General features: G+C 52.9%; 2 protein-coding genes across 11 annotated transcripts; both read right to left on the bottom strand.

Annotated features, from left to right (window-relative positions):
• Positions 1 to 19839: 19839 nt before the first annotated feature.
• On the bottom strand, positions 19840 to 35377 carry PCMTD2 (protein-L-isoaspartate (D-aspartate) O-methyltransferase domain containing 2). Of its 6 annotated transcripts, none has more exons than XM_070419526.1 (7): positions 35271 to 35377; positions 32201 to 32313; positions 31485 to 31815; positions 29700 to 29802; positions 28377 to 28548; positions 25296 to 25419; positions 19840 to 22774 (listed from the first exon to the last, which is right to left on the bottom strand). In XM_070419526.1, the coding sequence occupies exons 3-7, from the start codon at positions 31789 to 31791 to the stop codon at positions 22395 to 22397; spliced, it is 1086 nt and encodes a 361-aa protein (XP_070275627.1). In that variant the 5' UTR covers positions 31792 to 31815; positions 32201 to 32313; positions 35271 to 35377; the 3' UTR covers positions 19840 to 22394. The 6 variants fall into 6 exon arrangements, 5 of the variants coding, with proteins under 5 accessions (XP_070275627.1, XP_070275626.1, XP_070275625.1 ...); XR_011472082.1 differs by lacking the exons at positions 19840 to 22774; positions 32201 to 32313; positions 35271 to 35377 and adding exons at positions 22789 to 22836; positions 24151 to 25108; positions 34389 to 34676; XM_070419525.1 differs by lacking the exon at positions 32201 to 32313.
• Positions 35378 to 37962: 2585 nt separating this feature from the next.
• On the bottom strand, positions 37963 to 100731 carry MYT1 (myelin transcription factor 1). 5 transcript variants are annotated; one of them, XM_070419534.1, is made up of 23 exons: positions 100151 to 100452; positions 81120 to 81217; positions 73957 to 74011; positions 73464 to 73494; positions 68992 to 69054; positions 68348 to 68595; positions 66703 to 67533; positions 65081 to 65215; positions 64530 to 64620; positions 64137 to 64245; positions 63140 to 63359; positions 61625 to 61749; positions 60773 to 61033; positions 58116 to 58270; positions 57206 to 57268; positions 57031 to 57099; positions 53008 to 53070; positions 52696 to 52779; positions 49901 to 50119; positions 48893 to 48984; positions 48235 to 48338; positions 45723 to 45866; positions 37963 to 38852 (listed from the first exon to the last, which is right to left on the bottom strand). In XM_070419534.1, exons 3-23 carry the CDS (start codon positions 74009 to 74011, stop codon positions 38817 to 38819), a joined length of 3198 nt encoding a protein of 1065 aa, XP_070275635.1. In that variant the 5' UTR covers positions 81120 to 81217; positions 100151 to 100452; the 3' UTR covers positions 37963 to 38816. The 5 variants fall into 5 exon arrangements, with proteins under 5 accessions (XP_070275635.1, XP_070275633.1, XP_070275631.1 ...); XM_070419532.1 differs by lacking the exons at positions 37963 to 38852; positions 100151 to 100452 and adding exons at positions 43782 to 45505; positions 100692 to 100731; XM_070419530.1 differs by lacking the exon at positions 37963 to 38852 and adding an exon at positions 43782 to 45505.
• Positions 100732 to 132243: the final 31512 nt, after the last annotated feature.

A 132243-nucleotide genomic window follows, 5' to 3' on the forward strand; every position in this document is an offset into this window, starting at 1 on the left:
GGTCTTACCCGTCTTTGACTACCAGCCATCTCTGGGCCAAGTAGGGTGATGTGAGGTTCAGTTCTGTCTCCTTTGTAGCCTATGTCCCTCTGGCCTCCATGCCCAGCAACTGCCTTTGGATCCCCTCACCGGCTGGCAGGGCCCCAGCATTGATCATAGGGAACCCAGGTTTCTTCACCAGAGAGGGCCCAGCTTACGCCATTGGGCAAGAGACAGATCCATGGTACCAGCTTTTCATGATCTCAGCTTGAACGGAGAGCTCAGATAACAGCTGTAGACAATTGGAATCCTCTTGGCAAAAAAAAAAAGGTCAAGAGAGGTCAATACAGAATGCTTAAGTACCTTCCCAGGAGGGAATAAATCCCTTCATGTAGAATTAATTTGTAAGTTTGTTTGGGATAAATGCACAATATACTGTTGTAAAGCATCAAAAATTATTAATAAAACTTTGTAGAATAATACCATGTAAGAATATTCTTTGCTTTAGGTCATGACAACTTAATTTTTAAACTGGCTGTCTCAAGGTTTGGAATGAGGAACCTAGTTTTCAAAAAAAAAGCAATTTCCAGAAGCAGATACAGTATGCTATCTAAATTACAGTCCTGGATAAACACATTATCTAGAGTCCTTGGGTAATATAGGTTAAACTTAGACATGTTATCTAAATTAGTTTTAGGTCTCAAACCCTTGAGTGACCTGGGCTAAACTGAGGCACTTTATCTAAATTACAGTTTTGGGTCTCCAGAACACTGAGTTGACATATTAACTGGAGCCCTCTAACCTTGGGATAGCTGCGCTGTCCTTCCCAGGTAAAGGAAAAATGTGCCTTCTAAGACCATAATGAAACTTACAGTTTTAACCTGAAATAATTGTTACCATACTTCACTTTACCATGCCCCAGGTGGTCTCTGGGCTGTTCGTTTTATTCTGACACCAATATAGCTCCATAGGTGTCTTTCCATTAGCATCACAAGTGAAAAAATTTAGAATAATTAAAGCTAGGTGCAGCCTACCCGAAGGTGATTTCTCCATCATCCCCCTTTTTTTGTTTTTCAAGTTGGGATTTTTAAAAGCTGATGAGACTCTGAAGCCTCTTTTAATAAAGCAACCAATTGATCAGCATGTGCATTTCCCTTAGTTAATGGGCCAGGTAATACACTGTGAGCCCTGATGTGATATAAAAGGGTATTTTCTTTGCTGCACAATCTGCTGAACCTGCTTAAATAGTAAGAATAAACTTTGGTCACTAAGTCATTTCAACCGAGCAGTTTCAATTCTACTTACTAGGCCCGAAGCATAAAAGGAATCAGAAATTATATTAATAGGCTGTTGGAAATCTTGCAATGCAGCCAATTAAGGCTTTTAATTCAATTCTTTGCACAGAAGTATGAGTAATTTAAGTATTTTTTTTAAAAAAAAGGTAAAGCGAAGCAAGTAAATTTATTATTTAGTAAACTTCTGATTCACAAGGGGCAAACACTGCCCCACCTCCAGCCTAATTTAAAATGCAGCAGCAAGGAGCTTTTGTTATTTCAAATTACATCTTAAAATTCCACTGCTGTATTTTAAGAAATATTAAACAAAATAAATTGTTTTGCCCTTTCTCAGAGGCAAAAACTTAAAATATATTTGTTAATTTTTATTTGATAAAGCTTTCCATGTGATTTCAAGTATATTAAATTTGGCTAAATTTAAAAATCCTTTAAAAAGAGAGAATAAATTTTTGAAAATATTTCAGGGCCCGTGAAATTTCCCAAAGTTATTCCTTGGTTATAGTTTTGAAATCCAATTTGAAAGACCATCAGATATATATATATGTATATATATATACATATATATATATATATATATGTATATATATACATATATATATAATTTAAAAATTATATACTTCATATAATTATCAAGAGATATCAATTAAATTTAAACTGGTTTTAAAATTTTAGCTGGGGTCATAGAAATTGGATTATTGCTATCAGTCCCTTTTAAATACTTTGACATAAGCTATTTAACTTTTGTTTAGGGAGGGAACATATAACCTTTAATTGTTCTTAGTTTAAGGAAAGCCGGGTTTTCTATATTTAAAAGATTAGAAACACTTTCTGTAGAAAAATTCCACCTTAAAGCTCCACCCCTGAAATTCCATCCTGCCTCAGTGAGAAGACATTCCTTTTTGGCTAAATCAGAGGGAGGGGCCTTTGCTATTTCAAGATGGCGGCCCCCAGGGGAGTGGCAAGCCATGTGGCTGACATGGCGGCTGCCAAGTCAGGCAGCTCAAAGTGGCAGCTGTCTACATTGTTCTTTGCAATTAAATTTAAACTAGTTTTTATATTAAAAATTTCGGTTGAGATCATAAAATTAATCCTTTTTTTTAATCAGACCAATAAGCAACATATTTTGAATTCTAATTATTTCAGAAAAAACAAAAATTTTCTTAAAGATAAATTTTTACTTTTTTAGGCATTTAGCTATCATAATTATACAATTTTTCCCAATTCAATCCGAATCTTAAACTTTTAGCTGGCAAGTCAAATGTTCAGCATTTCTCAATCAGTAACATTTTTAAGAATAAATTTCAAAAATGCAAGACATAATCAACCAACAAATTTAATTCTGTTCTTTAGCAATATTTCAGCATTATTTCATTTCAAAATACCTAGACATAAGGTTTTATCGTTTGAATTCAGTAAGCTTCAAGGTCCTAAGTTCCCAGCGGCTTTGGAGAACCACGTTTGAAGCTGGCAAATAGGCCTGGCCCATCCCTTGATTTTAACAAAGGGCCGGTTTTTTACTGGGCTACTTAGATTTTTGAAATTAAGAAATTTTTAATAATTCTTGAGATTCCAATCCAATTATTTTAAGGCATTTACTTTAGCAAATTTTTGTAACAGAGACAATTTTACTGATTTTTCTTTTAGAGGTCTTAAAGTTAGCTTTGGAACAGGCTTCATTAACATTTCAAAAATCACTTTATTATGGAAAAAAAACAATCTTGTTGCTAGAATCTAGCTAGCATTTCTATGCTGGGTCAAATTCTCCATTTTCCTTAGGAAATAATCAGTCTTGGGTTTTATTTTGTACATTTGTAAAGAGATTTTTAGCTTAAAACTCTATCTAGATGTCCAAAATCGGACAGTGCATGCATTAGTTTCAAGCCAGGTTTTCTCTTTACATGTGAACAGAAATCCCAGACGCATTTTTTAAATTTTGTAAAACTTTTTAATTATGAGAAGGAGATTTTAAATTAGAATACTGGGGAGGAGGCGTCCATATAGGATTGCCATGTGCTCCCTTTTCCTTTCCCCTACATCCTGCTTTGGGGGAAGTTTTAGCAAATGACTTAGATGGCGTATTTGTTCCCAAAGTCATGCTTAATAGAAGAAGACATTTTAAATTTTTTCCTATTTCGCTTTCTAAAGTCATGGCTAGCACCCAAGGTAATCTTAGCCAAAGTTTGGTTGTCATAAGATGTTCTCCGGTAATTTTTAAATAAAACATTAAGTAATCTCATTGTAGGAGAGCTTACAGCTCTGCCCTCTCCTGCCACCTTTGAATCTCTCCAAACCAGAGAGAGATTTGGCAGCGGGGTTTCATTTTTTATTACAGATAGATTCCAACTACAAATTAATATTTTAATTTGGACAAGAAAACACATTAAGATGACCATGGCACTATTTTTTTTTCAGCCTGATCTAAAAGAGTACCTTTTTTAAGAAAAACAAAGGTTATATTCTATAATAACATGAAAAAACTGTAAAAGATTACCTTCTAAAATTTTAACTTTAAACATGCAAATGAAAAGTCTATAATAAATTTTTTTACCTTTTAGAGCCAAATCTACTTTTTAAAGCCAAATCCTGCCCCATTTGTTTGCCTGGTTAAGAAAACATTCCCAGCCTACTTACAGACCCGGGCTTCTGTAGTTGATCCTGGGCATTGCGTGCGGTAAAATTCCCCTCACCTTTTTTCAGTGAGTTTTCCACACCTTTTCAGTGAAAACTTCCTTTTTTCCGCTCCAGCGAAGCCTGCACTTCCAGATTACCCATCAGGTGCCAGATGTCGAGTAACGCTCCCTCCACGTTCTGCGTGGAGTAGGGTTCGGTATCTGAAAGAGGAGCTGCACAACAAATGAGAGAAAAAGACACAAGATAATTTTGCAATATTGGGCGGGCAAATCCCGAAGGACTTCCTCCCATGCTCAGGCTGCTCCAATCTTTTATTGATCTGGAGTAGCCCTTAAGGTAAGGAGGTTTCAATGACACAAAGATCAGTAGACAATTTCCAGGAATAGACAAAGTATCTGATTAGCTCATCAATAGATGATTTCCAGGAATAGGCAGAGTATCTGATCAACAATAATCAACAAGGATCTACATAAGTACCTAAGGAATTAAGTGAACTAAGGTGGGGGTGATGCTCCAACTATTATTACTTAAATTAACTGGGTGGTTCCTAGATTAACTGGGTGGTGCACAGTTCTGACCTTTGCTAGGACTTCAAAGGTTACTAGTTCTGTCTAAACTCAGCTAGTGAAGACAATGAGTGGACTCTGGCATATTGCTATCGTTTCAAATACATTACTATAAAATTACATGGTCTATCATTTTTAATTCAAAGAGTTTTAACCTCATTCACACAGTGTTCTGAGCTCTATAGACGAATTCTTCACGATTGAAACCACTTTCTTTAAAAAACACCAATTCATTGCACTGGAAATATAAATGTAAATGGTATGCTTGTCCTTTCACAGCTGTATAAATGTCAGTTATTAGTGTTTTATCACTAACTTGCAGACATTAAGGACCTATTTATATGCATTTGTCGTGTTCCATATACATTCCTATACAATTCCAGGGTCCATCATGTTAAATTCTGAGTTTTAACCTCATTCACATAGTGTTCTGAGCTCTATAGACTTGAATTCTTAACGGTTTTAACCACTCTTCTTAAAAAAAGCCTACTCATTGAACCGGAAATATAAATGTAAACAGTATTCCCATCATTTCACAGCTGTTTTAACATGACTTTTCAGAGTTTGAATAATGAAATACAGACATTAAGGCTGTATTTACATGTATTCCTATCATTTCAAATACATTACTATACAATTCCAGGGTCTATCATTTTTAATCTAAGTTTTAACCTCATGTACATAGTGATCTCTATAGACTTGAATTCTTAAAGGTTTTAACCACTTTCCTTAAAAAAATGCCTACACATTGAACCTGAATTATAAATGTAAACCATATACTCATCATTTCACAGCTGTTTAAACTTGAGTTTTCAGTGTTTTAACACTGCTCTTCAGACATTAAGGCTCTATGTACATGTATTTCTCGTGTTTCATACACATTCCTATACAATTATTGGGTCTATCATTGTGAATTCTATGAGTTTTAACCTCATTCACATAGTCTTCTGAGCTCTATAAACTTGAATTCTCTAGGGTTTTAACCATGTTTCTTAAAAAACGCCAACTCATTTACCTGAATTATACATGTAAACCATATACTCGTCATTTCACAGCTGTTTAAACTTGAGTTTTCAGTGTTTTAACAGTGCCCTGCCGACATTAAGGCTCTATTTACTTGTATTTCTCATGTTTCATGTACATTCCTATATAATTCCAGGGTCTATCATTGTGAATTATACGAGTTTTAACCTCATTCACATAGTGATATGAGCTCTATAGTCTTGAATGCTCTAGGGCAGGCGTAGGCAACCCCTGGCACACATGCAAAACATGCCATGCCAGTAACTGTTGCTGGCACGCAAAACCCTCTCTTATAATCTTCCAGTCACAATTATGAATTTTTGTTCTCAGTGATGAATTTTTTTAAAATATATTTTATTGATTTTTTTACAGAGAGGAAGGGAGAGAGATAGAGAGTTAGAAACATCGATGAGAGAGAAACATCAATCAGCTGCCTCCTGCACATCTCCTACTGGGGATGTGCCCGCAACCCAGGTACATGCCCTTGACCGGAATCGAACCTGGGACCTTTCAGTCCACAGGCCGGCGCTCTATCCACTGAGCCAAACCGGTTTCGGCATTGTGATGAATTTTTTAAGTCTCGTAATGGGGTACCCTGACTGATGAAAGTAGTAGATCGTGCATTTCTCTGAAATTCACGAAATATTAACCTGATGTAAAATCTCTCATCAGTGATACAGCAGCAAAAGTCCCACTAATAGTATGAAATGGAGTCATAAAGTTTTCTGTTGGACTATCAGTGTACATGTATACATTAAAAAATAAATGTATTTTTCATCATCATATACTGTGTTTTTGTCGCGCGAATTAATTTTATTATTTCTTCAAGGTTATTCACATACGTACACCTTAAGAGATATCAAGTAGGTGTAACATGTTCTCAAAAAATTAAGGTTGGTACGCAGAAGAATTTTGAGTCAGAGATTTTGCTGGTTTTGGCACGCACTCACAAAAAGTTTGCCTACCCCTGCTCTAGGGTTTTAATCATATTCCTTAAAAAATGCCAACACATTGAACCCAAATTATAAATGTAAACAGTATACTCATCATTTCACAGCTATTTAAATGTTTGTTTTCAGTGTTTTAACAGTGCCCTGCCGACATTAAGGCTCTATTTACATGTATTTCTCGAGTTTCATATACATACCTATACATTTCCATGGTCTATCATTTTGAATTCTAAGAGTTTTAACCTCATTCACATAGTGTTCTGAGTTCTATAGACTTGAATTCTTAAGAATTTATACCACCCTCTTCCAAGAACGCCAACTCATTGAGTGTGAATAATAAATGCGAACAGGTACTCGTCATTTCACCGCTTTTTGTACATGAATTCTCAGTGTTTTAACACTGCCCTACAGATAATAAGCTCTATTTACAGGTATTCCAAGTGTTTCATACACTTTCCTTTACATTTGCTGGGTCTATCATTGTGAATTCTAAGAGTTTTAACCACTTTCGGACAGTTTTCCGAGTGCTATACACATGAATACTTCAGGGTTTAAATCAATTTCTCTCAAAAACGCCAACTCATTTATCCTAAATTACAAATGTAAACACTATCCTAGGAATTTCATAGCTGTTTGAATGTGAATGCTCAGTGTTTTAGCATTGCACTACAGATATTATGGCTCCTTTTACATGTATTCCAAGTGTCTCATACACATTCCTTAACATTTTCGGGTATTTCTTTGTGAATTCTAAGAGTTCTAACCACATTCATATAATGTTCTGAGGTCTATAAACATAAATTGTTAAGGGTTTTAACCACTTTCTTCCAAAAACTTTATATCATTGAGCCTGAATTTTCAATGTAAACAGTATACTCATTATTTCACAGTTTTGTTTCCAAATTTTCAGTTTTTTAACACTCTCCTACAGTTATTCAGGCTCAATTTACATGTATTCCAAGTGTGTCATACACTTACTTTAACATTTCCCAGGTCTATCATTCTGAATTTTTAGAGTTTTAACCACTTTTGGACAGTTTTCTGAGCTTTATAAACATGAATTCTTAAGTATTTAAACCACTTTCTTCCAAAAACTCCAACTCATTGAGACTGAATAATAAATGTGAACAGATACTTGTCATTTCACCGCTTTTTGTACATGCATTCTCAATGTTTTTATACTGCCTTTCATATATTAAGTCTCTATTTACATATTCAAAGTGTTTCATACACATTCCTATACAACTCCAGGGTCTATCATTGTGAATTCTAAGAGTTGAAACCACTTTTGGACCGTTTTATGAGCTATATATTCATGAATTCTTAAGGGCTTAAATCACTTTCTTTCAAAAACGCCAACTCATTGAGCCTGAATTATAAATGTAAACATGATCCTAGGAATTTCACAGCTCTTTGAACGTGAATTCTCAGTGTTTTAACACTGCCCTACAGGTATTAAGGCTCTATTTACATTTATTCCAAGTGTTTCATACACATTTCTTAAGAAGTCCTGGGTCTGTCATTGTGAATTCTAAGAGTTTAAACAACTTTCAGACAGTTTTCTGAGCTCTATAGACATGAATTCTTTATTTTATTTTTTTTATTTTTTTATTGCTTAAAGTATTACAAAGGGTATTACATATGTGTCCTTCCCCCCCCACCCCCCGCCCTTGACAATCCCCTGGCCTCCCTTACCCCCCAGTGCTATGTCCATTGGTTATGCTTATATGCATGTATACAAGTCCTTCGGTTGATCTCTTACCCCCCTCCCTCCTGCCCCCCAACCCTCCCCGGCCTTCCCGCTGCAGTTTGACAATCTGTTTGAGGCAGTTCTGCCTCTGTATCTATTATTGTTCAAAAGTTTATAATGGTCTCTATTATCCATGAATGTGTGAGATCATGTGGTATTTTTCCTTCATTGACTGCCTTATTTCACTTAGCATAATGCTCTCCAGTTCCATCCATGCCATTGAAAATTGTAAGAGTTCCTTCTTTTTTACAGCAGCATAGTATTCCATCGTGTAGATGTACCACAGTTTTCTAATCCATTCATCTACTGATGGGCACTTAGGCTGTTTCCAGATCTTAGCTATGGTGAATTGTGCTGCTATGAACATATGGGTGCATATATCCTTTCTGATTGGTGTTTCTGGTTTCTTGGGATATATTCCTAGAAGTGGGATCACAGGGTCAAATGGGAGTTCCATTTTTAGTTTTTTGAGGAAACTCCATACTGTCTTCCATAGTGGCTGCACAAGTCTGCATTCCCACCAGCAGTGCACGAGTGTTCCTTTTTCTCCACATCCTCTCCAGCACTTGTCGTTTGTTGATTTGTTGATGATAGCCAGTCTGACAGGTGTAAGATGGTACCTCATTGTTGTTTTGATTTGCATCTCTCAGATGATTAGTGACTTTGAGCATGTTTTCATATGTCTCTTGGCTTTCTGAATGTCCTCTTTTGAAAGGTGTCTATTTAGGTCCTTTGCCCATTTTTTGATTGGATTGTTTATCTTCCTTTTGTTAAGTTGTATGAGTTCCCTATAAATTTTGGAGATTAGGCCCTTATCAGATATGACACTGGCAAATATGTTTTCCCACGCAGTGGGTTTTCTCATTGTTTTGTTGATTGTTTCTTTTGCTGTGCAGAAGCTTTTTATTTTGATGTAGTCCCATTTGTTCAATTTCTCTTTAGTTTCAAGTGCCCTAGGAGCTGTATCAGTGAAGAAATTGCTTCGGCATATGTCTGAGATTTTTTTGCCTTTGGATTCCTCTAGAATTTCTATGGTTTCCTGTCGTACATTTAAGTCCTTTATCCATTTTGAGTTTATTTTTGTATATGGTGTAAGTTGGTGGTCTAGTTTATAGACATGAATTCTTAATGGTTTAAACCACTTTCTTCCAGAAACGCCAACTCATTGAGCCTGAATTATAAACTGTATACTCGTCATTTCACATCTTTGTACACAGATTCTTAGTGTTTTAACGATCCCTACAGTTATTAAGGCTCTATATACATGTCTTCCAAGTATGTCATACAGTTACATTAACATTTCCTGGGTCTATCATTGTGAATTCTAAGAGTCTTAACCACTTTCGGACAGTTTTCTGAGCTCTATAGACAAGAATTCTTAAAAGTTTGAACAACTTTCTTCCAAAAACACCAACTCATTGAGCCTATATAACAAATGTGAACAGATATTTGTCATTTCACCGCTTTTTGTACATGAAATCTCAGTATTTTAACACTCCTCTACAGTTATTAAGGCTGTATTTACATGTATTCCAAGTGTGTCATACACTTTCCTTAACATTTCCCGGGTCTATCATTTTAGACAGTTTTCTGAGCTATATAAACATGAATTCTTCCGGGTTTAAACCACCTTCTTCCAAAAACTCCAATTCATTGTACCTGAATATTAAATGTAAACAGACACTCGTCATTTCATACCTTTTTGTACATGAATTCTCAGTGTTTTAACAGTGCCCAGCCAATATTAAGGCTCTATTTCCATATTCCAAGTGTTTCATACACATTCTTAAACAATTGCTAGGTCTGTCATTGTGAATTCTAAGAGTTTAAAAAACTTTCGGACAGTTTTCTGACCTATATAAACATGAATTCTTAAGGGTTTAAATAACTTTCTTTCAAAAATTCCAACTCATTGAGCCTCAATTATAAATATAAACACTATCCTCGGAATTTCACAGCTCTTTGAATGTGAATTCTCAGTGATTTTACTCTGCCCTGCAGATATTAAGGCTCTACTTACGTGTATTCCAAGTGTCTCATACACTTTCCTTAACATTTACCTGGTCTATCATGGTGAATTCTAAGGGTTTTAACCACTTTTGGACAGTTCTCTGAGCTCTATAAACACAAATTCTTAAGGGTTTAAACTACTTTCTTCCAAAAGCGCCAACTCATTGAGCCTGAATTATAAATGTAAACACTATACTAGTCATTGCACAGAGCTTTGTACACGAATTCAGTGTTTCAACACTGCCCTGCAGATATTAAGGCTCTATTTACATGTATTCCAAGTGTTTCATACACATTTCTAAACATTTCCCTGGTCTGTCATTGATGATTCCAAGAGTTTCAACCACTTTTGGATAGTTTTCTAAGCTCTAAAAACATAAATTCTTAAGGGTTTAAGCCACATTTTTCCAAAAACGCCAAATCATGGAGCCGGAATTATGAATGTAAACACTACTCTACACATTTCACAGCTGCTTGAACATAAATTCTCACTATTTTAACAATGCACTACAGATATTAAGGTTCTATTTACATGAATTCCAATTATTTCATACACATTCCTAACCATTTTGCTGATCTATCCATGTGAATTCTAAGAGTTTTAATCACTTTCGGATAGTTTCCTGAGTTCCATAAAATGAATTCTTAAGTTTTTAAAACACGTTCTTTCAAAAACACAAACTCATTTAGCCAGATTCACAAATTTAACACTATCCTATCCATTTCACAGCTGTTTGAATGCTAATACTTAGTGATTTAACACTGCCCTTCAGCTATTAAGGCTGTATTTACATGTATTCCAAGTGTTTTATACACATTCCTAACCATTTTCCTGGTCTATCATGGTGAATTCTAAGGGTTTAACCACTTTCGGACAGTTCTCTGAGCTCTATAAACACGAATTCTTAAAGGTTTGCCACTTTTTTCCAAAAGCACCAACTCATTGAGCCTGATTTATAAATGCAAAGAGTATACTAGTCATTCCACAGCTCTTTGTACACAAATTTTCAGTTTCAACACTGCCCTATATATATTAAGGCCTTTGTAGATGTATTACAAGTGTTTAATACACATTCCTAATCATTTCCCTGGTCTGTCATTGTGAATTCTGTTTTAAAACTTCCTTACAATTTTCTGGGCTTTAAAATATGAATTTTTAAGTTTTAAAACAAATTCGTCCAAAAATGCCAACTCATTTAGCCAGAATTATGAATGTAAACACTATCCTACCCATTATACATCTGTTTGAATCCTAATACATAGTGATTTAACACTGCCCTACAAAAATTAAGGCTTTATTTACATGTATTCCACGTGTTTCATACACATTTCTAAACATTTCCCTGGTCTATCATTGTGAAATCTAAGGTTTTTTACCACTTTTGGATAGTTCTCTGAGCTCTATTAACACGAATTCTTAAGGGTTTATACCACATTTTTTCAAAAACGCCAAATCATTGAGTTGGAATTATAAATGTATACACTATTCTACTCATTTCACAGCTGTCTGAACATGAATTCTAAATGTTTTAACACTGCACTACAGATATTAAGGCTCTATTTCCATGAATTCCAAGTGTTTCCTGCACATTCCTAAACATTTCCCTGGTCTATCATTGTGAATTCTAAGAATTTTAACAACTTTCAGACAGTTTCCTGAATTCTATAAAATAAATTCTTAAGTTTTTAAACCCCATTCTTCCAAAAACGCCAACTCATTGAGCAGGATTTACGAATGTAAACACTGTCTGCCTCATTTCACAGCTGTTTCAATAGTAATTCTCAGTGATTTAACACTGCCTTACAGATATTAAGGCTCTGTTTACATGTATTCCAAGTGTTTCATACACTATCCTAACCATTTCCCAGTTCTATCACTGTGAATTCTAAGGGTTTCAACAACTTTCTTCCAAAAATGCCATCTCATTGAGCCTGAATTATAAATATAAAGATTATACTAGTCATTTTACAGCTCTTTGTGCACGAATTTTCAGGGTTTCAACACTGTCCTACAGATATTAAGGCCTATTTAGATGTATTCCAAGTGTTTCATACACATTCCTAATCATGTCCCTGGTCTATCATTGTGAATTCTGTTTTAAACACTTCCTTACAATTCTCTGGGCTTTAAAACATGAATTTTTAAGTTTTAAAACAAATTATTCAAAAAACGCCAACTCATTGAACCAGAATTATGAATGTAATCACTATCCTACCCATTTCACAGCTGTTTGAATGCTAATACATAGTGATTTAACATTGCCCTACAGATATTAAGGCTCTATTTACATGTATTCCAAGTGTTTCATACACATTCCTAGCCATTTCCCTGGTCTATCATTGTGAATTCTAAGGTTTTAATCACTTTTGGATAGTTTCCTGAGTGCATAAAATGAATTTTAAGTTTTTAAACCCCATTCTTCCAAAAACGCCAACTCATTGAGAAGGATTTACAAATGTAAACACTATCTGCCTCATTTCACTGCTGTTTCAACGGTAATTCTCAGTGATTTAACACTGCCCTACAGATATTAAGGCTCTGTTTACATGTATTCCCAGTGTTTCATACACATTCCTAATCATTTCCCAGGTCTATCATTGTGAATTCTAAGAGTGTTAACCACTTTCGGACAATTTTCTGAGCTCTATAAACATGTATTCTTAAGGGTTTTAACTACATTCTTCCAAAAATGCCAACTCATTGGGCCTGGATTATAAATTTAAACACTATCCTACTGATTTCACAGCTGATTGAAAGTGAATTCTCAGTGATTTAACACTGCCCTACAGATATTAAGCCTCACTTACATGTATTCCATGTGTTTCAATCACTTTCCTAAACGTTTCTCTTGTCTATCATTGTGAATTCTGTTTTAAACACTTCCTTAACATTTTTTGGAGCTTTGAAACATGAATATTTTTGAGTTTTAAAACAAATTCTTCCAAAAATGTTAACTCATTGAGCCGGATTCCGAATGTAAACACTATTCTACCTATTTCACAGCTGTTTGAACGCTAATTCTCAGTGATTTAACACTGCCCTACAGATATTAAGGCTCTATTTTCATGTATTCCAAGTGCTTCATACACATTCTTAACCATTTCCCTGATCTATCACTGTGAATTCTAAGGGTTTTAACCACTTTCAGTCAGTTCTCTGAGCTCTATAAACACGAATTCTTAAAGGTTTAAACCACTTTCTTCCAAAAGCGCCAACTCATTGAGCCTGAATTATAAATGTAAACAGTATACTAGTCATTTTACAGCTCGTTGTGCATGAATTATTAGATTTTCTTTTTTTCTTAAAGCATTACAAAGAGTATTACACATGTCTCCTTTTTTCTCCCCCTTGACATTCCCCCGGCTTCCCCCACCCCCCAGTGTCTTGTGTTCATTAGTTATTCTTATATGCATGCATATAAGTCCTTCAGTTGATCTCCTACTCCCCCCAACCCTCCGCAGGATTCCCACTGTAGTTTGACATTCTGCTCAATGCTGCTCTGCCTCTGTATCCTTTTTTGTTCATCAGTCTATAATGTTTCTTATTATCCATAAATGAGTGAGTTCATGTGGTATTTTTCTCAGCTTCCCAGGGGCTGTCTCAGTCTCACAGGGGCAGCCATCTCAGCCTCACAGGGGCCGTCCCTGCCTCACAGGGGCCGTCCCAGCCTCATGGGGGCCGTTTCAGCCTCACAGGGGCCGCCTCAACCACACCAGGGCCGTTTCAACCTCACCGAGGCCGTTTCAACCCCACCAGGGCCTTTGCAAGTTCACCAGGGCCATCTCATCCTTGCCGGGGCCGTTTCAGCCTCACCAGGGCCGTTTCAGCCTCACCGGGGCCGTTTCAGCCTCACTGGGGCCGTTTCGACCTCACTGGGGCTGTCTCGACCTCACCGGGGCTGTCTCGACCTCACCGGGGCCGTCTCAACACCACTGGGGCCATCTCAGCCTCACCGGGGCCGATTCAACCTCACCAGGGCCGATTCAACCTCACCGGGGCTGTTTCGACATCACCGGGGCCGTCTCTACCTCACCGGGGCCGTCTCAACCTCACCGGGGATGATTCCATCTCACCGGGGCGGTCTCAACCTCACTGGGGCTGTCTCAGCCTCACATGGGCCATCTAAAGAATTTTTAGCATTTCAACACTGCCCTACAGATACTAATGCCTATTTAGATATATTCCAAGAATTTCATATTTATTCCTAGCCATTTCCCTGGTCTACCATTGTGAATTCTGTTTTAAACACTTCCTTACAGTTATCTGGGTTTTAAAATATGAATTTTTTTAAGTTTTAAAAGAATTCTTCCAAAAACACCAACTCATTTAGCCGTAATTATGAATGTAAACACTATCCTACCATTTCACAGCTGTTTGAATGCTAATACTTAGTGATTCAACACTGCCCTACAGATATTAAGGCTCTATTTACATGTATTCCAAGTGTTTCATACACATTCCTAGCCATTTCCCTGGTCTATCATTGTGAATTCTAAGGGTTTGAACCACTTTTGGACAGTTCTCTGAGCTCTATAAACACGAATTCTTAAAGGTTTAAACCACTTTATTCCAAAAACACCAACTCATTCACCTGAATTATAAATGTAAACAATATCCTAGTCATTTCTCAGCTCTTTGAACACGAATTCTCAGTGTTTCAACACTGCCCTACAGATACGTAGGCGCTATTTACATGTATTATAAGTCTTTCAATCACTTTTCTAAACATTTACCTGGTCTGTAATTGTGAATTCTAAGAGTTTTAACACTTTTGGACAGTTATCTGAGCTCTATAAACATGAATTCTTAAGTGTTTAAAACATTTTATTCCAAAAACCCCAACTCATTGAACTTGAATTATAAATGTAAACACTATCCTAGTCATTTCACATCTCTTTGAACACGAATTCAACGTGTTTCAACACTGTTCTACAGATATTAACCCTTTGCGGTCCAATGTTATTTTTGGAATTCAAACAGTCTGGTCCAAATTAACTGACGGGATTGAATGTTGAACTTTTTTTAATTAAATCTTTATTGTTCAGATTATTACATTTGTTCCTCTTTTTTCCCCCCATAACTCCCCTCCTCTCAGTTCCCGCCCCACCCTCCGCCCTCACTCCCCACCCACTGTCCTCATCCATAGGTGCACGATTTTTGTCCAGTCTCTTCCCGCATCTCCCCTTCCGCCCCCCCAAGAATAGTCAGTCCATTCCCTTTCTATGTCCCTGGTTCTATTATAATCACCAGTTCATTCTGTACATCAGATTATTTATTCACTTGATTCTTAGATTCACTTCTTGATAGATGCATGTTTGTTGTTCATAATTTGTATCTTTACCTTTTTCTTCTTCTTCCTCTTCTTAAAGGATACCTTTCAGCATTTCGTATAATACTGGTTTAGTGGTGATGAACTCCTTTAGCTTTTCCTTATCTGTGAAGCTCTTTATCTGACCTTCACTTCTGAATGATAGCTTTGCTGGATAAAGTAATCTTGGTTGTAGGTTCTTGGCATTCATCACTTTGAATATTTCTTGCCATTCCCTTCTGGCCTGCAAAGTTTCTGTTGAGAAATCAGCTGACAGTCGTATGGGTATTCCCTTGTAGGTAATTGACTTTCTTTCTCTTGCTGCTTTTAAGAGTCTCTCTTTGTCTTTTGCTCTTGGCATTTTAATTATGATGTGTCTTGGTGTGGTCCTCTTTGGATTCCTTTTGTTTTGGGTTCTCTGCGCTTCTTGGACCTGTAAGTCCATTTCTTTCACCAGGTGGGGGAAGTTTTCTGTCATTATTTCTTCAAATAGGTTTTCAATATCTTGCTGTCTCTCATCTTCTGGCACCCCTATAATTCTGATGTTGGTATGCTTGAAGCTGTCCCAGCGGCTCCTTACACTACCTTCGTATTTTCGGATTCTTTTTTCATTTTGCTTTTCCGGTTGGGTGTTTTTTGCTTCTTCGTATTTCAAATCTTTGACTTGATTCTTGCACTCCTCTGGTCTGCTGTTGGGTGTCTGTATAATATTCTTTATTTCAGTCAGTGTATGCTTAATTTCTAGTTGGGTCTTTATCACAGCATCGAGGGTCTCATTAGATTTCTTGAGGCTCTCATCAAGTTTATCGGCAGTTTCTAGCAAATTATTGAAAGCCCTCAAAATTGCGTTTTTTAGCTCTATATCCTCCATTTCTGTCATTTTTTTTGTCTCCGCATTTTTTATGCTTTCTTGGTGCACCCCCTTGTGGTCTTTGTGCGCAGTCTTGTTGTAGTTAAGCCTTGATTGTTGTCAGCAATACGGGGGTGAATTGACCTCCAGGCTAACTGGCTATGAGAGTCAGCTGTGTCTGCAGTGGGAGAGCTTCTGTGCTGAATCTCTAGGGCGGTGCTAATCTAGCCTTTGCCTGAGGCTATCCAGCAAATGCCTCTGTGCAGGGCTTGGGTGGGGCGGGTCTCCGGGGATCTACAGGGCGGGCGGAGTGAGCAGTTATTGCTGCTCTCAGTTCCGTCCCCAGCCGCTCTGCAACCGCTGCAAACCTCGGAGAGAAAGCTGCCTTCCCGCTTCTCCCATTTGAGTCTGGGTCCCTAGAGACTCACCCGGATCTGGAGCTCAGAGTCTGAAACTCCCTCCCGATTGAAAACAACAACCGCGCCCTCTGCTGCTGGCCCGCTCCACATGCACTCTGCAACTTAGTATTTCACTTCAGCACTGCACCTCCTCTGAGTCTCATATGATTTCCTCTTTCCTCCTAGTTGTAGAACTTCCACTCAGCCAGCCTTCCTGTGGTTCTGGATGATGTCCGTTCCATCTTTTAGTTGTATTTTTGAAGTGGTTGTTCGAGGCAGCAAACTCCAGCTTTAACTTATGCTGCCATCTTTGGATTCTCTCTGAATGTTGAACTTTTTAATGTTCTTATTGTTCGACGTTGGACCTGCTCCTAGCGCCTGGTCCGTCGAGTCAGCCTCGAGGTTGGACCAAAAAGGGTTGAGGCTCTATTTACATGTATTCCAATTGTTTCAATCACTTTCCTGAACATTTCCCTGGTCTATCATTGTGAATTCTAGGAATTTTAAACACTTTTGGACAGTTTTCTGAGCTCTATAAACATGAATTTTTAAGTTCTTATACCACATTCTTCCAGAAAGGCCAACTCATTTTGCCAGAATTATGAAGGTAAACACTATCCTGGTCATTTCACAGATCTTTGATGCAAATTCTTAGTGTTTTAAACACTTTCAGACAGTTCTCTGAGCTTTTTAAACATGAATTTTTAAATTTTTAACCATATTCTTCCAAAAACGCTAACTCATTGAGCCAGAATTATGAATGTAAACACTATCCTAGTCCTTTCCCAGCTCTTTGAAAATGAATTCTCATTGTTTCAACACTGACCTACAGATATTAAAGCTCTATTTACTTGTATTCCAAGTACTGCAAACACATTCCTAAACATTTCCCTTGGCTATTATTGTGAATTACAAGTGTTTTATAGACTTTTGTCCCATTCTTCAAACTCCTTAAATGTGAACTCCAAGTGTTTAAATTGCGTTTATACATATATACCAGCTTTTAACGTGAATTATTAGTATTTTAAACACTGTCCTACAAATTTCACACATCCTCGGTGTTTCCTCACTGCCCTACAGATATTAAAGCTCTATTTACATGTATCCCAAGTGTTTCAAAAAGTTTCCTAAACATTTTCCATGACTATCATTATGAAATCTAAGAGTTTTCAACACTTTCGGACAGTTTTCTGAGCTCTTTAAACATGAATTTTTAAGTTTTTAACCACATTCTTTCAAAGACGCCAACTCATTGAGCCTGAATTATGAATATAAACACTATCCTAGACATTTCACCCCTCTATGAAGACAAATTCCCAATGTTTCAACACTGCCCTACAGATATTAAGGATCTATTTTCATGTATTCCAAGTGTTTCAAACACATTCTGAAACATTTCCCCGGTACATTATTGTGAATTCTAAGAGTTTTAAACACTTTCGGACATTTTTCTGAGCTCTGTAAACATGAATTCTTAAGTTTTTAAACCACTTTGTTCCGAAAATGCCAACTCATTCAGCTTGAGTTATGAACATAAACACTATCAGTCATTTCACAGCTCTTTGAAGGGAAATTCTCAGTGTTTCAACACTGCCCTACAGATATTAAAGCTCTATTTACATGTATTCCAAGCGTTGCAAACACATTCCTAACCATTTCCCTTGGCTATCATTGTGAATTACAAGTGTTTTATACACTTTTGTCCCGTTCTTCAAGCTCCTTAAATGTGAACTCCAAGTGTTTAAACCTCGTTTTTACATATATACCAGCTCTTTAAACATTATTAGTATTTTAAACACTACCCTACTCCTTTCACATCTCTTTGATAGCACATTCTCAGTGTTTCAACACTACCCTACAGATATTAAGGTTCTAGGAACATGTATTCCAAGTGTTTCAAACACATTCCTAAACATTTCCCAAGTCCATCATTGTGAATTCTTTTCGGAAGGTGCTTGCTCTGCCCCAGGTTCCAGGACAGAACCTGAGGTCAGGGGTGTGCATGGCCTTGACCTTTCATCCCTCCCACCCATCACCACACACAGCAACCACAGCTGTTTTCCAAACAATTTTTTTTCTCCAAGTCTCGCCTAATCTTATGAGACAACAACTCCACTGCCCTTCTGTCATGTGGGGTGGAGGGGAAGGGTCAAGCTGCAATCAGACACAGACTCGCCTGGCCCGTTGATCCTGGCCTTCCCACCTCTAGCTGGGGAGAAACACATCCCTGTTGCTGATTGGCCACCAAGTCTCTGGTGGCTACAGCTGCCTGCGCTGCCGGACACTCCTGCAGATAAGCCTCATGTGGGCACACCTCTGGGCCAACAGCATGGCCGGACCCACCTCAGGCAAGATCCCCAGTCACAAGGACCTTAAAGCCCTGTGTATGGTGTTAGGAAGTGGGGCCTCAGGCCATGAAGGTGGAGTCCGCATGAAGGGTCATCGCTGTCAGAGACCCAGCCCCTTCCTTCCTCCCTCCAAGGGTGAGCCTGGACCCCAGGCACTGGAGAGAGGCCCTCCCCTACCAGCTCAGCACCCTGATCTCAGACCTTTAGCCTCCAGAATGTGAAAAATAACTTGTTTAGAAGCCACCCAAACTACCAAAATGGTGTTTTGCTATAGCAGCCCAGATGGACTAAAATGTACAGGGAAAACTGGAATTTGAAATGAAAAAAAATTTTTTTGCAATAGCACCTCAAAAATTGAAGTACTGACCCTAACCCTCTGACCCTGGATGCTACCCCTGACCCTGACCATAAACCCCAAACCTAAACCCTGGCCCTGGCCCTGGCCCTAGGCCCTGACCCAAACCAACCCTAAACCCTAAACCCTCCACCCTTTGCTGCTGGTAAAATGTATAGCTACCAGTAGTACCCAATTTTCTTTCCGTATTTCAGGTCATGGAAAAATTGTGCCAAAAATCTAACCACAGGCACTCTTCATGTCCCAGAATTAAGTAACAAAGTGTGAAAGAAAACACACTGTAAGAAAGAAAAAATATATATTTTTTAAGATTTTGGGGGTTGGGGGGGAATGTAGGCAAGAATATCTATCCCAGACAAGAAACAGAAGCAATGCTAAGAAGGCTAAAACGTCTTAACTGCCTTTATTGATATCTTGTATTTATTCAGGTATATCAGCTTTTAAACCAGTTTCCAATTTCTTACATTAATCCCCTGAAAGCTCCAGACTGGCTAAAGCACTTTCATACACACAGTTGATTTTTACATTACACGCTTAATGTTATAAACTTGATCTCTGTTTAGTACATCTCTATGGCTCGCCTACTTCTAAGACAAAAGTCACATATAAAAATACAGACGACTCTACACAGAAGCCCACCTTGTCTAGAGAGTGGTTTCCGCACGGGCTTGCAGGCAGCACAGACCACGTAGTCGCCGGCTACTCACACTACACCAGCAACGGGGCCCACAGGAGGCCCACTCACAACTCTCCGTCATGTTTACAAGATAAACACCAAGCTAGTTCATATATATTACAGCATCTTATTTTTTTAACCAAATTCTGGTTTAAAAATCACAACTGAGAACATGTAAAATAAAACTGTTAGGCAAGGTTTAACACATACATAAAAAAAACATGTGTTATGCATGGCCTTTTTTTTTTTAATCCTCACCTGATGACATTTTTTCCATTGATTTTAGAGAGTAAAAGGGAGAGAGGAGGGGCAGAGGAAGAAACATTAACACAAGAGACGCTGATTGGCTGCCTCCCACATGTACCACAACTCGGCTGGGGAACCCACAACCGAGGCACACGCCTCTGTATTGCCTTTTATAAGGCAAACGTGGTTTAAAAGAAATGAAATCCATATACAATCATAGGGGTACGCAAAATAGAACAGATTTCACAGATATCACATTTAGTATCATGTCCAAAAATGTCCATGACTTGGAGGCCTCTGTGGATCGAGACCCTGTCGCACTGCAGTGTCAGCAGGAGCGCGCCGCCCTGCTCTCAGAGTGGCCGAGTCCCAGGCAGGACACTAAGCCCTGAAGTGCTTCTTCCCAACAGCTTCAATGCACAAGCCCAGGACACAGCAGTTTCCCAGCCAGGCATGCTCACAGCACCCTGTGACAGAAAGGATTCAGCTACTAAAAACAGCAAAAAAGGTGGAAAAAAAAATAACCAGGACTCAGTTAACTGGTTAAAACCAGAGACACTAAACCTCAGCAATACCCAAGATGTAAAGCAATAAAATTAACCCTCAATTCTGGGTGACTGACCAACATCAGCACTCTGTTTACTGGGCTTACTGTTAACATTTAATACTATCCTTTTGTTTGGGTAAAAAAAAAAAAAAAAAAATTTGGAAAGAACGAGTGTTTTGGAATAAGCACTGTAACTTCAAAACATTCTGCCACCAGACCCACAGGACCCTTCCTTCCGGATCCAGAACCTGATTAGACAAAAGCTCCCGCCACACAAGGCCCCGAGGTCGGTTCCCCGAGAGTGAAACTGCTCTAGTGTAATGGAGCTAGCAAAATACATATATTTGTTCTTAAGAAAAATTACAAAACTAACAAATCTTTTTTCTCCAGAATTACAAAAGATAAAATCTGAGTCAGTACTCTAATATGATTACAGAGAAATACCAACGGAAGCTCAGAAAAGCGAAAAGCGCTGGCAGGCGGCCAGTCTGCCAGTCTCTGCCCCTCCCACAGGCCAAGGGCCTCCACCGGCTCTGAGGGCCACGCCCTCGGTCCCCAGAGGCCAACCCTAGCAAGAATCACCAAGATCCCCTTCGTCCGGGTAAAAGTTACGTTGTTTATTACCTATATACGACATGCGCTTCATTCTTCAGGATATTCTCTCAGGGATTACTAGACATTGGATCTTTTATTTTTTGATTGATTGACTGATTAATTGTAGAGAGGGGAAGGGAAAGAGAAACACTGATTTATTGTTGCTCCACTTTTTAAAGCATCCAGTGGCTGATTCTTGTATGTGCCCTGACAAGGGATCGAACCCAAAACCTTGGTGTATCTAGACGATGCTCCAACCAACTGAACTACCTGGCCAGGGTGACATTATTCTAAAGGTAAGGAAAGGTGTCAGGAAAAAATTCCTTGGAATTCTTTTGGAACTCCTAAAAGATATCTGGCAGTTTGATACTTTTATTCCTCCTCCCCCAACACAATTTTTAAAAACCCACAAACTGACAACTCCCATAAGAGTTACTTCAATTACTTACAATAAGGGAGGGCTTGTCAAGAATGGAGAGCTAGGTTTAGTGAAAGTCAGGGCCACGAATTAAGAGGTTGATAACGTCAAGTTCAAATTTGGACAAACGTGTATCACACTCAGAAGTCCCCCACACTTACAAAGGTGTGCTTTCACGCTCCACACACAGCACGGCACGGGCCCCTTTGGTCTCACTGCTTGTGCAGACATGCCTCCCTGCACCTCCCACGAGCTGGGGGGAGCCCTTTCTCCAGGAGACTCTGTCCCTTTCAAGAAAACATTCTCCCATGCACTTACATTTGTCAGATTATATTTAAAGAAATCTACCATTTAATGAAAATTCTACAAGATAATCAAGATCAAACTGGAAGAACCGTGCAGACAGGGCACACTCCGCTGGCCACAGCCTCAGCGCCACCCACGTGCGCTCACTTGTCCCTGTAGTAGAGCAGGTAGTACTTCAGGGGGTCAGGCAGGGGCAGGCTCAGGACCTTCTCCCGCAGGAAGTTCACGGGGGGCTCTGGCTTCATCTCAGCCAGGTTCTGCTCCTCTTCTTCCCGCTGCTCCTCTCCTAAACCTTCACAGCTGTTGTCCTCAGACGGGTTGGAAATCCGACTGGCAAAGACCTCTTTGTCTAAGAAGACAATGGTTTCCATTCGACGGCGACGCACTCTCCTTCGCTTGAACCTGGGAGTGGCCTTCAGTCCGTCCCCATTTCTGCTCACTGCTTCCTGGTGAATGACCTTCTTAATGGCACCCCGGATGGCAATGCGAGCCAAGTCCTGGAGGCTCCGGACCGCCAGGGGGGCTGCAGCGCAAAGGACATGAGTCAGTATCTGTGATGACAACACAGGCCTAACCACCTGGAAACTGCATGTGGACAAAGCAAAGAACATGAGCTCTTTTCAGGAAATACTTTAAACACCTAACTTGCACATAGACGGAGGAGGGCACCACCTGCTGGTGGAGACCGGCAGGAGAAAGCCCGGCTGCTCTGTGTCTTCCCCAGCCCAGCCCGGACGGCCCTCTGGCCCTCTGGTCCCTGTGTGTCTGCCCATGGGCTCTCTCATCCAGTGCCATCCAGCACTTGCCCACCTACTTTAATGTTTTCACTGTGATTTATAAACTGAATACTTTTCTGTTGTTGTTGTTAAAGTAGAGAAAAGTAGAACCACACATTTTTAAGAACAAAAACTCTATAGCACAAGAAAAGGAAAACTTGGTCACTGAGGCTCTGTTCAATTCAGGCTCTGCGCACGAGGGGTCAAGTGCTTCAATACAGTAAATTCAAAACCAGCATCACTTTCCCCTCCAGTACCTGAGTTCTCCAAAAAATCGCCACCCACCTTCGGGGAACCTCGCAGAACCTCAGCAAATGCCCACAGAACCCAGGGATCCTGAAAGTTCCTGTTACCCCATTGTCAGCACCAACTCTCCTCTCTGCTCAACTGTCCTCTTCCTCCAGGAAGGGCGCTGGGGCTCACCCTGCCGCTAGCTGCTGCTCCTAAGGCAGTTGAAAGGAGTCCTTCACAGGCCACCAGACTTCCCACAGACAGCGCTGGCACGTGGGTCACATGGGGAGGTAACCTGCTCGCGTGATGGTGTCAGCCCGAACCTCTCCCTGGCTCCTCCTCCACCCAGCCCGAATGCTGCTCCCCAAGGTTCTGACTTGACCCTTTCTCCTCTCTCCTGATCTGACATCTAGTCTGTGGCTTCAATTAAAAGAAACCGGCCAGCAGCTCCCAGGGCTATAACCCAGTCCTGATCACAAACCCGAACCTACAACTGTCTCTGGCATTCTTCCTCAGAGAGGCCCGTTGGCCTGCCCCAGCCCTTCCCTCTCAGGCCAGTGTTCACCATCCATCTTCATCTCTAGCCTGGGAAATCCCAATCGCCTCCTAAGTGGTTCCTGCCTGTGCTGCCCATTCACTCTGACGGCTGACCCTGTCGGCACCTACAGGACCGCACTAGGCCCTGTTTCCATCAGTGTGACTATTGGTCTACAAAGATCAAGTTATAAACAAATGGACTGCTGTTCCCTTCATGAGCCCTAAACAGCATTACATGATTATTTATCATCCAATATTCACTTTGAAACACGGACTCAAAACCCACATATCAGGGTGCCCTCTACCCATCAGCCAGGCCCAACCAAGCCTCCTCGACCCCCGACTGTCCCCTCACCTCCAACACACTGCCGTGGGCAGCATCGGCTCAGTTACCCTCTGGGATTTTCACGGAACATGGACACGACTGCGCCCCCTGCCTGGCAGAGGGTGGTCCTGAGTGAGACGCACCACCTCTTACCTGAACACGCAGGAGCTCTGCACAGCCCATGTGATAAACTGCAGGCTAACCTGCATCCCATCAGGGTCCCCTCTTGCCTCCTCTAAGCTCCTGGGGACATGCACATCACAGTCACGGCCTTGGATCCCTTCCTCCCTCTCTTCTCTCTGTAGGTAACTCCTCTCAGCCTCAAGGACCAAGCACAAATACCCTCTCTCTCTACACACCTAGCCCTCTCAGACCCTCTGCACATTCTATGGCTGCTCCTTACCCCACCCAGTTCCTCACACTTCACTGACCATGTTGATGTCATGTGACCTGCACTTAGCAGAGACCAGGAAGAACATCACATTGGTAAGTGATTCCTCTCATACATTAAAGGATGATTCTGGAAGGAACTCACCAACAAGTATTAGTTATCTTTGGGTGTTGAAATTAAGGGTGATTTTTTTTCTTCCTATATATTATTTCATTTTCCAAATTTTCTAAATGATCAGAAAGCAGAGTGCATGCTGAATAGTTTTATTTTAAATAAAGACACTTGCAATCCTCCTTGCTGTGTAAATCTCTGTTGAAATTATAAAACATTTGGCTGAGTGCTTAGCTCTTTGCTGGGTCTGCACCCTAACAGAGTGAGAGGCACAGGCCTGGCCAAGTAAGGCTCCACTGCAAACCTGGCCCTGCCCACCCGAGCCGGGTGGCGGACACGTGGCCCTGCAGCCACCCGGGAGCAGAGGGACCAGTGTCTGCAGGAGCCCCACAGCCAGAGGTGCCGGGACACACTCTCCACAGAGCGGGTTTAATTCCCCTTCTATGTGGCTCTTCTGCTTCCCAGGGCATCACCATCAGCAGTTCTCTGTAGACATAAAACAAGGCTAAAATCACGTACAATAAGCTGGAAATGGAGTATAATTATTTAAATGCTTAAAAATCACTTGGAAAAGTTTAAGGTTATAGTGAGTGGGAAATGCTCTTTAATATTAAAGGTTCCTTCTAATGAAATTCAAAACATCCAAATGATGGGCTACGGTCTTTGTACTCACGTAACTGGACGAGTCTTGATTTCCCCGACTCTGAGCGGCGCGGCTGGACCAGAGGAGCAAAGGAAACAGCCAGGATCTTTTTGGTTTCCCATGCAGAAGGTCCTGTGCGCGTTATCTTAGTCAACTATCCCAGAGACAAAACAAGATTTAACTCCTGGTAGGTTAGAATAAATATAATCATTCCTACACACCATCTAAAACCACACAGATACACGAATCATGAAACACCCGAGGGCGATGTGACATGAACGGCGGATACATTTAGTCTGAACACAGCCAAGCGTCTCACCCTAACTCCTGTTGACAGGAAATGTCTATGACAGAGGAAGAAGTTAAAGGACAAGAGGACACAGTCCAGTAAGGAGTGTGGGGTTCTGATGAGACCACTTTCAATGCTGGGGGACGTGGGGGCTCTGAAGTGACAGTCATCAGACACACACAGTCTACACCGCACTCTGGCCGGCAGATCTCCTACAGCAAGTGGGGACTCACGCCCAACAGCTGCAATCACAGAGCACAGCTCCTTGCTGGGAGTCTAGTCTTCCTGTCCCCTTGGGAGATGCGCACTGAAGTGTCCAAGGAGCTTCCCAGTGATGCTGCCCAGGACCCCGGAGTCAGTGGCTAACTGCGTGCAGGTCTCACCACATTTTCCTGTGAATCACAATTCCAGGGGCAGCAGAACCGATTAGACAACACACCATCCTGTGTTCTGTGGGCCTGTTCTGCCACCATACACACCTAGGTCACAGGACTATTTCTGATCAGCTCTGTCCTGCTAAGATTATATACTCTCTAATCTAAAAATATCTAAACCAGCAAACCATCTAAAAACTAAGATTCTATGCCACAAATCTCAGAAATAAAAGAATTCAGTAGCCATGTACTCGATGAACATCAACAAGTTACTTGCATTCTTGTATACTAGCAAAGACATTCCTTTTTTTAAAAAAAATGTTTATGAAGTTGATTGGGGTGACATTGGTCAACATGAACATATAGGTTTCAGGTGTGGGTTTCTATGATACAAGATCTGTATTGCACTTGTGTGCCCACCACCCAAAGGAAGACATTCTTAAAAGGAGAATTTCTAGTTATAATGAACATCAAATATTTAAATGTAATAAAAAAAATGTGTGAGCCCTTAAAACTATAAATGCCTATTTCATGCTCTGTATGAGCAGAATATTAAAAATATGTCTCTAACCCTCAAATTAATCCAGCTGTAGCACAATTCTAATCAAAGGTCCTATATATTTCTACAAAACCATGAAGAGTCCTACAGTCATCTGTAAGGAAGGACCCACTCCGAATTCTGAGAATAAAGAGCAGAGACGAGGCCTGGTCCTGTCACCTGTGAAAACAGCAGGATCAACCCGGCAGGACGGCCTACTTGGCACGTCTCCAGTGGAATAAAATGGCAAAAAGCACACACCCCAAAAATCTTGAACTAGTTATAAACATCAGATTGTTGGTGATCATGGTGATGCCACATGTTGTGGATAAACATCACACTGGGCAGATGGGGACAGGCGTTCTGCCTGAGAGACAGGTAACACTGACACCACTGGCAGAGGGCCAACACCCACCACCATCTCCTGGAGGAAAGGACAGGAAGAAGAACACAGGAAAGAGCCCCACAGAGACATGCAACCCCACAGTCCAGGCTGCAGGGGGCTGTGTCAGACAAATGGTCTAAATGCTTCAAAACTAAATGGCAAAGAAAAAGAAAGAATCTAAGGATGAATGCACTTAGGAGATACTCCGACCAGATTCAACACATAAATCTTACATGGACCTGCATTCACATAAACAACTCAAACTAACCTTGAGACAATCAGGAAAAATGGAATGCTAGCTGACATTTGAAGATATTAAGAAATTACTATTGCCCAGCAGGTGTGCTCAGTGACTGAGCGTTGATCTATGAACCCAGAGGTCACAGTTCAATTCCCTGTCAGGCCACATGCCCAGGTTGTGGGCTTGACTCTCCCTGGGAGAGGAGAGGGTGTGCGGGAAGTAGCCCATCAATGATTCTTTCTATTAATGATGTTTCTATCCCTCTCACCCTCTCCCTGCCTCTCTCTGAAATCAATAAAAACATATTTTTAAAAAAGAAATTACTATTTTTTAGGTTGATGATGGTTTTAGGACTATGTTCTAAAAACAGAACCCTTATCTTACCCAAATATATACTGAAATATTTATGAGTAATTGTTTTTTAATTTGGGTAACTCATTGAGTCTTTATGTAACAGTAAAATAACAGTGAGTCACAACACACAACCTCATGTCCAATCACAGTAACTGGATCATAAACTAGGCCCACACACCAGTGGCTGCCAGGCAAGGACTAAAAATGATGGTGTGAGCACTGACTGATTTGAAAACATATTCACGAACTCTTTTAAGTAACCCAGTGTGACTTCTCAAACATGTGCTGTCGCCTTTGTAAAAAGGACATCAAACTAGAAACAGGTAAAAGGACCACACTCAGCCAACAGGAATGAAATTGTGAGCAGTTGTCCCTGGTGTTCCTTCATTTCCTAAAATGAATGATTACTTATCAAACAAAATGAGTTAAATGCAAACATTTAACAATTACAGAAAAATTTTTTTAAAATGCACAATCTCATAATTTTTATCATTCTGTTTTTCCTAGTTCTTTGTGACAATGAATCATCCTTCCCAATGACCAATGCATGTCTATTTTTCCCACTGAAACACAGTACTGAAAACATACTAAAACATGCATGACCAAACAGCAGACTTGGGCAAGATGCCCACCAAGCAAGGGATTCCTGTGAACTATCACCATCACAGTGTCTCACAATGAGACTACCAGCTGGAATAGACTACTCTTTTATATAAGTAATTATAGTAACAGAACAAGCACCACAGCACAGCTGGGGGTGGGAGTGCACAGGGAGGCTCAGAGATGCTTATTCAACCCAAGACCTGTCCTTGCCTGCTATCTCATTTGTGACCATGGAGTTGTTACAAGGAAGAATATGTGTCAACTACCTGCAACAGACCTTGCCAAACAGTTACGTGTGCAAAGATGTCAGTTAGGAAGGGGTCTGACCTTCTCTTCCAGCGGCATGACCAGGATGCCCCCCACCTTGAGAAGACTCTTCATGTAGTCCTCGTGCTCCTTCTGCACGCCTGCCCCGCAGTACACCCGGTCATACTGAGCGCAGTCGGGAGAAAGCTCCAGGCAATTGCCAGGAACAAAGGAAGGTTCACAGAAGTCAAACCTGAAAGGAAGAAGTGTGTTCATTCCACACCTCCGTAACTTGTAACAGGGCTATAATAAATCTATGCCAACCACAGGTTAGACTTTCATTTCAGAACCTACACCATGTGACGCAGCTTACTGAGCTGGCATGGAAGCCAGACTTCAAAAAGAATTGTGCCATTAATAACTAAACCCTAGAAATTCCAAATAAAGTATCATGAAAGTGAACATTATAAGCATGATCCAAGCTTAAATCATCCAACCTCCAATCATCACTATCTTTTCCCTGCATTTATAATTATTTTATTCAAAGTCACTACACAACAGAAATGAGGGTAAGTAAAATACATTTGGTTTTTCTAAAAATTTTAATACCTAAAATAAGAATATTCATGCCTTGTTTAAAAATGGCAAGAACTAGTTACAAATACTATTCACTGTTTTAGAAACCATCAGTGATAAAACACCTCTATAAGAAACATGAAAACTGAGCAAAGTGAACATTCCATTTCTCTCTCTTATTGGTGAAAAACTACCTTTACCTAGGTAGCAGAGTGAACAAATCTAAAGCCCTTAAAACCCCAATATATATGTTTTAAAACTTTTTTATTTATTTTCAGAGATAAACATCGATTTGTTGTTCCACTTATTTATGCATTCATTGCTTGACTCTTGTCTGTGCCTTCACCAGAGATCGAGCCTGCCACCTGTAACCCTGGCATATCGGGAAGATGCTCTAACCAACTACCAACTGAGCTACCCGGCCAGGGTGCGTGAGAGAGAGAGAGAGAGAGAGAGAGATATTAAGTTTTTTTTGCTTTTTGTTTTTTTAGAGAGAGAGGAAGAGAGAGAAACATCAATGTGAGAGTGGAACATCCATTGGCTGCTTCCTGCACGCCCTCCACCAGGGATGGAGCCCACAACCCCAGCACCTGTGCCCTGACTAGGAATCGAACCAGCAACCCTGTAGTGCGCAGGACGGCCCAATCAACTGAGCCACTCCAGCCAGAGCCCCAATATACTTTTAAACAATTAGACCACACATCCTGGTCCCCTGCCACACCACAGCCATGCCTGCTGGTCCAAGAACACTGGGATGGATTTCCCCCCCGTCTCATCAAGTTTACCTTACAACCCAGACCCTGACCGAGGGACAGGACTTGACCTTACTTGTCAAAGCTGTCGCTGGTCCTGATGAAGAAGTCTAGTTTCTGCTTTGCGTACTCAATCACATCTGGATGAAGCTCCACACCATGGTTTACCCCAAAAGGACCTGCGAGGGTTCAGAGCCAGAAAACTTTCAGAACTGGAGCGACAACTCTTACTCTGCATTTCTCCTGACTTTGTGTGAGCAATTACAGAAATTCACAAGGTTTTCTAATCTTAACACATCACCTCGAGCTAATCTTTACATGCAAGGCAGGCTCTGCTCACATCACACTCACTCACTTGTGGTTACTGACTCCATAGCTTTCCAAAGCCTGAACCTCCCTGCTCTCCAACTTCCAAAGAATTATTTAAAAATGTAAAAAAGCCAAGGTCTGAAACCAATAGTTCAAGGTCTTGCCAATAACTGAAGAAACATGTTTGCACATTAATACAGGACTGTTTTCCACAGAAGGTCCCACCAGACACTCAGAGGTGGGCACTAATAATCCTCACAAAACAGGTTTTAATCATCATTGAAGAAACTGCCATTCCAAGTCACAGTGAAACATTCTATCAGAGGGAACCGTGACAGACATCACGCCGTTCCTGCTGTCAGTGCTCCCTGCGTGGGAACCTTCCTCCAGGTGACATCTGGGTGACAACGATCAACACAAACAGCTGAGGTGAGTCTGTGTGGGAATCTGTTTCCATGCAGGTCAGAAACAGGCAGCACCATCTGTGCTGATGGAGGGCACAGTGCTCCTCTCTGGAGGGTGTGGGCCCTGTGGGCGCCTCTGGGTGTGCTTGCAAGGAAGTGGAGGCACATGTGCCAATTCTCCAGGCTCCACACTGCACGCTCTCCTTTCCTCCTCCGGACACCCCATGTGGATTCTCTCACAACTGACATCTTTCTTCTCCAGAGTCACTGTCAACCTCCGGACGGGACAGAGTGGCCTCCTCCATCCTGTAAGGCTGCCCAGGACCTGCTCCCTGCTCTGCGTTGATACATTTTATTTTTCCAGAAAAGCTTCTGCCCATGATAGTTGTTAAGATGCCTTTCCCCTCCCCCGCCCTCATTTTACACAAGATAGGAATTAAATGAATCCTCAGTTATCGGATATGTTACTAAATGGCTTCAAGTAAGTTAGCTTGTGAAATCCCTCTCATCCTGGAATTTATCTAAAAATAACATTACAGGCATTAATTCTTCCAGTGTTCAAATCACAAAACAAACAAAAACTGTTTGAGAGAACTTTGAATCCCAGGGGACTTTGAAGTTAATTACTCTGTTTAGAGCAAGTGGCAGGGCATGCTGGGCGAGTTCGAGTCAGGAAACCAGGGAAGATCCAGACTGACACCACTGTCCAGGGCAGGGGTGGGCAAACTTTATGACTCGAGGGCCACAATGAGTTCTTAAACTGGACCGGAGGGCCGGAACAAAAGCATGGATGGAGTGTTTGTGTGAACTAATATAAATTCAAAGTAAACATCATTACATAAAAGGGTACGGTCTTTTTTTTTTTTTTTTTTTTTAGTTTTATTCATTTCAAACCAGCCGGATCCGGCCCTCGGGCCGTAGTTTGCCCACGGCTGGTCCAGGGGCTCCGCTGCTGGGGAGGAAGGTGTGCTGACCCCTGCTGGAGGCACACGTGGCAGGGGACAGGGACCGGGAGCCAGCCCACCAGCCCACCCAGTGACTATTGGTAAATGATACCAGATAACACTGGGAAGGCCACGGGCAATTAGACAGACCCCTTCAAAGGACACTGCCAGCAGCTCTTTGGTCCTGCAAACTCCCCCAATTACCTAAAATGAGCCCCACCATGGAGCTGAGATAGCCGGTGCCACTGCCCAGGTTCAGGAACGAGAGCCCCGGCTGCAGGTCCAGGGCTTCCATCACCTCTGAGTAGATGCATGGAGCCGACAGGTGGATGTTTCCATGCTTCCATGCCAAGTCTTTATAAGCATTTTCTTTAAACTCTTCAAGATAATAATCTGCGCGGTCAATCGCTCTGAAAGCCTGCTCCACCAGTTCGGTCCGGATGTACTGTGCTTCCTTCAAATTGTCTATCAGCTCATCATTGTCCTCACCAGCACTCACCGCACCTCCCATCTTTGAGATCACACTCGGGCAACACTGCAATGAAAAATTTTTAAAGAGCCATTTACATTAAAGGTAAGAGCAGAACAATGAAAGTACTAAACACATACCAATTTCAAATTCTGAATTCTGAAATACAGATGGAATATATTTTGTCTACCCCTGCCTGCCCCATAGCAAGGATGCCAGCTTCAGAAGGAAATAAACTCAGTGGTACCAATCCAGAAGGAAGTCTATAACTTATAGTATCAACTGAATTAAATCTTTTTAATTTGAACTTGAGATACCTATGACATGTTTAACTTTAAACCTTAATTAAACTGTGAATCCCATACTGTACTTTCATCAACAATCCACAAAGTCAAAATTTTAGGATTAATTCTATCTTGAATACAGATCTGCCTTAAAGGGATATACCCACCCATGGCAAAATCACTGAATGTAATACCACAGGAGGGCAGACAGTCTAAAAACTCATTCTAATAGCAACTGTTCTTTGAATATTTCAAGTGCTGCAGATCTTTTTTTGTAAACCTTTAATGCAAAAAAAAAAAAAAAAGGCACTTAAATTCAGGTAAACAACAAGTACTAAAACTTATTGGTCATTTGAAATCCTACTGTGCATGGTGTCCTACATGCTATCAGGCAACTCTGCACCCCTCACACACACACAAATGCCCCGTCCATACACAGTTCAGTTGAAAACATCCACAAAATTCTCTTCCCCAACAGAACACATTGTAACAAACACAAAATCTAGTTTCCAGGTAGGAGGAGCTGCCACTCCAACCCCTGCTCTGAAGTCTAGCTCTGCCGTCCTTCAGCTCTTTCACAGTATAAGCTACATCTTCCCACCCGCCTTCAAGAAAACCAAGAAAGCATGGCCGGCTGCTCAGTGGTTAGAGCACTGGCCTGAGGACTGAAGGGTTCGGGTTCAATTCTGGTCAAGAGAGCACGTACCTTCCGTTGCAGGCTTGATCGCTCGCCCTGGCTGGGATGTGTGGGAGGCAACCAATGGATGTGTCTCTCTCACACTGAGGTTTCTCTCTCCCTCCCTCTCTTCTACCCTCTCTAAAAATCAAGGGGAAAACATCCTTGGGTGAGGACTAACAACAACAAGAATACCAAGTAACACCCTCTGGCTCAACTAATAGCCGAATGTGCCTTCATCGAATCACTAGGGAAAAGGCTCTGGAAGGTCTTACTCTTCAAAAAGCTAAAAAAGATATCTTTTCAAATTTTATACTTCGTCCATGTAACTTTTTCCGAATCAGGCCAACTCCTATAACAACATATTATAATTTCGTTATTACAAAATGTATACTTGCTTTGCCCTCACAATCCTCTGGCTTTCTAACAGAAAGAGAATTCTAAGGAGAGACTGGGCGGAGAGATTCCACACCCACTTCCACTCACACAAAGGAAGCGGTGATGGGAGAGGGTCACCCAGGAAAAAAAATACACCAGCACATGGACGAATCGCCATCTTCTGACAAGAACACAAACGTGTGAGAGCCTGGGCTCGATACACACGCTTCCATGTCACCACCGGGACGGCTACTCTCCTTCATTGGGGTTCAGAGCTGAAGAGGAGGCTGTACACAGCGCTGGGGCCAGCGTTTCCCTCCACCCTGCTCTGCTTCAGAGCCCTGGTGAAGTGTGGGTCCATGGCCAGTTTGTGGGATACTGTGCTAATGAGGTCGAATTTAATCTTAGATAAGCCACTTAGTTTTGAGGTTCAAGTCTACACCCCTAGTCTAGGACAATCATCTTAAAATGTGGGTCACTGGTTAAGTGGAGCTCTGTGTGGCTGCTTCAGGGTTTAGGTAAAAGCCTAGAACCACACACACCCCACCATGGGTCTGAGCCTACCCATGATGTCGACACCATCATTCCATCCACAAGGCAAACACAGACTATATATCGGTAGGTTTTATTTTGTACTAAGTACTATCACTTATCTCCAACTTTGCCTCACTGAGAATTTATTCCATATGCTAAAGCTACTTTTTTTATTTGGTTGGTTGGTTAATCCTCACCCAAGGAAATTTTCCCCATTACTTTTTTTGGGGGGAGAAGGGGGATGAAAAAGAGAAACATCAATGTCGCGTGCACCCCGACCAGGGCCAGGGACCAGACACTGAAGCCGAGACCCCCTCGGTGCTCTGGCCGACACTCTAACCATTGAACACACCAGCCAGGGTGCAAAAGTTAGTTTTTTAGTAAATACAGCTTCAACCTGCTGTATTTACTCAGGCACCACCTGCCAGTCACGACCTCATTTTGGCTTCACAACTTGTAAGAGGCTTGGAATTCAAACCCAAGACTGTCTGGTCAAAAGCCTGTTTTTTACCCACAACAAATGCAGCTTTTAACAATTCTCAAAGGGGCAACATCCTTTAATACCTAACATGTGGGGAATCTTTGTCCAAAATGACAGACTAAGTAACTCTGGGGTAACCCTACCCCCTGCCACTGGTGAGATGCATGCGCCCATCTGCAGGGTCTGAATATTGATTAACTTTGCAGGAACCTAAGGCTCCCTTCCCAGTGGACACCATCACGGCTTACTGCTGACCCCGATGCCATCAGTCATCAAGCCTCCAAACCTGGATCTCCCGTCCGTTCATTCAAACCCGACTCGTCAGAGGGACGCTGTCCTTTCTCGGACGCCGCGCTGGATGGTCCTTCGCAGCCCCCGGCCTAACGCACCTCCCTCTCGGGCCGCTCCCCCAACCCGCGCGGCAGGGGCTCTCCTGATGGATGCGCGGGGCGCAGGCATGAAGCCGCGAACGTGGGGCCACCGTCCATCCTCGTGTTTGTCGACTCTACGTGGGGGCCATGTCCCACCGTGAACATCACTCAGGAAAAATGTGGGCAACGTCATCCCGGCGGACCAGGAGCGGGGAAGGGTCCGCCCGCACCTACTGCCCGAGGAACGGAAGCAGGGGCGACGGCTCCCTCTTCCCAGCGCTGCCAGCTGCCGAGCGCGCGCTCCTGGGCCCGAGGCGGGCGGACCCGGCACCGAATGCCGGCCGAGTCCCAGCCGCCGGACCCCGCCTCCCAGGGCCACACCGAGTGTGCGGCTCCCCAGGCTCGGCCACGAGTTCTCAGCGGCCCGTGGGGACCGGACTGCACTAATCCCCGAAGGACAGACTGACACCGGAACGCCCGCTTCCACCTGCCGCTCCCTCGGCGAGAAGGTCGGGGGCGACGGCGCCACCAGCGACGAGGGCCGCCCCGCCGCCTGGCCCCCCTGGGCCCCTCCGGCGGAGGCCTCCGGCTCTAACCCGCAGAGACGCCTGACCTGCCCGACCCCCAACTCGAACGCTTCCCCCGTAACTTAGGGGCAGCTGCGACCAAGGCTGTGACGACGGGCTGGGGGGGAGGGGGCGTGGGGGCGGGGAGACCCCGGGGCCGGCCGGGCGGACCAGGGAGGGAACAGGTGGACCGTCGGGAAGGGCCCAGGGCAGCGACGGCAGCGGCTCTACCTCCGGGCCCGGCCGGCCCGCGACCTACGGCTCCTCGGGCGCCGCTCGCCCGTCCGCGGCCCGTCTGCGGCCGCCGACCTCCGCCGCCGTAAACACCCGCCGGCCACGGCGCCTGCGCGGCCAACGGCCAGACTGCGCGTGCGCCCCGGCACGGCGCCGGAAAGGGCAGGGCGGGGGCCTGGCCCCGCCCCCCGTCGGCCCCGCCCTCGAGGTCCTGGACGCGAACTGACGCAGGCCCCAGGGAGCTGGCTGTCGGCCGGCCGTCCTGGCGCCCTGCGGGGAGCGGAGCACCAAGGGCCGCGAGGCCGGGCGAGGGGCGGGTAATCCTTCCGCGCCCCCCCGCGAGCCGGGGCCCCTCAGAGAGCACGACCGGCAGGGGCAGGTGAGGCACAGCCACTGGCGGCGGCGGCTACCTCGGGTGGCTCGGGAGGGACCTTCACGCCAGGATGTGCGGGGCCAGGGATCCAGCCTAGAGCGGGCCGCCCACCCCTCCTGAGCCCCGGCTGCCGGGCCGCCCACCCCGCCTCACCGGCGTCGGGCAGAACCTCCCCTCTCCCCGCCCCAGCAGAGAAGCCCCGCGGTTGGAACAGGCCGCCGAGCTCCAGCAAAGTCGCTGTTTTGTCCATAGGGACAGTTGAAGACATCCCCAGTGACACCTAGTCCCCGTCTGAACCGATGAGCGTTCATGTCACAACGTCTCGGTTCCTGGGTATTGACTGCAAACAAAAAGGATTGGGAGCTAGGGGTGCGACTCAGTCCCCGCAGCCCCGTGCAAGTCCGCCGGTGCGAGGGAGAGGGAGGAGGAGGCGGGCCGTGAGCAGAGGCTTGGGCGTAGGGGGGCTTTTCCATCCACCGGGGCCTGAGCGCCTCCTGCAGGATTCCCGTCTCCGGTGATGTGGGGGAGGGGAGTTTGGGCTAGAGGGCCTACTGGCCGAGTTTCTTTGGGTCCTACAAGGCAAAGAGAAGTTTTTTGAATAATTATGAAAAGGAGTAATATGCAGGTGTGAACTGAAAGCTGCCCTGAGGAGGCGAGCAGCTGGAGCGCAGGAGCGAGTGCCTCCCACACAGAGGGCGTGTCCACTTCGTGAAGCTGACGGCCTAAGCGGGGGCCTGGCCGAGGGGCCGCGCGGGCTGTCTGATAAGCCCTCACCCGCCAGCGTTGTTGAGATGCCTTTGCTGGACATGAGTGGAGATCATGCTGGGTTGTGTTGTCTTCAAAGTACAGCACTAGGGCTTCCTTTGCTTCAGGTAACCCCATTTTTTAGTTGTTTTTTAATTGTGAAAATATGTAGAAAACATAAATTTACCATTTTAACCATTAATAAGTGTATACAGTTCAGTGGCATTAGGTGCATTCACATTGTTGTGTAACCATCACCTCCAGAACTTTTTTTATCATCTGCAACTAAAACTCTGACCAAGATGCCTGAGACAACCAAGAAATGGACACAATATGTGAACCGGCAGGTTTTTTTGTTGTTGAGGTTGTTTTTTAATATATTTTATTGATTTTTTACAGAGAGGAAGGGAGAGGGATAAAGAGTTAGAAACATCAATGAAAGAGAAACATCGATCAGCTGCCTCCTGCACACCTACTGGGGATGTGCCCGCAACCAAGGTACATGCTCTTGACCGGAATCGAACCCGGGACCCTTGAGTCCGCAGGCTGACGCTCCATCCACTGAGCCAAACCGGTTAGGGCTGAACCGACAGTTTTTAGGGTGCTGGGTGTTATGCAATAGCTCAATGACTCCCAAGAGGTCAGAAGCCAGTGGGCCGAACCTAACAATCACCTCTTCCTACTGCTGTAACAGTTTCCAGGCCACAATGCAGAGAGGAGTCCAAGCAGGGCCTGGAGTTAAGGAAATAAAACTGAGGATGCAGGGAGACCAAGGCAGCTAGCAGTCCCAAATCAGGCTGGTCCTGAGGAAGTTTTCAGAGATCTGCAGGTTCCCATGAGTAGAGGTAACATTGGCCACAGTTGCACCAGGTAGGCATCAGTACCTGACCCACCAGCGGACTGGGAGCCTTGTGTCCAGTACAGAGAAGATCTTGCTTCAACCATGGGGAGTAACTAGCTTCTGACCCCAGCTAACAAATCAAACAAAGCTTTGGAGAGATCAAACTGTTCCTAGTAACTGTGTCCTAGAACAAAGCTAAACAATCCTATATAATAAAAGGTTAATATGCAAATCGACTGGACGGCAGAGCTATGGGCCGCTATGATGCACACTGACCACCAGGGGGCAGACGCTCATCGCAGGAGTTGCCCCCTGTGGTCAGTGTGCTCCCACAAGGGGAGCGCAACTCGGCTGGAAACCAGGCTCATGGCTGACAAGCACAGCGGAGCACTACGGATATCTGATTAAGCTGACAGACATCCCCCAAGGGCTCTGGGACTGCAAGAGGGCGCAGGACTCCCCCATCCCCCTCAGTGCATGAATTTCATGCACTGGGGCTCTAGTATTTAATATAAGAATACAAAATTTTCAGCACTCAACAAGGTAAAATTCAGTGTCTGCCATCCAATCTAAAATTGTCAAGCATACAGGAAGGAGGAAATGCAACTAATAATGAGGAGAAAAATCAATCCGTTGAAAGTAACCCAGAGCCCTAGCTGGTTTGGCTCAGTAGATAGAGTGTTGGCCTGCGGACTAAAGGGTCCCGAGTTCAATTCCGGTCAAGGGCACATGCCTGGGATGTGGACTTGATCCCCAGTAAGGGGTATATAGGAGGCAGCTGATCAATGATTCTCTCTCATCATTGATGTTTCTTTCTCTCCCTCTCTTTTCCTCTCCGAAATCAATAAAAATATATTTTTTTTAAAAAGAAAGTGACCCAGAGCTGACATAGATCTTAACATTAGTAGACACAGACATTAAACCTATACAGCATGTTACCATACTGAATACTCTAGGCAACCGTAACACAATGGTAAATATTTATGTGCCTAAACATAGAAGAGGCACAGTAAAAATATGGCATAAAAGATAAAAATGGTGCACCTGTACCGGGTACTTGCCAGGAATGGAGTTTGCAGGGCTAGATGTTGCTCTGGATGAGCCAGGGGTGAGTGGGGGTGATATGAGGCCTGCATCCCCCTGGGCACTTTATAAATGCTGTGCACTTAGGCTACAGTCAACATATTTTTTTAATTCTTAAGTTGTAAAGTAACCTTAGCTTTCACTTTTTTACTTCAGAAACTCTTTAACTCTTTTATAATAACACTTAGCTTAAAACAAATACATTATATATTCTTTACATTATTCTATTTTAAAGTTTTTAATTTATTTCTTCATTTTAAACTTTTTTTGGTAAAAACTAATATACAAACACTCACATTAGCCGAGGCCTGCACAGGGTCAGGATCATCACTATCATCGTCCCCCACTCCACGTCCTGTCCCCTCTGGGGTCTTAGAGGCAACACGCGTGTGAGCTGTCCTCTCCTGTGACCACACGCCTTCTGCTGGAGCACCTCCGGGCTCTTCCTGAGGTCACTCTTCAGAAATCTGTCCATGGTGGTTGGCTTGGTTTCTTTTTTCCATCATAGACTTGCTTGTAGGCACAGGAGCACTCCTCCCTGTGAATGAAAACTTTCAGTTTGGGCCCATGTGTTAAGGAGCTGGTTGAAGTCTGCAAACGCTCTGCGAAGCCCTTCGCTGAGTTTTCTTGGTGATTCCTCTTTTTCTTCTCCTGCAGTTTCCTTTTCTCTTGCCTCTTCTTCAGCTCTGCCTGCTGTTCCAGGTCCATCAGCTCCTCAATCGTCAGTCCCCGGAACTCCTCGTGCCACCCTCCTCCACCCAGCTTGGAGGTGCTGGCCATCTCAACCACAGGCTGGTGGCTTTTGCGACCTCCTCATCCTTGGCAAATCCTTTGAAGTCACAGGCTGCGACAGCACTAGGTGACAGGGAGTTTCAGTTCCATTTTAATCTATGGGGCCACGCTGCACATGTGGTCCGTCATTGAACGGAACATAACGATGTGGTGCATGACCATAAGCCAGCAATGAACAATTGGAATTTGACGTTAAAAACACAATAGCATTTACATTAGCATCAAAAAAGGAAATACTTAGGCATAAGTCTAACAAAGTACAAGATCTGTATAAGAAAAACTACAAAATCCTGATGAAAGAAATCAAAGATCTAAATAAATGCACAGATATTCCATGTCCACGAATAAGAAGACTCAATGTAGTTAAAATGTCAGTTCTTCCCAATTGGATCTGTAGATTCAATGCAGTCCAATCAAAATTCTAGCAAGTTATTTTATGGACATCAACAGAATGATTCTAAAGTAATATGGAGAGGAAAAAACACAGTAGCCAACACAACATTGAAGAAGAACAAAGCTGGAAGACTGACACACCCAACTTCAAGACTTACTGTAGCCGAAACCGGTTTGGCTCAGTGAATAGAGCATCGGCCTGCGGACTGAAAGGTCCCGGCTTTGATTCCAGTCAAGGGCATGTACCTAGGTTGCGGGCACATCCCCAGTAGGGCATGTGCAGGAGGCAGCTGATCGATGTTTCTCTCTCATCGATGTTTCTGACTCTCTATCTCTCTCCTTTCCTCTCTGTAAAAAAATCTATTAAAAAATATTAAATAAATAAAGAGACTTACTGTAAAATTATGGTGATCAAGACAGTGTGGTATTGGTGAAAAACACAGACAAATAGATCAATAGAACAGAACAGAGAGCCCAGAAATAGACCCCAACAAAAACAGTTAACTGATGGGTGACAAAGGAGTAAAGACAACACAATGGAGAAAGGACAGTCTCTTCAACAGTTGGTACTTGCACAACTGGACATCCACACGTGCAAAAACGAGTCTAGACACAAACCTCACAATGTTCACATGGAAGTTCTAGAAAATAACATAGAAGAGAATGTAGCTGACCTTGGGCATGGCAATGATATTTTACATACAACACCAAACATGATCCATAAAAAAAAGATGGGCTTTAGTTAATGTATCAATCTTGGCACATGAATTATAACAATGTACCACACTAATGCAAGCTGCTAATAATAGGACTACTATCACTGCAACTTTTGTGCAATCTTAAAACTACTCTCAAAAATACAGATTATTACTTTTTTAATCTTCACCTGCGGATATTTTTTTCATTGCTTTTTCAGAGAGTAGAAGGGAGGGTGGGAGAGGGAGAGAGAGAGAGAAGCATCAATGTGAGAGAGACACCAACTGAATGTGCCCTAACGGAACTGAGCCCCTTCCATTTGCGGGCCAACACGACACTCTAACCATTGATTAACCCAGCCAGGACTAGGCTATTACTTCTTTGAAATGATAAAATAAAAGCTAGAAGAAGAAGCAGACTCACACAGTGTGATGTGATAAAGGAAGGACAGCCACGTGGGGAAGGTACGTATGAGTTACATGTCTGTACAGTAATTTTTCCTTTGCCCGCCTGTCCTGGCTGAAGACACCACTTGTTTTCTTTGCCACAGTGCTGTCGCTTTACTGTGGGCAAGGACTGCCTTGGCAGTTACAGTCACCACGGTGTTTTATCAGCTCTCAGCCTCCTGTTCTGAGGAGCAGCAGCTCCATTTCCAATCCTCAGACAGTGGCCAGGAAGCTGAGTCAGGACTGCTCCTCCAGCTGGTGGAGTGGAGCTAGACAAACGGGGCGGGGCGGGGGTCGGGGGGGGGGGGGGGGGGCGTGGGTCCTCCTCTGCTCCCATGTCAGCCAGGAAGCGCTGCTAAGGCCGCCCTCACTGCCTTTTGCAGAGGAAGTGGGAGGGTGGGTGGCAGCTCCGCCCCGCCCCCCTTCCTGACATCTCCACAGGGAGGAAGGTCTCGTGCCCACTCTCGTGGTGTCCTGGGTCTCTGAGTGAGATCCTTGCCGGCAGGTGCATGAAACACCCTTAGGCTGGAAGCGGGTGTGGACGGCCTTAGCCTGAAGGGAGCCAGGAGGGTCTGCACCTCAGCCGCTTGAGGCCACAGTGATAACAAGATTCAAACGTCACCACAAGGTGTCACCACAGCACAGCTTTTGTGACGGGAACATCCAAACTAGGTTCTTTGAAAAGGGAAAAAGAATTCTTTCCCCTTTTTAAGGCACTCAGCTCAGTCCTGTCAGGGCCTCTCTGCTGTGTGCTGCGCAGGCGACTGGGGCTTGATGTTGATTTGAAAATACTGGTGAACTCTAATCTTTTTATTTGTACATGTAAAATGACTCACAAAATAAAAATAACTTATCTTAAAACAAACCACCTTAACAAAATGTTCCCATGCATGGGGGGGTGGGGGGGAGCGGGGAGGTAAGGGGGTCCACCTGGCTAGGCCATGGTGCCCAGGTGGTTGGTCAAACATCAGTCTAGATGTTGCTGTGAAGGCTTTTTTTGATGTTTTTGTGTGTTTTTCACATGTGATTAACATGTAAATCAGTAAACTTTAAGAACAGCAGTCTTCTCCATCATGTGGGTGGGCCTCGTCCAAGCAGTTGAGGCCCTAAAGCGAAGACGGAGATCCCCAGAGAGGAATGAGTTCAGCCCCCAGACAGCCTCTAGGGGGGAAGCAACAGCATTAACGCCTCCTGGGCCTCCAGCCTTCTGGCCTGGCCTGCAGAGTTCAGACTCAGCCCCAGCAATCGCATGAGCCAATTCGTTAAATCTATTATATATCTAATCAGTCTCCTATTGGTTCCATTTTCTTGGAGAAACCTGACTAATGCAGGGTCCTTACAAAGAAGTGGCACCAGACCCGGGTCCAGAGGTCTGTCTACAGGACACCGCACTTATTAGGATGTAGTCCCAAGGTTAAGGGTCCCCTCCCCTTCGCTAGACCCCAGCCACTCCTTCACTGTCTCTTGTGGCTGAGGAGAGGGAAGAGCGTGAGTGGGACCAGTTTGGGAAGAGTGGACTCCAGAACTTCTGACTAAAGCTGTTGGTGGCAGATGTCACTTGGGAGGTGGCGGTAGCAGATGCAAGTGCTCTGCGGGTGCCAGGTGGGCGGCAGCAAGACTGTGGGTGCTTACGGGAGGCCTGCGTGGCAGCTGTGAGCAGACATCAGGTGGCTGCCACCCGCCAGGGGCAGAGCTCAGAACCAGGAGTGGCAGCTGGTACAGATGGGAAGGGGGGCGGGTTCAAGGGTGTCCTTAGGGTGAGTGAGCTGGGGTCTAGGCTCCCCCTCCTTCAGCAACATGTACTGGGGCCCCTTTATAGAGAGGCTGGAAGTGACCTGCAGAAGGTTCTCGGGTGGGACATGGGCCAGATCCAGCCTAGAGCTGTCACCTGTGCTTCTGCATCGGAAGCCAGAGCCCCCATGAGGGACCTCGCCCAGCACTCCTGACCCATCGCTGCACCACCCCTCAGTCCTGCGGCTGCCTATGGGCCTGCCTGAGCCTCCATTGGCTGGGGGGCCAGAGGAGCTCTAGGGGATGTGCCTTTGCCTCAAGGAGTCCTGAGGGTCTCTAAGCAGAGCCACCTACCTGGGGATGGTCGGAACATCCTGGCAGGCGATGGCATCTACCTGGGCCAACTCTTCCAAGAAGGGGGCAACCCTGTACCTCCACTCCCTGCTCCCCCACTCCCAAGCGAACTCTCAGCCTGCAGAGTGGACACTTCACAATCAGTCTGGCTCACATCCAAGCATCTGTGTGCCGATGAGCATGGGCATAGTCCAGGCCACAGGCACCCCTGTCCCCAGTGGGGCTTCAGCAAAGGGGACACCAGGACACAGGCTCCACACGCCTCCTTGCTTGTGATGTGCCCTCTGTCCTACAGCAGCAGCTGGCACCTCTACACACCAACGTGCCCTGGACTGTTTGCTCAGACAGGGTTTGAAAATGAAACCCTGGATTTCTAAAGTATTTCCTGTGTTCACATGGTAAACGGGAGCTCCAGGTCACCTTGCAGGGCCACATTCCCAAGGAGGTCAAAGTGTGCCCCTAACCTAGTCTAACCCTGGGGAGCTAATGCCCCCCTGCACAGGAGCATGAGACGGTGAGGTGCTCCTGCAAGGCCAGGGACTTAAGCCAAAAAAAGGGAATCTATTGCTCTGTTGCCTCATATAACTGGGAATTGCAAGGGTATATAGCCTTCAGGTATGGCTGGATCCAGGAGCTCTGAGAAGATCCTTAGAGAGCTCTCTCCTTCCTCCTCCCACCTCCACTTCTCTCCCCACTTCTCAGCCCTGCCTCCCTTGAGAGGTCCAAACTCTCTCCTGCTGCAGGCTTTCTCCTTGTGGCCAGGAGAGATGGCCCGAGGCAGCCACACCAGCCCCCAATTACAACCTCAGCAGGAAGACTACTCCCTAAGCCTACAAGAAAACTCTGGTTTGCACATGCCTGTCGTGTAGGCAGGGCAGGGTGCAGTGCCTTAGACCTTCTAGAACCACACCTCGGGAAGTTGCGGGTTCCCTGGGTGGCAGCAGGAAGAGGCCTGAGATGAAAGTCCACACCCCACCCCCACTCCCCCGGAAGGTGAGCAAGGGCTGCCCCACAAAGGTAACAGGCGCAGGCACAGAGGCAGCGCGCACACGCCATCACAGTCAGAGGGGCTTTTATTAGGAAATCAGCCGCCAGCACGCCGAGAGCGCTGTGCTGTGGTTCCACACATTTCCTGAGGAAGGAGGGTCACAGTATGAGCTCAGAGGAGCTGGGCCAGTGGGCAGGCGACTGCTCAGCGCCGCGGCCAGCACCCCTAGTGACAGGACTCGCCATCACGATCCGCACACGGACGCCACACGACACACAGCTGTGCTACACACACATCAACAATAAACACAGAGCTGCTGCTGGGCCTGAAACAAAAGGAACCGAAAGGGATAAAGAGAACCAAGCCTTTCTCTCCATTGGACAAGGGAGGGCCATCCCCCAAATCATCAAACTTCCTCAGTTACAAAATACTTTTTGAAAATTCCATTATTAAAAGAATAAATAACAAAATATATTAAAAATAACTTGATTGCATCAAAATTATAACTAGAAGTTATAGCAAGATTTTTTGTATGTGTGGCCTACCTCATAGTCAAATTGTTAATTTCACTTTGATTTCTTTTATTTCTCTCTCATGGTATCCTGTATGTGGGGGGGGGGGGGCTACTTCAAACAGTATAAAATTAATAAATAAAAATGTCAAATAAATAGCAAACGTTAACATAAAAGAGGTTGTGAATATAAATACTTACATCTTGACAAAATTAAATAATTTACAGAATAATTAAACTAACTACTTTTTAAATTTCTTCCAGAAAGAGCAATTTCTCTACTTGTAAATACTAACTTGGAATTGCAGTCACAACTGATTTGGACTCTATTTACATGTAGGAACATTGTGTTTTTAACACATTAGATTAAAATTTACCTTTTTTCGCATCTTGAATAGATCTAACAAGGAGTGAAACCTTGGTGTCTCCGATTAGAATGTGTCCCCTGACCTCACGGACGCTGTCACCTAGGTCAAGCTGAGCTGACCCAGGCAGTGCCGGTCGCAGGCCTAGGTCAGGCACCGAGTCCAGGCCCAGCCCTGAGTCAGCCCTGTGCAGGGCTGCAGCCCACGAGGGAGCTGTGTGGCGCTGGGCAACCGGCGCCCTGGCGCTAGGTGCTTTCTGGGTGAGCCAGCGGCTGGCTCTCAGGGGCGCCCCAGGTTAGACACCTGGAGCTGACGGTGGGCTGCAGGCCTGCTCCTACCTTACCCTCTGGAGCGGTGCTTTGTTCCATTCTTAACACAAAACTGAATTAACTGAAAACAGAAAACACACTCGCCACACTGGCCTCGCAGAGCAGCCGCGCCGGCTGGGCCCAGGCTCATACCACGGCCACCCCCAGCGCCACAGACACAGGAACACCGTGGTTGCAAACTCCAAAACTTCCCTGAGAACCACTGGAGACCTCGAGCTGTTCTTCAGATTATTTTCAGAAAACAAAAATAAATCCCTTTGTAATACTTCACACTCTGCCCTCGCTCAGGGAGGCTGCGGCCGTGGCCTGACCAGCATCGGAGGGAGCCCGCCCTCCAGGCACCCCTCTGATCAGCCGTGAAGCGGGCTCCACCCAGGAGTCACTGTGACTTGGGAACCTCCAGGAGGGCAGTGTGGGGGAGGTAACATGGAGCCCAGCTGGGGGCCTAGACCTGGATGCCCCTCACGGCCTGCTTGATGCTCTCCAGGAGGGCCCTGTGCTCGGGGTTCTGGTAGCTCTCCCGGCTGGAGCACATGTCGGTGAGGGTGCTCACGTAGGCGTCGAAATTCTGTTCACATATTGGCTCCTGGAGGACAGAACCAGTCTAGCAAGCCCTGCCCGCTGCGGCCCCAGGGTTTCAAAGAATGTGGAGCCGCAGGGGACGAGGCCCCACCCACCCAGCACTGACTGCCCCTCCACTCCGTCACCCAGGAGGGCTGGCTGTGGATCTCCAGCGACTGAGGAGGCCAGGAACCATGTGGCAGCAGCCCACCCGTGCGCCCTCAGGCCCGCCTGCTGCTCACCATGTGTGGAAGGCGGATGTTGGCAAGACTTTGGATGAGGGCCTGGCTCAGGCCCGACAGCTCCAGAAACAGGGCTTCGTTCTGCTCCTCGATGAGCTTGTTCTCCTGTTCGATGGTCCGCAAGCTCTTCTCCATGGAGGAGATCTGCGGTGACAGAGACGGGAGCCGTCCCTCGAGTCCTCCTGGGACCATCTCCTGTCTCAGGGGGAGGGTCCCTGCCATAGGGAGGGGCTGGCAGCGCCCTGGTCCCTGGTTGCAGGGCACACGGTGACTAGCCAGGGGCAATGTGGGCCATGGCTTGGTGTGTGTCTTCCTTGGGGTGAAAGAAAGGAGCCCAGGCAAGCGCGAACCTGGGCAGCTTCACAGTCCTCCTTTGTTGTTTTTTTTTTGTTTGTTTGTTTTTAAATATATTTTATTGATTTTTTACAGAGAGGAAGGGAGAGGGATAGAGAGTTAGAAACATCGATGAGAGAGAAACATCAATCAGCTGCCTCCTGCACACCTCCTACTGGGGATGTGCCCGCAACCCAGGTACATGCCCTTGACCGGAATCGAACCTGGGACCTTTCAGTCCGCAGGCCGACGCTCTATCCACTGAGCCAAACCGGTTTCGGCCACAGTCCTCCTTTGTGATGGGAGTTCTGCACCCAGCGGGGTGTCTGCTGCCTTTGGGTTTCCACCCCACAAAGACCAGCAATGTATCTAAAGCAGCTGAGGAGGCGGGAGGTTGGGGAGGGCGGGCAGCCACTGTCCCCAGCAGCCCATCGCCCAGGGGAGTGGCTGATGGCTCCTCCAGGCACCCTGACAGGGCCCTGGGGTTTCCAGCAGGACACCAGAGGGGACTCCCAGGGGGGCTCCGGGCTCTACAGTGGAATGCCAGAAGACAGCGATGCCTGGGCTGGTGGTCATGGGCAGTGCTGTGTGCTCTGGGTGGCTCAGGCCACCCGCACAGCCGTGCAGAGGCGCATGGCCAGCACAGGAAGGTGGGCCTGCCTGACTGCATTTTGCAGGAGCCTGGGCTCAGAAAGTTCAGCGTCAGTGACGCACTGCGGGGGCGGGGGGGTGGGAGGGGTGGGGAGGTGGATGTTTTCCTCCAGCCAGGTGGCTCTGTGGCCAATGGCTGGGAGCATCCTGCGTCTGGGCATCTGCCTCTGGGCCTCAGCCTCCGCCCAGCAACTCCCTGGAGGGGAAGGGAGTCCTCCCTAAAGGACTGCTGAATACGCTTCTAAAGGTGGGCGTGGCACCTGGGCCATTTGGCTCAGTGGATAGAGCGTCAGTCCTCGGACTGAAGGGTCCCAGGTTTGATCCAGTCAAGGGCACGCAACTCAGTTGCAGGCTAGATCCCTGGCCTGGTTGGGACGCGTGGGAAGCAACCAATCAATGTGTCTCTCTCACATCAATGTTTCTCTCCTCCCCCACCACCCCCTAAAAAGAGAGAAAGGAGCCTGGGCAAGCTCAATGGGAAAATATCCTCAGGTGAGGATTAACAACAACAAAAAAAGATGGGCGTTGGCAAATGAAGAGAAATTAGAGGCCCTACCTGCTGGTTACTGACGCCAGAGGGCCCATGGTCTTTGAGAAGGCAAGGGCCAGGGAGGGACAGACACGTCACAAAGATGTGTCTTGGAGCCCAGAGACGGCCTGATGCCCTCTCTGCTTCCACTGCCCAGGAACCTGGGGAAGATGCCGCTGGCAGAGTGACGACCCTCCCTGCCCTCGGGGCTGCCACTGTGTTTACATGGCCTCTGAGTGACAAGCAGTCGGCAAAGCCCTTTGCCGGGAGGAAGGAGTGGTTAATGTGTCACATGGCAGCCTCAGGACAGGAGCCCTATCTTCTGTGCCGTCCTCACTGCCCTCAAGTCCTGCAGGGCCTGGTCCCCTCCTTGTCCCTTTGTCGCATCAGCCACAGGGACATTACTCTGTGTGGCCCCACCTCTGTGTGCCCAGCTCTGCTCCAGCCCCACTCAGCGCCCAAGTGCAGCCGTGATCTCCTTTTCAAGATGAGATCTTTACTGCTTTTTCCTGGTCGCAAGCATTCATTTGGGGGAAGCCCGAGGGATGTGGCACACACACGCAGAGTCCTCGGCAATGCCACCGTTCGGTGGCAGTGCTGCTGGGTCACACACACACTCGCTGCTTTCTCAGAAACAGGCTCCTCTGGCGACCCGTGGAGCTGACTGCACTGTAGCAGCCCCACGAGGACAGGAAGGTGTGCCCAGCCTGTGTGGCCACGCAGCATGGGACCAGCTCTGCCCTGCTCTTCAAACCCACACTGTGGTGTGCTCCTCCCGACACTGACTCTGCCGGGGCCACCAACCGCCAGCGCCAGAGGACCAGCACCGACAGCAGAGTGGGCCAGAGGCGGCCATGAGCACCGTGCTCATCTGCCCAGCCCAGCAGTGACCTTGATGTGGGGCTCGGCTCTTCCCCACTCAGAGAGGAAGCCAAGGACCAAGGACAAAAGGACTTTGTTGAATTGGGAGCCAACGGGCAGGTGGGCGGAGCCACCCACCTGAGACTGCAGCTGCACCATGGCGGCCTCCATCTCTGAGTTGGACTCGTTCAGGTCTCGAATCTCCTGGTTCAGCTGCTTGATCTCCTCATCGTTCTCCAGCACTGCCCCAGAGAGAAAGCCTGGTCGTGGCTCTCAGCCTCACATCCAGGCCAGCAAGGTGGGGTGTGGCAGAGGTCTGCTCTCTGGATGGAACTGGGGCCCCTTTCCGAGCAGAGGCACCTGGCCTGCTTTCTGAGGGAAGGCTGGTCTGCAGCCACTGGCTGTGTCTGTGGTTTGCCTCCTGGCCCTGGGTCACAGGCATTAATTGCCAAGAACAACATGGAAGTGTTTTCAGATGATACTGAGTTTCCTCAACTTCCTTCTCCACTGGGACTGAGTTCTCTGCTCCTCAAGCCTTCAGGGCACAGCCTCCAGGTCGGCCAGCAGGCTTCTCTGATACCAGGACTCACCGATGCCCAGGTCAGAGCTGCAATGCTGGGGGCCCAGACATGGGCCACCCTAGGTAAAAGCCAAGGTCGGGAGACCCATTGGCTCAGGTCAAGGGATCTGTCTCCACCATGATGGGTTCTGCACCCCTAACCCCTCCCTACAGTAAGGCTCGCTCACCCCGGGTGCCAGGTCCACGCAGATGCTGCCGAGCGAGGGGCGCCCTTACCATCACTCGTCTTAAACTTCGTGCCGAGAACATCATCCCCTGAGAGTTTTCCCTTCTTTCCAGCAAAGGTTGCTCTGGGACAGCCGGACAAGCTGGAAGCAAAAGTCACACATCAAAAACCAGCCCAAGGTCACACATCCCAGTGAGAGCCAAGTCCTCGCTGCTGGTGGCCTGGGAGGGTCCTGGATGGAACTTTCTAGCTCATGACCTTTTGCCCCCTCACCCAGGGACAGTCCCCCAGCTCCCTCCCTCCTCGTCTAGGACCCCGGTCACTGCCCTGAAGACTGTGTCCCCGATGTCCTGGGAAGCTGCTCCCTCCCTCTGCACCCTCCCAGCTACTCCTCCCCAGCGGGGGCTTTCACGTGTTCGTTTGCAGCCCATCTTCCCACCCGCTCTGCCCACGTCGCCTTCAGGAGGGCCAGCTGTCAAGCTCATCTCTGCTGTCTCTCCAGAGCCTGGTGCTCCGTGGACTCTGGGAGAGACTTGTGGAGTGAGTGAGTTCATTGATCTCATGGTGGATAGACAAGGGCAAATACAAGAAGGAGACAGGACCCAGTGGTGGCTCTTTGCCCCTCAGGCATTGCCTGGCACAGAGGAAGCAGGCTGGGGGTGGAGGTGGGGCTGGGGGGGGGGGGGGGGGGAGGAGCCCCAGGACCACCCACAGGGCGAGGAGGGGTCTTGTCACCAGGCCTCTTTGACAGACAGGCAAGGCCGGCCCCAAACTTCAAAGAGGCCCCAGCGAGAAGGCAGGCACAGAGCGTGGCAGCCAACGCTGCTCCTCAGACGCTGGCAGCCAGGACTCGAGAGGGACCCAGACACATGGAGGGAGGCAGTGACAGCCGCCTCAGGTGACAGGCCACAGGCACATCACCTGGGCCACAGGCTTCCTCTCGCCTCCCCAGGAGCTGCCAAGCCTGACCTTGGTCTTCCTCCTGAGAAAGTGCCTGTCACCCCTGAACCCTGCCGGGCCCCCAGAAGGCTCCCACAGTGCACAGAGGGAACAGTTACCTCCGGTGGGTGAGGAAGCCCCCGTTGGCGTGGCCAGAGCCGTCGCAGCCCGGAGTGGGGCAGGTGGGCCCCTCGTTCCTCGGCGACTTCCAGAATGAGGGGCCATTGAGGGAGCCCTCCTTCTGCCTGCGGGCGGCCAGCGGGCAGCCCGATGCGCTTCGGTGGGAGGCGTACTTGCCGCTGACGTGGCCAAGCCCCACACAGCCTGGAACTGGACACCTGGCACCAACATTTCAGAGGTGAGCAAGGGGTGCCAGAGGCAGAGCCCAGAGACCCTCCCACACGGGCCCTGCCATGGCCGCAGCCCCAGGGAGTGAGTGAGGTGACAGCAGCAGGGATCATGTCCCCTCTCCAGCCTTGGTCTCTGCCCCCTGTGTGGCCAGAGGGTCCCCAGCAGACTTTAGCATGATGCCCTGGCCCCGAGGTGGCTCGCAGGGGTCTCTGGGTCCACCCTACTAGTAGACCTGCTGCCAATGCCCCCTTGCACCATGCCAGAGGTGAAGTGCCCGCTGGGACCACCCAGAGACCACTGGCTGGGAGCCTGCACCAAGTACAGGCCTGGGTGGCCTAGGAGTCACAGAGGTCAGAAGGGTACCCTGAGCCCGGGCAGCTTGGGGACAGCAGGGGCCCTGCCACCCCCCAGCACCCATAATGAGGCTGGTCATGGCATGATGCCTGTGGGTGTCCCAGCTTTGCCACATCTGAAATGTGTGTCTGGAAGGATGGATGGAGGCCACAGCTCACATGGGAAACAGGCTCAGACACGCCAGAGTGACCCAGCCTGAGGCTGGCCTTCCCTTTATTCAGGTTGCTCAAGGAGAGAAAGGGATCCCTACAGAAATCACAACGCCCCAGAGACAGGTGAGATGACGTCAGGGGGGCTCAGAGTGACTGCCCCGCACCCTGCTGTCAGGACCAGGCGGTCACACACAGCAGGTCGAGGCCGAGAGCTCTGGGTGGTCTCATGGAGAGGGATGTGGCCCGGCAGGTCACAGCTGTTCCTTCTGAGCACCGACAGGTCCGGGCTTTTGGGCCAACAGGGGACGGAGGACAAGCTCCTCTATCTGCAAGTTCCTCGTCTTCTCCCTCCAGCAAGTAAGACTCCTTTAACGTGATGCTGGTCACCACTGCCTTTGTGCTGCAGACCCGCCCGAGCACAGGGCCCAGGAGGGGACATACCACCCAGGTTACAGAGAGGTTCCTGGGCTCAGAGAAGCCAGGACAGGAAGCCCGTGGCAGGGCTGGGCCGTCCCAGGGCTCCTGCAGCATCTGGGGGAGCGGGGGGGTGCACTGCCCAGTGACAAGGCCATCTGGGCTCCTAGCCCCAACACCCCGGCCTCGGTCGGAGCAGCCACCGCAGACACTTTCCGGTCTTATTTGTCCCCTTCTGCCAGCTCCCATTTCCTTAGTCATCCCACCCACATGGACCTCGGGCCTGTGGGGTGTCCACTGACCCCATCCAAGGTCACCTCAGCCCATAGTTCAGAGCAGACACACTGCCAGGGGCTCACAGGGGGGTGGGGAGGTTCCGTTTTATACCCATCCCCCAAACCTGGACACCTCCCAGCTGAGGGCATCTGGCAGGAGGCCTGGGCCAGGTGCCCATGAAGCCCTGACATGACAAGATCAAAAGGCCGAGTGAGCGGTGGGCCTGGATCTCCTTCGCTCTCTGTGCAGCCTGCCTGCAGGGACGGTGCTGTCCCTGGAGCCGAGTGCACAGTGAGCACTTTCTTCCCATCCGTCCAACGCCCAGATCTTCAGAACTGTCAGGTGACATTGTTAACACGTGTGTGGAGTGCCGACTCGCGTGGCTTCTGCACTCCCCGGGCAGCCTGTGCTGGGAGCAGGAGTGATGAGCCACCGGGATCCCAGATGCCACTGTAGCGAGGACCGAGGGCATCCAGCTCCCGACCCCAGGAGCCTCCACAGACTTGGATGGCCAGTTACTCAGCTGTGGCCACAGGGATTCACCACAAAGTGCTGACGGGACTTAATCTCAAGCAGAGCAGACACAGGGGCCATAACGGGAGCCCTCTCCTCACCAGCCTGTCCAGAGGCTCAGCAAGGGCATGTCACAAAACCCCGTCCCGCAGCAGGGCAGCCTTGCCTGGGAGCCCCTAGGAACCCCCCCCCTCCTGTAGAGGCTGAGCTGTTTCTGAAAGTCACCTTCTCAGTTGGCTGCAGAAATCTTGTTTGTTTGTTTTGTTTTTTTTTAAACAAAGTTCACAGCACATTGGGAAGAGGAGCCCGGTTCCCAGGGAGCCTGCACGTCCTGGTGCTGGTTTGAATTGTCTGCAAGGACAGCACAGTGCGCTCACTGCCGCCCCTCCTCCCACAGCCGTGTCGAGGCCCCAGTCCAGGGTGAACCTCCAAGGATCTCACCCGGCTCCCGCAAAGGTGTGTGAGCACGCAGGTCTGTGAGTCCCACACTCACGACCGACTGCAAGATCTGCCATCTTTCTTACCACAACCTCCTCCTCAACCCCTGCATCTGCCCTTTCCCACAAACAGACCGAGACCAGTGCCCACGAGTGCCCCAGGGGCTGCTCCACACCTCAGCCCTGTGCCCAGTTGGCCTCTGGTACCTGGGTAGCAGGGCCCTGTGCCTCTCAGCCCATGGCTGGGGCCTGCGTGCCCTGATACAATGCACAGGGCTCACACCTTCATAGGCGTCCACATACCTGGGGCGAGAACATCTGTAAGAGCAGGTGCTGTCACTGACAGGCCATGTTAATGGAAAGGGATCAAGACGCTACAGGAAAGCCCCAGTTCTGCCAGGCAAGGCCCTGACTTACTTCATCAGCTCGGGGTCTTCTTTGTCGTCCTTGGTCGGCGTCACCTTGGTGCCACTCTTCTTGGCACGAGGGCAGCCTGACAAGCTGGTTTCAAAAGAGGAAAAATACAACCATGGTCCCAGAGCAGCAGCACCTCACCCCGGGGTCTGCAGCCCTGGAAGACCCCCGACAGGGTGCACCCCCAAGAGCCCAGCTCTGGTGCAAAGGCAGCTCAGCCTGGCTGCCAGCAACACTGACGTCTTACTTGGACCTTTACACCTTCACCTGAGAAAGAGGCCCCACCCCCCGGCACCCCTGGGTGCGCAGGCTCACCTGCGGTGCGAAGCGTAGTTCCCCGTGATGTGGCCAGAGCCATCGCAGCCAGGCGTGGGGCACCTGCAAAGCAAAGGGACAAGGGAGCTGGGACAGAGCCAGTGAAGACGCCGCCCCAGGGGGCCTCGCAGTAGGTGGTGCCCACCCTGGCCAGCCTTCCACCTGGCCTCCGGCCTTCACTCCTTTGCCAGTGAGACCCCCACGGAGTCCCAGAAAGGCCAAGAGGAGAGCACACCCCCACAGCAGGGATGCTGAGCTCCGAGCCTGGCCTGGTGCAGGGTTTGGGGCTGCAATACAAGGTTCCAGAACACACACCGGCCTTCACTCTACACGGACGGTCAGGGAGGCAAGCCTAGCACCTAGCACCTGGTCTCCGTGGTGTCACTGGGAAGGAGAGGGCTTCCCTGAAGGAGGCTGTGCCGTGTGAGCGCCACCCACACCGTCCCCAGGACCCAGCGTGCTCACCCAGCATGGGGCGGGCTGGCCCCAGGGAAAAGGGGAGCGCGACACACACAGCCCAGCTCCGCCCACACAAAACACTGGGCGGCCGGAGCACAGAGGCCGGAGAAATTCCACTTTAGTGCACGAGCGTGGGCTTCCTTAAGTGATGTTCCCTAAATGAGGTCTGAGCAACGCGAGTATTCCTGCTGCTGTCGCTGCCTCAGCTGCTGGCCTGACTCTGCAGGTGTCCCCGTGAGGGTGCACCCTGGCCGGGGGCTATGGGGACCGGCAGGCCTGTGGTGCGGCATGGGGGAGCCGTTACTCACACCTTCACCCTCCCACACAGAGCCATGGCGCCCACGTGGCCCAAGGGGCCTGGGGACGAGCACGCCGGAGCAGAACACAGGTCTTCGCCTGCCCGACCCCTTCCTCAGTGTCCCCCACCGGCACACACAGTGTCTGGCACTGGGGGCAGGACAGGAAGCTGGTGCAGCCAGCAGATGCCCCACAGCTACAGGGGCACCTCCCAGAACCCTGCCTGTCCCCATAGGAATCCTCGAGGTGGGCACACGGCATGGAGCTCAGTGCCCAGCCTCCTCTGGCCTCTCCTGCCCTCGGGACTTCCTGGGGCCCCTCCTCATCACTGCCACATCAGGCCACACAGCAAATGCCTCCCTGGCGTGGCAGTTGACCAACCAGTCAAATCACCCCCTGACCAGGCTGTGGGGTAACTCACACCCCATTGAGGTTACGATGGTCTGTGTCCCAGTCATATGTGGTCACATTTCAACCCACCGTGTCTGGGACAAGGAGGCTTTTGCATCTTCATAGGAGCCACCCTCAGCTATCCAGGCAGCCACCACCCTCCCCGAGCCCGCAGCACAGCACTCCTCGCTGCCCCCATGTCTCTGCACTGCCTGAGGCCCAGGCGCCAGCCGCTCGGGTCCTTTGGGCCCATGGGGGAGCCCCTCACATGACTCTTAGTACTGAGGCCACAGCCCTGTGACATCCTGCTGCCTCTTCCTCAAATGAGGGGCCTGCAAGTGCTCCCCAGAGGCAAGTGCAGAGTGGAGGGAGGAGGCACTGCTCCGGCCTCTGCTTCTCCTCAGCCTCCACACCGAGTGAGACTCACAGGCTCGCGGGTGGTCGGTGTCCCAGGCCTTGATGAGCTCTGGATGGTGGGGAAGGGCCCTGCAAGGTACAACCCCAGTGGGGCCTGAGTCTAGGGCGGGAACACACACACGGGGTGGTGCCTGCCAGGCCCAGCAGAGGTGGGACCAGCAACCCCAGGGGTCCCACTGAGGCACACCTGCCCCAGGCAGGTGAGACTGTCCTACACTCCTTGCTGCGACCCAATTCAATAGCTTTTCCCAGAGTCGAGTCCAAGAGAGGGTGCTGTCCATGTGGCTGGAGCAGCCTGCAGCACCAGCCCCTCTCGGGGCCCTGAGGACCCACACGGCCAGCTGCAGGGACCGTCCACCACTGGCTTGTGAGTGGGCTGTCTGAGCAGGAGGAAGTGCCTGTGTCTGAGGGGCGTGGCGGTGCACAGGGTCTCCCCTCTGAGTCCCATCCCTGTCCCTACCCTGTGCAGAGTCCCCATCACACCTTTGCACCCCAACTCCCCACACAGAGGGTGCTGAGCAGCCAAGTCCCACCCCTGACCACACGAGGGCACATGAACGGGAAGAGCAAATGGATTTAATTAAAATACAGAAAACATCGTACGAGACTCACTGCACCCAGGTGTCGCTAGGGAGGCCACCGAAAGGTCTCCTTGCAAGGGGTTGGCATAGGTGTCTGTCCCCATCCCTGCCACAGGGCTGGTCGGGAGCAGCCACGCCAGCCACCCACTGACCGGGGGAGGGAGGAGACAGGGAGCCTCCGGCACCGGGAAAGTGCTGGGGCCTGGCCCACCCCTCAGCCAGACAAGCAGGGCTCCCTGGGAGGCACTGGGAAGAGGCTTGCCCAGCCCACCCGAGGCTGAGGGGGAGCTCATTTCACACAAGGAAGACTTTCTGGTGCTACTTCTAAGTATGTTCTGGGTTAAAGTTATCTTTTCAATCCTCACTGGAGGGTATTTTTTCCATTGATTTCTGGAGAGTGGAAGGGAGGGAGGATGGGGAGAGGGAGACAGAGACACATCAATTGGTTGCCTCCCGCCTCTACCAGGGCTGGGAAACTTGCAACCGAAACACTTGCCCTTGACCAGGAATATAACCTGGGACCCTTCAGTCTGCAGGCCGATGCTCTAACCACTGAGCAACCAGCCAGGGCCGGGTTAAAGCTCTTCACAGGCTGTTAGTCTGAGAAGGAGCAACACTCTCGAGCCACATTTCTGGTGTTTTCCCTCCCGCAGCCCTAAGCACACGTGGCCATGGCTCAATCACTCAGGCCCTCAGACTGGAAATCCATGAAAACCAGTCACAGGTAAGAAAGGCCGTCGAATGGGAAAAGAAAACAGGAGAAAGGCTGAGTGGTCCGCTGGGTTTCTGGGGCTGGACCCCAGGCATGAGTCGGGATGAGCTAAGCTGTCACTCCCAGGAAGACCCCTGGCGGCAAACCGGCCCAGTGCCATCTGGGGACAGAGCCCCTTGCAACAAGGCACAAGGAGGCGCTCCCCGTTGCGAGAGCAGCGCACTCGGGGACCTGGGGCTTTCTGCCCGTTTCTAAACCAGCTCAGGGCCTGGAAGCCTTGGCACAGCAGCTCCTCAGCTCAGTGCCAGGCTCTGCTCCGTCTGGCCCCAAGCGGAGTGGCCAGGGAAACTTGTCTGGGCCCAGGGCCTCCCAACACAGAGGCCTGGAGGGAGGAGCAGCCGCAGAGGGTGGCCCGAGGGGCCAGAGGGACACCTTATTCCCCATCTTGGCTCAGCCAGGACCAGCCTGTCACAGCTCAACAGAAGGCATGAACACAAAGGCAAGGACAGTCCGGCTGCACCCCAAGAGGACACTGAGACCGGGAACCTCTGGGAGCATCAAGCAGGCCGTCGGGCAGTGCATTAGGGGCAGGGAGGAGCCGAAGCAGAAAGAGGAGGGGCTCGGCAGACAGAGGGAGGAGCGAGGAGGAGAGGCACATCTGGGGCACCAGGGCCAAGGCCCGCAGCTGGAGGGCTGCAGAGAAGGGGGGCAAGGCGCTTTCTCTTTCACCAGCAACAGCACTTCCTATAGCACGAGCAGCACAGCCTGCAGCGCTGAGTCACGGCCAGCCTGGCGGCAGTGAGGCCAGTTCTGGGCTGGTCCACCCCAAGTGCAGGGGAGCAGGCCCTCGTCAAGGCCCTCAGCACAGGGAGAGAACGGGCCAGGCCACCAGGGGCCCTCAGAGAGGCCGGCAGGGCCAAGAGCAGCACAGGAGCCTACAGCAGCCCAGCTGGTGCGGACAGACAGACAGCAGCCTCAGAGCAGGAGACACAAGCACAGCGACCCCAGCCATGGGAATCGGCTCCTCCACAGCCTTGCCTCTCTGCCCCTTCCTGCAGGCTGGCCAGCCCGGGACTGCAGCCTACGATTTGGGCTGGAGCCTCATGGAAGGGGACAGCAAAGCTAGGGAGCCACCCAAGAGATGGGCGGCCAGGAAGGCAGACATACTTGAGGTCAGCAGAATGGGCAGCCATGAGGTTTCTGAGGCTCTTGTCAGCAAGAGGGCAACCAGAGAGGCTGAAAGAGAAGAGAGGGGGGTAAGCCAAAGAGGGGAGCAGAGCAGGAGAGGAGGAAGACCCCCCACGCAGCACCCCGGCCAGGCAGGCCCGAGCGGGGGACGAACCTGCGGTGGGAGGCATAGTTCCCAGTGATGTGGCCACTGCCGTCACAGCCCGGGGTGGGACAGCTGGACAAAGAAAAAGAGCGTCAGAAGAGAGTGGGGCCCGCCTGCGAGGCCTGCACAGGGACGGCGGTGGCACCTCCTCCTGGGTCACCCCAGGGGCAACACCTCCTCCTCAGCCTTCAGAGCACAGCCTCAGTCTCGGACGGCAGCTCCCACAGAACTTAACTCAGAAGGGAAAAGGGAACCGAATCAAAGCTCCGCTTGAAGTTAGGGTGTCTCAAGCACACGTGTGGGTGCCCATGAACACACAGGGAGATCCTTTCCGAAGAGCATGGCCTTCTCTGAGGACAAGGCCCCTGCCAGAGCCCCAGCTGGCCATCCTGGGGAGCAGCTACGGAGCAGGAGGTTCAGGACAAGAAGAGGAGCCCCAGGTGCGGGCTGGACGCCTGGTGCAGGCGCAGGGCCTCGCCCCTCCTCTGAGAGAGCTGGCTCTCACGGGCCGACCGGAAGGTGTGGGTTGCGTTTGTCTATGAATAGCTCCCAGCAGCTTCCCTGCTCTCCGGTGACACCTGGTTTCCTGAGGACCAGCTCAAAGGGCCAGTCGGCTTCCGGAGCTGAGGGCAGCGGTCAGGCCTGGCCATGGCCGGGCAGATGGCTGTGCTCAGGAGGCCGCTTCCCTCAGCCCTCGGCCTGCTGTGTGCGTAGAACAGGGGCTCTTTCTCATTCTCAGTTGTGTTCTAGGACCACGTGAGAGCCCAGCGCAGTGCGGTGATGACGGGCACTGTCCCCGGTGCCTGGTCGAGCCCCCTATGGACAGAGGGCAGCGGAAGGCCCCGGACAGAGCCGCCCAACCCCCCAGCCCGGCCCGGCCCGGCCCTGGTGTACTCCTGTCCACACTGGTGAGACTTACGTGAGCAGCTCCTTCTTTATGTCCTTGGAGAGAAACTTCAGCTTAAAGTTGGTCAGGGTGACATCCCCGGGGTACTTCCGCTCCTCAAGATTCTCTTCGGACACTTCCTGGTCATCTGCTTCAGAAGAAGCAAAAGAATGGGCTGCTGGCTCTGACTGCAAAAAACCAGCAGGGAGAGGTTTTAACCACTGGCGGGCCGGGCGCCCGCCCAGGGCTGAGGGAGAGGACCCTTCAGAGCAGTGGCCACAGAGGCGTGTCCTGGAGTCTCCTGTCCTCTAGATAAGGGAGAAGAGTACCCCCAACAGACACAGAAGACAGCACCCCAGGGGGCTGGTGTCCCTCGACCTCAGCCAGAGCTGCCCGGGAACAGGAGACCCTGACACCCTCCGCATCCCTGCATGGGGTGGCCTGGTCCAGCGGCCGCTGAGCCGCCTCCTGAACACGGTCCTCGCCACGGAGAGTAGCCCTTCGGGGGGTGCGCCTGGCACAGGGGAGCCAAATCGTCCTGGTGGAAAGGCTGTGACGATGGGGTGGCACAGGAGTAACCACACGCAGAGCACAACAGAATGATCACCATGACCCACGGCCAGCTGGCTCTCGGCTCCCCCCTCTCCTGCCCCCCCACTCCTACCCCCCAAGACGTTGCACCACCGCCGGCACTTCCTAAGGCCGGCCCACACAGGCGTCGCGGAGCCTCATGGCGCACCCCCAGCACTGGCTCTCGCTCTGTGTCCCTGCAAGTGTTCAGCCTCTTGGGGCTGAGGTGCCCCTTTGGAAATGGAGCTCAGGGGAGCCCCTCACAGGCCTTCTGGGGTCAAAGGAGGACATGCCCTAGAGCACCAGCCCCGAGAAGGACTGCTCGAGGTCTTGTCGCCGTTATTGACTCATTCGCTTGATTGAGTTGCAAGCTATTGGCCAATGTCATCCCAACAAATTTAATTTTTTAAAAAACTGCTCTTCAGCATGGACAGGGCTCCCAGAAGTACTGAGCAGGGAGCATCCGGAGGCCATGGGTGTGGGACAGTGCGGCTACGCTGGAAGGAGTGTCTGAGCTGGGAGCCAGGATCGTGGTGCAGGGACGGAGAATGCCTGGCTCAGGAGGTGTTGCCAGGGGTGGCCCCATGGACAGGGCTCCCATGACCGGGAGAGACAGCTGGGGAGAGGAAGGGGCAGGGCTGAGCTGAGGCTTCTGCCTGGAGGGGCTGCCGGCTGCAAGGCAGAGCATGGGAACAGGCTTCAGTGGTGGGAACCTCGGGGCGGGGCCTCTGGGCCACCCCATAGATCAGTGATTCTCAACCTCCTTAGTGCTGCGACCCTGTAATACGTCGGGTACTCGTATGTGGGCGTATCTGCATGTGGGCGGACCCGCCTGGAGACGGATAGAGGAGCGGTGTCTCGGTTCCTAAGACCATCGGGAAACACATATTTCCGATGGTCTTAGGCGACCCCTGTGAAAGGGTCGTTCGAGTCCCAAAGGGGTTGCGACCCACAGGTTGAGAACCGCTGCCATAGATGACGGTCAGTCCTGGGAGGGACAAGGATGCTCGGAGAGAAGGGGGCCGCTCAGGGGTGGGGATCAGCTAGAGGAGGGCTGAGGAAAGGGCCAGTGAAGGAGACAAAGGGGGCCACTGGAGACAAGTCGCTGGGAGAGGGGGTGCAGATGAATCCTGGGGGCAAGACAGGAACAAGGATAACACAGACGCAGAGGCCCCCACCTGCACTGCAGCCCCCACACAGGAGGGTCCTGACTACAGACGGGACTCTGCCAAACAGGGAGAAAGCGGGAGCACAGCTCGCAGTGGGCGGGTCTTGGCCAGCCTCCCTCCACTGGGGCTCAGTCTCAGAGGCACCCCTCCTCGGCGCCAAACACCAAGTTACAGCCATGTGACCTCAGTCTGGGGCCTCATATGACACATGTAGAGGGAGCCTGGCTCACCAGCAAGACAGAATCACGGAGGTGACAGGTGCTCAGATGGGAGGTCTCCCTGCCACCTCCTCCTCCACAGGGACCTGCCCTGCCCTCCAGGGAGGAGGGGGGCTAGCGGAGAGAAGGGGGTGAGGGGACCTGCCCACACTGCAGAGCTACCAGGGCGGTGCCGGCCCGCAGAGCTGGGCTTTGCTGTTCAAGACGCACAGCTCTTCGGGGAAAAGCCCTCAATCAGTCAGCATCTCAGCTGGGTGGAGCGACTGGGCAGGGACTGCCTGCGGCGCCCAGACCACAGCCCAGCACAGGCGCCCAGCTTTTTGCTCTTTACCAGGCGGTGCTTGTCTTGGGACCAGGCCACTGCCCAGCACGGAGGCTCTGAGGCCAAGAGTTCTCTCCTGCCTCTGTCCACGGAGCCAGGTGGCCTGGAGGGCCCAGGGATGCTGCTGGGGTTCAGGTGTGCCTATTTGGGAAGCAGGTTGGCGGGAAGCCCCCAAAACTAAGGAGCTCAGAGCCATTCCAAAGTCATCCCTTGCGGGGACTGAAAGAAGCCCCCTCTTCCCTGGACTCTCCGAGGCCCCACCATGTCTTAGAGGCAAGGAGACTGCGCTCTCAGAGGGACACAGACACTGCACGCCACTGGCAGAAACCCCCCAGAGGCGGCTGAGTCCTCGCTGCCTGAGGGTGCAGAACCTAGTGCAAAGGGACAGGACCCCTCAGGCCACACACCCACCTCCTCGGGCTCCTCCTCTCGCTGGCGGCTGGGCTTGGTGTAGTCCAGAGGCCGGTCCCATTCATCCTGGTGGGAGGCCTGGCTGGACTGGGGCGTCATGGAGCTTCCGGGGGCACTGGTGCTGCTCTGGCGCTGAGAGGCCTCGGGAGCCTTCACCCCGGGCTCGGGGCCGCCACTGCCAGGGAACATGCCCTCCCGCCTGCGGTGCCTGCGCATACTCAGGTCCAGGGTCCCATGCTCATCCACCTCGATGGCCACTGCCTACAACGCAAAGGGGCATCTGCGTCCTGACCCCACGCCCTCCGCGTGGGCCTCGAGGTCCCGAATGCGGCGCTGCAGAGCGCCAGACCTGCTTCCCTCAGAAGGAAATAGCCAGACAGGAAGAAGCACCTCTGAGGCCCAGATGGAGGACTTGGGACCTCCCTCCTTCGGTCTCCATGGACCACAAACCAGGCCCTGAGGGCATGAGCATGGTCAGATGAGAACATGTGCAGGACCCTCAGTCTCAGGGAGACACGAGGGAACGTGTGTGTGTGTGTGTGTGTGTGTCCCTCAGTCTCAGGAGACACAAGGGAACATGTGTGTGCATGACCCTCAGACTCAAGGAGACACGTTGGAACACACATGTGCACAGCCACGTAGTCCCTCTTCAGGCTCAGCACACAGAGCTCTCAGAAGGCACCCATCCAAGCTCTCTGCTCATCAGGAGCCACAGCGGAGGGAGAGGGAGAAAACAGCACCCTCCCCAGATGGACGGGTGGTCCTGAGAACGCCTCCCTCAGGCCTGTGGCCCTGACTGCAAACTCCTCCCACGATGTCCGCCTCCGAGGGGCCCTGAGGGGATACACCCACCTTGCTGGGCGCCCCCGGTGGCTTCGTGCTGAGGTTCTCGGGCCTCTCCCAGCAGCGTGTGGAGAGGTTCAGGATGGCAGTGGCGGCCATGTGCGCAGCCTCGGCGTCATGAGCGTAGTCGAAGCCTGCAGGAGAGGAGGGAGAGCAGGAGCTGTGCTGGGGGAGGAGGCCTTTGGGAAAGGTTTGGCTGCAAAGAGCGAACAACACCGCGCTGATGTGCAGCTTGAACAGCAGGTGGCACGCAGAGGCACACGGGACGGTAGGGTGGGGTGCACAGGGCAGAGCTGCAGGGAAGGGGTGGAGGGCAGGGCCGTTCAGGCTGCTCACATGTGCCCACACCCAGCTCCCACTCGTCCTCCTATTTGGGACTGAGGAGGCTGTGTCTGGCCTGACCAAAATGTGTGCAGAAAGAGTAAAACCCTCCAAAGACATTCCAGCATCCCTGATATTTTAAACAAAAACAAGTTGCCCATTGGTGAATGGTTATCAAAAGACTAAAGAATTCTGCAAACAGGATGACTGTTGGAATACCACCCAAGTAGGACAATTGTGTCAATCATCTCAAAAGGCTGCTTTTGGTGCCCCATAATAGCCCCTGCTTTAGTAAAGTCACATTGATGTTCAAACAAACATAAGGCATAAAATGGTATCTTTCCTCGTCATTGTGCTCTCAGGTCTGAGATTTCTGAGTGATCACAACTTCCGACTTGCGGGGCTCGTGGGCGCTGGGGTCAGGGTGCCGGCGGGAAGGCCGGCTGCCCTGTCCTCGCGAGTGGGCGAGGCGCCATGCTCCAGCACGGTCGTCTCGATCGGCGTCTTTATGATCAACGGGCAGGAAACCCGTCACTGCTGGCTCAGCCGATTCCCGCCAGCAGAGGCCAGTTCCACCAGGGACAGTGGGGGCGCTTTCCCTTTCGCACGCACTTCCAGGGCTCAGGGGCTGGCAGGCAGTGTGATAAGTGACAACAGGGCAGGAAGGGTGTTCCTGGAGGGTCATGTCTATTAGTACAAATACCCAGAAACTTTGTTGCTTACTGTCACAAAGAACACCTTGCATCCACTGAGCTGCCCCCAGCAGGAAGGGAAATGGCTCCTGTCAGGTACCAGGCTCAACACAGCAGATGTCTGACCCACCCCGAACACACACAAACACATGCATGCGCACCAATGCACCCACACATGTGCGCACACATACACACACTCACATGCACACACACCCGCACACGCCCTGCCTCACTCTGGGAATAAACAGGCTGGAAGTAGGTGGCCAGGAGAGGGGGACCTGGCAGGGTGACCACAGCAGCAACATCATTCTCAAGCCTTTGGACACACACCCCACAAAGGGCCTGGTTTTGTTTCACGAATAGTGAGCCTGATGGTGAACAAGGAGGGTGGACCCTGGGACAGCTAAGCCCTGGGTCCGGCCCGTCAGCCCCCGGGCAGACACCCTCCTGGCCAGGGTCCCTCCACTGTTCCTCACTCTACACCTCCCAGGAGCCATGCTCCCCAACTTACATTTAAAGGCTTTAGGTGAGGTTTCGCTGGTCTGAATCTTTGGGGCAAGCATGCGTTTGCCAAAAACCTGAGCATCAAAACTTGCGTAGTCAAAGGTGACCTTGGAGAACTTCTCCAGCTCCTTCGCCAGGTTGGCCCTGGGCGTGGAAGGGGCCACACTGGGCCGGTAGCTTCCATATGGAGGGACCTCGAGCTGCTTCACGAAGCACATGGGTCTGGGGTGCAGGACAGATGCAGAACCATGAGGACAGGACCCAGGAGCCCAGTGCTACTCATCCCCCAACCTGCACAGGGGCCCCTCAGAGCCAGTGGACAGACCCCTGGGAGACCCTCCCCCATGTCCCACCACTAACAGCTGCCTGGGGCCTGGTCAGTGTGAGGAAGAATGACCTGACCCCTTGCAGACAGCATTAGCCAGAGGAGGCAGGGCCTGCGACCTTAGGAGAGCAGGTTTCAAACAGCTCAGCAACAGTGCACGGGAGCCCTTGGCCGCGGGCCGCCCCAGAGCAGCCCCCAGCGGAGATGGTATGGGCCCAGGGAGGAAGCTCTGCAGCAGGTGTCCGAGAGCCCTCGAGGAGAACCCTCAAGACTGGCCCGACGCAGCTCTTCACGGGCAGGGACGGCGGAGATGGCCCTTGAAGGGACAGGCATGGGAAAGCCACCGCAGGGTGCCATTCTTTGTTACTGAAGCTCTTGGAAGAGTTCGGATGTTTAAATACACAAGAGGCAGCATTGAAGACCAGCCCAGAGAACACAGGAGCCGGGCAGGAAGACCACCGGGAGGAGACTGCCAACCACTCAGGACGAAGGAGCCTGGGCACCCCCCTCCCCCCTGCAGCAGGCCAGAGACTCCTGTGCGCCCTGAAACTGCCCTCCAGCTTCATGCTGGGAGGCCCGCGGCTGCTTGAGGCACCAGCACACGCCCACACCCACACCCACAGGCACGCGCTGCCCACAGGCAGCCCCTCCAGTGCTGTGGTGCTTGCACTCGCCTGAGGATCCGCTCTGAGCTGGAGTCAGTCTTGGAAGGATCTCCTGTCTGCGGCTGTTGCTTCTCGTGAGATTTGGCTAACTTTTCTGCAGCAGCAATGGGACACCCAGACAAACTAGAGAAGGACAAGGGGACAGCTGAGCCTCCCCTCTGGGCCGCCTGCTGGGCCGGGGACACGGCAAGAGCCTGCGGGGCCTAGGAAGCTGTCACTCCTCCAGAGTTGGCTTTTTCTTCTGCTCTGGGCTCGAGCACCAAAGCAGCCGCTGTTCAGGTGGTTTGTTTAAGGAAATTCTAAACCAGTGACACCAAGGTCTGCCCTCACCTTGTGGCTGCCCTGAGGGGCCACGGCAGGCCCTGCGCACCCATGACCGCCCTCACCACGCCCAGCTTCGCAAGTACCTCCTGTGCGTGTTCCGGTTGCTGTTCACGTGGCCCTGGCCAGTGCAGCCGGGGGTGGGGCACTTGAGCACGTTCTCGTGCATGGCCAAGACTGCAAGAGAAGGATGAGCACAGCCTGAGGCACACCGCACCTTGAGCAGCCTCAGCCCAGTCAGGGCATGTCCCCCACCCCCCGGCCGCTCCCTGCCTCCCTGGGGCAGAAACGGACTCAGCTTAACAACCCCTGGCTGTGCAGTGTGACTGGCTCCAGCCAACCTCCGGTTCAGTTACTGCCTCCAGCCTGGGACCAGGACAGGCTTGCCCCGAGCAAACCCAGCCCCTGCCCAGAGGTGGCCTCATCTCCCTCAGCTCTGCCTCCCGTGCCCATCTTCAGGGGGCCCTGACCCAAGCTGCCTTCTCAAGGTGCATGACTGGGCACGCTCCATGTCCCCAGCCTCATAGGGCTCACATGTGGGCATCTGGACAGTGCCAATCCAAGGAACAGGGCCCAAGTGGCCATTTGGACACCTTCCAAACACCATCTGTGTCCTGAGCTCTGCGGAGCTACTCACTCTCTGGAGGGATCCTGTCCTTGTGGGGACACCCTGACAGGCTGCGGTGGTGCGGGTACAGCCCTGTCACGTGCCCGGTGCCATCACAGCCCGGGGTTGGGCACTTGATCTCACGTTTCTCTGCTCTTGAGGAATCTAAACACACAACACACCAGTCAGAAGGTGCCCAGGAAGTTGCATGCTGGGTGGTGAGGACAGCTGATCCTTCTCTCTGGGCATCCAGAGAGGAGAGTGGCCAGCCTGCCCGAGAGCCCCAGAGGGACCAGGGCTGCACAGCAAGCTGACTCCAGAGGACCAGTCCGCACACGTGGGCTGCCCAGAGCCCGGAGAAGCCCGAGACTGACCGAGCACCCCGAGAGCAGCTACGCAGCCATGCCCGGTCCCTCTGCCACTGGTTCAGAGTGAGGGCACACCTGCCGGAGCCCCACCCTCAGGGTCAGCCTCTGCAGAGAAAGGAGGCGGTCAGGGCGAAGGTCCCTACCAGGACTGATCATCTGTTTGTGACAAAATGAAGAGGACAAAGAAGTTAAGAAACTTACCCAAATCACATGCCTACTTAATGCTGGGGCGGAGATTTAAGCTCAAGCCTCAGTGACCGGCCTCATCGCTCTCTGCAAGGCCAGAGAGGTCACTCGTGCATGTGGGGGCCCGAAGGGGACACCTGTCAGGGCACTGGTGATCTCCAGAGCCTGGCCTTTGCCCTGGAGAAGCTCCTGGGCAGAGCCACCCCCCTGGGAGAACCAAGAGGCCACAGCCTTTCTCACAGGGAGGCCTCGCAAAGCCTGGCACCAGCCTTATGGGCCTGCCTGGCACAGCCTGGTGCTCCCAGCCCAGCCACCAGCATCTGTCCCCTGGGTCCCTGCCCTCAACTTTAGCCCTGAAAGCAGGGCACTGCATCTGGGTCCCTAACGTCCATCCCACAGGTGTGAGTCCCTGAACACCTGGGCCTGGGCTGTCACTGGTCTGTATCCCCTCCCCAACAGGGTCCCACTGAACTGTGGGCCCCAAGTCTGCCTTCAGACTGACACCCCACACCACCCCCGAGTCCCTGTCACCTTCACTCCAGCATCCTCATGTCCATGTCCCCTCAAGGCCTGTGCAGGAGCCTGTGCTGGCCTGACTTAGAGCCCCAAACTGCTGTCCCTCAGTCTGCCACCCCCAAAGGGTCTCCCTTGATAGCTCTCCTCGGGTTGAAATAACGTCCCCATCTGTGTCCCCTCCGCTGTGCCCCTGAATATCTGACCTTGCGCCGGTCCCACAAGAGCGAGTGTCCCCAGAAAACATGGCCCTGTGTCTCCACAAGCGAGGCGGCCTCATGACCTACAACTCACGCAAGTCCCTCCCAACCCGGTGGCTCCCCAGGCTGTGGCTGAGCCACTGAGTTGGGTGACTGTCCCTCCCTCGCCTCTGCTCAGCTGGTGCCTCGGCTCAGTGCTGCTTTCTGGTGGCCCTGTGTGTGCAGCGCGAGCCCTGTCCTCAGACTCGATGCCTCGCTCTGTGGCCTGTGATCTTTGCCCCTCGGCTACGCTACATCAGGCCGGGTCTCTGCTGGTGGCACCTGCACACCTGGTGTCCCCAGGGGAGGGGCAGGGATGGGCATGTGGGGCCTGCGCCAGCCCTACCTTTGCTGCAGTAGGTCTTCCGCGTGGCATCCAGGGGCCTGGCCACCTTCACTGGCTCACCCAGGCCCAGCTCCCCGGGCTCGCACGCAGCCCGAACCTGCTCAGCTTTCAGGGCGATGGCCTGCTCCAGGAGGCCCAGGTTCCCCCGTGTCATCATGTCGTGCATCTCGGACTCATCCGTGACCTCGGACTTCTGGGAGCTCGAGTCCTCATCCTTGCCATCATCAGACCGCAGCTCCACCAGGACAGAGTACTCGGGCTTGCGGCTGTGGGGTTCAGGGGCCTGTTCTGGGGGGGAACGAGGGGCGCCCTCCCGGCAGGTCACATCAGGAGTGATCTCCTCCTCGTCCTCTTCGTCTTCCTCATCCTCGGTCTCCTCCTCCTCCTCCTCCTCTTCTTCTTCCTCCTCTTCCTCTTCCTCCTCCTCTTCAGCTTCCTCCTCCTCTTTCTCCTCGTGGTCCCCAGAGACTGTTTGCTGGTGGAGCGCCTCGCTGGCCACGCCCTCCAGGAACTGAGGGCCGGGCCCCTGAGTGTACTCACTGGTGACCTCGATGACCTCCTCGATGTCGTCTGGTTGGATAAAGACCTCCTTCTCCCCTCTGTCGCTGGCGGCCCCTCCTTCCGCTTCCTCCTGCACCAGGTGCAGGACACCAGGGCCCGGCTTGGCCTGCTGGCCAGAGCCCTCCCTGACCAGGGGCTCCTCAGCGACGTGGCCCAGGTCTAGGAGGGAAGTGGCGATGGCTTCCTGGAAGCTGCTGTAGCTGCCTTTGGAGGAGCCTATGGGGGTGCCGGCGGGGTTGGAACTGAACTGAGACTGGATGGGGCTCCTTCCTGCACAAGATCAGAAAAGCCACATGGAGGGCCCCCGAGGAGGGCGGATGTCCAGGCTTCTGTCCCCGTCCAGGAGTAGCCGTCAGTGGGGTCATTTGCATCACTGCCACTGCCTGGATCTGGAGGTCACAGTGGACTTTTTAGGGGCAGATAGGGTCACTCCATTGTGGTACTTTCTCACATCACTTCACAAAGTGGAGCTCAAAGAATACATTCGATTTTTTAAAATTGTTTCAAAATTGAAAAGTAGTAAACAAATTTATACTTTGCAAAGGACCCAAATTTAAATGTTTTCAGGGCGATGACTAAAATGTGGGGTGCTCCCCGCGCTGGCCCTGCAGTCCGTGCTCCAAGGGACGGAACACCCTCGGGCACCGCCAGCGCTACAGGAGGCAGGTGTGGGGACCTGCAGGACTGGCAACAAGTTACCCAAACCCGCCTCGGACCGAGGAGCTCGGGGGTGCAACGGGGTGTGGACCTTGGCCCGTCACACCAGCATTTGCCAAGGGCAGGGTGCCCCACAGGGTCCCCCTCAATCCTCCTCCATCTCACCAAGCGCCAAACAGCCCCAGGCTTCACTTCCCAAGGGCCACACAGCTGTGTCCATGTGTCAGTCTCTCACGTGCACAGACACACACCCAGTCACACAGCGTTCACACAGCGCAGGCGCGGCCTCGCAGGAAGCCCGCCGCCTGTGGACAGGGCGCCCTTGTTCTCAGGAAGGGCTTTCTTGGCAGGGCACTCCCGGCCCAGGTGGTGGCTCTCTGGGACACACTGGGAGCCTTGATTCAGGACAGAAAGAACAACAAGGCACCTTCAGTGGGAGGGGGGCGCCGAGCCCCCTCCTGCCCTGCCAGCTCGGCCTCGGCCTCCTCCAGAGCTCCTTCCGACTCCTCTGAAACAGAGGCATCCTTCACCTCGGCGCCCTCGCTGCCCTCGCTGTCCACGCCGTAGCCCTCGTCCAGAGCCAGCTTCAGAGGGGGTGACTTCCGCTTGGACACCAGGTGCTGGGCCTCGGGGCCCTCCAGCTTCCTCTTCTTGGCCAGAGGGCAGCTCTGTAAACTGGAGGAAGCGGGCCAGGCTGAGGCCACCCACCCTGACTCCCTGCCTCCCCTGCTCTTCACCCTGTTCCTCTTGGCATCACATCGCCATCCCTCTGCTGGAAGCCCCAGACTCGTTGGCGGGGTTGCATGGACCCCCCAGTGTGCCCCGGGTCTGCCCTGAGCTCTCCTACAGTCCTGCGGCCTCCCAGCAGCCCAACTGGGAGAGCCAGCGCTCTGCCTCAGCTGGGACAGCCCCTCCGTAACAGGTGGCGTGGGAGGACACCGGCTCAGCAGCCTTGGGCAGACGTGGAAGGTTCTAGATCCACAAAAGGCCCAGAGAGGTGGATGGGCTACAGCATCCCAGCAGCCCACCCTCCTTCCCAGGAACCAGGGTGAGGCCCACAGGCCTCCTTACCTCCGGTGCCTGGAGTACTTGCCACGGATGTGCCCCGAGCCCGAGCATCCCGGCGTGGGGCAGCTGGGGAGGCAAGCAGAGCGGTCACTGGGGGAGGGGCCCACCCCAGACCTCACCCGGGGCCAGAAGACTGTCTCCAAGCTGTTGGTCTCAGAACAGCCGCTTGCAGTGGCAAAAAACAAGTGAAATCACTCCCCCACGTAAGTAACTTCAGGAGGGTGTCTGTGTGGAGGCAAGGCTCCCAGTGCGCAGCTCCGGGAAGGCGCTCCCTCTCCACAGATGAGCCAAGTTTCCCCAGGGCTGAGCAGGCTCCGAGGCTGGCCCAGGGCAACACACAGATGCTGGGATTCTCTGGCCACCACGGGGGCCCAGCAGCGCTGAGGCCGTGGCCTGCAGCCTCGCCCGGCGCTGAGCCAGTGCCTGCAGGAAGGACCATGCAAACACGAAGGTGTGGCGGCCACACCTGGTGTGATGAAGCCAAGAGGATCGGTGACCCAGGAGCTGCCACGAGACCTTGGAGGGGGTGATGGGGGGCCTCTCCCAGCTCCCCTCAGGGCTGGTGAATGAACGTGGATGGAGACGAGACCCCAGGAGTTCCTCACCCTTCACCATCATCTGTCTCCCCACAGAACCAAACCGTGGGAAGCTCCAGAAACTTCTGGTCATGAACGGGGACCATGCCACCCAACCCACCTTCCAGGAGCTGGCTCCCCAGGGCCCTGGGTAGGGCCTGGGTGGGGTGTGGAATGAGCGTCCTCTGGCTGTCGGACACATCAAACCAGGGTTTTAAAGAGCTGTGATCACTCCATTTTACAGAGCAGCAAACTGACACCCAGCAAGATGGAGAGGTCACCTAAAGGAGGGGCCCGAGCTCCCCCTAGAAGGGGGTCACCCCAAGTTGCCCTGCCCAGGGGAGAAGACCTCATTTTTAACAGGAGCAACACCGCAGGGCCTGAGCTCCACCTTGGATCGGACTTCCCCAGAGCCAAGAAGGAAAGAACATTCGGGCCCGACATCTGCAGGCTCCTGGGACCAGGAAAGGGGCACCACCCTTGACCTCCGTCCAGACACCCACAATGATTTCTAACCTGATTGGTCACTGGCCTGAGTGCAGACAGCTGTGGGGCCCGACTGGCCAGAGGGCCACACCTGTGACAGGTCAGGGAGAAACAGGACAGAGGGTGGAGGCAAAGCCCCACCTGCACGGCCGCCTTGGGGAGCAGCTGGTGGGAGCACTGCCTGCAGCCCATGTGGGGGCCTCGTGGCCGCTCTCAGTGCTGATTTTCATTGATTTAGAAAGCAGACGGAAGGAGTGGGGGAGGGGGCGGGGGCGGGGAGACATGCCACTGTCACTGTGGGTCTCCTTTGCAGGCACAGAGCGGCAGCCCAGGCTGGCTTCGCTCTCCAGAACCGGCTTTGAGACTTTCCACAAAAGCTCCTTGTTCCGGGGATGGAAGCTGAGGTCCCAATTAGTCGATTAATCATTGAGTTAATCAGGCAATTAGGTGGCAGCTGCCGGGGAGGCCTGCGGGGCACTGGCGCTGCCCCAACACGTCACCTGCCCCGAGACACACCTCCGCCCACCGATTCAGAAGGGGCCTGGCCTCCAGCTGGCCAGTATGCAGCGCTGGCGAGGACCACGAGGGAGGTGCTGGGATGCGGGCTCGCGGAGGGCCTGGGTGGGCAGCACTGAGCAGACCTGGAGACCACTCCCAGGTCTAAACACGCAGTGTGTGTGGCAGCAGATGGGCCTGGACTAAAGCCCCAGGGAAGTGTCTGTCACCTCTCGCGGTGTGAAGGGAAAGACCACCGGGCCGCACGTTTTCACCCAACACTTAAATCCGGCCCCAGAGGCAGGAGGTGCTGGGGCCACCTGTCCCAGCCTCCCGGCAGCTCATCTCGTCACAACCTCTGTGCCACCGTCCAGACGCCAGGGCTGTGCTTGAGCTGGTGAAGGGACAGCTGGGGTGCAGGCGGCACGGAGCTCTGGGCAATGGGGCCCACATTCCTCACCCACAGAGTGAGTCCTGCAGGCAATTCCGCCTGAGATTCCCTAACCTCACGGTGCTCCTCGAGCACACCACAGCACTGAGTTTTCTGTGTTATACTCCCTGTGTCAGCACCAACAGTGGGCGTCCCACCAGGACGTGTGCCCATCTGCTTGGACAGGGAGGAGTCCTGGCTTGCTACCCATCATCCCGTGGCACGAAAGTGCCCACTGTGGGCGACGTGCACAGAGCTGTTTGTGGCCGTATGTCACATTCCCACGTGCAGCTCATGGCACAGTCCGCTCTGCTTGGCTAATGTCGGTTCTCAGGAACCTGAAGAACAGCTGGAGACACTGTTACTAGAACGCTGGGCGCCCAGTCTACCCTGCTTCTCTGCAGGAAACTAGACAGTCTCTGTGACCAAGTCCACGGGGGCCTGTCTGACTAACGAAGCTGGAGAGCCCAGCGCTCACAGAGCCTCACTCACCTGGCCGGCTCTCCTCTTAGATGCTTCAAAGCAAATCTATTTGAGAGTCATTTTCTCTTCAAGAGAATATCCAACCCTTTGTGTTTGCCTTTCTAACTTCTCCATAACTTCATCTATTGGCAAAATTAAATGCCATTACCAAGGCGGAAGCCAGATGTCCCCAGGCGAGTGTCACACGCCAGGCAAGGAAGTGGGCCCCTCTCGGAAGCTTCTGCACCTGTGCCTAGGGCCTCCGAGGTCCCGCAGCCTCTCAGGGCGCCTGGTCTGCCTGCCGCCCACCCTCACCCTCTCACCCTTGACCCAGGACTGTGCTTTGAGCTGCAGAGTATGTGGTTCTGCTCTTCAGGCTGGAAAACTTTAACCCTCTCACCCTCTGGTTCCCACTCACTAGGACACCAGCAGGCACAGCTTCCGTGCGGATCCCTGACAGCCAGACGGTCCAGAGCAGCCAGCGCGGAGCCGCCCACGCCCGGGCTCTGAGCCTCCGCCTCCCGCCCATGCCCCTTCCCTTCTGAAACCAAGTTGGAGCCCAGAGCTCGGGGAACTCTGGGACACTTTGGGGTCCTCCCGTTCTCCTGGTTGGCAGCAGGCAACTGCTCAACAACTACCTAGAGAAGAATAAAGTGGTGCTGGCCCCAGTTTTCCTCCGTCTAGTGAGAGGGCATGGCGGGCAGCGAGGTGGAGCCAGCATTCTGCGGAAAGGCCAGCAGCCTCAGGAAGGGCATGTTCTCTGTCTCCAGCAGGGAGTCTGGAAGCTCACAGAGACTTCCATCAGGTGTGCTGGTCGCCCCGGCCCTTCCACATGGCATCTCGAGGGTGGCACACCCGCCAGCTCCCACAGGTTGGGCACGGTGCTGTCCCAGCACCAAAGCTGTGTGCAGAGCCCCCCACCCTCCAAGGATGAGCTTCGTGCAGGCTGCCTCACAGGGAATTTTTGGAAATTAAATGGGGCACCCAATGCCCACATGGCATATTGGGGACGCTCGGCAAGCAGCACCTCCCTCCTTCCCTTGTACTCTGAGCCAGAACGCTCAGCACTGCCCTCCTCAGAGAAGCCGGTCACTACACACCACCCCCTGGGGTTCTGTCTGAGACCAGGGCCCCAGACCCAGGAAGAACCCGTCTGCAGGCAGAGGGGGAAGGGTGCTGGGGCAGGTGGAGGGGGAAGGGTGCTGGGGCGGGTGGAGGGGGAAGGGTGCTGGGGTGGGTAGAGGGGGAGGGGTGCTGGGGTGGGTGGAGGGGGAGGGGTGCTGGGGCGGGTGGAGGGGAAGGGGTGCTGGGGCGGGTGGAGGGGGAAGGGTGCTGGGGCGGGTGGAGGGGGAGGGGTGCTGGGGCGGGTGGAGGGGGAGGGGTGCTGGGGCGGGTGGAGGGGGAAGGGTGCTGGTAGGCAGGCACGTAGGCACTGGGGTAGGTTTCCTTCGGCCATCCCCACCCTAAAGGCTTTGGCCACACCAGGACAGAAGCCAGCAGGTGAGAGCACCTCAGCCTTATCCTCCAGGAGGGGCCTGGCCTCCAGCTCGGACCAGCACTCACTGTGGTGGGCTGTCCTCCCTCCTCCTCAGGGCTTGGCCCCTAGCGGTGTGGCCTGGATCTGCAGTCGCAGACTCTGCCACAGGAGACCCCAACACACCGCCTGCGTTTCCCAGTCAGTGGAAGCCTCGGGCCCCGGAAGCCTGTTCCATCTCCAGCCAAATGGGCCTCAGACCGTCTGACACAGAGCCTTTGTGACCAAGAGAGCCCTCACGACTGCAAGGGACCGTGACAGCCCTGCCGGTGGTGGCCAATGCGCACAGGCTGTGCCCCTGCCATGAGGCGGCTGGGTGATGGGGCCAGGACGGGGGAGGGGGGCGACAGCTGACACATGCCAAGGAGAGAGGGGCCTCGTCAGGGAACAGGGCCCGAGGTGCAGTTGGTCAATCCCAGGAGCCCGTGGGGGACGTTAGGACGTGCAGGGTCATAGGCGCGACACGCTCGGCACCAGCGGGGAGTCCTCTTACCTGAGCTCGGCACCTGTGGGCTCCAGGGGGGCTGGTGAGAGACAGGAAGCACGCAGAGTCAGCATTAAACGAGCACAGTGGAGACATGGCAGCCGCCCCGTGCCGCCTCCTCCTGACCTACCAGTGCACATTAGGTGCAACCTGGGGAGGGCTGGTGTCTTTGGAGGGACAAGTGCCCCACCCAACACGGGCTCCTGGGCCCTCAGAGCCAGTGAGGCACCTCTTCTCTAACTGCACAGAGAACACCCTGCGGAGCTGCGTCTGCCTGGCACCTCACCCGGCGCTCTGTCTGGGAGAGCCCCGCAGCGCCCACAGCGCCCTGAGGCCGCCAGAGGCCTCAGACTCAGGCCCCAGCCAGGGAGGAGCAGGCAGGCCGGCCTCGCTGTGGGCCGCTCTCCTGAGGGACCCCGCGGGAGGTGGCGTCCACAGCCTCGGCCTGGGACTCGGACAGAGCCAGCTGTGGCACCAGGATGGACGGGGAGGCGGCACTCACCTCGCAGGGCCTTGGATCTGGTGCGAGCGCGCATCTCCTCGTTCTCTAAGCTCATCTGCAAGTAGAAGCAGCTGTCACGTTCAGGGAAGACAGGGCTGCCGGGCCTGCCTGCGTGCTTTCCAGCCCAGCTTTGCTGGTGAAGGCGGGCTTGCGACACCGAATCCAAGGAATGGCTCCCAAGGCAGGAAGACCTGGGACCTGGAGCAGCAGGCCCCCCACTTCCGGGTCCTCCTGTCCCCTGCGCCTGTCCCATCCCGACCGAGGAGGGTGGGGCCTGCTCCCCCCTCTCACAGGCACAGGGGCTCAGGTACCAGGGCAGTTCACCAGCGCAGACTCCACCCCACTGGGCCCTGGTGCCCAGCTTCCTGCTGGAGCTAACGTGAGGGTCGTCCAGTCAGAAAAAGGTTACTGGGACCCGGATGGACTATCCAGGAAGCGTCCAGAGGTGGGACAGCTGTGAGCTTCACTGTATGCTGTCCCAGGAACAGTCCAAGGACAGGTGGCCTGAGCTCAGGGTCCGTCCCTAACGTGGGGCAAGTCGCCCCTGCATGTGTTCCTAGGGGCACCAGGCTGCTCGGCATGCCCCACCCTGGGGACTAGAGACACATCCTTGTGCACGTTCTAATAGCCGCGCCGACAATGTGAAAGGAAACAGCTAAAACTAATGCTAATACTAAACTTAGCCCAATCTACCCAAAACTATCATTTCAACAATGATTGATATGAATGAGATTGTGAATGAGACTTTTGTTCTATAGTAACTGAGAAACCTTGCGTGTCTCCTGGTCTCAGCACATCTGCGTGAGCAGCCACCTGCCACCTGCCCACGGCCACCAGGCTGTGGCATGCCCAGAGGCGGAGGCTGTGTCCGTGAGAGCCAGGCTGGGGCATGAATAAAGGCCAACGGGTCAGCTCGCCAGACCCACCGGCCCCTACCCGATGCCACTTCTCCCAGGAGAGGCTGAGTGGCACCTGCGAGGGGACAAGGCACAGTCCAGACCAGCGGTCACCAACCTCCCAGACCTCACGGACCACCAGTAGTCCACAGACCACCGGTTGGCAACCACTGGTCTAGACGCCACCGGAGCCCATTAGTGATGCCCCCACAGTCCCCGCCCCAATCCACTTCGGAGGGGGACACGCCCACACTGTCCTCCAAGGAGTCGGGGGAGAGCCCCGGGAATTACAGGTCATCAGACGGATCCTTGGCCTGTGTCGCTCATGACACATCTGGGCAGCAGGTGATGACGAGGTAGGAGGTGGGCGCTGAGCAGGAGCCCCAACATGCTCTGTGTCTCCAAGAGAGAGCGGCCTCTGCCGGTTACCCACCCCAGGAGGCCCTGGGAGAGCGGGCCGCATCACTCACCACGGTCAGGAAAAGGAGGAAGCAGCCCACCTGCCTCAGGCCACCCCGGAGGCTGCCGGAGGGACAGCAGACAGTGGGGGAGACGTTTCGGGAGAGAGGAAGCCAGTGCAGGGGGAGCGGAATCTGGGGTCGCCCCTGGGAAGACAGGTGGAGGGATCCCCCCAAGTAGTGAGATGAATTTTGCAGAGGGAAACTCCCGCAAGCGGCACCAACATATGACGATGCCTGGGGTGACTTGTGCGGGGACGGGCGTGGGCCATGCTCTGAGTGCAGCTGTCCAGCAGCAGGAGCCGGGCTGCACTTTCCATGTTGGAGACGAGGCTCCCCTCAGACCAGTGGCTCACACGGGAAGTGAAAAGAGGAGCAGGTGTCCAGGGGGCTTCATTACCCTACGAGCCTTCTAACGCACCTGTGGGCCGCAGCAAGCCAGGCAGGACGCACCTCGACGCTGACGCCTGGCTGCCCGGCGCCTGCTTGCAGCTGAAATGCAATCTACCGCTCGTTTTTGGTGATGTTTCCCAAGGAAGTTGGCAAGCACCCTGCTAGGTTAAAGTGTGCCTTGGTAATTTGGTTATCTGCAGATAAATTATTCAAAGAGCAGAGAACAGAGAAGGTGGCAGGGGTGGGTTGCGGGTGCTGCCTCCAATGGCAAGCCCTTTGTCGAGCTAACAGCTGTGGCCTCTGTATCGGAGGGTCGGTCAGTGAGAAGTTCTCCTTGGGGCATGCGGCTTTGATTTTAAAAGGGAAAAACTGAATTTAAAAGGAGAAAAGGTGGGTTGGCTCTTTAACGTGAGAGTGAATTGGGGACCTGGCAGCCAAGACCGCTTTCTGAGCTGTTTGGAACCGGTGGCTCTGGCTACCTCGGGAGCACCGGGCAAGGCTGTGATGACCCCAGCGAGCTCCAGGGCTCCTGGAGAAAGTGGAGCGCCTCGGGCTGAGGGCACCACTCCCATCCCAGGTGGAGCCGGCGCACCCAGCAGCCCCCACCCCGCAAAGGCAAGGAGACACGTCCCCATTTTTCATTCATTTATTGTTTAAAAACCCTCCTCTTGTTCCAAGTACAAATCCATCAAGTTTCTGTTTTGGCGTGGCCCCCAGGTAACTGCACAGCCTCTCCCCTTGAGGGGGAAGGCCCCTTGGCACAGCCGAGCCTCCAGCACCCGCTCTCCCGGGGGCAGGCAGCCCAGAACTCTCCTGTGTTTCTGTAACTCCAGCTTGTTCTGCCACAGGAGCCTCTCACACTTCCCATGCTCCTTAAACGGCTCTAAGCTCTCATTAATATTTCACTAGTTCTGCCTTCAAAAGGAAAACTGGGCGGGGGGGGGGCGGTAATTTACAGATGCAGACACACCAGCGTGGCCACATCTGCAAACCAGAGTGGGTGGTCCTGTCCTGCGTCACCTCAGGACCCACATCAGCATGAGGCTCTCCCTGCTGTCCACGCGGCTCTCACAGCCACAGGCCACGGAGACCAGCCCTCGTCCGACCCGTCTCCATATTGCCATTGCCCAAACTGGGTTCCCTGGATTGAACATTTACAAGCTGGGAACCAAACAAGCCCATGTGGTCAGCAGCCTCCAAACCTCATCTGGACTCTGGGGCTGCGGAGGTGAGCCAGGAGCTCAGGCCCAGCCAGGGACAGAGCGGTCAGGGAGGGGCACTCTGTATCCAGGAGGGTCCAGTCCACACGGCCCACAGGCTTTGTACATCTTCACTTTTATCCCAGAGGCCAGGTCTGTCCCCCAAGTTCAGGGACTCTAGGGTGGTCTCTGGAGATGCCCTCCCCCCCTCGAGCCCCCAGCCCTACCCCGTCTATCACCTCTCTCCCTCCCTTTCACTCCTTTCTTCTCTGTTCTTCCCAGGCCTTCACAGCTGAGGAGCCTCCCTGCCCTTCTGCATAGATAGCTGAGGCCCAGCCCCAAGGAGCCTCAGACAACCCGAGAATCTCTCACTCTAGAGTCAGGTGAGAGATTGCTCAGGGGCTGCTCAGACTCGGGACCTTGGTGGGGAGGGAGGTTCAGTGGGTCAGTGAAAACCTGAGGACATGTAGGCTGCCTCCAGGGTGGGAGGTGCTCAGAACTGGGGAGCAAGGAGCACCCTTAGGTGTCAGCTCCTCTCAACAGTCAGGCCTGCTCCCTCCCACTCCGCCCTCACAGCCCTCAATTCCATCTGAGATAAGCTCCTTCATTCCTGTTTCGAGGTCACTGTCCTGCAGAGCAAGGTGCCGTGGCCTCGCTCTGCTCAGAACATATTATGGAAGGATGAACGGATGGACAGATGGACAGACAACTGGGGAAGGTGGCTGAGCACACACCCGGGCCTCGGGCTGGGCAGGTCCCAGGGGCCTCAGGGATGCTCACTGGCCCTGGGATGCAGCAGGAGGAGGTGATGCTTCATTTTATTCGGAATTCGCTTCAACAGCTGCAAAGCTTAGGGCAATTTTTGAAGCCACAAGGTCATATGCATTCTAGTGTCTCTGGAACAGACCTAGAGGAAGAGAGGGGAGCACCCACTGATCCCAGGAGACCACAGGCAGCCCCGCCTGAAAGATGGGGTGACATGGAGTGAGGAGGGCAGAGGTACATAACAGGATGTGGCCGGGAACTGGCCATCACCTGCCCTATGGGCTCCAAAGGTTCTGCCCAGTGTCCCCTTTCTCCAGGGGGGGTGGGGGTCTGGGCTGTTTCTGGGCTCAGCTGAGGGCCGCGCCTGCAGGAGCAAGCACTGTGGCTGGCTCCACACCCACCCGGCAGCAGCTCCACCCCAGGACCAAGGGCAGCCTTCAAGTACGCTCCTTGCTCCTCTCCCCTGGAACCTTTCAGAGCTCCCCTGCCTGCACACCTCCCGGCTTCCCTCTTCTCTGAGCATGCACCTGTGTGGACAGGTGGCCCCAGAGCAGCCTCTGCTTCACAGACAGGCAGGTCCTGCACCTCCAGAGCCCTTGGCACACACCCAGCTCCCCATCCTCTGATCTCTGAGGCTAAACCCCTCACCCACACGCCTGCACCCTTGACGGCTGGCGTCACAGCTCTCCTGGCTCCCTGCAGGGACAGCTCTGTCTCCCTTGGGGAGTCCCACTGCATGTCTGACATCTTCTGACTCCACCCATTGTCTGACCTCCTGGCAGCTGCAGACACCGCCTCTGTTTTGCTTGCAAAAAGGACAGCCATGGAGTATTATTGAACACATGTTTTGGGAAGGGTTCTCCTGACACCTCTAAGCATGGGGTCATAGCTCACTCCAGCCCCAAGTTAAAATGTAAAGCTACATAATGACACCCTGATGAAGCAGCCATGTCTGATCTCTCTCTTTAAAATTCCACCATAAATGGAATTTGTACCTGCCCAGAGGTAGAAATCAGGTACCTCCCTCCCTTGTCAGGAGCCCCAGGCAGGGGCAGGGAGAAAGCCTGGCTGGATGTCATGCAATCCACCTTCTCCATAGCATAGCTCTAGTCATCCACTGAATAGCAGTGTTTCATTCTTCAAGGTCAAGAAGAGGTACAAGGACCTACAATCAATGCCTGCTCCTTTTCTCCTTAGGTTTAAACACACACACAGCTCTAGCTGGTTTGGCTCAGTGGATAGAAGGTCAGCCTGTGGACTGAAGGGTCCCGGGTTCAATTCCAGTCATGGGCACATGCCTGGGTTGTGGGCAAAATCCCCAGTAGGGGGCATACAGGAGGCAGCTGATCAATGATTCTCTCTCATCCTTGATTTTTCTATCTCTCTCTCGCCATTCCTCTCTGAAATCAATAAAAATCTTTTTAAAATAATAATAAATAAAATAAAATAGCACACAAACACACACACACACACACACACACACACACACACACAACACACACCAGCCAGCACTTCCCCTAAACTCACACCACCTAATCTGTTCTAAAGGCCCCTTCCCAGCCCACCTGGGAGCTGTCCGCATGACTGGTGCTGAATCCAGGGTCAGAAGGTGAACACCTCCCACAGAAGAACCGGGTCCTCTGCTCCGCTGCCCTCCAGGCACTGAGCTGTTCCTCACCTCACCCACCTCCTGACTGAGGCCAGTCCTGCTTTGCCACGTGGCTCTCTGCTGTCCCAAGGCCAGCACGTCTGTGCTGCGGCCTCCTCAGCCCACAGTGTTCGGATCAGAACAGCAGTTCAGGCCCTACCTGCCGAGGTAGAGAGACAAGTCTCTCTTGTAACAGCCAATGCTGCCAGAGAACCAAGTGTGGCCCACAGACTAGTGCATGGCAGGTCCCACACCCTGAGCTCCTCAGGCCAGAGCCACGGTGGCAGCACTTCCCTGCCATCCTCACAGCGCCAACACCCGCAGGGTGCGTCCCCAGGCCCTTGGCCTCAGATCAAGTCCAGGCAGCCTCCTTCTATGCTGCTTCACATGCCCTGTGTTCCTGCACGTGGAGGCCTGTGGCAATCCTGCAGGGAAAGTCTTTCAGTGCCATTTTCCCTGCAGTGTTTGCTTGCTGCATGTCTCTGTGTCACATTTTGGCAGGTCTCAGGATGTTTCAAACTTTTTCACTATTGATATATCTGTTATGGTGTTCTGTGATGAATGATCTTTGATGTTATTATTGTAATTGTCTTATATGGGCCATGAGCCATGGCCATATAAGACAGCGAACTTAATCAATAAATATTGTGTGCATTCTGACCAAAAAAAAAAAAGTGAATGACTCACTGTCTTTTGATACCTGTTTATTGTGGATGCCTGGACCCGCAATAGCTCTGAGGCTGCCTGTCACTTTCTGGTCACGTGATCTCTGTTTAGCAGCTCAGGGCTGGGATGGGGTGATGCATTTAAGGGGGAAACAAAAACTCAGTGATCAAGATAAAACAATAGTTTAATGAAGTATTTTAACACATTGAAATTAATGCAGGAAATCCATGATTTAAAAAAATGCCAAAAATTTAATAAAGGCAGGGTTGGTGTTACTGCCTTTTCTTTTGGCCTCAGGCTCCAGATGGCACCAGTCACCAAACAGGAAGGAAAGTGTGGAAGGAGGTGCTCGGACAGACCCTGAAAGTGCCCACTCCAGTCACCAGGTTGGAAAGAAAGATGTTGGGCTTTGAGAGTGAACTGCCAGCACTCTCAGAGGAGGTTGTCACCCAGAACTTTGTAGCCCTGGCTGCCTACACTCTGGGCGGTCACATCTTGGTGGCCAAACCTTGGGTCATGGTTTGGAGCCTTGTCAGAGAGTGTCTTCGTGTCAAGAAAATGAGATCAGAATCTGAGATCTGGGAAGGGAGGCCCACCAAGCCTGCTGTTGCCTGCACTTTCATCTCTGAGGGTCACCTGACCCTGGGGACCTGCCTTACCCGGAGAACATCATGGGAAGTTCTAGAATTAGAGGCATGGCGTGGCTGCCAGCACACGGGATGTCCTGGGTTAGGGAGCAGTCCCACAGAGGGCACCTCAGCCACCGCCACCAGTGAGTCTTAGGCCAGCGTGACCCATCTGCCTCCACCTGGGGAGATCGACATAAAGGAGGAAGCACACCTCACGAGTCCTGAGGGACTCTCAGCCTGCCCCGGGCGCAGAGAGGACAATGCATCAGGGGCTGAGGACATCAGGGAGCCGATGCAATGGCCTCAGAACAGGGACCTGGCCCAAGTGAGGCTACTGTCACCCGTGGATTTGCTCTATTCAGCCACTCTTCTCCCTTTGTTTAAAGTGCCCCTGGCCCCACCCAGCTTTGCCTAATCTAGACTGATGACCAGACAAACATCACCTGTGCTGCTCCAGGCCGGGGGTGGGCCTGCCTGGGGCAGGGCAGGTGGCCCTCTGAGTGCCTCACCTTGCTGTGTCCGTCCAGAAGCCTCAAGGTCCTGCAGTTGCTGGCCTTGTCTCCGTGTGTCCACCTCTGGCTCAGCAGCTCACCCCGGAACTCATTTTCTGAGGCAGAAAAAGGAAACAATGAATGTGGCTGTGCGTCCCGAGGACAGAAGCCGAGAAATGTGGGTCACGTCTGCACAGCCATCTACAGCCCCTTCCTGGGATCCACTGCGAGACACGCAAGACTCTCGGAGGAACATCACTTCTGACTGGGACACCTGCACTGACTGGGGTTACAGGACACACTGGGGCTTCCACTGAGGGGACCCTGCTCCCCTCGGCCTGGCTCCCAGCACTTTCCTCTGCGACGCGCCCCCAGTTAATGTTTAATTCCTCACAGAAACTCCAGCCTCTGCAGAGGCTGCGGCATCAGCTGGACGTGACAAAGAAAGGCCTTGTGTGCCTATTCCCTGTGGCACTCTGTTTCCATGACAACTAGCTTTCCACAACAGGCAGCAGCAGCGTTTCAAAGAAAGGCCATCAGTAACCAACAATAAAAACAGGAAATGAAAATTCCTGCGTTCTGCTCTCTGCTGCTCCCTGAAGGGGGCTTGGATTCTGCTGGAGGCAGTTGGGCCCACAGCTCTGACACTCATCGGCCCTGCACGCTTGGCAAGCATCCCCCACGTGGTCCGTCTAGAATTTCACCTCTCCTGCCCCCAGCACCCTCGTGTCTCTGCCACAGCGTCCACATGTCTGGAAACGACTCCATACCCTCAAAGGGCCTCCTGTGATCTCCAGGAGCATGACACTGAGAGAAGCAGACTGGTTGTCAAGGAGACGCCTAATGCAAGGTCTTCAAAGGACTGGTTTGGTACCTAGCGTGTACCTGCCTCCCTGAGCAATGAGTCACCTGCAGGGGACCCCTGTGAGGACTGGCCTCAACCAGAGAGGTGTGGGCTGTGACTCCTGGCTCCCAGGTCCTCACCAGTCACCAGCACACCCAAAATGAGGACAGGTCCACCCGCCGGCATTCAGATTTTCAAGCCCATGGCAGGTGTGTGGGAGACGCATGTGGGAGCCACAAAGGCCCTGAATAAACAGGCGGAGGCTGCAAAGTGGGAGCAGACAGACTCACACCTGGAAGGGATGAAGGACATTCGGGTGAATCAGCCAGTCATAGGACGTGTCTCACACCTGAGGGCAGAGGTGAGAGTGCACGGGGTTCGTTCTCCACACACATTTCCTGGTCAGGAGACACCACAGCCACCTGTGCACTGACTGATGTGCCAGGCTCCAGCGGGATTTCTTGTCTCCATGACACATGTAAATGTGTGAGGTGACTGGGGCGTGTGTCATGGCAGCTGGAGGGGAGAGCATAAGAGCCTGAGTAAGGTCTGTGCTGCGGGCAGGACTGTTTGCCCTCTTGGCACCCCAAAAGGGCCCTAGACATGCCCCCACCCCTGTGTGACCCCTCGAGGTCCCTCCTGCTTCCCAGAGCAGCCCAGCCAGTGAGCAGAGCAAGTCTCTCGGAGGGAACTCTGGTTTTCTGTTTGATGGGAGACAACCAGCTCACAGGTGCTTCCCACGCCACCTGGCCTCACTCCCTGTGCTCCCCACTCCTGCGCAGGGAAAGCATGAGGTAGAGAGTGTCTGGGCACAGGAGCAGGATGGCACCTCCGCGACCTGGAGCTCACACCCCTGGGACTCGGCGTCAAACAGGGCGCACCCCCGGGACCAGATCCTCATCATGAACCAGTTCTCCCCTGATGTGAGTCCTTCCTCTTCCTGGGAAGCTTTTGGCAGAAAACTATCATCACTGCTGGGAGACAACACTCCTCCCGGGCCGGGTCCCCCAGGACCTGCCCGTGGCCTGGCCACGTCACAGACGGGACACCTCCTATCTGACACACGGAGGCAGCACACAAAGGCCCCACCACCCAACTCAGAGTCCTCAGGCTGGAGGGCGGCCCTGCTGGGGCCCAGCAGGATGTGCCTTGCAGGGGCCACCTGCTCTGGACACACTGGGCGGAGGGGCAGAGCTGCTCCCACACGACCTGCATGCCCCCTTTCCCATCCACGAAGTGAGGGGAGGGAGGCCTGGGGATTGAGAGCTCGTGTGCAACGTGCCCTCCGGGGTCTGGTACACAATAGACACGTGAGGTTGTCGCAGCCTTATTATGGGGATCTGAAGGGAAGAGCAGGTTGTCCTCAGGACCAACCCCGCCTGTGAGCTCTTAGGTGTCTAATCAGCTCATCGGAATCCCTGTGCATGGACTCAAACAGCAATCAGGCCACTTGGGGGCAGGTGGTGCAGAGGAGGCCATGACTCCTCTAGGACCGGGCATCACCTGCCCTGTCTGTCCACACTGCCCAGTGTCTGTCCCCGCAGAGGCCCCAAACTCACTTCTATCACGAGACTCTGGCTGGCAGACAAACTCAGAGCAGCAACCAGGGCCTGCCACCAGGGTGGTGGGTCTGTGAGCAGAGCGCCTTCCTGCCCAAGCCCAGCCAGCCCTCTGCTGACGGCAGCCACTGCCCCAGCTCAGCAGCCCCAGGGCCAGCCCGCCAGGCCCAGGACAGTTCCTGACAAACAGCAGCACAAGCCCTGGGCCCCGAGCATGAGAGACGGTCTCGGGAGGCCCCAGCCCAGCCCTCCTTGGTCCCCCTCTGTTCCCGACATCCTGGCTGAGCCAACCTCTCCATGCGAGCTTGATGTCCACTCCTTCCCAATATCGAATAAAGGGTCCCAGGGGCACCTCGCAGTCTTCTCAACTGGACCCTTCCTGGGGCTTTTCAACTCTTCAACAAACTTGAGGTTAAAATTACCATCTCTGTGGGCTCCACAGCCCGCAGCCTCCCTCTCACCCCATCACAACCACATTTCTTAAGGGACCCAAACTGGCTAACTCTGCTCCTCACTCCCCACCACAGTGGCCTCCACCCACAGCCTTCCACCAGAGCACGATCCCTGAGGGGTCACCAGTCACAGCCATGCCACATCCCCATGTGCACCCCAACCCCGAGCCTCTCCCCCACTGCCTGCAGGTCCTTCTCTTCCATCTCTGGTCCCTGCTCTTAACATCTGCTCCTCGTAGGATTGAGCTTCCCCTCCCAGCTCCTCAAGCAGGGCACCAGCATTGTCTTGGGCCCCAAATCCTGCCACAGTTACGTCCTGAGTCTCACCACAATCCAGCAACTTCTGTCTCTCAAGCTGTTTTGTTCGCGAAAATTGACTAACTGATTCTAAAATTTACATGGCAATTCAAGGAGCACAGGATTATCAAACAATGAAGCTGGACCCTCTCACACCATACACAAAGATTCACTCACAGTGGATCACAGATCTCAAGGCAAGAGCTAAAGTCTTAGAAAGCATAGGAGCACATCTTCCTGACTCTAACTTAGACAATGGTTTCTTAGATATGACACCAATAGAACAAGTAATAAAAGAAAAAAGTGGGGAAATTGGACAGCATCAAAGTTTAAAACTTTTGTACATCAAACACCATGAATAAGATGAAAATACAACCCATAAACTGGGGGAAAATATTTGCAAATCATATATCTGATAAGGGACTGGTATTCAGAACACATAAAGAATCCTTGCGATCAGATCATCATCAGATCCTAACCAGAACTCCGACCAGAACTTTGGCTGGAGATCCTGGCTATAGGTCCTGAGTAGGCTGCTGATCAACTGAAGGCTGTCTTCGTGTCATTCCTTCTTCGCCGACTCAGTCCACACCTTTGGGGACCCCTGGACCCGCTGGGATTGGACCCCAGCAGTAGCTGTTTTTAGAAATCTCCCTTTTGAGGAGAACCAAGATGGAGGCATCGGTTAACGCCAGAGTTTGCTGCCTCGAACAACCACTTCAAAAATACAACTAAAAGATGGAACGGACATCACCCAGAACCCCAGGAAGGCTGGCTGAGGAGAGATTCTACAACTAGAAGGAAAGAGAAATCCATACTGAGACTCAGAGGAGGCACAGTGCGGAGGTGAAATACTAAGGTGCGGAGCGCATGTGAGTGGGCTGGGGGCGGAGGGCGCGGTTGTTGTTTTCAATCAGGAGGGAGTTTCAGACTCTGAGCTCCAGATCCGGGCGAGTCTCTAGGGAGAAGCGGGAAGGCAGCTTTCTCTCTGAAGTTTGCAGCAGTTACAGAGCCGCTGGGTGGACCCCAGCATATGGCGCCCGAACTGGGGAACGGAACTGAGAGCAGCCATAACTGCTCACCCCACCCGCCCTGTAGATCCCCTGGGAACTGCCCCGCCCAAGCCCTGCACAGAGATATTTGCCAGATAGCCTCAGGCAAAGGCTAGATTAGCACCGCCCTAGAGATCCAGCACAGAACTCTCCCATTGCAGACACAGCTGACTCTCATAGCCAGTTAGCCTGGAGGTCAATTCACCCCTAGTATTGCCGACAACAATTAAGGCTTAACTACAACAAGACTGCGCACAAAGACCACAAGGGGGTGCACCAAGAAAGCATAAAAAATTCGGAGTCAAAAAAACATGACAGAAATGGAGGATATAGAGCTAAAAAACGCAATTTTGAGGGCTTTCAATAATTTGTTAGAAACTGCCGATAAACTTGATGAGAGCCTCAAGAAATCTAATGAGACCCTCAATGTTGTGATAAAGACCCAACTAGAAATTAAGCATACACTGACTGAAATAAAGAATATTATACAGACACTCAATAGCAGACCAGAGGAGTGCAAAAATCAAGTCAAAGATTTGTAATGCGAAGAAGCAAGACACCCAACCGGAAAAGCAAAATGAAAAAAGAATCCAAAAATATGAAGATAGTGTAAGGAGCCTCTGGGACAGTTTCAAACGCACCAACATCAGAATTATAGGGGTACCAGAAGATGAGATACAGCAAGATATTGAAAACCTATTTGAAGAAATAATGACAGAAAACTTCCCCCACCTGGTGAAAGAAATGGACTTACAGGTCCAAGAAGCGCAGAGAACTCCAAACAAAAGGAATCCAAAGAGGACCACACCAAGACACATCATAATTAAAATGCCAAGAGCAAAAGACAAAGAGAGAATCTTAAAAGCAGCAAGAGAAAGAGACTCAATTACCTACAAGGGAATACCATACGACTGCCAGCTGATTTCTCAACAGAAACTTTGCAGGCCAGAAGGGAATGGCAAGAAATATTCAAAGTGATGAATACCAAGAACTACAACCAAGATTACTTTATCCAGCAAAGCTATCATTCAGAATTGAAGGTCAGATAAAGAGCTTCACAGATAAGGAAAAGCTAAAGGAGTTCATCACCACCAAACCAGTATTATATGAAATGCTGAAAGGTATCCTTTAAGAAGAGGAAGAAGAAGAAAAAGGTAAAGATACAAATTATGAACAACAAACATGCATCTATCAACAAGTGAATCTAAGAATCAAGTGAATAAATAACCTGATGTACAGAATGAACTGGTGATTATAATGAATCAGGGACATAGAAAGGGAATGGACTGACTATTTTTGGGGGTGAAGGGGAGTGGGAGATGCGGGAAGAGACTGGACAAAAATCGTGCACCTATGGATGAGGACAGTGGGTGGGGAGTGAGGGCGGAGGGTGGGGCGGGAACTGGGAGGAGGGAAGTTATGGGGGGAAAAAAAGGAGGAACAAATGTAATCTGAACAATAAAGATTTAATTAAAAAAAAAGAAAAAGAATCCTTGCAATGCCATAATTACTAGACCACCCAGTTTGAATAGACACTTGTCCAAAGACAACATATGAATGCCAATATACACATGAAAAGAAGTTCAACTCTAGTCTTTAGGGAAATGTCAATTAAAACCTCAAACTCACTAAAGTGGCTATAATTCTTTTAAAACTCACACAATAACAAGCGTTGGAGAGAATACGGAGAAGCTGGAACACAGACACGGTGTTGGCGGGAATGAAAAGGGCACAGCCTGGCCAGTGGGGCTCAGGGGTTGAGCAAAGTCTTGGGCACCAAGAGGTCACAGTTGGATTCCTGGAGAGCACATGCTCAGGTGGAGGCTCAGTCCCCACTAAGGGGCGTGCAGGAGGCAGCTGATGGATGGTTCTCTCTTATCAATGTTTCTCTCTATCCCTCTCCCTTCCTCTCTCTCTAAAAAAATCAATAAAAACATATTTTTAAAAATAAATTTTAAAAATTAGGGTGTATCATTAAAAAAATGTTTCTTTAGACAACTTTAAAAATATATATCAAGCATAGAATCACTATATGACCCAACAATTCCATCCCTAGGTAAAGATCCAAGAGAAATGAAAACATGTCCACACAAAGCCTTGGACACAATGATTCTTTACATCTTTGTTCAGACCAGCCGAAAGGTGGGAACAACCCAAGTGCCCGTCAACTGCTGAATGGATGAAACAAAAGACCATGGGGCCTCGCCTCAGTTGTTTAGGCATCGTCCCAGTACACCGAGGTGTGGCTGGTCAGGGCACATACAGTGAACACATAAACAAGTGGAGCAACAAATCGATGTCTCTCTCTCTCCTTCCTGTATCTCTAAAATCCATCAATCAGTTATTTTTTTTAAGATACCACTGAGTTGTACTTGGCGATGAAAAGGAATGCAGTGCTGCTAGTGGTAGGGTGTGTGAGCCTCAGACACAGAGACAGCAGGAACACCGGAGCTGGGCTCCGTGTGCACAGCCATCCAGAAACGATGACCCCACAGAAGTGTCGGGGCTCGGGGCCGGGGGAGGACTGTGGATGGCATGGCTTTCCTTCTGGAGGATGGGAACACTGTGGTCCGTGCACTGATGGGCGAGGCCCTGGATGTGTGAGGCCAACGAAGCACTTGTTCCCACTGGTCAGCAGGGACAATTTGCACATAGACATGAGTATAACCTGCTGGGTAAAATCAATCGCATCTACACAGATATCAATAAAAATGAATAAATTGGTAGTTAAGTGAGGAACGAGGCATCTCTGTAGTTTCAAAGTACCTTCCCACCAAATACTTATCAGGTGCAAGGAGAAAGACTGTCACTGCATCAGGAGCTGTAGGATGGCATCATCTGACCAAAGCAGAGGCATCAGGGCCAGGACACAGGGCCTCATGCCCAGGGTCTCCAATCTTGGAGACAGCCAAGAAGTTCTACCGAAAGCTGACCAGCACTCTTCAGGAGGGTGAAGGTCATTGAAAAGTTAATGTGGTGACGGAGGAACCAAGATGGCGGCATAGGTAAACACCGGAGATTGCTGCTGCAAACAACCACTTCAAAAATACAACTAAAAGCGGAACGGACATCACCCAGAACCACAGGAAAGCTGGCTGAGGAGAGATTCTTCAACTAGAAGGAGAGAGAAAAGCATACCGAGGCTCAGAGGAGGCGCAGTATGGAAAATACAAAGGTGTGGAGGTGCGCGCGCAAAGCGGGCTGGTGGCTAGTGCGCGGTTGTCGTTTTCAATCAGGAGGGAGTCTCAGACTCTGAGCTCCAGATCCCGGCAAGTCTCTAGGGACTCAGACTCAAACGGGAGAAGCGGGATTGTCTGGCATCAGTTGAAACGTGAGAGCAGCTTTCTCTCCAAGGTTTGCAGCCGTTGCTGGGGTTCTGAGAAACAGAGCCTCTGGGAACGAGACTGAGAGCAGCCATAACTGCTCCCTCCACCCGCCCTGTTGATCCCCTGCGACCCAACCCGCCCCGCCCAAGCCCTGCGCAGAACCATTTGCCAGATCGCCTCAGGCAAAGGCTAGATTAGCACCTTCCCAGAGGACAGAAGTTTTCCACACAGCTGATTCTCACAGCCAGTCGGCCTGGTGGTCAAATCCCTCTAGTATTAACTACAACAATCAAGGCTTAACTAGAACAAGACTGTGCACAAAGACCACAAGGGGGTGCACCAAGAAAGCATAAAAATGTGGAGACAAAAAAACATGACAGAAATGGAGGATATAGAGCTAAAAAACGCAATTTTGAGGGCTTTCAATAATGTGCTAGAAGCTGCAGATAAACTTGATGAAAGCCTCAAGAAAACTAATGAGACCCTCGATGTTGTGATAAAGAACCAACTAGAAAGTAAGCATTCACTGACTGAAATAAAGAATATTATACAGACACCCAACAGCAGACCAGAGGAGCGCAAGAATCAAATCAAAGATTTGAAATGCGAAGAAGCAAAAACACCCAACCGGAAAAGCAAAATGAAAAAAGAATACGAAAATACGAAGATAGTGTAAGGAGCCTCTGGGACAGCTTCAAGCGTACCAACATCGGAATTATAGGGGTGCCAGAAGATGAGAGACAGCAAGATATTGAAAACCTATTTGAAGAAATAATGACAGAAAACTTCCCCCACCTGGTGAAAGAAATGGACTTACAGGTCCAAGAAGCGCAGAGAATCCCAAACAAAAGGAATCCAAAGAGGACCACACCAAGACACATCATAATTAAAATGCCAAGAGCAAAAGACAAAGAGAGAATCTTAAAAGCAGCAAGAGAAAGAAAGTCAATTACCTACAAGGGAATACCCATACGACTGTCAGCTGATTTCTCAACAGAAACATTGCAGACCAGAAGGGAATGGCAAGAAATATTCAAAGTGATGAATGCCAAGAACCTACAACCAAGATTACTTTATCCAACAAAGCTATCATTTAGAATTGAAGGTCAGATAAAGAGCTTCACAGATAAGGAAAAGCTAAAGGAGTTCATCACCACCAAACCAGTATTATATGAAATGCTGAAAGGTATCCTTTAAGAAGAGGAAGAAGAAGAAAAAGGTAAAGATACAAATTATGAACAACAAACATGCATCTATCAAGAAGTGAATCTAAGAATCAAGTGAATAAATAATCTGATGAACAGAATGAACTGGTGATTATAATAGAATCAGGGACATAGAAAGGGAATGGACTGACTATTCTTGGGGGGGAAAGGGGAGTGGGAGATGCGGGAAGAGACTGGACAAAAATCGTGCACCTATGGATGAGGACAGTGGGTGGGGAGTGAGGGCGGAGGGTGGGGCGGGAACTGGGAGGAGGGGAGTTATGGGGGGAAAAAAGAGGAACAAATGTAATCTGAACAATAAAGATTTAATTAAAAATTAAAAAAAAAAAAAGAAAGAAAGGTTAATGTGGTGGTACATGGGCGGCTACAAAGCATCTCAGATGGACATTTAAGAAAAATGGAATTTAAGGAAAGGGGGGGATGGGGTGTCCAAAGGGAAGGGCTGCACAGCACCGAGCCAAGGGGACACGGGGCGATGCTGGCAGCCCCAGGAGCCGGATTCCACCTCATATGCAGTCACTGTCGGCAGGGGGTCGGGGCTGAGCTGGTGGGCTGGGGGTCAGATGGAACACAGATGTGCGATCAGGTGCCTCCAGGACAGGTTCCCTTCCTTATATGCTCTGACACCTGGTGGCCAGCAAGTCCTTCCTGGCCTGTGTTCTCCTGAGGCGGGAAGCTTGGACAAGTCTTCCTGGTCTTGTCTCCTGTGGCAGGAAGCTTACAAATGGCCATTAAGGATCATATGGCCCTAACATTTTCCTCTTCTCTCTGCTTGTTAGTAATTATTCTTATGGAATCGGGGTGAAGGTCTCTATCTTCTGGAACCACCTCTTGCTGATTGGTGGTGTAGAGATGTCCCTGACCCGTGTTTGCATGTTGGGGACCTGGAGAGCGATGGTAGGATTGTCCTGTAGGCCATGGTCGGGACTGGCTGTGTGTCTGTAATAAGTTGTATACAGTTTTGGAGCAAGGAAAGGAGGGCATGGCCGATGCAAGGTCTGAGAGAAGGAGACTCATTGAGGTGAGTGGACCCAAAATAGGTAGAAGCCACATCTTATTAGGATACCAGGAAGAGAGGGATTGCCCAATATCTTGGTTTTGTCAGTTATATATGTGTAACCGTTCTGCCTGTTCATAGATTTTCTTTATGTTAGTTCCAACGAGACCGGAAGTGTTAATGGAGGGACAGCAAGTCTGTGAATACCTGCACAGACCCCTCCCTGCTCTGTGAGGAGGGCACCAGGGCTACAGGTTGTCAAGGACTAATCGGCTAGGGAGCCCAGGGTCCTGGGGAGTCGGCTAAGTGGTTCGCAGGGCAGAGATGTTCTTCCTATCGGGTTGGTGAGTTCTGTTAGAGTGTGTTCATGGCAGGTGAGCCCTCCCCATGAAGCTACGGCTGAGATTGTCCCAATGACCCTGCCAGGACTCGACCAAAGCCCCTTTATGTCCCGCGTGGGGTTGTGCTTTGTTGGGTTGTGCTGAGGGTAGCGATGCCTGTTGGTGCAATGACTCCTAGGGTACAATCGCTCCATGTTGCGAGTGAGCTATCGCCTCAAGGAGTTCTGAATGGAGAGCTAAGAAGTTGTTGGGAGTTCTGCATAGACAAAGGAGTCCTAGGGGTGCTGGTATAAGAGAAGGGTTAGAGGAATTATACTTGTTGAGAAGATGGTAGTTGGGTAGAGAAAGACACTTGCGGATGGACCGCGCTTGGAGGTATTGTGTGGTTTCCATGCCGGAGCTTTGAAAATGGGGGCAATGTGGTTTGTAGCTTTCCTAGCCGCCAGCTGCTGCGCTGAGCAGGGTTTGTGTCAGCTGTTCCTGAAATAATGGCAGCAGTGGCTTGTGTTTGGAGTGCAATTGTCGTCCTAGTTTGGCTGGCTTCCAGACGGGCTCAGGGGGTGAGCCAGGACGAGCTGCCTGCTGTTGCCCACTGCTCCCCTGGTTGCAAGTCTCATGGGTCCCTTAGAGGTTAGGGGATTCATGCCTGTGGGGGAAGGAAAGGGGAGGGAAATGGCCTGGGCGTGCTCCTTGAAGGGAGAGGGCATACTGAGTCCTTTGTCCTGAATGTATTTCTCTCTCTTGCAGGTGGGAATCTTATGGGAGGTCTCAGGGGAGAGTCTTAATAGAATATTCATCAGCTTTCCAGGTGTGCTCTCTCAGGGTCATGGTTTCCGCTGATTGGTCGCTGCCAGGGCCGGGGGTCATCATCCAGGGCAGCTCACTTGTCTGGTTTTGCTGCTTCTCTGAGCCTGGAGCTGCAATACAGCTGAGGCCTTGATGTTATCTTTGGAGAAAAAGGTCAGGGGCCTAAACCCTGATATGAAAGATCTAGGGTCCAAACTGTATATCCAGTGATGTGCCAGGGAGAGGAGGTCACCCTGGAGACAAGGTTCTTGTTTTCCCAGTTTTGCCCCTTGCGAGGCACCCATGGCTTTCTGCCCTGGCGAGTGTCTGTCCCAGGCCCATCACCCCAGCTCTGCTCCTGTGTTAACAGTCAAGGCTGATGCTGACCAGTGAGAAGCAGCCCAGGTGCTGCGGCCGAGCCCGCCGTGAGCCTCCCGCCCGCCGTGAGCCTCCCGCCCGCCGTGAGCCTCCCCGCCCGCCGTGAGCCTCCCCGCCCGCCGTGAGCCTCCCCGCCCGCCGTGAGCCTCCCCGCCCGCCGTGAGCCTCCGTGAGCCTCCCCGCCCGCCGTGAGCCTCCCGCTCAGGGTGTTCTGGGTGACGGCGTGGCCGCGGCAAGCATGCTCTCCAGAGGGTCAGGAGAAGCAGCTCTGTCCTGTGTTTGAAATGTTCCTGTGAGTTTGAGGTTGCTTCAAAAATATTTTGAAAAATAATGGGACATGAGGACGTGATTTCAGTGACGGGGCAGTCAGTAGAGGTCTGTGAGGGGAGGTGCAGGGGGGCCGGCATCCTCAGACCCGGCAGGTGCAGGGCCCCGCTCGCTCAGGACTGTCCCTGGAGCCCAGGAGGCTGGCTCCAACCTGCCCCGCTTGGCCTCGCTGGGCCCCGCTACTCTGCGCAGCCTCCTGGGTGGTGCTGTCCCTCGGGAGTCTGACAGCCACAACACGAAACAGGAAGTGGCAATGGTGCCCTGGACACGTGGGCCCCAGGCAGAGGCACTCGATATTTGCCTCCTCCCACTCCGACCCCTATCCCTCCTCCTGCCGCCCCGGCTTTTCCTGCAGCCCCTGCCTCTCAGACAGGGAGCCCCCGCACCCCCGACCTCTGGGCTTCACACCTGGGTTCACAGCTGCAGGGGGTCCTCCCACCTGGCAGCGCTGGCATCCCACCCACGCCCCAGCTTGTGGCAGGAAATGCAAACAGGGCAAACAGGGCCCAGGGGTAAATGAGGCAAGTTTTGCTCTTTTTCTTTCCTTTTTTCTTAAGCTGGGATTCCGGGAGAATAAAATGAAGACTTGCTGAGTAGAGCAGACAGACCTGCTTTTGCTGAGTTTAGGTGAAAAGGGGGGGCGGAGGAGCTGGCAGTCCCTTCGCTCTGCAAGGTTCTCTCATTATTTTGCTTCTAAATCAGCCTCACTGGAACTTTCTCTATTCAGTAAAAGCCAAATGCAAGCCTGTCCCTTAATCGCTGCAGCAGCAGCTCTCTGCTGAGAAAATAATACAGACGTAACTTCCAGCCGCACACTTTTCCATTTATATGCAAATAGTGACCTTTCACCCAGGCTATCTCAAAGAAGTGGTTCCTTAAAAATGCAAATAGCACGTTGCTGTCAGTGACTGTGGCTGAGTCTTTGTTATATTATTATTATTATTTCTTTTAACCTCACCAAGGCTGTAGAAACAGCAGCGAAAGCGCCCGCAGTAATAATGACTTTCTAAACCAAATCACAGGCGTTCTCAGGCATCTGTCACGGAGCCTGCCAGCAGGGAGGGCGGATCCCAGGTGGTGGGCGGAGTTGGTCAGCCCCCTGAGGCCCGTCCTGGGAGAGGCCTCGGTGCAGAGCTGTTCCAGCCTGAGTTGCCCAGGCCAGGCCTCCAACCCAGCCAGGCCTGAGACACAGGCTGCAGGAGCTTCCACGCGATGCTCACGGACTTCACGGCACCTTCTACCCCAAGCGGAGTTCCACTATGACCCCAATCCCACCTACAACTGGGCTGATGGGACCCCAGGACACTCTCGGAAGCTCCCCTGAGAAGAGGAGAGAGGGAGGGGGGGGGGATGAGTGGGGGGGGGGGGGGACGGGGGGACAGCAGTAAGAAAGGTTGGAAGAACAGGCTAGGACAGTGATGGCGAACCTATGACACGCGTGTCAGAGGTGACACGCAAACTCATTTTTTTGGTTGATTTTTTTGGTTGATTTTTCTTTGTAAGTGGCATTTGAATATATAAAATAAATATCAAAAATATAAGTCTTTGTTTTACTATGGTTGCAAATATCAAAAAATTTCTATATGTGACACAGCACCAGATTTAAGTTAGGGTTTTTCAAAATGCTGACACGCCGAGCTCAAAAGGTTCGCCATCACTGGGCTAGGAGAACAACCAGGGGGAGCCCAAAGGAAGTGGTCAGGGCAGAAGGCATTGTGGTGGGGGCTCCCCGCGATTCCCTCAACCCACCCCACTAACCAAGCCCGGCAGCAGGCCAGGCAGGAGCTGGGAAGATGTGTGCCGTCTCCCGCACCGCCCCCAGAGCACAGGGCCCTATCAGTGCCACCCACCCATCCTCTCTGTCTGTGGCTGCTGCCCCGCAAGCCCAGAGCTTGGGCCACCCCGTGCTTAGGAAAAGAGGGTGGTGGCCAGCCAGGCTGAGCCAACCTCAGAAACCTTCAGAGCAAGCACCTCAGATTGCCTGTCTTGGTCCAGGAATACGCAGAGGAGAAGGCAGCATGATGGATGGCTTGGCACAGCCTCACCCACCAAGCGGGGAACCCAGGGGGCTGGTTCAGGGCCCTCCGCACAGGTCTCTGTGGTCTCCAGAAGGCACATGGGCACCATGGCCCTTCTTCACCCCCAGGGCCCGTTGGGGGAGAGAAGGGCCAGCTCCAGGGCTCAGTGGCCCGAGTGGGACTGCCTGCCAGCCTCCAAGCAACGCCAGGAACACTCTGCTCCATCTGGTCAGGCCAGGTGGCCTCAGAGGGACCCTGGACAGGAAGGGGCCTGGCAGGAGGGGTTGGGTGGGGCCAGGGAGTGCACCCTGTAGCATAAGAGTTGGGAGTCCAGTTCCCCTAACAGAGCCTATCTGGGGTCTGCCAGGGCCAGAAGCTGAGGGTCAAACCTGCAGCTGGAAGGCAGGCCAAGGCCCAGAGCCAGCAGCCTGTGAGGGGCCACGCCAAACCCACCCCTCTCTGCTCCTGACGCTCTGAGGAATCAGGGCCTGGCTGCGGCCTCTCTGGCTTTCCTGGCGGCTCAGTGGAGTTCCGAGGCAGGCGCAGCAGAACTTGCATGAGCGGAGGCAGTGCGCTCACAGCTCTCACCAACTGTGAGACCTGGCGGGTGCATGTAAGAGGAGGAAGCCCTCACCGCTAACCTGCTTCAGGGGCCTCAGCAAACCGCCACAGCAAGGGTGGGAATAAAAGGAGGTCACACAGAACGCTAAACACACCAAAATCTGACCGTAACAAGGAAGAGCCAGAGGCACGTTCACAGGACGTGGTCTTGTCCGCCCGGGGCAGAACCAACCTCAAGAACTGAAACTCCTCACAGGGCATTGAAGTCGCTTTTCTTCTGACTCAATTTCCTTCCAACCTTGAAACCAAAATTGAGAAGCATCCCTGGCATGTCCAGCGGGGCCCTGTTCACAGGAACCTGGGCAGCACCTGCACCTGCGGCCAGTGGGCGGGCCTGGGCCTGCAGGTGCTCCTCAGAGGGAGCGGGGACACATGCGAGGTGGGTGCAGTGTCCTACGGAGCAGCCAAGACGGCAGATCAAGGATGAGACACTGAGCGCACCGCACAGAGAAGCTGCAGAGGTCCCCCCGCCCCCCGGGCCTGGTCAGGGCCTGGAATGAGAATGAAACTCAGCTGCAGGGAGAGGAAGCGCCACTGGGAGGCAGGTTGGGGATCTTCACTTGGGGACGGAGACTAAGGTTGGAGGAAGCTGGACACAGACCATGGGCATCTCCCAGGAGGGCTGTGGGGGAGAGGCAGCGTGTGCGCATCCCAGGAGAGCGCTGTGTCTGACCCGCCCCGGGGCAGGCCAGCACCTCCAGCTCCACAGGAGCCCCTGGCCATCCTCAGGGGACAGAACTGAAGCCAGTTACTCGCAGGACTCAGCAAATCCAGCCGGTGCAAAGGCTGAAGGGCTGCCACAAGTCAGCTCAGTAAGACGACAGGGACATGGAAACATCCGGGCCCTCAGAACAGAGGGTCTGGCTCACCATGACTCAGCCTCCCTAAGCCACTGGCTGAGGTGGGTTTAAGGTCTGGGAGCCCAAGGGCCCCGTGGGCCTTGTCACGCAGGCACCTGCACACAAGGGAGTGTCTGAGCTGCCACAGCAGAGGGAATGTGGGAGGGCGGCCCTGGGTCTGATGAGAAGCCGGGGAGAGAGGGGAGGGGAGCGGCCTTGGAGCTCAGGTTGCTCCTCTAATGTGCAGCTTTTAGGGAACAAAATGGGAAAAAAGGAGAGGCCCCAGATGGCTTCTGCCAGAGCCTCAGACCGACGTCCAACACCATCAAGGTGTGAAGCCAGGCGTGAGTGTGGGTGGGAGCCCCGCAGCGGGTCCAGCAGCAGCTCGGGCCATATGGCGTGTGTGCCTACATCTAGGTCACCGCGTGAGCACATTCGCACCCCGCCACCACCCCGAGTAACACAGAATGCCAGTCCTTCAAGGACCTATCACTGCCCGCCCCGCTCAGTGCATGGCACACTACACAGGCTGGCCAGCTCCACGCTGCCAGGACAAGCCCCTGCAGTTACCAGAACACCCTGAAGGTGGGGCTGCAGATGCAGCAGCCGGGGTGGCAGGAGGGGGGCCTGAGACCAGATGCCCAACCCTGTGCCATTGCGTCTCCCTCCCACTGCTGCCTGTGCTGGTCCCGACAGGGCCTGCTCACAGCCGTCCCCCAGTCACTTTCATGCCGTCTGATTAAAATAACATTGCACTTTTGTGGGCAAATTTAAAAACGGAAAAGGGATGAAGCGAATGGTAAAGCCTCTCTTGGCACAAGAAAGCACACGTGTTCCTGACGGTGAGAGCCAGGGAGGGTGGGATGGTGCCAGCAACGCTGACGGGAGAGGGGGTTGTTGGAAGCGCCCGGAGCTGCGCTCCCCTGCGGGGTCCTGTCTCTGTTCTCTCTGACGCGCGGAGTCTGAGAGCAAAAGCATTTCAAGTGAAACACGTCCCTCTCTCGTTTTGTTTTGAGTTTTTAAAGCAACGTTTGGAGAAATGAAACTCAGCATTCATGAAAGACAGAAAGTACTCTGAGGGCCTCGAGACCTCCCCCACCAGACCCGCAGCGCTCTGGCTGGGCTGCCCAGGAGGGGTCCCCAGAGAGAATGGCCTTGGGGTCTTAGGAGCAGAAGGCCCTAGGGGCACTGCTCTCACCCCTCTGGGAAATGGCATTTTGGGGGCTGACTAATCTAATGATGCCAGCTCCCAAAGACCATTTTCCTATCAACTCTCACCACAAAATTCCCGTTAAAGTAGACACTCAACTGCTCCGTTATTCATGAGGGAGTTCACAGGAAAGCAGTAGGAGGCAGTCTGGGAGCTGAGACTGGGGCGAGGCCCAGCGGCACCTGCAGGGCTCTCCTGCCGGCTTTCCACAGCTAAAAGCCGACAGCAAGAGGACCTGGGCCAGGCCTCCAGGGCTCGGGCCAGTGCAGTGTTGGTCTTCCCAGAAAGCCTGGTGACTGACTGCATCCTACTGGCTGTCCAGTGCCCTGCCGGCCGATCAGGTGACAGGGGCACCCAGCCCCTGGGCTAGTCCCCGCCTCCTATCACTCCATCGCTCTGGGCCACATGGTGCTGACAGAGATGGTCACCAGGTGGGGCCTGAGCTTTCACTATGGCACATGGCACGCCCAGCCCATCCAGGAGGAGCTGGCCCCACCAGTGTGCCCACTGCCATCAGGGCAGCCGCGGGAGGCCAAGGGGACCTTGCTGGCACTCTGGCACAGTGTCTTCAGATACTTTGTCTTGCTGTGTGCCCAGTGCTGGGCCATGCAAACCAGCATTCCCAACGGTGTGGCCATCACCAGGCATGGGCCCCATCTGGAGGGAGGTCAGCTTGGCTCTGTGCTGCCTACACACTCCAGCCCCCCCTCCGCCCTTCCTCCCCACCCCCCACCCCACCCCCCAGCCATCAAGCTCACAGAGTCACCATGTCCCGGTGGGCAACCTTGGTGACTCCAGGCCAAAAGAGGGCAGTAGGAAAAGCAGGGGCCAGGCTCTGGGCAGCACCAGGGAGAGTGCCCAGAACAGCTGGGCCCAGCTCCAGCCAGAACCAGCGCTCCTCTGAGCCAGGGGCCAGCACACTCGGCAGGCCTGTCAACATCTCTGAGCACTGACAGGGCTTTCAAGTAAAAGCTGCTGTGACAACCAGGACAGAGCAAACTTTCAGCCCCAAAGGCTCTGCGCCCACAGGGGGTCACCTCTAACCAGGTTCTCTGCCATCTGGCACCAGAACTCTGCTTTTGCCAGACCTTCCAAGAAGGTATATTGTCTCAAGTACTTGGGGCTGCCTCTAGACCAGGGCAATCCTGAGGGTCCCTCAGGCCCCCAGGTCAGAAGCGGCCTCCTTGACCTGCATGAGCTCCCAGGCCCACATCTGGGCCCCGCAGTCCAAGGGAACTCAGCCCAGGTGGTTCCAAGATGGAAAGGCCTCTGTTCCCCGCTCTCATGGCCCCGGGGAGGGCCGGTGCTACACAGGGGCCCCGTCTCCAGCTCCAGGGGCCGAGGGTTCCTGCAGCTGCCTCCTCTTTGCCAGCAAGCTGCGCCTGCACCCTGGCTGGCCTGCTCTGCACAGCAAACCACTCTGGGAAGCTAGCAGGTCCTGTCCTGTGGGGGACGCCCTCCCTGCTGCGCCACAAACTCCAATCCCCGCCCTCCCACTCTTTTGTGTACAGTAACTAACAGAGCACATGGAAGGGGGTGATCGTCACAGCCCAGGACCGACGGGAGGGGCCCACGCCGGTCACCCTCACCCAGGCTCACCCCTCGATCTGCCCAGCACCCGCCTGCCTTTTGTTCACTCAGCCACTCGCCTCAGAGACCATCACAGGTTCTCTGACTTTATTTAAACCACTAAGGCAACATTTCCCACCACCCTCTCCCAAAAGAATGATGATAAAGGATGTCAGCAGCACCCGGACAGGGACAGTCTGCTGGCCGGAGACCCAGCCTTCCTCCTGCTCCCAGAGCCACCTCCCCGGTGTTTTGTTTCAGGAATTCAACAAACTTGACCAGCCAGTGGTATCCACTGGTGACATGGACTCTGAGACAAGAACAGCTGTGGGACAGGAAGAAGAGGTAGGCTCCCGCATGAGGACCCACACACACAAGGGCCCGCGGCTCGTCTACTTTCCTGGCTCACAAAGAAGAAAGTGATCCAGGGGACAGAACAAAGTCCACACCCTGACATATCAGCCACAGACAAGGGCACCACGTCGCTCAAAGCTCACACCAACTGCTCGGCCAACCAGGATTTTTAGTTTTAAATACACAAGCCCAGTTACACCAATACATACACCATGGCTCTCGGGACCCTGTCACATCGCGAGAAGGGACCGAGAGGAATGGCTACTCATTCCTGCACTCTCCCCCACAGATGCATGCACCTAGGTGTTGTTCCCTAACTTTAGAGATACGTGACAGGCAAAGACAAATGCTCACATGACCATCTCCACTCCGCGTCTCGGGGGGGCGGGGGGGGGGGCCACACATGATGTGCGGACTCTGAGTCCCCGTTCCAGGGAGATCTGCTGCTGACGGAGGCAGCGTCCTCTCCGTCACAGCCGCGGTCCCACAGCTGCAGGCACCTGCTCCTCTTCCAGAAATGCACGTGAAGTTTCTCGCCTGGCTACCAGGTCCCCCAATGTCTTTCCCGGGAGATGCACAGAGTGTCCACTCAACTCAGAGGCCAAGCCTGCGAGCGAGCAGGGAGGGACCGAGAGGGGAGGAAACCAGCCCCGGCAGACCCCGGAGGAGAAGAGCGCCTCGGCCCAACAGAGCAGCTCTAGAGAGCCGCCCCCGACCTGCTCCCCCTGCAGAGAAAGCCTTCATCCCGGCAACTAGCTGCTCGCATGCCCGGCCCCTGTCCCCGTCCGTCCGAGGGGGGAGCCAAGCACCCGGGATCTGCCTTTGTCCGCGAAAGAACATAACATTGACTTACCTTTCCCCACAGCTATTGTCTGTCCTCTTTCAAAATGACATCACGGAAAGCAATCATGAAATTTACATGGGGGGTGCAGGGTGGACGGGAGGAGGGGCAGGCAGCTGCCTGCCAGGCATCACATGTGGGGAAGCCTGTGTGCGGGTTTCAATTAAATATCTTCTCCCCTCAGTGTGCGGGCTCCTAAGCCAGCGAAAGGCAGCGTCTCATTTACTTAATGACCGCTCTCATTAGCAGCGGTGGCACGGGCTGGCAGAGAGGCTCCTTTGTAAATACGCTACCCATGAACCCTTGGGGCTCAATATATCTGTTTACTCTCCGAGGTGAAATAAATTTACAGTATAGCATCAGCAAGATGGATCTGCTGACCTGGGAACTGAGAGGGGCCGGGCTGGCGGAGCCCCCAGCTCCTGCTCTGAGCCACCTCCAGCACAAGGTGCCCACATTTGCCCACACTGGTTTATAATTAATATGCAACATGATTGGGTTTTTTATGCAAAATACACAAAAGGGCAGAGAGCGTCACAACTGCCATGCTCACCCCCCTCTGCTTTCTCCACCAGTGGTTCAGTCCAATAATTCCTAATAGCAGCAACCGGAATGACAGATGCCCTGGGTTAGCACGGCTGCAGAGAAAGTACTTTACAATATTTATTGGTGGTTAAGAATATGACCTACCATCATAAAGAACGGACGGCAGAATTTATCACTCAGATGAGCCAGGAGGGCTACATAGCAGTTCATCTGCATATTCAAGTATCAGTGACGTAAATGGATGTGTGTATATATTTTTAAAGTGCTTAAATAGTACCTGTGGCCACAGACCAAAAAATAAATTTATACACACAAATAATCAATCAAGAAAAGATACTTTTCTTTTATTACACATTCCCTTTTTAAAACAATTATTTTAAAATAATAAAATCCTCTCAGAGAGGATGTGTACCTCCTGGAGCCCTAAAGTCGTAAGTTTATCGCATACGCACAAGTTCTCTGCTCCATCTTTCCGAGTCTTTTTAAAACTGCCTGCAAGGAGCTATCCAATGAAAACCAAGAGTAGGAAAATCCATAGCACACACAGTAGAAGTACCACCCACCCTTTAGGTACATACAATACAAGTACCACCCACAATTTAAAACTAAATTGTCTGCTTTCTCATCTCTCATTTTGGGATTTTTTCCCACATTCAGGGGTAAATGTAGGAATTTCTTCAGGGTACCCAGGAGCCAAGGTATGCTTGCTTACTACTCAAGTTCCCTTTTCTTTCTGATAAATCAGGCGAACAATTGTCCATTATCACAATTAGGTTATTAGGAACTGTCCTGTGAATTGCAGACTCCTTCCTAGGACCGGCTGCCACGGAGGACAGAGGCTTCCCATGAGCAAATAGCATTTCCTGGTAAGTTATTCAAGAACACATAAACCCCAACTTAATTAGCATCAAATGTCTCAGACCATCAAAAGTATGAATGAGACAGAACTAAAACATTTTGCATTCTTTAAGAAAGCATGTGCTGAAAATCAGCTGAAACTCTTCCACAGCAATTATTGTTAACATGCAGTGTCCTATCTACAGGGAAGTCAACGAGCACGATCCTAAAAGTAGGCAAGTAGGTATGTTCGGTTCTTATACACACACATTATCCTCATCAATAAAATGCACAATATACCTTGGGCAGCCTTTCAGATGGAGCAAAAAGAACTAAATGCACGCCTTCACTGGTCAAACTGAGGGTGAAATCTTAATTATCGGATGAGTGAGGTGTGAGGCTCCTGCAGTGCCTGCCTACCATTGTTTTTATTCTTTTGGAAGCTCATGTCCATTAGCCTAGATTCTTCAGCGGTTCTCAACCTTCCTAATGCCGTGACCCTTTAATACAGTTCCTCATGTTGTGGTGACCCCCAGCCATAAAATTATTTTCGTTGCTACTTCATAACTGTAATTTTGCTACTGTTATGAGTCGTAATGTAAATATCTGATATGCTATATGTGTTTTCCGATGGTCGCGACCCACAGGTTGAGAAAGAAGGACATAGTCAGTTGAGAGCTCTCCTGAAAAACCACTTCCTGTCTCCTCTGGACACGCTGTGTGTGCTGGGATACTTTACATCCGAGCCTTTGGCATTCAGCAATCCTATTAAACTCTTATCAGCAGGCTGCAGGCTCGGCAGCCCTGAGCACCATTGTTTGCAGGGAAGATATACTCAAGGGGGGGGGGGGGGGGGCGGCGGAGCTGAGTCAGCCAATTCCCCAACAATGCCCACTGTCTCACGAAAGCACTAATTCAGATATGTAACAGTCACGCTTAGAAACAACAACAAACAGGTAGTTACAGGGAGAGATCAAGTTGTACAAAGAAGACCTGGTGCGGCACAATTATTTCTTCAGGAAACAGGAATTATATCAGCACAAACCTCAGTCTCAGCATTTCACATGTCCCCCACTGACGCATCCCCCACTGACGCATCCCCCACTGACTCATCCCCCCTCCCACCCCCCAGCTGTGCAGCTCTGTTAGGAATGGAGACTTCCAATGTGCTCGCTGCCAGTTCCAGGAACTGGGAGAGAAGCCCTGTGGCTGTTTCAGAAGAAACAGGTTTAATGAGCACAGGTTCAAAATCTGGGGCTGACTCATCTAGAGAACAAGGCAGGGTCACAGGAGAGGAGCAGGGAAGGGCTGTGCGGGCGGCTTCCCCAGCCTGAGCGGTGGGGTGGCCACGTGCCTTGGTCTGATCAGCACTTTGGACAGCGCCGTCGCCCCGAGCGGCCTTTGTTCTCCCCACAGCCTCGGCTCAGGAGGACTCGCTGGGAGCCTTCACACCAAGGCCACCAGCCCTGCTTGGAAGTGACAGCCGCCAGGTGCAACCAAACACTTTGTTTCCGGGTGACAAACACCACGGACATTTTAATGATAAGATGCTTTCTTTTCCACAATTAAGCACAGAGCAGATTGCTTTCCTTTAAGCTTTATAGGGAAGTCGCATGTGACTGTTACTGGGAACATCCACAGGGAAACAACCTCTGTTTGGCTGAAGGGTCTCCAAACTCCACTGGGGACAGAGAGAGCTTTGCAAAACCAAACCTGCAACTGAAGCCGCGCTGGGGAGACAGGCTTGATGATCGCTTGGCTGGAAAGATCATGTAAAATACGTGTAATTCCTGTGCAAATCTGCACAGATACTCCAAGTATCTGTCCATTTGCTTCATAAAAACTCTGTCAAGTAATTTTGGTCTAAACTTTCTGCATCTGTGATTGGCACCACCTTCTCCGTGACCAGCTGGGTGAGGCTTTCTTGTGTGTGTTTTCTGAAAGCGTCCCTGCAGATGGGCACCGCCTTAAAGCTGCAGACGACAATTAGGGCCCTTGTGTGTGGAGCCGAGGTGGTCAGCATTAATATTGTATATGAACAGCTGAGGGCGAGGGGGGTGCGGCCCCAGGCAGGCGCTGGCAGATGGAGCAAACAAAACCCAGAGCCACTCTTACCAACACCCGGGGCTGACTTTGTGTGCCGTCTCGCACACCCGCACACACTCTGGGCCAGATTGTGAGACATCAAACACACCAACCCTCTGACACTGTGTGAACACATATCCGCGCACGCGCGCACACACACACACACACACACACACACACACGATTGGGAGGGTTTGTAGGGGCACACACACACTCCTGCTCCAGCAGTGTTAACTGGCACACACACAGGAACTACATGTGATGGGAACACAAGCAGCTGCCCCAGCCACAGCCCCTCTGTTCCAGACAAGCCTCTCCAGTCACACACAGAGACCTGCTCCCACCCCACCTCCTCTCAAAGCCTGGGAGCCTGCTGCACCCACACCCTCCCTCGCTGCCCCCCACCTTCAACCTCCTGCGCCAGCCCAAGGACAGGTGCTGCAAGCTCTCCGTCAGCTGAGGGAGGGCAGGCTGGAGTCCATGGGCCTGGCCTCTTTCAGAAGGAGCCCTTCTGTCACCTCCTCTGCTTCCCAGAGAAGAGCGCTGAGTGCTGACGGGACACACAGCTAATTAGTCCCTTGGGCGTCTTGGCAGAAACCTGTGAACAGGCCAGGGAGGGGTGCCCGGGGCTGGGGGGAGGTACGCACCCAGGAAGGTCCCGCAGAGCGCCATCCTGGCTGAACAGGTAAATCTCCACCCTGAAGCCTGGACACTCGGTCACTTCATGCTGGGGAAAGTTGCTGCACAAACTTCTGTGTCCTAGGGCCCTGGAGAGCCCCTTCTCACCCAGCCAATCAGAGCAAAGAGCAGACAATCACAAATTAATGCCTTGCCAATGAGGCTCCTTTCCCCACACAATGGGCCCCAGCCCAGACAAAGAGCCCCGCCTGCAGGTGGGGAAGAGGAACGGCCCCTCACAGTGAGCCAGGGAGGCGCCTTCCAAAGAACGCTTCCCCCTCCCTCCACCCCTTCCTTCCCTGAGCTCCTCCTCCCTTCCCTTCCCTCTCCCCTTCCCTCTCCTCTACCCCCCTCCCCTTTCCTCACACCTTCTTCCCCCCACCTTTCCTCTCTACCTACTTCACCCCAGACCAAGCCAGGGCAGAAACCAGTGTGATGGGGGGCAGGATCGGTCTGGGGAGTCCTGGCTTGACCCCAACATAATCACTGACTGCCTAAGGGACAGGCCCTGGGGCCCTGGAACTATGGGCTCCCCACCACCAAACTAGGGAGCCCTGGTGGGGGTGGGGGAAGGTAAACGGAGGACCAGAAACCCACCTCTCAGGGATGGAGGCTTAGGAGGGAGGAACTTGAGTTTGACCTCTGGCAGCTCAGCCCAGACCAGCGTGGGGAGGGGCGGGGGTGACCTTTCTAGGACAAGTCCTCCTGCCTCATCCCCTGTCCCCATCCTTCACTGCCCACACGGCTTTGTTTATGCAAAGTTTGGCCCATCCCAGACCTGGCTGGACACTCCCAGCCTGGAGCCTGGCTTCTGCTCACCCTGAGACAACTCAAGTCTCACCTCTGGGAGGTCACCATCCCACCCTCCATCTGGCTACCCCCCTGCCTATAAGTGGGGCACAGGCTGCTGATGGTCTGGGTGTGAGTTGGGGGCAAGACACACTGCAGGGGGATGCTCAGGACTCCAGGTTGAGCTTGAGCCATTGGTGGGGGCAGTGCCACTCACTAATGGGGGAGGGAGAAGGTGTGTGGGAATCTATGTGGGTTCCAGTCTGAGGCTCAGGGCCAAGATCAGGCTGGAAATAAAAGGTGAGTCCTCTGATTAGTGAGGTTGGTGAGCGTGCAGGGTGAGAGGGGCAGAGCAGAGGCAGGTGGGGGAGGAGCAGGTGGGACAGGTGCGAGAGCCCCTATAGGCGGTCACTGTCCCTTGTCTGCAGCGACCCCTGTGCTAACAGAACAGAGCTGACCTTGGGAGAGTTATCTAGCCCTTCTGTGCCTCGGCTGCCTCCTCTTCACAGTGGGTCCCAGGCAGGTAGCACTGACTGGCTGGTGCTGGGTCCCCATCACGCACCCCTGGCTGCCCAGCCTCAGGGACCCAGGAAGCCCTCCTGGCACCACAGACGCCAGGTGCCTGCAGCTCGCAATCCTCCCCTCCACCTCACCCGCTCCCTAACCTTGGGGAAAACGAGTTCTTCGGATGGAGTTAATTAAGATTGATTATTTAAAGTAACGATGGTGGAATCTATGAATGCTTGTGCTGTTTCCTTTAATAAAACCAAATGACCTTCTAATCCATCACATGACAAAACCACTTGGACAAGTTCAGAGTCAAGTGAAACAAAGTCAACTACCCTCTGAGCAGGGCCCCAGCTCCTCCATGCCCCACACCCCGTGCCCACGCTCCGGCCACCGGCCCTGAGTCAGAATCCTGAAATCAACACTACCCTCCGGCCTGCAGCCCCTAGAGCAGCGGTTCTCAACCTGTGGGTCGCGACCCCTTTGGCGGTCGAACGACCCTTTCACAGGGGTCGCCTAAGACCATCCTACATATCAGATATTTACATTCCGATTCATAACAGTAGCAACATTACAGTTACGAAGTAGCAACGAAAATAATTTTATGGTTGGGTCACAACATGAGGAACTGTATTTAAAGGGCCAGAAGGTTGAGAACCACTGCCCTAGAGCTTCAGGAGCATTTGCCTCTGGCCACAGGGGCCCCTAGGAGGGCTGCCTGTCTCTAGGCTCAGTTCTGGCTGTCAAGGGCAGAGGTCACTCCAGCCCCTCTCAGGGGCTCTGTGTGGCCATGGCCCCTTCCTCCCCCTTTCCAGAAGCCAGGGCAGCCCTGAGCTCAGCCACCAACGCCAGGGAGCCCTTGGGACATCACCTTTCACAGCTACATGTCCCCTCACAGCCAAGGCTTCCTGTCCCCTCCATGCCGGCTGGTCTCAGGGTGCTTCTGCCCAGAGTGAGGCTTCTCAATGCCAGCTGAGGGCAGGCTGCCCCCACGGGGGGGGGGGGGGGGGGGGGCAGGAAGCTGATTGCCATGTCGGATGGCCCCTGCCCCCCACTTGGCTATCTTGGGGTTGGGGAGGCCAAACAGGTTCAGACCTGATCAGGAAGCCCCACTGAGACTTCTAAGTGTGTCTGGGACAGTGAGCAGGGACCAGACGCCTTCTGAGGGAGTGGCCTGCCAGGACAGAGAGCAGCTGGCCAGGTCACAGGGAGGACAGAGACAGAGAAAAAGACCTCCGTGACAGGCAGCCGTGGGAAGGGGCTGGAGGCAAGGGTCAAGGGAGAGGGACACTGGCAGAAGGAGACAGGAGTGGGGACAAAGGAGAGAGCAAGGCAGAGAGGGGAGGCAGAAATCAGGCAGGCCAGACAGACAGATGGACAGAGAAGTGAGGGAAGTGGAAAGGGAGGTGGAAGACAGGAAGCAGTGCTGGTGGAAATCTCCCTGAGCTTTGTCCTTCTTGTGGCCTTCCACCCTGCGGGTCACACCTCATCTGCGTGTGTGCGCATGTCCCTGTGTGGTGTGTTTGCACGTGTGTGGTGTGGCGTGTGCACTTGTGTAGTGTGTGCATGTGGGTGGTGTGTGTTTATGTGCACACATATGGGAGGATAGAGGGCTCAGCACCTTTTCTGCTCCAAGGTCTGTTTAAATGGCTTTGGAATTCTGCTCCCAGAACAGATGGCCACAGAGATAAAGCGCCCGGAGCCGGACAGAGTGAGGCAGAGGCATTGCCATGGCAGGCCAGGCTGGTGGCCTCTGCTTATTGGTGGCCATGAGGCTGCTGCCCACAAATGTCAAGACAGCTCATGGGGGGAGCCCTCCAGCAGAGCCCAGGAGGGAACACCCCAGCAGCAACAGTGGAGTTCGGTGGAGCCAGGGGCCACCATATGGCTGCAGGCTTGGGTCTGGGGACAACAGCAGCCTAGTCACATTAGGAGAAACACTCCCTCCAACACTCAGTCCAGAGGGGCCAGAGGTGGAGCTCAGGACAGCTGACCCTGGGTTGTTCTAGCCACACCCAGCAGTGGAGACCAAGAGCCTGCCCACTGGGTGAGTGAAGGAAGAAAGAACAGACACCAGTCAGCCCGTCTCAGATACAGTGCCCTGGGGTGAGGGTGAGGTGCAGGGCCCTCCCATCCCAGCTGGCACCCCAGAGCCCAAAAGAGTGAAAGGGCAGCTGGAGCCCTCAGCAGAGCAAGTCATGGGGGCCAGATCTGGGCCCAGCAAGCACAGTAACCTCCTGAGGGAGCCAGAGACCCAACCTGAGGAGGAGGGAGGGGAGACGCTGCCCTGGCACTGTGCGGTCCCCCTGCAGGTTCAACAGTGTGGCTCAGAGTGCCAAGGGCCACAGATCCCTGACAGAGCTGGCCCTGGAGTCCAGCACCATCTGGAGCCACAGCCCAAATCCTGGCCTTCGGCACCACAGAGGCCCCAGTGCTTCCTCCCCAGGAACTCCCTGGGAAAGGTTCTCGGCACAGGGACTCAACGCCTCTGGGTGAGAAAGGCTCCCCGCTCTGCCTGGTCAGCCTAGGGCTGTTCACCTGGCCAGTGGGCCTGGGCCAAGCCAGGACTAGAAGCTCTGTCCAGGGCCCCAAGGCCCCACCTTTCCCTGAGCCCCACCCAGCCTTCATCGGTTAGAGCAGCTTGGAAACTTCCAGACCCTGTGCAATCCTCCCACCCCAACACACACACACACACACTCACACACACTCACACACACTCACACACACACACTCACACACACACACACTCACGCACATTCACACACTCACGCACACTCGCACACACTCACGCACATTCACACACACTCACGCACACTCGCACACTCACACACACTTGCACACACTCATACACACACACATGCACATGCACACTCACACACACTCACGCACACTTGCACGCACACACTCGCACACACATTCACACTCACACTTGCACTCACACACACTCACACTTACACTCACACACACACTCACGTTCACATTCACACTCGCACACACTCTCACACACTCACACACACACACACCAGAGCCCTGAACCTGCTGGATGAGACTGCAATGAGCCCATCATTAGCCCTGACCTTTCCATGCCCAACCCTGCCATCCATGAGTGTGTGGAAGGATGGATGGATGGATGGATGGCTGGGTGGGTAGGAGAATGGGGGGTGGGAGTAGGAGAATGAGGGGGTGGATGAGTGAACGGATGGGGGTAGATGCATCACTTTTCTGGGTAGATTGGTACAAGTGATGGGGCTATGTCCGGCATGGACATGGGACACAGCTCATTGGGGAGCACCTGTATAACCATCCACAATGCTGCTGGAGCTCAGAACACTGCATGCCCCTCCCTCCCTGACCTGACCCCTCTCTCTCTCTCTCTCTCTCTCTCACACACACACACACACACACACAGGTAGCAAGACAACCCCATGTCCAACAAGAGGCCTGAAAGACATCCACCCCAGCCCCACACACTGAGGATCCTGGGTTTGGAAGGAAAGAGAGACAGGCTGACAGAACACAGCCACTCCTGGAGGTCTCAGGAGGTCAGGCTGGGACAGGAGCTGGGGAAGCGGCTGCCGGCAAGGACCCGGAGCTGGCCGGGAAGGGGTGCTGTGAGCCCAGAGCCTCCCCATCCGTCACCACAGTGGTCACCAGGCCCTGAGGACAACAGCACAGTGAGACTCCTCTGGCCCACCAGGCTCCCAGCCTGTGAGAAAGCAAATGCCAAGGCAGTATTCCCAAAACAGGGCGTGGCTGCATGCCCACTGGGAAACAGCCTTTTACAGCTGAACTATTCATCGGTGATCACTGGACCAATTACAACACTCCAGACCCCCACGCCTGCGGGTCTGTGGATGGGCCCGCCGAGCCTCAACACCACCTGGCCAAGCGCCGCCCCCTCGGAGGGAGCCCTGGCAGTACTCATGGGAGACCCTGGTGACATGCAGCCAGGCCTGAGGGTACACCCGGCCCACCTCCATCAGCACAGGCCCTGCAGGCCATTCCCCAGGGCCACATCATCCCAATTACAGACAAGGAATGGAGGCTCAGACAGCCACTAAGGGTGGCAAGGCTCCAGGGCAAACTCATGGCAGCCCAAGGGCTCCCCAGGGGCCCCACAGGCCAGAGCCCACCCTCCCCCACTGGCCTGGGCGAGGCTGCAGCTCTGAGGAGGCAGCAGGAGAATGAGACTCACTCTGAGTGGCCATTGTCCCACCACCTGTGCTCCTGGTTCCCACCCCCAACCCTCAGCTGCACGGGCAGGTGCACCTGTATGCAAATTCCCCAGAGGATACAGAGGGGGGAGGGCCCAGCAGACCAGGGTGCTGGAGAGGAGGGCAGAGGGCAGGGGGGCACAGGCCCCACCCCAGAAAGGATCAGCAGGATCACGGGAGGAGGGGCTCGAGCCCCACTCAGCTGGGGAGCCCTGTGGCTGAGGGACAGGACATCCAGGCTGCGGGCTTGCCATGGACCTGGGCATAGCAGTCACTGCTTGAACTTGAAGCTGTTGCCCATCCAATCACTCAGCTGCAAAGTTTCCTTGGAAACATGATAATGGCCTGTCTAAGTTCTCGTAAAACAATAATGAAATCACGCGGTGGCAGGAGGCGAGCGGCGACCAGTCACTAAGTGCTGGCAGCAGCCTCCTAGTGATGTCACTGCGCTTCAGGGAAGCCTGGTGCTGCTGGTGTCCATCCTGCATCAGCCCAGACGGACTCGCTGGAAGCTCGAGAACCATGCCCACGACCCTCAGTGTCACACAGAGCACAGGCACAGCCGGGCCAGGGCCCGTGTGCACACTGCACACCAGGAGCGGGATGTGGGAGCCGGACAGGCACAGTCCGAGAGCACACCGAGCCTGGGGTCAGGCTGGCCAGGTGGCAGAGATGCAGCTGGACGTCCAGGGTGCACCAAGGGCCCCACACAGAAGACCCTGTCCTGCGCCCTCACCACTTGTCTTCGGCCTGACTGAGGGCTCAGGCACGCGGGGCACATCCTGGGCCTCACTTCCAACCCAAGGGCATTCAGACACCGCTGGGCTCCAACTGACAAGCCAGCGCCCTCCCGAGATTTCCCTGCGTGCAACTGAGCGCTCATCACTGGTGTTTGCAAAGCAGACTCTCTAGTGTCATCCAGAAGGCGGACGCAAGCGGAAGAGACCTGGTGTCCCAGCTTCACCCCACAGGGCGGTGGGTGGGAAGCTCCTGGCAGCCAACAGCACCCCCGGCAGAGTGGCTGGGCCTGCAGTCACACTCAGCCACACCTCCTGCAGGGAAGGGGCTGCCATGTCCTCTCCTGGGATGGACTCCCAAGCCAGTTCTGGACTCATCCTCAGCCTGAGCCGGAGGGTCCCAAGCCACAGCCGCACCGCCTGCAGCCACCTGCCCCCTGTGGACGGTGACCCCCAGTGCCCTTGTCTCAGTGCCTCCATGGCGGTGTTCACATTTATCCTGCAACGTGGGCCATTGTATTGGCAATGGCTTCACGAGAAAGTGAGAGCCAGCCATGGGACAGAGCACCAGGAGAGAACGGGCCATTCAGCAGCCCGGGAGGTCCTTCCACCTGCCCCCCCCTCATGCGCAGTCCCACGGGCAGGGCTGGGGCAGACACAGCCTGCTCCCCCCAGAGGCTCCAGCCCAGGGGCCCGGTGCTGTCTGAAGGAGTTTGGATGACAGGAGAGCAGCTGCAGGGTGAAGTGCCTGGACCTGACACGACGCCCTGCGGGCATGAGCACACCTCCTGTTCGCACTCACAGGGACAGGAACCACAGTCCCCAGCTCCGGGGTGGCCCCACCATTTCTAATGTAACCTTAGGGGTATGAGGCCCCCAGTCTGAGCCCACTGCCTCACACCCCTCAGTGCCCTTCCTTAGAGGACCTTTTGGGGTGCACTCACTTGCTCAGCGGCAGCTGTGGGGACACAGGGCGTGGACACTCACTTGTGCTCCGGCTTAGCAGAGGCTGCCAGCCCACATGGGCGTGGACAGCACAGCAGGGGCTGGACACAAGGATCTGTTTCACCAGTGGAGGCAGGCTGGCTCCCTCGTGTCCTGCCACTGGGGGTCAAACACCCCAGAGCCCACTCAAAACCGTTTCAGCTGTCCACCTGGCTTAGTCCCTGTGGCCTGCGAGGGTTCTCCACTGAGGCAGGCAGGCCCCTTCCTTGGCTGGAAAACAGGTAGGGCCCTTCCTCCTGCCCATGCCCTGCACCCACCTGGCAGCAGCTACCCCCTGTCCTGTGTGCCCCCCAAGGGCCCCATCCTTCAGGATAAAGACCCAGCCCACCACCTGCCCCTGCCTCCCGGTGCTCAGCCACAGTGGGGCTTGCTCCCACCCAGCTCTTTCCGGCTCCTCCTGCTACACCCTCTCAGGGAAGCTGCCAGGTGAGGTCAGCGTGTCCTTGGAGCTCTCCAGGCCCTGAGCCCTCCTGCCGCAGCCTTATCACAGACGGAATCTCACCAGTCGTGTCACCCCTTGTCCAGCATCCAGCTCCTCAGGGACGGGACGGGGACACTCAGGCTGGCTCAGAGTTTCAGAGCCTAGTGGATGGAGAGGAAGGGAGAACATGGCGGGGGCTGCTGCCTTCCTGCACGTCTGAGAGGTCGTGCAGACGTGCCTGTCCGGGTCCCGAGGAAAAACAGGCGTTCTTTGAGAGCTGGGCTGGAGGGAGCTGCTGGAAGGCCAGTCTGGGAGTTCTACAGAGTCCTACACAAAGGGCTCTGTCTGCAAAGTCGGGCCCTGCACCTGCCCTACCCGTTTCCATGCTCTCACCCGGAGGAGGGGCAGGGAGCCTGCAGCACCCGAGTCACCTCCTCCAAGTGGCCTGGAGCTGGCTCAGATGGGTGTTGCCACATGCAGGGGCAAGGCCTTGACACTCACTCCCCTGGTGTGCAAAGTACAGAGGCCAGAGCCCCAAACAGAGGCTGGGGGAGGGCAGAGGCGGGGACAACCCCCTCCCCCGAGACTGCAGCAGAATGCTCCCCTCTTCAGGCCACAGAGTGGGAGCAGCTGTCCAGAGCAGAATGTCACCAACAGTGCACCCAGGGCCCTCAACTCCCAGCATGGGGGCAGGGCAGGGGGAGGAGGGAGGGAGAAGGGAAGGGAAGGGAAGGGAAGGGAAGGGAAGGGAAGGGAAGGGAAGGGAAGGGAAGAGAAGGGAAGGGAAGGCAGTGCTCAGAGGGAATCTGCGCCCAGCACCCAGCTCAGGGGCTGAGCTTCTCACCAGCATCCTGTCTTGTCTCCCCCATAAGCAAACCCAGGCCCAGGCGTCCCTGGGCCTCTCTCCTGGGCTGCCGATCCACACTCCTAGGACCCAGGAGAGAAGGCGGACCCTGAGCTGCATCTCTAGGCTGGGCGAGTCAGCAGCAGCTGCCAGGCTTGGGGGACACAGAGTGGCCGGGCAAGTGGGGCATGAATACACTCAGCAGCCTGCAGAGCCTGGCTGCTGAGCCTCCTAATTGCTTTGAAGTTGTGCTAATTGACTTATTGGAAACAGAGTCTGGGGAGGGGGTGGAATGAGGGGAGGGAAGCTGTCCTGGAAGCCACAGCCTGTCCCCCAGCCAAGCTGAAGACGCCCAGTTCCCAGGACCTCAGCCTGGTGGCTCTCTGTCTCCTGAAGCCAGGCCTAGCCCAGGCCCCTGCCAGAGTTGGAGCTGGGGTTGGTTTGGGCCACACTCAGACTCAGGGCATGTCCCACCGAGGGCAGGGTACAGGCAGGGATGGGCCAGGCCAGGCTCAGCACCCGGGGCCACAGTCAGTTAGGACAGGTCTGCCCCTCGCCCCCTGACCAGGAGACCCCAAAATCAGACCTTCTTCAGGACCCCAAGAGAAGGGCCAGCAAACATTTGGGGAGGGGAGTGAGTGGGTATAAAGGACCCTTCACCAGCCCATGATATAAACATGAGCATGGGTTTTTGTTTCTTCAAAAGCAAGCCTCTAAACCCTCTGTTAGCACAAAGTTTATGATTTCCTACCTAAACTTCCTCCTCCAACCTGAGCATCCATCCAGTGGTCCGAAACCAGGAGCATCTCACAGGACCAAGAGGGCTATCCTGCCCCAGCCCAGGCAGGGTCCACCAGGCGCTGTTCCAGTGGTGGCCAGAAAATGTCACTGTGGAACATGGGTCCTGCACAGCCCTGTTAACTGGCTCCTGGATCTGTGGTCTCTCTGCTGTCCCCATCCCCATGGGCCGCAGTGGGGACAGGGTTCATGACTTTCATCAGTTTAAGCAAGGCACAGATCCCAAGCCTGGGGGCTGTCCACATTACTCCCCTGTGTGCCCCCCACAAGTCTCCAGGCCCTTGTGTTAAACCTGATCTTTCGTTTGGGTCGGGGGCGGGGAGGGGGGCAGTTTTTCTATCAGGCAACTCCCGTCTGCACACTCCCAGCCCGTCAGAGTGGCTCTAACAATGTTTGACCTAAAATTGAAGGAGCTGGTGGGATGGAAACGGTTTCTCCTTTTCCCCCAGAGGCTGCCTTGCAAATATCTCCTCCTGGCGTGGCCTCCCACCTGGCTGGCTCCCAGCATGTAGGGGATGCCCTCAGAGGGATATTTGGAGAGGTTCTGCCCACAGAAAGTGCTCATCCAATTTCTCTGCAGGGAGGGGCCTGGAGAGGACTACAGACATGCCACCCAGAAGGTGGCTCAGCCCTCCTCAGGGAGTGTGAGTCCGCACTCAGGGCCTGCGGTGGGAAGTCTGTCCACCCAGAGGGGTTCCTCTCAGGCTCACCCTGGGGAGGCGAGGGGGGGCAGTGAGAAGAGCTCCTGGGAGAAGGACTCTTGCCACACCCTGTGCATAGGAGGGGGTCAAGGTTGGATGAATGAGTGAAGGAACAAACATGAACAGATATAAGACCTACTTGAACACGCCACAAGGCGCTCCTGGAGAGACAGGGCCACACTGGTGCCAACACACACACAGCAGGAGCTGAGTAGTAGGAACAAGTGCTGCTACGGAAAGGATGAGCCTTGGGAACCCAGGTAGGGAGATGGGTGGGGAGACCAAGGACAAGCTGAGGGGCTGTGGTAAAGGGAGCCCGAGAAGGGAGAGCAGGACCATGTCAGACCAGTCACAGGGGCACCGACTCTTCTGGCGCAGGGACAGCAGAGCACAGCAGGCGTGTGCGGCTGGAGAGGCGGGCTGAGTCTCCAGGAGGCAGGTGGGCCTGGAGGAGCTGCTCTGGGAGGCATGACCAACTGCAGGATTTGGGATGTGGGAAGATTGGGAGCAGGATGTGAGGTAGCAAGATAATGAGCTGATTGGCAAATGAGTAAATAGTAATCTCTTGATGGAAACATGTTTATGGTGCAATTAGCAGCTGTGCCATAAATAAAAATTTAACTGTATGATCAAGTTGTTGAGCTGTAGGAAATAGCTCTCCGTGACTGAGCCAGGCTTTATACTGTTTGCTTCGTGCAGTGTCTGCATGAGGCATCATTGACTGCACTCAGCCCACATCTCCACACCCAGCTCTGTCCTGACCCAGGACCAGAGGGAGAGGAACCAGCCTCTCCCTGGGCGTCTCCTGCCCAGATGCTGCAGTGCTGCGCAGGTACACGTCCCACCTGAGCCTCTGCCCCAGACTGTCCCTCCTCTCTCCCTCTTCCTCCTATGAAATCCTGCATGGAACCCTCCCTCCCCCACCACTGGGGGAGCTCCCAAGGCCAGCCCCCTTGTGCCAGCCTCCTGATTTTTCTCTCTTTTTAAATTTTTTAAGCACAAAAATGTCCAAACACATAGGCAATGATAAACACTCTGAATTCATCGTGGCCTCTGAAATTGGTTTGTGTCATCTCTGCATGTTTTCCATTTTGCCGTCTACATTCACATCCAAGAACATCGCGGCCCATTCTTTGCAGGTTACATTAATGTGAATTAATGTGATCACACAGAGTAAAACCCTTTGAAACGTGCTTTTTATCGCTCAGCATGATTTCCAAGGTGTATCAGAGCTATCTGCCTGGTGTTAGTCCTGTGTGTCGTGACTCGGGATGAACCGAACCTGTGCGCTCCTGCCCAGGGACACGAGGACACCTTTTGTCACGACAAGTACATTCCCAATAGCCCCGCCTCCTTGCTGCTGAGTGTTACAGATGGCCTTGGTGGCGTGGATGCCCTGGGTGCCAGGGGGAGGCTCGCCAGGGCTCCTGGTGGTGGCTCTCTGGCCACAGCATGAAGCTCACATCTATTCACCGCACTTGGAGAATCGGATTTCAGTTGTGCCAGCCTCCTGAGTTTTCTAGGTGATTAGTGAGGGTGGGTGTCTGCACATAGAATTTGGGGCAGGAAGTACCACACACTCAAGTTCAGTCATCAGCCAACAACCCAGAACTTCGGGGCGGTCAGGAGGCTGCTCCCGGGCTCACTCCCGCAGGGCCTCTGGGACTGGACTGTTCTCCAAGCCAAACAGCACGTGGCGTGCCTTTCCCAGACGCAACTCAGCCCTCTGGGGAGAGGGAGGCAGCACGCAGGGACCCCAAAAGCCACTTCTCCAGCTTTGCTCTCTCTGGGCAGCTCATCTCTACACAGCCCTGTGGCCCCCTTTTTTCCATTTTGTTGTAAATTTTCTGTTAAGGTATAAAGATTTCCCCACATTGGGGGAGTAACCCTTGCTGGCTGTGTGTTTTACAAACGTCCATGTCCAGCTAAACTCCTCTTTCCTTAAGTTATAACCTTCCTGGGCCCTTGACCCCTAGTCCAGGCACGTCAGCCCTGGCTGTGGGCTCCTGGGCACAGGCCTGCACCTGCTTGTAAGTGAATGCTGTTCTCTTGGTTCCCAGGGCCACTGCCTCCCTTGCAGGTGTCCCTGGTGGGGCCAGAGAGGGGACAGTCCCCAGTGTGGGGACAGCTGCCCCCATGCAGCCTCTTCTCCAGCACAGGGTTGGAGGAAGGGCCACCCAGCCAGAGATGAGGAAAAGGGTGAGCTGTCCCTTTAATTTCTTCCCAGGCAAAGCCTCCAGACTACAAAAACAACGTTTTAATTTAAATTCCAATTCTGCTTCCATTCACAGAGCAGCTCTGAGCAGGGGTCTCATCAAAGGCTTTAATGGTTTGAAGGGACCTGTCACATGCGGAAGGGCTGGGAGGAGACCCACTGGCTCTGCTTGGGGAGCGCAGCAGCTCAGAGCAGAGGCCCAGCCCTGTGAGTGGGAGAACTGCCAAAGGAAATCAAAGGACCAGCAAGACCCAGGTGTGCAGAGGGCTTGGCTCTGGACAGGGCAGCGAGGGGCCTCAGGTCACCGAGTCCCTGCGCTCGGGCCAGACATCTTGCCGGGACTCCTGGCTGGCAGCAGCTGCTCTCGGTGCCCACAGCTCCCATGGTTTGGGGTAAGGGGACGCAGCTTAAACTTTGACCTGGCTTCTTCCCTTCCTCTCTCTCACAATCATAAATAAAACTGAGAGTGCTGGCCATCCCTGGTGCCACAGGGTCAGACACTCACCTGGAGGGCCTCCATGATCCCTTCATTTCCACTGTCCCCACAGGGACTTTCCTTCGTCCCCTTCCCAGCCACGTGCTCAAAGCGGGTGCGGGGCCTCCTGCCCTCCCCCCCCCAAGGCACACATTCCACAGCTCTCCTCTCCTCCCCCTTCTCCTCTGACTGGGCCACAGACTGAGGGGTCACCTGCTCCACACCCCACATCCCATGCTGCCCAAACTCAGCTCACGGCCATCTCAGTAGTCCCGGAGGCCCCTGTCCAGCCACACCACAGTGTGGTCACCAGCAGCTCCTACAGGACAACAGCCAAGTCCCTCTCCCAGGTCAGTCTCCCTGGGACCCACACTCCTGTTCCCCGCCCCCACCCCACTGTCAAGCCCCGCCCACAGGGACCCCACCTAGCTGGACACTGAATTTCTGACAGTCAGAGCAAGTGTTAGAGAACCATCAAAGCTGGGCAATCAAAAAAATTGTTTTAAGAATTGGAGTTCTCACCAATCAGAAAGGATGTGTGCACCCCTATGCTCACAGCAGCACCATTTACAATAGCTAAGACCAGGAAACAGCCCAAGTGCCCATCAGTAGATGAGTGGATAAAAAGCTGTGGTACATGCAATACTATGGAATACTATGCAGCTGTAAAAAAATAAGGATCTCTTACCCTTTAAGACAGCATGGAGGGACCTGGAGAGTATCATGCTAAGTGAAAAAAGTCAGTCAGCGAAAGACAAGTATCACGTGATGTCACTCCTGTGGAATCTAAGCAACAAAATAAGCTGATGAACGGAGTGATCAGAGACACGGAAGCAGGGAACAGAGTGCGGATCTCAGAGGGAAGGTGGGGAGGGTGGGTGGGTGGGAGGTAACCAATCAAGAACCTTGTGTGTGAATATGCATGGCCCAGGCTGGAGGGGTCAATGGGGGGAAAAGGGAACATATATAATACTTTTGACAATAAAGAATTTTATTTTTTTTTTTGCCGAAACTGGTTTGGCTCAGTGGATAGAGTGTCGGCCTGTAGACTGAAGGGTCCCAGGTTCGATTCCGGTCAAGGGCATGTACCTGGGTTGCGGGCACATCCCCAGTAGGAGATGTGCAGGAGGCAGCTGATCGATGTTTCTCTCTCATCGATGTTTCTAGCTCTCTATCTCTCTCCCTTCCTCTCTGTAACAAATCAATAAAATATATTTTAAAAAAAGAATTATTTTTTTAAAAGCTTTCAATATTTGCTAATTGCCAGCAAACAGCAGATAATAATAAAATGCACTCATCAAACCAAAAAAAAGAAGAAAGAATTGGGCTTCTTTTTTTTCTCAAAAGAGTCTGTCTAGTCATCCTGGGAAAAATCATTTGCGTCTTTGTTACACCGATTTATGGCTTAATGTTTTTGGTTGAATTTTTATGTCAGGGAGGATCACAACTTTTTGGCAAGGGCTCAACACACATGTGCTGAATGAATGAACGGTGGTGCAGCAAGGTGCTCTCGCTCATGGGCCCTCTTTGGGAGGAGGCTGGGGCCCTGTGCACACCACCGATGGCCTCCCTGGCACTCCTACCCCCACAGACCTGGCTTCGTGAAGCTGCACTTGGGCCAGACCAGGTCAAGGTCACTCACCAGACCCAGCCTTTCCTCCCTCCCATTCCCAGCTCAGTGTCCACCATCCAGCCATCCAACCATCAGCCTCCCCACCCAGCCCAGAGCAGAGGGGCCTGCAGGTGCACCCATTCTGTCTACCTCCTGGTTAGGATTGGTCTTGGGGGAGCCCCACAGGAGGAGGTATTTATTCTCCCAGCCCCCTCTCTGCAGGATCCTCATCCACTGGTCTCCCCTCCTGTTGGGCAGCCTTCTCCGGGTCCTCTCAGGGTACGGGTGCGCCTCTCACCCTTAGTGGCTTTCCTGTCCCTGCACACACCTGAAGCCTTTTATTCAGTTTCCCACACGGACACAGACCCCTGACTTGGATCTTTTTTCTTTTTTAATCCTCACCCAAGGATATTTTTTCCATTGCTTTTCAGAAAGAGTGAAAGGGAGGGAGGAAGAGAGGAAAAGAGGGAGAGAGCGGGAGAGGGGGAGGAAAAGAGGGATTGATGTGAGAGAGACACATCAACTGGTTGCCTCCTGCACATGCCCTGACCAGCACAACCCAGGTATGTGCCCTTGACCGGGAATCAAACCCACAATCCTTCTGTGTATGGCTGATGCTCTAACTGCTGGGAAACACTGACCAGGGCTGACTTGGATCTTATACCAAAACTAGTGGCCTGGTGCACGGATTCATGCACATTGAAAGGAAATTAATTAGAAGAAATATTTTAATATCACTATTCACCCTTTCTCTATAATAGAAGTGTCAACTAAATTTACAATTGACGGGAGAACCAAGATGGCGGCGTAGGGAGCGGACCTGTGTGTGCTGCTCTCTCACAGCATCATTGAAACTATCAACTATGAAGTAAACAACCGCCACTCAGAACCATGGGGAAGTTGGCCCAGTGGGAGATCTACAACTGGAGGAAAAGAAAGAAGCGCAGTGAGACTGAGTGGGAGCTACGGAGGCACCAAAATCAGAGGTACGCAGTCACACGCCACGCGGGCTGCAAATGGATTCTCGGTTTTTTACGAACCCTCGAATCCTCTGGGCTTGCTCGGGGCGGGTCTCTGAGGCCCCAGATCCCACAGGGAGAGGCGGCCACGGCCTTGCAGTGGTCGGAGAGCGAGGGAGGCTCTGACACGCGGCTGCTCGCCGGCACTGAGGGACAAGAAGTCCTGGTGTCCCGGGGAGGCGAGGGGCGCGGAGACGCCGCCATTGCTATTTCCTCCACGCTGGCGACTCCCTGTGACCCCGCCCTACCCTCAGGGCTGTGCCAGAGGCACAAGAGGGAATGACTGTGCTTTTACAAACTCTCAAATCCACTGAGCTGGTTCGGGCGGGTCTCTGAGGCCCCAGGCCCCAAGGCGAGAGACGGCACGGCCTTCCAGCGGTCAGAAAGCGAGGGAGGCTCTGGCGCTCGGCTGCTCGCAGACACTGGGGGACGCAAAGTCCTGGAGTCCTGGATAGGCAAGGGGCCGCTGAGTCTCCGCCCCGGCGACTCCCTGTGACCCCGCCCTACGCAATTTACAATCCCATCTGGGCTGTGCCAGACTCACAAGTAGAAACGCCTTTGCTTCTGCAAACTTTCAAATCCACTGAGCTGGTTCAGGCAGGATCATGAGGCACCAGACCCTACGGGGAGAGGCAGCACGGCCTTGCAGCCATCAGAAAGCGAGGGAGACTCTGTTGCACAGCTGCTCGCCGGCACTGGGGGACACAAAGCCCTGGCAGAGATTCAAGGGGCCGCGGAGACTCAGCCAGTGCTATTTGCTCCGCCATGGCGACTCCCTGAGTCTCAGCCCTAATCAATTTACATCCCCATCCAAGCTGTGCCAGGTGCACAAAAAGACCCACCTGCGCTTTTGCAGCCTATCCCAACAAATTGCAGACTTCAACTGCTCGCAGCCATGGGAGACACACTCAAGAAGCAGACCCAGGAGAACCAGGATGGCGGCATAAGGAAGAGACCTGTGCGTGCTACCTCACACAACAACATCGAAACTACCAAATATCAGACAAACACCTATCATACAGAACCATGGGAAAGTTGGCCCAGTGGAAGCTCTACAACTGGAAGGAGAGAAAGAACATTGAGACTGAGTAGGATGTGACACCAAGTACAGAGCCCAACCCAACAAACTGCAGATTTCAACTCCTCGCATAGAAAGAAGCGCATTGAGACTGAGTAGGATGTGCAGAGGCACCAAGTACAGAGCCCATCCCAGCAGGCTGCAGATTTCAGCTCCTTGCATCTGGGAGGGACGCAATCAGGGGGCAGAGTCGGGTCCGGGGCCGGCCAGGGCTGGGCCTGACTCGGCCGGCACTGTGGAACTGCTGTACCAGCAAGCGCACAAACATGCCCACTGGTCCCAGTCTCTTGTGGGGCGCTGGGGGACAGCAGACAGGCAGTCTGTGCACTTGGTGGAGGGCAGGAGTGCTGGATGTTCAACCACCAGGAACGCCTGGAGATTTTGTCAGGTGGGGAGCCTACGGCAGGGGACAGAGGGCCAAACTTCCTGTTTCCCCGGTAAGGCTGGGATGGCCCCGGTGAGGTTGAAACGGTCCCGGTGTGGTAGGGACGACCCTGGTCGGGTCGAAACGGCCCCGGTGTGGTAGGGACAACCCCGGTCAGGTTGAAACAGCCCCCGTGAGGTAGGGACGACCCCGGTCAGGTCGAAACGGCCCCGGTGTGGTAGGGACAACCCCAGTCAGGTCGAAATGACCCCGGTGTGGTAGGGACAACCCCGGTCAGGTTGAAACAGCCCCCGTGAGGTAGGGACGACCCCGGTCAGGTCGAAACGACCCCGGTGTGGTAGGGACGACCCCGGTGAGGTTGAAACGGCCCCCGTGAGGTAGGGACGACCCCGGTGAGGTTGAAACGGCCCCCGTGAGGTAGGGACGACCCCGGTGAGGTTGAAACGGCCCCCGTGAGGTAGGGACGACCCCGGTGAGTTTGAAACGGCCCCCGTGAGGTAGGGACGACCCCAGTCAGGTCGAAACGGCCCCGGTGTGGTAGGGACAACCCCAGTCAGGTCGAAACGACCCCGGTGTGGTAGGGACAACCCCGGTCAGGTTGAAACAGCCCCCGTGAGGTAGGGACGACCCCGGTCAGGTCGAAACGACCCCGGTGTGGTAGGGACAACCCCGGTCAGGTTGAAACAGCCCCCGTGAGGTAGGGACAACCGCGGTGAGGTTGAAACGGCCCCCGTGAGGTAGGGATGACCCCGGTGAGGTTGAAACGGCCCCCGTGAGGTAGGGACAACCCCAGTCAGGTTGAAACGGCCCCGGTGTGGTAGGGACGACCCTGGTGAGGTTGAAACGGCCCCCGTGAGGTAGGGACGACCCCGGTGAGGTTGAAACGGCCCCCGTGAGGTAGGGACGTCCCCAGTCAGGTCGAAACAGCCCCGGTGTGGTAGGGACAACCCCGGTCAGGTTGAAACGGCCCCCGTGAGGTAGGGGCGACCCCGGTGAGGTTGAAACGGCCCCCGTGAGGTAGGGACGACCCCAGTCAGGTTGAAACGGCCCCCGTGAGGTAGGGACGACCCTGGTCAGGTCGAAACAGCCCCGGTGTGGTAGGGACAACCCCGGTCAGGTTGAAACGGCCCCCATGAGTTAGGGACGACCCCGGTGAGGTTGAAACAGCCCCGGTGTGGTAGGGACAACCGCGGTGAGGTTGAAACGGCCCCCGTGAGGTAGGGATGACCCCGGTGAGGTTGAAACAGCCCCCGTGAGGTAGGGACGACCCTGGTCAGGTCGAAACGGCCCCGGTGTGGTAGGGACGACCCCGGTGAGGTTGAAACAGCCCCCGTGAGGTAGGGACGACCCCAGTCAGGTCGAAACGGCCCCGGTGTGGTAGGGACAACCCTAGTCAGGTTGAAACGGCCCCGGTGTGGTAGGGACGACCCTGGTGAGGTTGAAACGGCCCCCATGAGGTAGGGACGACCCCGGTGAGGTTGAAACAGCCCCGGTGTGGTAGGGACAACCCCAGTGAGGTTGAAACGGCCCCCGTGAGGTAGGGACAGCCCCGGTGAGGTTGAAACAGCCCTGGTGTGGTAGGGACAACCCCAGTCAGATCGAAACGGCCCCGGTGTGGTAGGGACGACCCCAGTCAGGTCGAAACGGCCCCGGTGTGGTAGGGACAACCCCAGTCAGGTTGAAACGGCCCCGGTGTGGTAGGGACGACCCCGGTGAGGTTGAAACGGCCCCCATGAGGTAGGGACGACCCCGGTGAGGTTGAAACAGCCCCCATGAGGTAGGGACAACCCCGGTCAGGTTGAAACGGCCCCGGTGTGGTAGGGACAACCCCAGTGAGGTTGAAACGGCCCCCGTGAGGTAGGGACAGCCCCGGTGAGGTTGAAACAGCCCTGGTGAGGCTCAGACGGCCCTGGTGAGGTTGAGACTACTCCAGTGAGGTTGGGACAAATAAAGGGGACCAGTATGGACTGATGAACAGGGGTAGATACAGAAGCAGAGCAACATTGAACAGAATGTTAAACTACAGTGGGAAGCCTGGGGAGGGTTGGGGGGGGATTAAGAGACCAACTGAAGGACTTATATGCATGCATATAAGATTAACCAATGGACACAAGACACGGGGCGGGGGGGGGGGCGGGGGGTAGGGGCCGGGGGAATGTCAAGGGGGGGAAAAAAGGAGACATATGTAATACTCTTTGTAATACTTTAAGAAATAAAAATTATTAAAATATTAAAAAAAATAAAAATAAAAAAATAAATAAATTTACAATTGACAATGACAGATCGAAACACATAGGTGCGATTGGCGCCAGTGAGAGCTTTATATGTATCATGCATGTGCAAGTCAACTTATCCTTTTATAGATATAGAATAAACTTGCTTAATTAGACCTGCTTTCTGATGTAGCTAAACTTTCTCCAGCCCAGTGAAGCATCCCAACTTCTCTTTCAGGTAACTGTCAGCAACACAGCAGTAAATATCAACATGAAGCAGATTATTATTGTAGATCACAGAGGGAGAACAAAGGATAAAATATTTAACTGCAGCCATGTTTGACTATATTCTCCGTAGTGAGAAAACCTGAAGTCACTTTCAAGGTCTACCATTTCTTACTTCTTTTCAGTCAGGTCAAGTTTCTAAACTTTCTAAATCTCTGTTTTCCGGCTAATGAAAAGAAAATAGGATTCCACCGAGTCTCCTATCTACCTACTCCAGGACTTCTGTGAGGATCAAATGAGATGCAGGAAAATGCTTCACAGACATTTAGTTGCAGTGTAAAATGTTTGCACTTGGCTATAAAGCAAGTCAGGTTCCTGGGTTGAAGAAACTCCAAGGAGTCTAGTTGCTAGGGAGAGGAAGCCAGGCATTGCTACATGACATCATTACCTGGCACCCACAGTGACCGTTTCCAGGCTGGGCTGGGCTATGGGCTGGGCTATGGGCTGCATTTTGCGCCATGGGGTCTTGGCAGCATTGGCTGTGATTTGGTGGGGTGTCACTCCAGGGTGGTGGTGGGGCCTGTGTTCCACTTGGGGGAAGCTGAGTGTTGGTTTGTCGGCCCCAGGTCCGTGGTGCTGTTTATTTTTAACTAGAGGCCCAGTGCATGAAATTTGTGCATGGGTGGGGTCCCTAGGCCTGGCCAGCAATCAGAGCTGATTTCTGGGTCAACCGGCAGGGTGATCAGGGCCCCCACTCACACCACCTTGGCCTGGTGCCACCTGCTCACCTGCTTCTCCATCCCACCGCTGTCCCGCTCTCATCGGGGCCCATCGGGGCTGGCAGCACCTACACAGTCACCTGCTGCCAGCACTGTGTCGCCAATGCCTGCCATGTTCCATGCCACCCTCTGGTGGCCAGCGCACATCTAACTCCTGGTCAGTGGAACTCCTGCCCGTGGGGACAATTTACATATTAGCCTTTTATTATATAGAATGGCCAGTGCACGTCATAGCAGCTCCTGCATTGAGCATCTGCCCCCTAGTGGTCAGTGCACATCATAGCTACTGGTCAGATGGACACTTAGCCATTTATATATATAGATAAATCCTAAGTTGATCAAAGAAAAAAACATTTAAAATAACCATAAAGTACTAGAAGAGAACATGAGGACAATATTATGAGCTCACAAAGCCCACACCATAAAGATTAATTACCTTACATAATAAAAAATTTCTACATAGCAAAACTACTTTAAACAAAGACAAGAGCTAAATAACAAACAAGGATAAATTTTTAGGGATAAAGCCTTCCTATGGAAAGAGTCTGTACAAATAACTAAGACAAAGTCCAACAACTCAATAAAAAAACATGGGTCAAAAGTCGTTCCATCTGACTCATGGTAGGAGACATTAATTTTAAGATGCAGATTTCTCTTTTAACACTTAGTCAGTGGTTCTTAACCTTCTGGCCCTTTAAATACAGTTCCTCATGTTGTGACCCAACCATAAAATTATTTTCGTTGCTACTTCATAACTGTAATGTTACTACTGTTATGAATCATAATGTAAATATCTGATATGCAGGATGGTCTTAGGCGACCCCAAAGGGGTCGAGACCCACAGGGTGAGAACCACTGACTTAGATTCTCAAAGATGCGAAGGTTTCCTAACACAGACATGTTGAATGGGTGTTGGGGACAAAACACTCCACCCACTGCTGTGGGCCAGTATGGGATGAGCTCGCGAGGCCACAGTCACTGCACATTCACCACTGGGAAATGCACACACTCAAGGACATCACTGATACCATCATCTGTGCAAAAAAGGGGGGAGACAACCCACCCGTCCATGGGTAGGGGTATGAGCTGCGTGGAGAGAGGCCAGCGTGCTCACAGCCCGGGAGGGCCCCCAAGGCAGATGGCAGGCTGATGGGGACAACAGGGACAGATGTTTCCTTTTCACAGGTCCCTCCCTTTTCTGTTTGACTCTGCTCTGCAAGTATGACCTATTGCCCCTCCCCAAAAGGAAAAACAAAATATATTAAAATACTTAAATAAGCATGTTTGAATTCCTGCTTCTGTTGCCAATCCAGAGGTTCTGACACTGGGGCCTGGGGTGGGGCCCACCAGGGGGTTCTCAGTGCTTGGGGTCGGGGGATGGGAGCAACAGGTTGCCTCTTCCTTCTGTGTCAGCCCTTCCCACAGGGGTATCACTGGCCCCCAGGAAGTCTCAGCACCCCACAGGTGACCCCCAAGAAGCCCTGCAGCTGTCCCAGTAGGCAAATGTGAGGAGATGCTGCCACCCTCTGGTGGGTGAGGGAGGCGACACAGTCTGGGGGACCCTACTAAAACCTAAAGGTCCCCCAGGGCCACATTTTATTCCTGGTGGTCAGGGGCTCATGGTGAGAGTCTATGGGACACACACTGGTGTCTGAATGTGTCGTGTGTCTGCTGTGCTTCAATCAGAGATAAACCGGGTGGCAGCCCCTTCCTACCTGCCTGGGCCGTGGAGGGCTGGAAGTTAACAGGGTCCCCAGGGGCCACTGGAGGGGCTGCTCAGGCCCCTGCCAATGTGGCTGTGGCTGCGGACCAAGATCGAGGACCCGGGGAGAAGTGTGTCCTGACCCACCCAGTCCCTGGGACTCCCCCAGGACAGAGACAAGAGGAGGGGCCCCACAGGATGAGAGTGGAGCCAGAGCAGGCATGTGGGAGAGGATGGACCGCCACCGCACCCCTCCTGGCTCCCAGGCCCTCATCCTGCCTCCTGCCCTGCCCAGAGACCAGGCTCAGCCAGACGCCTCCATGACCCACTTCGCAGCATGGTGCTGACCGGACGGACCCACTGACCACTCTGAGGCCTGCTCCTTCACCACAGAGGGCCCTTCCCGCTCTGCATCTCGTGCACCTTCCCTCTGTGTCCACACTGCAGGCATCTGTCCTGGGACACCCACCCTGTGATCTGCCCACAAACAGTGCACGCACCTGGACCCAGGGCCCCAAGAATACAGCTCCCCTGCCACCTGTGGACTAGATGGTGTCGACAGTCCAGGACACACTGGGAACGCTCTGCCCTCAACACCCAGCGCAGTCCTCCCATGACCTGGAGAGGGATTCCCACAACCTTTGACACAGGGCCCTGTTTACCTTCAAAAATGTATCTCAGCATTTTCTGAGGAGCTGTTGTTTAGCTGGTGGTGGCTGCTCAAAAGCCGCCCGCTGGCTTTAGGAAAAAGTCCAAACTCCCCTCCAAGACCTACCCTCCAGCCAGGCCCGCCTGGGAGGCCCCTCCTCCCCCGCCCCCACGCACTGCGTGACACCTGGTGGCTTTAAAACTATCCGAGATTCCCTCTCTCACAGCCCGGACGGCAGAACTCCAAATCCAGATGTGGGCAGGTGCTCGAGCTGTTTTGGCTCAGTGGATAGAGCATCGGCCTGCGGACTGAAAGGTCCTGGGTTCAATTCCAGTCAAGGGCATGTACCTGGGTTGCAGGCTCCATCCCGACCCTGGCCAGGGTGTGTGTGGGAGGCAACCAATCGATGTGTCTCTCTCACATCGATGTTTCCCTATCTCTGTTTCTACCTCTCCCTTCCACTTTCTCTGGAAATCAATGGAAAAATATCCTCAGGTGAGGATTAACAACAAAAAAGTAAAAAAAAATTTTTAAATGCCTTAACTGGTTTGGCTCAGTGGATAGAGCGTCGGCCTGTGGACTGAAGGGTCCCAGGTTCGATTCCGGTCAAGGGCACATGCCTGGGTTGTGGGCTTGATCCCCAGTGGGGGACCTGCAGGGGGCAGCCAATCGATGATTCTCTCTCATCATTGATGTTTCTATCTTTCCCTCTCCCTTCCTCTCTGAAATCAATAAAGAAATATTTAAAAAAAAAAAAAAACACAGATGTGAGCAGGTCGTGCTCCCTCCAAGGCTCCAGGGGACGAGCCTTCCAGCTCCAGGCCCAGGAGATCTCATCGCCCGGCATCCGCCTGCTGTTCTTCCTCTGTCATCCGTGTCGGGCCCAGATCTCCCGCTTCTTATGAGGACTCCAGTGCGACCTCACCATCAGTAACCGCACCTGCAAAGACCTGACTTCCAAGCAAGGTCCCACAACAGGTCCTGGGTTAAGACTTCAACATGTCTTTTGGGAAATACAATTCGACCACAACACTGATTAATGAAGAAAGCAGGACTGTCACAGCTCAGGTCCCAGGAGATGTGACCACAAGAAACACGCGGGCAGCCAGGAGTCCCGAAACCATTTGTCAGTAGGTGCAGAGCTTGTTGAGACCCAAAGACAGTCTTCAACTGCTTTCCACCGGACAACACTGATTTGCATTTCTGTGAAGAATTGTTTGCATTACTATCTATTTTCTGCAAGCAGAGCATTAAAATAGTTCAAAAATAATGAAAGACAGGAAATCTGGAAGGGCAAGCCAACAGGACACCGAGTTAATTTTTTTTTTTACATGCAAAGTCTTTTGCAATTTATTCTGACAGAACTTCTAACATACACACAGGTAGAGAGAGCCCAGGCGCCATGGGCACCCCTGGGCCCAGCGAAGACGGCTCTGGCTACCCTGGCTGTCTGCACTTGCCCACAGCCACAGGGTCACCTTGAGTCAACCCCAGCCGTGACCACGTCATTTCATTCATCCATATTGAAATGAGTTTTTTTTAAGGCTTTTCGAGAGAAAAATGACATGACCCGATGGGTGTTAGGAAACTCGCTCTGGCTGCCAAGAATGGCCTGAAGGAGAAACAAGAGGAGCAGAGAAGATCAGCCCAGCGCACATGCACAGGTGCACGCAGACACCGGCATCTACACAGCACGCCTGCATGTGCGCATGCACACACTACACACACATGTGTGCCCGGCCCAGAGGCTCCCCCTCCAGGATGACAGCTCTCAGGTCTCCAAAGCTCCTCGGGCCTCACCCTGTGGCTGCCTTCAGCTCCAGCCTCATCCATATGCCCTGGTCTCCAGGCAACGCCCACTGCCCAGCACCTCTCCATCCTCAAAAGGGTCCAGACCCTCTCCTCTGCTATTTCGAGGTGTGGGGTTTGACCCCACACTGCCTGCCTCGCTGGTCAGGGAGATGACTGAGGCCTTCCCAGGGGCCCAGGCTAGTCTGAGGCCTTGAGAACTATTGAGCCCCCCCCACAGACCCCCATCACCACATCAGCCAGGCTCCCACCACCTTCTGCCTCAGGAAGGCTGGCATCCATAATTGCTCCCCAACTCACCCCCACGTTCCAGCTGTCCCCACATTCTCTGCTAGTGCCCTCCCCCACCAGGCTGGGTCCCTGGCTCCAGGCCCCACTGGCCCCCTACTGCAGCCTCGGTGCCTCCGTCCACCTCCCACCCAGCAGCCAGAATGACTGTTTGGAATCACAAACGTGGCCATGTTGCTCCTCTGTCCAAAGTGCTCTGTGCCCCCAGCCCCCCAGCTACAGTCTCACTGCAGCCCCTCCCAGTGCAGCCTCCTGCCTTCAGGCCTCACCCCTCCCAAAATGCTCACAGTTCTCCCAGCAGCCTCTCTCCCTCCCTCCCCTGTTCCTCACCTCCCCGCCCCCCTACTCACCCCAAAGGCCACCTTGCCCTGACTCCCATTGGGGCGGGCCCATCACAGACAAGCCTCCAGAGTTACAAACATCAAACCCAGAGCCCTCAGAGCCCACAGACCAGCAGGTCCACAGCCACGACCCGGAGCGCTTTTGGGTGTTTCCAGGTTATTCTTCAGGAAGCGGCACTGGGCCTGGCCCCGTCACCTGCTGGGCCAACTCTCCGGCCTCCCTGCCGCCGTGCTCAGAACTGGCCACTGGGGGTCAGGCTTGGGCTGTATTGTGCAGAACCACGAGGCGGAGGCAGGAGGCAGGAGGGGACCCTGCTATCTCTCCCCCTGGGGCAAGGGCTGCTCCTGCTGGACAGAACTGACCCACAGGGCCTCCTGGAAGAGGGCCCTGAGGCACTGCCTGTGCAACACAGGCTCACTTCCAGCCAGTGGTCACCTCCTGGTACCACAGCCCCTGCTGACCAGGGTCTCCCATCAGGGCTTCCCAAACTGACCGGACTGCGTTGGCCCTTCCCAAGGTGGCCTGGCCCCACCTGGCGCCTGACCCCTGACCCCTCACACGGTGCCAGCACTGCTGACTCCACATTCGTACAGAGGAGCTCTCAGTGCAGGCGGCGCCCCAGGCTGCGGGCCCATCTCTCTGTTACCGGCTGATGTCACAGCTTGATGACACACTGAGGCCAAAATTGTGTGGGTGGGGGTGCCAGTCTAGATTCAAACCTCTGTCCTTCCCAGGTACCAAAAGCAATGGTGGCCACGGGCCCAGGACACGAGACTGTCCCCACAGACGCTGCAGGACCCACCAGGAGGCCAGGCCAAGGCCCTCCCACCCCCTGTGCAGACCTCATTTTGGACCTTGATAGAGACTGAGGACCCAGGCACGGCAGTGGAGCTCTGACCAGGCCACACGCCTCACCTGTGTCAGCGCCAGCCCTGCGATGCCCTGTGGCTTCCACACACACACCGGCACAGGCACGGACACCACGCCCACTCCTCTATGTGGGAGGCCTACGTCGCTATGGTAACCCCAAGACTGAAACTTGCTTCTGCCAGGTCTTCCTCTCCTGCAGAAAGCTCCTTCCACTGGGTGCCAGCCCCTCCCTCCCTCCCGACCACACACACACACACACACACACACACACACCGTCACTGAGCATGCGTGGCCCACAGGGGGGTCCCAGAGCCAGGCCAGGAGGCTCAGGGAGGTTGGAGAGGGGCGTGTCTCACCGGACACGTGATGAAAGGGGCCAGGAAAAGTGGGTTCCTGGACCCTGGTCATCACTCACTTCTCTGTCTCACTCAGTCCCTCAGACAGAGCCACCAACAGGACTCGAAGCAGAGCCCACCCCACCCTCTCCCAGCAGCTGCAAGGTGGCAGCAAAAGCACCCCCTCTCGTGAGCCCCGGACAGAGGGGAGACCCCGCTCAGCCCGGGCCTGACGCAGAATGGGACAGCACCAGGCTGCGTCACACAGACCAGCAGAGGGGCCACGGGCACAGGGCCGGGGCGGGTCCAGGGCAGCTCCCCTGCGGAGGCCGGGGTGCAGCAGGGTCCAGGGTGAGGTCCCCAGGCTGAGTGTGCCTCCCTCCATCAGCAACCATCATGCACTTCAAACTGAGGCCACAAAACGCACTCTCAGGTACCCATGCTCCCTCCGCTCCCACTGTGGCTCCGGCGCCCGAGCCCTCGTGCCCTGGCCATGCACCTGGGAACCCTCCCAGCAGCAGCCTGTGGCCCCTCGTGTCCTGCACAGTCCAGAGGGGGCATCAGCCATTTGGACAGGCTGGCATCTGGCCCTCTCCTCCCAGGTGTGGCCTGGGGCCTCGGCAGCACCAGGTCAGGTGGGGACATGGCATCCTGGCTGCTCAGAGCGTCTCCCGGTGGGAGGAGGCGGTCCCTGAAGACCACGCTGTAGCCTGGCGCTGTGCTCCCAGCTGCTCCACACGGGCGCACAGCCTGACTGTACTTCGTCGCCCAGCACCTCCCAGTGACCCTTCTCCCCCAGGTGCGCAGGTGCTTTTGGTCCTCATGACACGGTCCCACCAGTCCGTCCAGCTGGTACTCAGGACCCACTATTTGCCATCCTCTGAGGTGGCCCCTGGGGTGCAGGATTGACTCCTCATCCAACTCGTACTTCAGCTTCCTGGGTCACATGGTCCTGGCATGTCTGAGCCCCGAAGAGCTCAGGCCCACACCCTCTCTCAGCCTGAGACAACACGGCCCCTCCTGCGGCAGGAACGCTGCGCGCAGCCTCCCGGGAGCTCGCTCTACACGCTTGTTTCCATCACGGTGGGTCGAGCAAAAAGAGGCAGGTCACTGAAGGCTCCGACAGTGACTGAATTCTCGGGCCTGCAGTGTTTGTCGGTGAGGCCTGGACATCCCTCGTTGGGCATTGCGTGTGCGCTAACAGACTCCAGTCGGGCGCGCCCTAACTGTTGGGCCTGTGAAACCGAAGACTGAGACGCTTTACGGCGCTGCCTGGCACAGCCGTGCCTCCAGGGGCGCCTGCCTGGGTGCCTTTGGGTCCGGAACCTGAGAGTAGCTTCCGGAGGCTCCAGTCCAGATGCCCTCCCAGGGCTGCTTGGGCGGCAGACGGCGAGGCTCCCCAGGGCCAGCCATGGAGAGGGCCGGGAGGAGCCCCACTCTCTCCGCTGGAAGCGCATCACTAAGGCTGGCCCACCTGCGGGCTGTGGACACTTTTTTAACCGCCACTGACACCCACTCTCTGCCCTCTCCCTCTTACGCCACAGTCACACCTGAGGCAACAGCGTGATTCCCACATCCTGTGCCCTCCAGTTCCTGGAGGGGAGGCCCCGAGACCCCAAGAGAGCAGGTGTGAGGTGAAGGACAGAGGTGGTGTGAGCACAGATGGGGGCGTGAACAGGCAGAGGCAGTGAAGCAGGAGTGCGGGGGAGGGGTCCCAGGAGTTACTCCCCCCACCCATCCACCACCCCCCCTCCCCAGCTGCCCTCTAGCCACAGCAGAGCGGTGCCCACCAGCCTCTCACTCTGCCGTTCCGGACCTGCCCTAGCTCCCTTGGAGAGCACATCCCCCAGGACGGGGACCAGGTGGTCAGACACAACCAAGGCACACGGACCCCCGCCCCACCCCATACCCAACAGCAGGGAGACCCAGGACCTGGGAGCCTCTGAC

The sequence above is a fragment of the Myotis yumanensis genome, unplaced genomic scaffold (genome assembly GCF_028538775.1).
Source record: "Myotis yumanensis isolate MYYU_CA2020_CCGP unplaced genomic scaffold, mMyoYum1.0.hap1 SCAF_7, whole genome shotgun sequence".
NCBI lineage: Eukaryota > Metazoa > Chordata > Mammalia > Chiroptera > Vespertilionidae > Myotis > Myotis yumanensis.

Coding starts and splice junctions, on each gene's coding strand:
- PCMTD2 (XM_070419524.1), bottom strand. CDS start 34,409: ATGAACGGACGGGAGATCCAG. Junction 25,420..28,376: donor TCATGCCGCTGGAAGAGAAG/GTCAGACCCCTT, acceptor TCTCTGGGATAG/TTGACTAAGATAACGCGCAC. Junction 22,775..25,295: donor ATCAAGACTCGTCCAGTTAC/GTGAGTACAAAG, acceptor TTTGCGCTGCAG/CCCCCCTGGCGGTCCGGAGC.
- MYT1 (XM_070419532.1), bottom strand. CDS start 74,011: ATGAGCTTAGAGAACGAGGAGATGCGCGCTCGCACCAGATCCAAGGCC. Junction 73,495..73,956: donor CAGATCCAAGGCCCTGCGAG/GTGAGTGCCGCC, acceptor GTCTCTCACCAG/CCCCCCTGGAGCCCACAGGT. Junction 65,216..66,702: donor GAAGACCTACTGCAGCAAAG/GTAGGGCTGGCG, acceptor TTGTGTGTTTAG/ATTCCTCAAGAGCAGAGAAA.